At 43.8% G+C, this 142703-nt stretch overlaps 2 protein-coding genes across 7 annotated transcripts; one reads left to right on the top strand and one right to left on the bottom strand.

Moving 5' to 3' along the window:
- The first annotated feature begins 29166 nt into the window (after positions 1-29166).
- Positions 29167-64645, top strand: YWHAZ (tyrosine 3-monooxygenase/tryptophan 5-monooxygenase activation protein zeta). Of its 6 annotated transcripts, none has more exons than XM_025395304.1 (6): positions 29167-29609; positions 33970-34274; positions 58093-58216; positions 58971-59134; positions 59219-59314; positions 62480-64645. In XM_025395304.1, the coding sequence occupies exons 2-6, from the start codon at positions 33981-33983 to the stop codon at positions 62537-62539; spliced, it is 738 nt and encodes a 245-aa protein (XP_025251089.1). In that variant the 5' UTR covers positions 29167-29609; positions 33970-33980; the 3' UTR covers positions 62540-64645. The 6 variants fall into 6 exon arrangements, with proteins under 6 accessions (XP_025251089.1, XP_025251087.1, XP_025251090.1 ...); XM_025395302.1 differs by lacking the exon at positions 29167-29609 and adding an exon at positions 29880-30039; XM_025395305.1 differs by lacking the exon at positions 29167-29609 and adding an exon at positions 31353-31411.
- A 29089-nt stretch (positions 64646-93734) lies between these two features.
- Positions 93735-94624, bottom strand: LOC112630264 (peptidyl-tRNA hydrolase ICT1, mitochondrial). Its single transcript, XM_025394446.1, has one exon. The coding sequence runs from the start codon at positions 94607-94609 to the stop codon at positions 93989-93991; it is 621 nt and encodes a 206-aa protein (XP_025250231.1). The 5' UTR covers positions 94610-94624; the 3' UTR covers positions 93735-93988.
- Positions 94625-142703: the final 48079 nt, after the last annotated feature.

Below are 142703 nucleotides of genomic sequence, written 5' to 3'. Positions count from 1 at the left end.
AAAAAAAAAAAAAAAAAAAAAAAAAAAAAAAAAAAAAAAGAAATGGGTTCCAGGCCGGGCGAGGTGGTTCACACCTGTAATCCCACCACTTTGGGAGGCTGAGGCAGGCAGATCATGAGGTCAAGAGATCGAGACCATCCTGGCCAACATGGTGAAACCCCGTCTCTACTAAAAATACAAAAATTAGCTGGGCGTGATGGTGTGCACCTGTAGTCCCAGCTACTCAGGAGGCTGAGGCAGAGAATTGTTTGAATCTGGGAGGCGGAAGTTGCAGTAAGCCGAGATCATGCCACTGCACTGCAGACTGGCGACAGAGCGAGACTCCGTCTCAAAAAAAAAAAGTAAAATAAAAGAAAGGAAATGGGTTCCAGGCCAGCACAGTGGCTCATGCCTGTAATCCCAGCACTTTGGAAGGCCAAGATGGGAGGATCGTTTGAGCTCAGGAGTTGAAGACCAGCCTGTGCAACATGGCGAAACCCTGTCTCTACAAAAAATTAGCCGGGCATGGTGGCAGGTGCCCGTGGTCCCAGCTACTTGAGCGGCTGAGTCAGGAGGATCACTTGAGCCTGGAGGTTGAGGCTGCAGTGAGCTGTGAGAGCATCACTGCACTCCAGCCTCCTGGGCGACAAAGTGAAACCCTGTCTCAAAAAAAGCAAGAGAGAGAGAGAGAGAAGAAGAAGAGAGGGAAGGGAGAAAGAAAATAAAGAGGTTCCAAGGCCAGATGTAGTCTCTGGGCCCTTGCTTGGCCAACTTGAGCATTAGATGAAATTTTGGACCCTTAGGGCAAACCTGGGACTCCACCCAGGTACTCTGTGTTTGTTTCACTTGAGTCCTTGACATCCTCCTATATAAACCTTGACCTGGTTGTTTCTGATTTTAATAAGAATTACATATGTGCCTTGCCACTTGGGTTTAGGAATTTTTACATATGGGATACAGCCATAATCAACCCAGATCAAGATACAGAACAATTTTAATTCCCCAGAAAGTCTCCTTCTAGCCCTCCCAAGTCAAAACCCTCTTCCCCGCACCAGGAAACTATTGTTCTGACATTTGTCACTATCAGTTAGATTTGCCTATCCTTGAACGTTGTTTAAATAGAATTACACAGTAGGTGCTCACTTGTGCCTGGCTGTTGCGCTCAATATTATGTCTATGAGATTCATGAAAGTTGCTGTGTAGAGTAGTAGTATGGCTTGTAAAAATTCCTGTGTAATATTCCATTATGGGAATGCATCACAATTTATTCTCAGTTGTTGACATTTGGGTTGTTTTCAGTTTTTGACTATGATGAGTAAAGCTGCTTTGAACATGTATCCAAATGCCTTTAGGTGAACTTATGCATTCATTTCTCTTGGGATAAGAGGAATTCCTCAGTCATAAAAGAGACATTCCTTCAGCTTGTAGTGGAAACTACTGGACACTTTTTCAAAGTGTTTGTACCATTTTATGCTCATATCACTACTTCATACTACTTTCTGCCTTCAATGGGTAAGACATAACTTACAGGTGTGAAACAAAACACATTCTTTTGGTCAGCCCACATTCTCAGCCCTCATGTACATATCAAGGTTCTACTAGTTACTTTTTTTTTTTTTTGAGACAGGGTCTTGCTCTGTTACTCAGGCTGGAGTGCGATGGTACAATCACAGCTCACTCCAGCCTCAACCTCCCAGGCTCAAGTGATCCTCCCACCTCAGCCTCCCAAGGCTGGGACTACAAGCATGTGCCACCATGCCCAGCTAATTTTTAAATTTTTCTGTAAAGGTGAGGTCTCACTATGTTGCCCAGCCTGGTCTCAATTTCTTGAGCTCAAGCAATCCTCCCAACTCAGCCTTCCAAAATGCTGGAATTACAGGTGTGAGCCACTGTACCTGGCCTCCACCAGCGACCATTCATAATATTTTGTAGGTGTTGGTCCCTCTCCCTGGAACACTCTGTCACTGGGTATTCCCAGGGCCAGTTCTTTGTCATTCAGGTCTCAGTGAGGCCTTCCCTGACTACCCCATCTACATTTGCACTCCTGCCTCCCTAGCCCATTGCTCTCTATTGCATCTTTCTGCTTTATTTATTTCCTTTCCAGCACTTACCCCGTTCATTCATTAGTTTATCAACTACTTATCTCTCCTCACCAGGAATGAAGCCTGGTCCATGGCCCTGGACCAGAGCCTGGACCATAGTCCTGCAATGTCCAGGCACTGTGGTAGCCAGCTTGAAATATACTGTCCAGTGATTGTCACTTTCTGGTATTCATACCCTTGTGCAGTCCCCTTCCAAATGGACTAGAGCTGTTCTGTAAAACCAGTAAAATGTTGCAGATATGACAGTGTGTAACAGTCAAGATTAGGTAATAAAATATGTGGCTTCAGCACTGCTCTCCGTCTGATCACCTGCTGTGAGGGAAGCCATGTGGTAAGGACATTCAAGCAGGCTTGGAAAACTCCGTGTGGCAAGGAACAGAGGCCTTTGGCCAGCAGCCTGCATCCATTCTCCAGCCCTGTGGGTAGGCGCCCAGGAAGCAGGCTCCATCCCCAGCCCAGTCTTCAGATGACTGCATCTGGCTGGCATTTGGACTGCAACTTCATGGGAGACCCTGAAAGAAAACACCCAGCCAAATCTCTTCCAAATTCCTGACCCAAAGAAACTGTGAAAAAGCTCCTGGCTTTTGTGGTTTTAAATTGCTAAGTTCTGAAGTAATTTGTCCACAGTAATTTTTTTTTAAATACTCAGCACTCAGTAAATATTTATTGAACAAATTAATGAATAAATGATTGAGTGAATTAGACTAAAAGCAATAGAAGACATGGCCTCACACCCTCTATTTTTTATTATTTATTTTTTTGTTTTTAGAGACAGGGTCTTGCTCCGTTGACCAGGCTGGAGTGGTGCAGTGGCATGATCATAGCTCACTGCAGCCTCAAACTCCTGGACTCAAGCAATCCTGCAGTGTCAGCCTCCTGAGTAGCTGGGACTACAGGTGCTCACCACTGTGCCCAGCTAATTTTTTATTTTTTGTAGAGAAGGAGTCTTGCTATGTTGCCCAGGCGGGTCTTGAGCTCCTGGACTCAAGTGATCCTCCCGCCTCAGCCTTCCAACATGCTGGGATTACAGGCATGAGTCACCATGCCTGGCTGACACCCTCGATTTTAACCTGATAGGATGCGTGTGCCACAGTCCTCTCCTCTGTTCTGTAAGTTTTAGATCCTAGAGCAATATTTCTCCACCTCAGCACTATTTTTCTTTGAGGTCACGTAATGTTTTTGCGGGGAGGGTGGGTGGCCCTGTTCATTGTAGGAGGATGTTTAGCAGCATCCCTGGTCTCTCTCTACCCACGAGCTGCCAGTAGCAATCCCTTCTTCCAACAAAGTTGTCACAACCAAAAATGTCACCAAACTTGCCAAATGTCCCTAGGGTACAATATTGCCCCACTTAAGAGCCACTGCTCCAAGGTTGTCATTGAGGAGAGAGTAGAAGTACTCACAATACCATGTGGGTCCAGAGATGGTAAAAAATGATACAACGTTTTCAAAATATTTGGCTTACAAAAACCCAATCAACATGTATATTTTTTTTTTCAAAAAAGTACTTAGTTAAGCAAAATATATTTCATTTATACATAAAATAATCCTTCCTTTCTTTTTTTTTTTTTTTGAGATGGCATCTCACTCTGTCACCCAGGCTGAAGTGCAGTGGCACGATATCGGCTCACCGCAAACTCTGCCTCCCGGGTTCAAGCAATTCTCCTGCCTCAGCCTCCTGAGTAGAGTAGCTGGGATTACAGGCGCCCTCCACCACACTCGGCTAATTTTTGTATTTTTAGTAGAGGCAGGGTTTCATTATTTTAGCTAAGTTGGTCTTGAACCCCTGACCTTGTGATCCACCCACCCCGGCCCCTTAAAGTGCTGGGATTACAGGCGTGAGCCACCGCGCCTGGCCAAAATCATCCTTTCTTAAAAGTAAATGGTCCAATTAATACAGATTGTTGCTAGGTATGAAAAAAGATGGCACCATGACCAATTCACATTTAACCTCTTATTAAATACAACATCGAGAAGGTGATTCCTCCTTTGAGTCTTTCTTTGGAAAAGGAACAGAAGTTATCCTGACAGTAGATCAGTCAAAGAAACAAGTCTTCCTAGAATATGCCTTTACACTTCCTGTTCCCTCTGGCCCAAAAGCTTTCTCAAGAGAGTCATATGGTTTCTACTTCGTTCAGGAAAACTCTTGGGCTCAAATAATCCTCCCACCCCGGCCTCCCAAGTAGCTAGGACTGCAGGCATGTGCCACCACATCCAGCTAAAAACTAAACATACTCCTATACAATCCAGCAATCACACTCCTTGGTATTTACCGAAAAGAGTTGAACATTTATGTTTACACAACAACCTGTACACAGATGTCTCCCTCTGTTGCCCAGGCTGGTATAGAACTCCTGGGCTTCAGCGATTCTCCCACCTCGTCCTCCCAAAGTACTTAGATTACAGGCATGAGCCAGCGTGCCCTACTTGACAAATATTAAGCACCTACCTAGCACTAGGCACCATTCCCAGGTGCAAGGATACAAGAGAGAATAAAACAAAATGTCTTCCCCAAAGAGAAAAACACATTTAAGTTTCTTCCATTTCTCCTCATGGCTGATAGCTCATTTATCTTTTATACTGTATAATATTCCATTGTCTCAATGGACCACAGTTTATCTATCAATCAATTTCACCCATCAAAGGACATCTTGGTCCCTTAGTTTTGTCAAGGTTCTGGACTTTGTCCATTCTAATAGGCATATAGTGAGATTGCATTGTTATTTTAATTGGCCTTTCCCTGGTGATGATGTGGAGTATCCTTTCATAATGCTTATTTGCCATCTGCATATCTTCTTTGGTGAAGTTTCTGTTAAGGCCTTTAGTCCATTTTATAATCAGGTTTTGTTTTGTTTTGTTTTATTTTGTTTTGTTTTTTGACAGAGTCTCACTCTTTTTGCCCAGGCTGGAGTGCAGTGGCATGATCTCAGCTCGCTGTAACCTCCACCTTCTGGGTTCAGGCGATTCTCCTGCCTCAGCCTCCCGAGTAGAGTAGCTGGGATTACAGGCGCCCTCCACCATGCTCAGCTAATTTTTGTGTTTTTAGTAGAGACAGGGTTTCGTCATGTTGGCCAGGCTGGTCTTGAACTCCTGACCTCAGGTGATCCACCCACTTCGGCCTCCCAAAGTGCTGGGATTACAGGCGTGAGCCACAGCACCCGGGCAGTTGTTTGTTTTTTTACGGTTGAGCTTTAAGAGCACATTTTGGATAACAGTTCTTTATCAGATAATGTCTTTTGCAATTTTTTTCCAAATCTGTGGCTTTTTATTCTCTTGACAGTGCTTTTCACAGGGCAGAGATTTTTAATAACATCCAGCTTATCAATTTTTTCTTCCTGGATCATGCCTTTTATGTCATATCTAAAAGGTAATTGCCAAACCCAAGGTCATCTAGATTTCCTCCTTTCTTATATTCTTATATTATATTATATTATTTTATACTATTTTAGTTTACATTTAGGTGTGTGATTCACTTTGAACTAATTTTTGTAAAAGGTATAAAGTCTGTGTCTAGATTCTTTTTTTTTTTTTTTTTGCACACGGATGCCCCGTTCCAATACTCTTATTGAAAATACTCTCTTTTCTCAGCTGTATTGTGTTTGCTCCTTTGTTAAAAATCAGTTGACTTGCTGGGTGCAGTGGCTCAAGCTTATAATCCCGGCACTTTGGGAGGCCACAGCAGGCAATCACTTGAGGTCAGGTTCAAGACAAGCCTGGTCAACATGGCAAAACCTGGTCTCTACTAAAAGTACAAAAATTAGCCTTGCATGGTAGTGCACACCCATAATCCCAGCTACTCAGGAGACTGAGGCAGGAAAATCGCTTGATCCCAGGAGGCAGAAGTTGCAGTGAGCCAAGATTGTACCACTGCACTCCAGCCTGGGCGACAGAATGAGACTTCGTCTCAAAAGAAAAAAAAAAAAAAATCGGGTGACTGCTTTTATGTGGATCTATTTCTTAAAGGGAGACTTTTAACTGCATATTGTATTGTACCTTTTGAATTTTGAATTATGTGAAAATAATAGCTACTTAAAACATTTAAAAATTGGCCAGGTAAACTGGGCGCAGTGGTTCACACCTGTAATCCCAGCACTTTGGGAGGCTGAGGTGGGCGGATCACCTCAGGTCGGGAGTTCAAGATCAGTCTGACCAACATGGAGAAACTCTGTCTCTACTAAAAATACAAAATTAGCTGGGCGTAGTGGCGCATGCCTGTAATCCTAGTCACTCGGGAGGCTGAGGCAGGAGAATTGCTTGAACCCCGGAGGCAGAGGTTGTGGTGAGCCGAGATCGCACCATTGCACTCCATCCTGGGCAACAAGAGGGAAACTCCGTTTCGAAAAATAAATAAATAAATAAATAAATAAATTGGTCAGGTGCAGGGGCTCATGCCAGCACTTTGGAAGGCTGAGGTGGGAGGAGGATTGCTTGGGTCTTGGAGTTTGAGACAAATCTGGACAATGTAGTGAGACCCATCTCTACAAAAAATAAAAAGTTAGCTGGGCATGGTGACTTCCACTTGTAGTCCCAGTTGCTCAGGAGACTGAGGTGAGAGGATCACTTGAGCCTGGGAGCTTGAGGCTGCAGTGAGCCATGATCTTGACACTACACTCAGCCAGGGGAACAGATTGAGACCCTGAGAAAGAATGAACGAACGAACGAAAGAAAGAAAGAAAGAAAGAAAGAAAGAAAGAAAGAAAGAAAGAAAGAAAGAAAGAGAAAGAAAGAGAAAGAAAAAGAAAGAAAGAAAGAAAGAAAGAAAGAAAGAAAGAAAGCAAGAAAGAAAGAAAGAAAGAAGGAAAGAAAGAAAGAAAGAAAGAAGGAAAGAAGGAAAGAAGGAAAGAAGGAAAGTAAGAAAGAAAGAAANGGAAGGAAGGAAGCAAAGAAAGAAAGAGAGAGAGAGAGAGAAAGAAAGAAAGAAAGAAAGAAAGAAAGAGAGAGAGAGAAAGAAAGAAAGAAAGAGAAAGAAAGAAAGAAAGAAGGAAAGGGAAGGAAAGGAAGAAAGAAAAGAAGAAAGACATGGCCAGTTCCCTCCTTCCCCCAAACGGAGACATATAATGTCTGCTCCACCATTACTTTACATAAGTATCATACTCAAAAGTCATGTTCACTACATCTTATTTACCCTTAGTGTAAAATTGAGTTCTGTTGTTATTTGTGCAAAGTAAAGTGACAGATTGTTTTCGATGATCATTCCTTATTTTGAGAGTCTTTTGGCTTCTAAGTTGTACTTCAGTGTTTCTTCATTTTTTTTTCATGTATTTTCAGTCATATTTATGCAAAAAAGTAAAGCTATCATGATGTGTAATCTATAATTATAAATAACAATTATTTCAGGACATATGTCTACTTAACTTGATAGCTAGCTTTTGAGAAAATGAAGTATAAATTTAAGTATTGTAAATCACAGAGTTTAAATGCATCATGGACACTTTCTGAGATGACCCTGTGGTGAATAGTTTTAATTTTTATTTTATTTATTTATTTATTTATGTATTTATTTATTTATTTATTTATTTTGAGACAGGGTCTCTCACTCCATCACCCAGGCTGGAGTGCAGTGGTACAATCATAGCTCACTGCAGCCTCAACCTCGCAGGCTCAGGTGATCTTCCCACCTCAGTGCCCCCAGTAGCTGGGACTATAGGCATGCACCACCACACCTGGATAATTTTTTGTATTTTTCATAGAGATGTTGTTTTATCATGTTGCCCAGGCTGGTCTTGAATTCCTGGGCTCAAGCGATCCACCCACCTTGGCCCCCTTAAAGTGCTGGGATTACAGGCATGAGCCATTGAAACTGGCCAATAGTTTTATTTTTTAAAAATTAAAGATTAAAAATATTCCTTTGCAAAGCAAGTAATTATCCCTTATTCTATCCTGTCTTATCCTTATCCTATCCAAGCCACGTCTAAGTGTCACATCTGGTTTCTTGAGTGACATGATTAAAAATACGAAGTTATAATTAACAGTAAAGGGCAGGCTGAATCACAAAGGTCCTAAAGTGCACCTACCTTCTCACTGCATTTGAACTGTGTTGGGCAGGATACATGCAACGGCGATGGGAGTGGAGAGGGGGAGGAAACTAGATGAACATATGAATGAATGAGTGAAAGAACAGATAGTAGGACTACTTTATGGCAAAGCAAAAGTAGAAATTCACTTCACGAACCATTCCATCTTTTTGGAACTGAGTTCAAAGGGAGCAAAATGATGCAGAAACACATATACACAATAATCACTTCAGGCTACTTTGGGTAGCCTGACAGTTTTTTGGAAGACCATGAAAGTGAAGCAGACAGATCAGCCTGGCATTCAAAAATGAGAGATGTGGTTGGGCGCAGTGGCTTACGCCCAGCAATTTGGGAGGCCGAGGCAGGCGAATCACCTGAGGTCAGGAGTTTGAGACCAGCTTGGCCAACATGGTAAAACTCCATCTCTACTAAAAATACAAAGATTACTCAGGTGTGGTGGCGGGTGGCTGTAATCCCAGCTACTCAGGAGGTTGAGGCACGAGAATCGCTTGAACCCGGGAGGCAGAGGTTACAGTGAGCCGAGATCAGGCCATTGCACTCCAGCCTGGGCAACATGAGTGAGTCTCCATCTCAAAAAAAAAAAAGAGAGAGAGAGAGAGAGAGATGTGACAGCTCCTGCTGTGGGAAAAATAATCACAGAGGCGCAGAGGCAAGCTGGACATGTTCAAGGTTTATACAAGTTGGCCAAAACTGAGAGTCAGGGACAGTTCTTAGAGGTTCAGGGTCAATTCTCATCTTTTACCCACTTTTGTTATATGAAGAAACAATAATCATCAGCATTATAAGTTTCAAATTCAGAGGATACTCTCCTTAAGGAAGCAATATGCCCGATCACCTATGATTACTGGGGTTTGCCGCAAGGATATATCAGGCAGCAAAGGATATGTTGCCTCTTCAAGCAACAACAGGGCTTCTAGGTCTCACTGCTGTCTAGACAGCTCAGTGCAGCAGGAGAGAATGAGAACAACAGCTCAGTGTTCTTGAGGACACAGCCTGGGCACATGCTTCAATCTCTCCTTGTTCACTTACCACTTGAGTCTTCCAAAAAGAGTACTGAGTTGGTTTGTCCCCATTCAAAATGGGACAGTTTCACATCAAGCCACCTCCAGCCTCTTTGCTGCCTTTGCCTGCAGATCAATCCCCTGGCCAGCACTATCAATTGCAGGTAAGGAGTGTGGTTGGTCATTCAACACAGATGGCACAAGCCATGGCAACCTATGTAATAAATAAGCAGGCTACTTTCAGTAAAAGGCAGCTGTAGGCATGGTGTGAAGAGGTTATAATCCAGCCAAACTACATTTGTTGAAGTTAATGCTATCCTAGTCATCAGGGTTATCTTTGACCTCTCCCTCTATACATCTGATCAATCACCAACACTTGTCAAGACTTCTCTAAAGTATCTCTCAGATTCTTCCCTTCCTGCCCTTTTAGGGAAGACACAGACATGCGTGTTGCTCACAGCCATCTTCAAGAAATAACTCGCAGCCAGGCACAGTAGCACACACCTGTAATCCCAGCATTTAGGAGGCCAAGGTCGGAGGATTGCTTGAGGCTAGGAATTTGAGACCAGCTTGGGCAACATAGTGAGATCTCATCTCTACCAAAAAAGAAATGACTCTCTGCCCAGCTACACAGAGTGTGGTTTCCCAACAGCCTCCAGCTGTCAACTCCTTTAGAATCTGCATCAGCTTTTAGGCCAAGAGCTTGCTCTTCTTGGGGGACCCCCAGCCAATGACTGAACAGGATGGTGCAAACGCCCAGCCATTTCTGCTTAGTGCCAGACTCCTGTAACAGGCAATCTCTGCACTGGGGCTCCTCATGGGAATGGCGGACTCTGTCAGGTCTGCAGCACTTTCTGATGGCTTCATTTGCCCAATTCTTCTCCTTCCCTTTCCCTTTAAAGGATTTACTCCCCAATAAACCTTTTGTTTTCCCAGCTCCTTCTCAGCACCTGCTTCTGGGAGAACCTAACCTGTAACTGGGGGTCCCTTGCCCTAACTCTGAGGGTATGTCAGCTTCGACTGTTCGAGAGAGCTGTGTAGTTTGAAAAATTCTCCCAAGACCCTGCACCCATCCCACTGATGCTGGCATGTTCCCCAGTGCTTGAGGAACAGTGGAAAGTACCCTGACTTTTCACCTGGAGAGGAGAGGTCTGAAGGGAAACCCAAATTAGGTATTCAGAACTTCCATAACCATTATGTGAATAAAATGAAAAACGTGTGCAAATTACCAGATTTGGGTTAAAATTTGTAATTTTTTCCTTTTCTTTCTTCTGTCCTTTCTTTCATTCATTTAAAAAAAAAAACAATTAGAAGTATTCAACAGTAGAAGTAGTTGCCGTCTGCATTGGGAACTCTTGTCACTGGGCTATTTGAAATGCCAAATGGGAGCACATGAATGGTAAAGTCCAGGTTCTATGATTCCATTGAGAATTCCAGGCCGGGCGCAGTGGCTCATGCCTATAATCCCAGCACTTTGGGAGGCCGAGGCGGGCGGATCACAAGGTCAGGAGTTGGAGAACAGCCTGGCCAATATGGTGAAACCTCATCTCTACTAAAAATACAAAAATTAGCCGGGTGAAGTGGCAGGCACCTGTAATCCCAGTTACTCGGGAGGCTGAGGCAGGAGAATTACTTGAACCCAGGAGGCGGAGGTTGCAGTGAGCCTAGATAGTGCCACTGCACTCCAGACTCCAGCCTGGGTGACAGATGGAGACTCCATCTCAAAAAAAAAAAAAAAAGAGAATTCCATTCTTTACTTGCCGTGGGTAACACAAATAAGAAAACTGTCTTTCATTTTAATAGTTCACAATCTAGTTAGCAAGAACTTGTCTCAAACAGATCTGATTTAAAGTTGTATTATATAAATAAAACTGTTTATAAAACTATCTCAATACTTTACCAATGTCAAATGTCTATGTACTTTCTCAATGTGTGAATTATTTAAAACAAACTTAAAAACTAGAATTGAGCTGGCCGGGCGCGATGGCTCATGCCTGTAGTCTGAGCACTTTGGCAGGCTGAGGCAGGCAGATCATGAGGTCAGGAGATCCAGACCATCCTGGCTAACATGGTGAAACCCCATCTCTACTAAAAATACAAAAAATTGGCCAGGCGTGGTGGGCGCCTGTAGTCCCAGCTACTTGGGAGGCTAAGGCAGGAGAATGGCGTGAACCCGGGAGGCGGAGCTTGCAGTGAGTGGGGATCGCACCACTGCACTCTAGCCTGGCTGACAGAGTGAGACTCTGTCTCAAAAAAAAAAAAAAAAAGATTTTTTTTTCTTTGACCATGGCTAATACACCATCCTTGGGAATTTTTTGATATTTTTTAATTAAAATAAATAGAATGGGCCAGGCGCAGTGGCTCATGCCTATAATCCAAGGACTTTGGGAGGCCGAAGCAGGAAGATCAACTGAGGTTGGGAGTTCAAGACCAGCCTGGCCAGCATGGTGAAACTACTAAAAATACAAAAATTTGCCAGGTGTGGTGGCAAGTGCCTGTAATCCCAGCTACTCGGGAAGTTGAGGCAGGAGAATCGCTTGAACCCAGGAGGCAGAGGTTGCAGTGAGCCGAGATTGTGCCACTGCACTCTAACCTAGGCAACAGAGTGAGACTCCGTCTCAAAAAAATAAATAAATAGAATGAAATGGAATGGAATTTGATGAAGCAACTTCTAAATCTTAGGTCCTGTAGGAGAGAAAACCTGGATGTGCTAAACAGATCACATACTGTTCAAGTTTATACACATAACAATTCCAGTAATGTAGATGGATAACATCTGCAAGGATACATGCAAACATAGACGAGGCTAGATTTAAAGTAACATGAGTTTTAGATTAGGTAAAGCTTGGAATGCAAATAAAAACAAAAGTGGGAAGCAGGAAACCATAGTGGCTAAAATGCCAGGGTCAGAATCTGGCTTCAGTTTGAATTCAAACTCTGCCTCTTCCTGAAAAATCCTGAGCAAGTTATTTCATCCTTGTGTGTCTCTGTTGTCTGTAAAATAAGAATAAGGGAACCTACCTGCCTTGTGAGATTTCAAATATAAAGCACTTGGCACAAGTAAATGTCCAATTATAGCCTGGCACATAGTAAATGTCCAATTACAGAAAATGATCTATAACAAAATATAACTTTAAAGTTAAAATCTTATCACAATTTCTAATTTTTTTTTTGAGATGGAGTCTCACTCTGTTACCCAGGCTGGAGTGCAGTGGCGCAGTCTCCACTCACTGCAACCTCCACCTCCTGGGTTCAAGCAATTCTCCTGCCTCAGCCTCCCGAATAGCTGGGATTACAGGTGCCCACCATCACGCCTGGCTAATTTTTGTATTTTTAGTAGAAATGGGGTTTCACCATGTTGGCCAGGCTGGTCTGGAACTCCTGACCTCAGGTGATCCATGTGGCCACCTCAGCCTCCCAAAGTGCTGGAATTACAGGCGTGAGCCACTGTGGCTGGCCTCACAATTTCTAATTTTTAAGTGGTTAAGTTGTAGACTAGGAAGACCAAAACATGAGAATAATAGTTACTATTTATTGAGCCAAACATAGCAGAAAGCACTTTGTTTACGTAGTCCTAATTTTCATATTACATCTAGTATCATAATCTCTATTTTATAGATGAAGAAACTGAGGATCAAGTCAGAGAGGTTGCAAGTGACTCTAAAACCCAATCCCTGTTCACTATGTTGTACTGCCTCTAAAGAGTTGTGATACAATCACATTAAGCTGTAAATAAAACTGATTTTCGCCCAGGCTGGAGTACAGTGGCACAATGTTGGCTCACTGCAAGCTACGCCTCCCAGGTTTATGCCATTCTTCTGCCTCAGCCTCCCCAGCAGCTGGGACTACAAGCACCCACCACAACGTCCGGCTAATATTTTGCATTTTTTTGTATTTTTAGTAGAGACGTGGTTTCACTCTGTTAGCCAGGATGGTCTCGATCTGCTGACCTCATGATCTGCCCACCTCGGCCTCCCAAAAGTGCTGGGATTACAGGCGTGAAGTGCTGGGATTACAGGCATGAGCCACTGCGCCCAGTCAAGAACTTACTGCCATTTCTAGAGAAGGCATACCACAAGATACAGAGAGGGTTTTCAAAGGTAGAGAAATGAATTATTACCATTGCAAGGGATCAGAAAAGTTATTAAGAAGAGTTATTCAATAAATGGTAATATGTGGCTTGAAAGAGTTGTCATTCACATCGGATTAGCAAAATGAATCACCAAAATATTGTGCTCACTTTAATTCACCAAATGATGAATAGTAAGCATTATGCTTTTTATTTTCATTTACTTATTTATTTTTGAGATGGGGTCTTGCCATGTTGCCAATACTGGTCTTAAACTCCTGCACTCAAGCAATCCATCCACCTCAGCTTCCCAAAGTGCTGGGATTACAGGTGTGAGCCACCATGTCCAGCCATGTTTTTTAGATACTTTGTCATATATCTTCTTTAAACAACTTAGTGCTATACATGGACATTCAAATAGACACACCAAATAAATTAGGAGATTTATTTTTCTCCCTCTTTTTTAAAAATGAGGAGCAAGTTTTATTTTCTTAAAGACCTAAGATTCCTTGAGGCTGGAAGAAAAACACTTCAGGGTTCCTTTGAGATAATCTTCCTCAAAATACTTACATGGTATTTTAAAAACACACAACTAATAAGAAAAAGAACCCAATGAAAAATAAGGAAAAGATGAGAAGATACACAAATGTCAAGTAAGAATATGAAGAAATGCCCAATATATCATTAGTCATTAGGAAAATGCATTTTAAAATCAATATGAGATATTAGATCACACCCACTAGAGTGGCTAGAATTAGAGTCTGACAATAAAAAGTGTTGACGAAGATGTAGAACAACTGGAACTCTTAGTTACTGCTGGTGAGAATGCAAAATGGTTTTTGCATTCTGTAGGGTTCAGCCCTATGGGGCTTTGCAGGTGTTCTCCCCGTGTGCAGAGATGAGAGATCATAAGAAATAAAGACACAAGACAAAGAGATAAAGATAAAACAGCTGGGCCTGGGGGACCACTACCACCAAGACACGGAGACTGGTAGTGGCCCGAAATGGCTGGGCGCACTGATATTTATTGTATACAAGACAAGGGGGCAGAGTAAGGAGGGTGAGTCATTCAAGTGATTGATAAGGCCAAGCAAGTCACGTGATCGTAGGACTGAAGCAGAGAGGGAAGGCAGCATATGTCAGTGTTTTCTTCTATGCACTTATCAGAAAAATCACAGACTTTAAGACTTTCACTATTTCTTCTACCATTATCTTCTAAGAATTTCAAAGAGGAACCAGGAGTACGGGAGGAACATGAAAGTGGACAAGGAGTGTGACCACTGAAGCACAACATCACAGGGAGGGGTTTAGGTCTCCGGATGACTGCGGGCAGGCCTGGATAATATCCAGCCTCCCACAAGAAGCTGGTGGAGCAGAGTGTTCCCTAACTCCTTCAAGGAAATGAGACTCCCTTTTGTGGTCTGCTAAGTAACGAGTGCCTTCCCAGGCACTGGTGTTACCACTTGACCAAGGAGCCCTCAAGCAGCCCTTACGCGGGTGTGCCAGAGGGCTCACCTCTTGCCTTCTAGGTCACTTTTCACAATGTCCCTTCAGCACCTACCCTATACCCGCCGGTTATTCCTTGGTTTTATTAATAATACAACATATATTAAAAACTAATGATTAATAATGTTTATACTAATGATTGATAATTGTTCATGATCATCTCTATATCTAACTTGTATTATAACTGTTCTTATTCTAACTATTTTCTTTATTATACTGAAACAGTTTGTGCCTTCAGCCTCTTGCCTCAGCACCTAGGTAATCCTTCGGCCACAGCGTTGTCACCAGCAAACCAGTTTGGCAATTTTTTATCAAGTTTCTTGTAAAGTTAAACATACAGTTACCATATAATCCCTCAATCTCACTCCTAGGTTTTACCCAAAAGAAATAAAAACATGTATTGGCCAGGTGCGGTGGCTTATGCCTGTAATCCCAGCACTTTGGGAGGCTGAGATGGACAGATCACGAGGTCAGGAGATCGAGACCATCCTGGCTAACATGGTGAAACCCCGTCTCTACTAAAAATACAAAAAATTAGCCGAGCATGAGGGTGGGTGCCTGTAGTCCCAGCTGCTCAGGAGGCTGAGGCAGGAGAATGGTGTGAGCCCAGGAGGTGGAGCTCGCAGTGAGCTGAGATTGTGCCACTGCACTCCAGCCTGGGTGGCAGAGCAAGACTCCATCTCAAAAAAAAGAAAAGAAAAGAAAAGAAAAGAGAAGAGAAGAGAAGAGAAGAGAAGAAAAGAAAAGAAAAGAAAAGAAAAGAAAAGAAAGAAGGAAGGAAGGAAGAAAGGAAGGAGGGAAGGGAAGGGAAGGGAGGGAAGGGAGGGAAGGGAGGGAAGGAAGGGAAGGAAGGGAAGGAAGGGAAGGAAAGACATGTGTCCACACAATAGCTGGCATGAATGTTCACAGTAGTTTTATTCACAATAACCCAAAGCTAGAAACAACCAGATGTCCAAGAATGGATGAAGGTATAAACACATTGTGGTATAGTCATACGATGGAATACTACTCAGTAATAAAAAGGAATGAATTAAATAGATTCACACAAATATGCCCCACTGATTTTTTTTTAATTCAACCAGAGCGTTTTCAGAATTTTTTTGTCTTAATTTTTTAGTTTGTTTTATTTTTAGCGATGGGATCTTGCTATATTGCACAGGCTAGAGTGCAGTGGCTATTTACGGGCAGAATAATAGCACACTACAACCTCAAACTCCTGGGCTTAAGCAATCCTTCCACCTCAGCCTCTTGAGTAGCTGGGACTTAGGTGAGTCCCACCTTGCTCACCATGCCCCACTTATTTCTGACACAGGTGCAAAGGCAATTCAATAAAGGAAGGATTGCTTTTTTAGCAAATGGTGCTGGAGCAACTGGACACCTATAAGCAAAAAAAAACAAAAAAGAAAGAAAACTGAACTTCGACCTAATTCTTATGCCTTACATTAACATTTACTCAAAATGAATTATGAACTTAAATGTAAAACTACAAAACTTAAAAGAAATATCAGGGAAAATCTTTAGGATGTAGGGGCAGACAAAGAGTTCTTAGACTTGATATCAAAAGGACAATTCACAAAAGGAAGGGCTGACAAGCTGGATATAATCAAAATTTAAAACTTTTGCTCCATTGAAGACCCTGTGAAGATGATAAAAAGACAAGCTAGAGACTGGAGGAAAATATTTGCAAAACATATCTGACAAAGGTTTAGTATCTATAATATATAAAGGATTCCCAAAACTCAACAGTAAAAAAAATAAATAAATTTTAAAAATTCCAGTTAGAAAAATGGACAAAAAGATGTAAACAGACATTTCACCAGACAGGATTAACAGATGGTGAATAAGCACTGAAAAGATATTTAACATCATTAACCAGCAGGAGATGCAAATTAAAACCACAATGAGCTATCACTTCACAGCTATCAGATTGGCTAAAATAAAAATAATAACAAAATCTAATGCTGGTGAGGATGCAGAGAAACTGGATCACTCATACATTGCTGAGGATGTAAAATGATACAGCCACTCTGGAAAACCGTTTGGCAAATTCTTACAAAACTAAATATTGTAGGCCAGGCACAGTGGCTCACGCCTGTAATCCCAGCACTCTGGGTGGCCGAGGCGGGCAGATCACTTGAGGCCAGGAGTTCCAGATCAGTCTGGCCAACATAGTGAAACCTTGTCACTACTAAAAATACAAAAATTAGCCGGGCGTGGAGGCGCATGTCTGTAGTCCCAGCTCCTAGGGAGGCTGAGGTGGTAGGATTGCTTGAGAGCCTGGGAGCTTGCAGTGAGCCGAGATTATGATCACTGCACTCCAGCCTGGGCAACAGAGCAAGACTCTATCTCAAAAAAAAAAAAAAAAAAACCTAAAAACTAAAACCTAAACATCCAATTACCATATGACCCATCAATTTCACTCCTGGACATTTATTCCAAAAAAATAAAACCTATATTCACACAAAAACCTATGTTCACACACCAAAAAAATGTTTATAGCAGCTTTATTTATTTATTTATTTATTTAGAGATGGAGTCTCACTCTGTTGCCAGGCTGGAGTCCAGTGCTGCAATCTCAGCTCACTGCAACTTTCAGCTTCCAAGTTCAAGTGACTCTCCTGCCTCAGCCTCCTGAGTAGCTGAAATTACAGGAGCACGCCACCACACCTGGCTAATTTTTGTATTTTTAATAGAGATGGGGTTTCACCATGTTGGCCAGGTTGGTCTCAAACTCCTATAGCACCTTTGTTTGTAATAGCCCTAAACTGGAAACAACCCCAGCGTCCTTCAACCGATGAATGGTTAAATAAACTTAGATATATTCATATCGTGAAATATTATTCAGAATACAAAGGAACCAACTACTGATACTTGCATAAACCTGGATTAATCTCCGGAGAATTATGCAGAGTGAAAAAGCCAACCCCCAAAAGGTTACATACTGTGATTCCATTCACATAACATTCTTAAAATGACAAAATCATAGGAATGGAGAACAGATTAGTGGTTACCATGGATTATAGAGAGGATGGGGTGGAAAGGAAGGGCTGTAGCTTTAAAAGGGCAATATGAGAAATTCCCATGGAAATATTCTGTATCTTAAGTGTTGTCAATGTCAATATACTAGCTGCAATTTTATACTATAGTTCTGTAAGACATTACCGTCAGGGGAAACTGGGAAGAGTGTACATGGGATCTCTCTGTATTATTGTGCTAAGTGAAAAAAGTCAGACGGTGAATACTACATACTCTATGATTTAATGTGGTGGTTTTCTTTTCTTTTTTTTTTTTGAGATGGAGTCTCACTCTGTCACTCAGGCTGGAGTGCAGTGGTGCAATCTCAGCTCACTGCAACCTCCACCTCCTGGGTTCAACCGATTCTCCTGCCTCAGCCTCCCAAGTAGCTGGAGGAAAATATCAGGAATAAATTTTTTAAAAACTAAAGTACAAAGCAACTCTCAGAAACCTAATTCTTATTTTAACGAATTCAGAAAACAAGACATGGGAATTACTCTACATAGTAGGTATACTCAATAAATATGATAAAATTTGATGACGTATCACTTCAGCAGTTATCCTAGCCAGGCAAAAAAGGTAGCATGCTGATATGGTATGGCTCTGTGTTCCCACCCAAATCTCATCTTGAATTGTAATCCCCACATGTAGAGGGAAGGAGGTGATTGGATCATCGGGGCAGTTTCCTTCATGCTGTTCTCGTGATAGTGAGGGAGTTCTCACGAGATCTGATGGTTTTATAAGTGTTTAGAAGTTCCTCCTTAGCACCACTTCTTTCTCTCCTGCTGCCTTGTGAAGAAGGTGCGTGCTTCCCCTTCCATCATAATTGTAAGTTTCCTGAGGCCTCCCCAGCCATGTGGAACTGTGAGTCAATTAAAACTCTTTCCTTTATAAATTACCCAGTCTTGGGTATTTCTTTATAGCAGTGTGAAAATGGACTAACACAGTGGCCTACTGAAAAAAGATACATTATACCAGATCACTTAGGAGATGCCCTAGAGTCATAGAATCCACAAAAAGTATACAAATTAAGTAACAATTTTAGAGCTACTTAGGTCACTACTAAGATTAGGTTTGACTGCCAAGGACAGAAATCCCAAATAAGCTAGAGCTTAATTACATAAGGTTCTATTCATTAAAAATAACTATGCAGAGGTCAACCATGTAGGGCTAATCTGGCATTTCCAAGTGGTGAGAGCCCCAGACTCCTTCAACTTTGCTGCTCCCCTCTCCTTCCTGTGCTGCTTTGGCCCCGGTTGGCTGTCCCGGCTCTTTACCGTGTTCACATTCTGGCCAGCAGGAAGGGAAAGGGACAAAGCAGGGTGCTTTGCTTCCCTTTGAGGACACTTCTTTGAAGTTTCACATGAAACGTCTCCTTACATCTCTTTGGCCATCACTTAATTGCATGGCACACCTAGCTGTGCAGGAGGCTGAGAAATGTGGTCTTCATTTTAGGTAGCTATGTGCCCAGCTGAGTATTAGACATTCTATTAATAATAATAAGTATATTGGAAAAAAAGAAAAACAACTTGTAGACTCTTCCACAGGCCATATTTATATTTTCTTCTTCAAATTTTCTCAAACCTCTATCTTCTTGTAACCTCTGAATGAGAAATATGACTTTTCTATAAAAGTCTAAAATACTCAATGCTCACTAATTGATTCATCATTCATGTAATAAACATAAACACTTTATTTTTGCAAGAAACTGTACTAGGTGTCAAATTATTAAGACAAGGATGCTGTGGAGGGGGGAAAAAACCCTTCATTATTAGTAGAAATAAAAAAATACTCCATGCTACAGATACTTCATAGTGGAAAAAAAGAAGAAAAATAAAAATAAAAACCCTTATTATTTATCTGTAATTTTAAACTTCTGTAAAAATGATCTGTGCAGCAAGAGATGAAATTTTGAGGTTAATACTAAGTTTTATTGTTTATACAAACTTTTGGTTATTTGGACATTTTTCAGAAAACCCTTGAGGCCGGGTGCGGTGGCTCATGCCTGTAATGCCAGCACTTTGGGAGGCTGAGGCTGGCGGAACACCTGAGGTCAGGAGTTTGAGACCAGCCTGACTAACATGGAGAAACCCCATCTCTACTAAAAATACAAAATTAGCCAGGCGTGGTGGTGCTTGCCTGTAATCCCAGCTACTCGGAAGGCTGAGGTAGGAGAATCGCTTGAACCTGGGAGGCAGAGGTTGCAGTGAGCCCAGATCATGCCACTGTACTCCAGCCTGGGCAACAAGAGTGAAACTCTGTCTCAAAAAAAAAAAAAAAAAGAAATACACTTGAAAGTAATATTTGCATTTTATTTTTTTTTTTTTGAGACAGGGTCTCACTCTGTCACCCAGGCTGGAGTACAGTAGTGAGATCATAGCTGACTGCAGCCTTGATCTCCTGAGCTCAAGCAATCCTCCCAATTCAGCCTACCAAGTAGCTAGGACTACAGGCCTGCGCCACCATGCCTGGCTCATTTTTTTTTTTTTTTTAATTTTTAGTAGAGATGAGGTCTCCCTATGTTGTCCAGGCTGGTCTTGAACTCCTGAGCTCAAGCAGCCTTCCTAACACACCCTCCAAATTGTTGGGTTTACAGGTGTGAACCACCGGGCCTGGTCAATATTTGAATTTTAATAGCCTTTAAAATGTATGTATTGAGTCCGTGCCCTGAATCATGTAAATACTTCAAAAGAAAATCATGTCTCATTTATTTTCAGTATAAAATAATTGGATTATGCAAGTCTCCTTTTACACCCTATCTTATTTCATTCCTAAGCAAATCTATCCAGGGTCTTTGGTAGAGAAATGAACATAAAGAAAATTTACTGGCACATGCATGCAGTCCCAGCTACCTGGTAGGCTGAGGTGGGAGGATCATCTGAGCTTAGGAGGTCTAGGTTACAGTGAACAGTGATTGCGCCACTGCACTCCAGCCTGGGCAACAAAGTGAGACACTGCCTCAAAAAAAGAAAAAAAAAAGGAAAAGAAAATGTACTGTTTTTCTTAATAAGAAACATTTTCTTGGCTGGTCTGAAGTTAGTGAGTTATCTCAATTGTTCACAGTCAGTTACAGGTCAAACTTCCTTGTTCTACTCTTTCTTGCTTCTCACTACTGCACCTGGTCTTAAAAAAAAATTTTTTAAGAGAAATAAATACTTCTTGGGCTTAAATACTTGGAAATTTCTGGTTTTAAATATTTAGAATGTGTTTATCAGTGAATTTCATTTATTCATGTTATTATCATATGTAGCATTATTAATAATCTCCAAAATGCTGTTTTCTTCTTAAAAAAATACATTTACTTATTCATTATTCTTCCATTTACCCAATCTTCACTACCTATAAAGAGGTGGCTAATACAATTGGCCCTCCATATCCACCAGTTCTGCATCCATGGATTCAACCAACCAAGAATCAAAAATATTCAAAAACAAAATTGCATCTGTACTGAATATGGACAGACTTCTTTCTTGTCATTATTCCCTAAACAATACAGTATAACTACTATTGACATAGTATTTACATTGTATTCATTACTATCAGTAATATCGAGATGATTTCAAGTATATGGGAACATATGCATAGATTATATACAAATACTACACCATTTTACATAGGGGACTTGAGCATCCATGGATTTTTTTTGCTTTCATCTTTTCAAACTCAATACCTGTAACTTCTGGCATTTAAACAGCTATTCAATGAACATCTATTCAATGACCATGTGAATGAAAGCATGCATGTGGTTTTTCCAGAACCCAAATCCAATGATGGTGTTGTTTTTTAAAAGACATAATATTCCAAGGTGTCATCAAACATTTTACTGACATTCTTGCATCCCCTGGTCCTGACATTATTTATTGGTTCTTCTAGAAAGGCCCATGAGATGTTCCAGCAAAGAACAGTAGAATGTCATAACCAAGACCTCATCAGGAAATGTGATCTCTATTCTGTCTCTTTCCAGTAGGTATTATTAGGTGCTTTCCCTGGATTTGGTATTCCCTTTATTCTCAGGTCAAGTCCAACAGCCACTTCTCCCTGACCTCTGACTCTCAAATAACTGCAATAAAACAATCAAACCTTCTTTGTCAGCAGCTTGGGGTTAACTGTTCTTTCTAAAGCTTGATCTTCATACTGTCTCCAATCCCTGCTCTCTCGTATCTACAGATGCTGCCTACCCGATATATGTTAACTTATTTATGCTGTTTGCATGCATAAGCTATTGCTAGGTGCTACTGCTGTGACAGAAAAGTCACAAAAGAAAGGTGACCTCATCTTGTAGATTGCTTAGAACTTTTGACAAATAGTGCTTTGTTTAGAGAAAATTCAGCACGTGTCCTGTTCTTTTCCTATTAGTTATCAATTAGGATGGTCCTACCGTTTTTACTCAATCAGTTTTTTAATTGTCCTAGCCTGAAGCCTACCAAATGTATTAGCCTGACTGAAAAATCCATGTTTAACAAATAAGTGAGGCATTAACTGTGTGAAAAGTAATCATGTCAAAAACATGGATTTGATTTACCCAGAATAACCATCTCATTTCTTACAGAGTGAGTTTGGATTATGTTTCATATCAATCACTGGAATATTGAAATATTTCAGGGATTCCTGACAATTTCATGGCTAAGAAAGTGTGGTGAGTCCTCCTAAAAAACAGTTTTAGGCCAGGCAATGTGGCTCATGCCTGTAATCCCAGCACTATGGGAGGCCGAGAGGGGAGGATAAGTTAAGCCCAGTAGTTCCAGACCAGTCTGGGTAACATAGCAAGACCCCATATGATTAAAAAAACAAACAAACAAAAAAACCAAAAACTAAAAATAGTTTTAAGTTAAAAGCAATTGTCCCAAATAAAGACCAAGAAAGCTAGAATACAGACAGGAAAAGTTGTGTATCAGGCCCCAAGAAAACTGCCAGAAATTCACATTGCCTTTATTCCTTTTCCAGATGCCTGTTTTGCTGGGGGTTGGAGGGTGGGGAACAATTTTTTTCTACCGATACATATGCATCTTTACTGCATTTTAAAACTTTAATGAATTCCAGGGTTCACTGTGCTTATTCTTGAGTATTCGGGACTCAAATACAGGCTAGAAAGGGACAAATTCTTCTGACCTTTTCATGAGGTGATGGCTTTTTGAATTGTAAACTGATCATTTTTGAATTGTAAATAAGCACACTTTTGAAACTGTGAGCTCCCCCTGCCTCTACCCACCTCAGGGAGGTGTCATGTGGTGGCAAGCCTCACTGGTTGAACAGACACGTAATACCCGTACCTTTTCTTATTTTTCTTAAAATGTATGAGTACCTCTACAGAAGTGATTTCTGAATTGAAACAGAATTTCTGCTAAGTATATACACGAGCACTGCCGGCACGGTGGCTCACGCCTGTAATCCTAGCACTTTGGGAGGCTGACGTGGGCGGATCACCTGAGGTCAGGAGTTCGGCCAGCCTGGCCAACATGGTGAAACCCCATCTCTACTAAAAATACAAAAATTAGCTGTGTGTCATGGCACACACCTGTCATCCCAGCTACTTGGGAGGTGGAGGTAGGATAATTCGTTGAATCCAGGAGGCGGAGGTTGCAGTGAGCCCAGACTGCACCACTGCACTCCAGCCTGGGCGACAGAGCAAGACTGTGTCTCAAAAAAACCAAAAAAACCCAGAACCTTTATTTCTGTACCACTAATCTCAACAGTAACTTCCAAAAGCTATTCCTAATGCTTAACATCAAATTATTGATCTGTGCTTACAACATGTAAAAATATAATACAGTACAAAATACAATTGACTGAAGACTGAAGGGTTAAGATGTTAAAACGGTGTCAAGCTAAGGTTCTTGCTATAACCTTTCCCATCTTTCCATTAAAATATCATGAGTTTTTGAAAAATAAGAGTCAACCATTTGCAAGAGTCTGGGTGGAATTTCCATTGACTACAGCATAGAGGAGGCCAAACTCAGAAACTCTACTATGGATACTTTATCCTCTGAAAAAGAAAAGCAAAGTTGATAGGAAAGAATTTAAGCCTTCAAATTATTATTCAATCAGAATTTACAAATCCCAGAGAACGCACAACAGAAATACAAAGGCCTGGCAGGTGGCTGGTTAAAAACTGTGGTGGGCTGGGCACAGTGGCTCACACCTGTAATCCCAGCACTTTGAGAGGCTGAGGCGGGAGGATCACTTGAGCCCAGGAGTTTGAGACCAGCCTGGGCAACACAGCAAGACCTGCATCTCTACAAAACAATTTAAAAATTAGCCAGGCATTGTAGTGTGCGCCTGTAGTCCCAGCTACTCAGGAGACTAAGACAGGAGTATCACTTGAGCCCAGGAGATCAAGACCACAGTGAGCTATAATAGTGCCGCTGTACTCCAGCTTGGACGATACAGTGAGACTCTGAAACACACTGACAGCTGACAGTGTTCAAATGTGTAGTTTTTCCATTTATAATCACAGCTGATTAAAGAACCATAGATAGCCTCTGATTCTTGACAACATAAATTCCCCTCACTGCAGACAACTGGACAATTGGGTCAGGGGAAGATCTTGTCATGGCGTCCGCTAAACACGCGATGAATGTAAATGTCAGCTGGATTCCAGAATTTGGGCAAGAAAGTACGTACTTGTACCCTCCTACAACTTTAGAACAGTTTTCAAGAGAACAGTAAAGAGAAGCAATGGAAATTTTATCTGTTGGTTGGCCAACTTGGAGACTGGAAATTTCCCTCATTGACATATAACAGAAAAATAATCACCACCACAACGTAACAGCTACCAAAAATTCTGGAGTACAAGGAAATAGGACACCATCTGAAGAGTCTAAGGAAAAGCGGGTATCTGAAAATGATTATAGGAAAATAGGAAAACTTTAGAAAATGTCTGTTTGTGATCTTAATAGGTGTAAGAACATATGGTATCTATCAAAGAGTGACCTATATGGTAAGGATGTAAGGAAACTAAAAATTTAACTGCAAAATTTAACATGCAATGAAGAAAGCAAAATTGCCTCTGGTGATAACCACATCAGTAACCTGTAAGATGAGTGAGTTTTTGTAGGGAACCTTAAACTCTCCATGGATAGTTGGTGCTCATAGCTCAGTTTCTTTTTTTTTTTTTTGAGGCGGAGTCTTGCTCTGTTGCCCAGGCTGCAGTGCAGTGGCCGAATCTCGGCTCACTGCAAGCTCCGCCTCCTGGGCTCACGCCATTCTCCTGCCTCAGCCTCCTGAGTAGCTGCGACTACAGGCGCCCGCCACCATGCCCGCCTAATTTTTTTGTATTTTTGGTAGAGACGGGGTTTCACCGTGTTAGCCTGAATGGTCTGGATCTCCTGACCTCGTGATCCGCCCGCCTTGGCCTCCCAAAGTGCTGGGATTACAGGCGTGAGCCACCGTGCCCTGCCAGCTCAGATTTCTTAAAGCATAATTTGCTTACCTCCATTAGCCCTTACCTCACCGTGCTGCACTGTAACTGTATTTAGTGTGTCCCTGCCCCTAGACTGTGAGCTCCTTTAGGGAAGATCCATGACTTATTCAACTTTATCACCAGCGACTAGCATGATCTCTGACCAGTGAGTCCACATTAAGTGCTTCATGACATGTATGAAGTGAGACCTCACAGTCAGCATGGCTTGCTTTCTTTTCTTTTTTTTCTAAAGAGACAAGGTCTCGGCCAGGCGCGGTGGCTCACGCCTGTAATTCCAGCACTTTGGGAGGCCGAGGCGGGCGGATCACGAGGTCAGGAGATTGAGATCATCCTGGCTAACACGGTAAAACCCAGTCTCTACTAAAAATACAAAAAATTAGCCAGGTGTGGTGGGACACACCTGTAATCCTAGCTACTCCGGAGGCTGAGGCAGGAGAATCGCCCGAACTCGGGAGGCGCAGGTAGCAGTGAGCTGAGAACGCGCCACTGCACTCCAGCCTGGGTGACAAAGCGAGACTCCATTCTGGAAAGAAAAAAAAAAAAAAAGAGAGACAGGGTCTCACTGTGTTGCCCAGGCTGGAGTGCAGTGTGGCTATACATAGGCACGATCCCACTAAGAATTAGCACAGGAGTTTGGAACTGTCCCATTTCTGACCTGCAGAAGTTTACTCCTCCTTAGGCAACCTGGGGTTCTTCCACTCCCAGGGGGTCATTATGTTGATGCTAAATGTTGGCATAGCACACTACAGCCCAGAACTCCTGGGCCCAAGTGATCCTCCAACAGCATGGCCTTCTTGTTTTTTAAAAGCAGGATGCAAAAAAAACCCAGTCTGTCACCAAAGTACCATAGAACACAAGGCTAGAGTCTGCAGTGTAGGAATCGAGTTAATAGGTATGGGTTTAAAATACTTTTTTTTTTTTTTTTTTTTTTTTTTTTGAGACGGAGTCTGGCTCTGTCGCCCGGGTTGGAGTGCAGTGGCGGGATCTCAGCTCACTGCAAGCTCCGCCCCCCGGGTTTACGCCATTCTCCTGCCTCAGCCTCCCGAGTAGCTGGGACTACAGGCGCCCGCCGCCTCGCCCGGCTAGTTTTTTGTATTTTTTAGTAGAGACGGGGTTTCACCGTGTTCGCCAGGATGGTCTCGATCTCCTGACCTCGTGATCCGCCCGTCTCGGCCTCCCAAAGTGCTGGGATTACAGGCTTGAGCCACCGCGCCCGGCCTTTTTTTTTTTTTTTTTAACAAAAACAAGGCTAATATAGTAGAAGATGGTATCAAATAAAGTAAAAAGTAAGTAGGGAGGAAATATTACTTCTCTAGGGTCATCCTAGAAGTCAACAGAATAGTTGAGAATACTTACATTTTTCTTTTTTTTTTTTCTTGTTGAGACAGGGTGTCAGTCTGTCACCCAGGCTCAAGTGATCGATCCTCCCGCCTCAGCCCCCCAAGTAGCTGGATTTACAGGTACACACACCCGGCTAATTTTGCGTATTTTTTGTATTGACATGGTTTCACCACGTTGCCCAGGCTGGTCTCCTACTCCTGGGCTCGAGCGATCCATCCGCCTCAGCCTCCCAAAGACCTGGGATTACAAGCGTGAGCCACTGCACTTGCCCTGTATTTCTATCAACTGCCTTTTATCGAAAGATCAGTTTCCCTTTTCTTACTCTCATTTTTCCTCCCCTTTTCTTTCATTAAAAAAAAAAAAAACCTTCCCATATTTTAGATTTGCCAATTACTTTCACAGACATTACAGTGCTATTTTAACAGATAAACTCTCAATTGCGGTGGCCTAAAAATAGAAGTTATCCCTCAGTAAACTCCAAAATGATTGGGGAAGGCTTTCATAGGCTTCCAGGGACCCAGGCTGTCTTCATTTTATGACCTCACCCGCCTCTAAGGCCTGGGAATCCTCTCCATTCAGCCAGAAAAACAGGGATGGAATGAACATTCAAACAGGGAAACTTTTATGGGCCAAGCCTGCAATGGAGCACATGCCTGCGGTCATACCCCATTAGCTAGCACTCAGTAACATGGCCACATGTAATTGCAAAGGGGAATGGGCAATGGAGTCTAACTGTGGCTGCAGGAGGAGAAAAATGGGTTTGGTGAATAGCTAGCTTGTCTCTGCCACTAACTGCAGATTATTTCAACAACAGATATGCATGATCTGGTGTACTACATGTAGGTAGCCCTTTCCTTACTTTCTCATGAAATCACTGCAACAACCTAATGGGATTGGAAATTAGTATGTCCAATTCAGAAACCTAAGGTCACACAGTTCCGAATGACAAACCAAGATTTAGTCCCTGTTCTGCTGCAAAACCTTCTGCATTATGCTGCATTTCTCCAAATAAAACACGGTGAAGTGAAATTATAGTCTGATAGCATTGTGATTACACTTAAAATATCATATAACTGCTACATCATCAATAGTGTCCATCCGTGGAGATGTTTTCCCAATTGGAGTGATGGACTTGTGCTAATTTACTTGAACTCTTGTCCCATTTTAGTATTTTATTTTTGAGATAGGGTCTCACTTTGTTGCCCAGGCTGTAGTGCAGTGGCACAATCACAGCTAACTGCAGCCTCTACCTTCCAGGCTCAAATGATCCTCCCACCTCAGCCTCCCCAGTAGCTGGGACCGCAGGCCCATGCCACCATGCCCAGCTACTTTTTGTAGAGAAGGGGTTTTGCCATGTTGCCCAGACTGGTCTTGAATCCCTGGACTCAAGCCATCTGCCTCCCTCAGCCTCCCAAAGTGCTGAGATAACAAGAGTGAACCACTGTGCCTGGCCTTTTTCTCATTTTAATGTATAGCATTATATATTGATGTATAGCTCTGACGAGATCATTGCAGTCCCCTATAGAGGAATGAATCAATATTTACTCTCATCACTCATGTCTCATTAGCACTGAGAAACACAAATAGGCATTTCTACTTCTAAAAGATACTTTAAAAATGTGGTTTCTTTCTGTTACTGAAGTTTCCTAAAAATCAAAAAGAAGAAAATAGTTTCATTTTATCTTTACAATCCTTTGAACACTAGAGATATCAATCACATACATCCATTTACAAATGAATAATAGCTAGGTTACTCTGTGTAAGAAATATACGTATGTGTATATTCGTTTAATCCTCAGCATCACCTAATGAGTTAAGTGTTTTTGTTGCCAGTATTTTATTGCCCTGGCTATCAAAGCACATAGAGGTTAACCAACTTGAGTGAGGTAAGAGTTGCGCATTGAAGAAAATAAAACAGGTCAGGGTATTAGTGAAAGTCTCCAGCAACGTTCCCAGGGTTCATAGGTTCTATTTATTCTGCTCTGTATGCCATAGGTTATTCCTTATTTCTTGAAAGATCTTTTCCTCAGGACTTTCATAACATCCCCTGTTCCTTTCTTGCAGCTTCATTGTATCTTTATTGTGCAGACACGTTGACTTGAGTATGTAAAACCTAACAGTGCCTATTGTTGCGCTAAAAAATGCCTTTCTATTAAAGCATGAGGCAAAAACCTAACTTAGCTCTTTCTTTCCTAAACTCACAATTTATAGAGAAACCCCTTAACCTCCTCTGAAACAAAAGGCATACACGCTGCATAGACATATATTTGAGACATTAAAGAAACATGAATTTCCATTTTAAAAAACGTTTAACTTAGTATCCTCTGTCAAATTTCTGGTGCCTACTACAAAACTGGAAAAAACTGTTAAAAAAAAATAGCTTTTGAAATATTAGTCATTTTAAGTGAGTCACGCCCTAAAAAGAATTTACTTGGGAGTCAAAGCTAGTTGACCCTAACATCTCAGAAATAAAACTCCAATTTGTTCATCTATTTAACCTACCATGAGTTTGTGATTTGGCAGCTTGTGAAAAACAACAACAAAAAACCCACTGAAATGGAACTGGTCACTGGAAACTCTCTTTCTGGTCTGTACTATCTAAATGCCAGCTGTCATGTCAGGCAAAAAGTAATTTGTAGAGCAGCTTTGTGGTCCACTGTATTATGCAGGAAAGACAATGTACTGGAAGAGCGAGGACTCAGTCATTTCGTGTCTACTACTGAGAAACTAAATTCTGTAGAGAACATGGGGCTAAATGAACCTCAATAAAGATACGTTGGAAGAATCAACGAGGAGTTTACACAAGGGTAAAATAGAGTTCCAAGCGCTCTCATTGCTAACCGTACAGTCTCTATGACTGTTGCAAGTGGTTTTGCAGGTCATCCAGGCACTAACCTTTTCTTAGCCCGAACACATTTAAAGAGTGAAGGGGCAGCGACACTGTGAATGTTTCTCTCTGAACTTCCTTAAGTCAACTGGGCGGAGGCCCTACCCGTTCAGGCACCTGCAATTTCCGCCCTTCTCCTTCCCCTTCTTCCGGGCTACTGTCCCCGCTCATCACCCGGCCTGTGGTCCACTCCCACCGCCAGCTGGAACCCTGGGGACTACTAGGTCCCTCAAACCTTGCTTCTAGGAGACGAAAAGGTAATGATCGTCATGTGTTAAGTCACTGCAGTATGAGGTCTTCACGTGAAAGCTTTATTTGGGTAGGAAAACCTAGCCTACGAGAAACGGGTCCGTGCGGTCACGCCTGACTGCCTGTCTCCGGGTCAAGGCTGCCAGGACCAGCTCCAGCCCTCCGCCAGAGAAGGCTGTCCTTTCCCCTCGGAACTCTGGTTTCCCTAAAGCGGACGCGCCTCCTTCCAGGCTTCACCTCCCGCCGGCTCCGCCCGGCCCGGCCCATCTCGTCCCCACCTCGGCGCCCACCCATTGTCCCCTCGGGCAGTCACCGAGCGCAGATCCCGAGCTCTCGATTGGAACGCCTCCCCATCACTCAGCCACACTCAGGGGCTGGACGCCTCACTCCCGTTTCCGAGCCATAAAAGGTCTAGGGCCGCTTCCCCCAAGCCAGCAGGTAAAGCCGCGGCGGCGGGAGGGAGGCCGGGAGGGGCCGCGCGCCCCGGTCGGCCCCACCGGGCAAGGGGAGCGGCGTGGGGGCGGGGGGAGCGCACCACACACAATCCTCCCTTGCCGTGCGACCGCGCCCGGCCCCCGCCCCGCAAGTCCTGATCACAATGCCGGAGCCGCCGAGCCACCCTCGTCATCCTGCCCGGGGACGGCCCTGGGGCAGTTACTACCGCGAAGCACGGAGGGCGAGGCGGGGCGGGGCGGGCCTCGGGGAGAGGTGGGGGGATGTGAAAGGTCCCGGATGTTACTGAACGGGAGCCCCTTCCAGAGGGAGTGACTGGGGCAAGCGCAGACGGCCTGAGCGAAAGCTAAGGTGGGGGTAGGGAGAGAGCGCCTTCCCACAGGCTGAGAGGAAGAGTGGACCGGCGGAGGCTGCAGGGGAGAGGGAGAGAGGGCGTCGGGGACCCAAGGGGAAGGCGAGGAGTGGGGGGGTTTGCGGGAAAAGAAAAAAAAAGCTTCCTGCCTAGGTGCACTCGGGACAAGCGTAGAGGAGCTGGGAGCCGAGTGGGGTGGGAGAAGTGGCGGCTGCGGGCGAGGACGCACGCGCCTCCGCTCGCCCTCCAGCGCGGGCGGGCAAGACGCGCGCCGGGGAGCGGCGGTTGCGCGGGGCCCAGATCGCTGTGGGCACCAATCAACGGTTGCCATAGCAGCGTTTGACGTCATCGTGCGTGTGGTGCCCCTGCTGCCGGGGCTGGTGATTGGAGGAAACCCCGTGTCTGCGGAGCGGCTGTAGCCTGTGAGCAGCGAGATCCAGGGACAGAGTCTCAGCCTCGCTGCTGCTGCCGCCGCCGCCCAGAGACTGCTGAGCCCCTGTCCGTCCGCCGCCACCACCCACTCCGGACACAGGTGAGGAACCTGGCCGCCGCCGCGCCCCGCTCCTTCCTGTCCCAGGCCAGCCTTCCGAACGCGTGGGAGCCGTCCTCGCTCCGTCCCCTCATCCCCACTAGCCCCGCGGTGGCGGCGCCGGGCTGAGGCGGAGTCTCCTCAGCGGACACGGGCGGCGGCTCCTCTTCCGCTGAGCTCGGGCGGGCGGCTAGCGGCCGCCTCCGACTCCTTGCTTCCGCATCGACGCCCCGGCGCCGATCGGTGCTCGCTCCCCCGTCCTGCTCCCGGGGGTGGGGAGGGCGCCCACACGCGAGATCCCCGGGGATCCCCCTGTCGCCGGCTCCCAAAGGTGGACGAGGCATGGCCGGGGCGCCGCCGGCCGCGATCCGTCCCCACCCTTGTCTCTGCGGGCTCCCACCCCCTCCCTCGTCGCCCTTCTCGCTTCCGCCCGAGATAATGACTCGGCGGCGGCGGCGGGCATCGCAGTGGCGCAGGTGAGGCCGCCCCCTCTTTTCTCCCTCGGCCGCCCCCTCCTTCCCCTCCCCCGCCCCCTCCCCCTCGCGCAGCCTCTGCGCTAGGCGCTGCGGCGGCAGGACCCGGCCCTCCCCCACCCCGGGAGGCGGCGGCGCGGCGGGGAGGGGCCGGGGGCCTCGGGGATCCAGGAGCGAGGGAAAGGCCTGGCCGAGAGCGGGCCGGAGCCCAGGCCTGGCACGGCGGCGCCCGCCAGGTAGACCGGGGCGCGGCTGCGCGCCGGCGCGAGGGGGAGCACACTGCGGGGTGAGGTTTTGGGGTGGGGCTCTCCTGGGACCTAGAGCTGAATTTCGTGGGCTCCGCGGTGGGAGGAAGGACTTGAAATTTCCTGGTGGGGGTGGGGGATGGGTCTGACTTTTTTTGCTCCTTTCGAACGGGCGGAGGAGGTGCGGACGGGGGCTGCGAGTCCAGGTGGGGGTAGAGAGCGGGGTGGGGAGCCCGCCGTCGGCTTCCGTGCGTGATGGACTAGAACTGGAGGTTCCTTGCGCTCGGTTTGGGGGCGCATATCCTGCTTTGGGGGCGGGTGACCCTGAGCATAGCCGCTGGTGGCTCGCTCTGCTGGGTGTGGCTCTCGTCCCCTCCCCCACCTGCAGCTGTCGGTCCCTTAGAGACGCTGTACACGGGCATCGGCGCTGATCGGTGGCGGGGAAGGCGCTGGGTGGGAGAGCGGGGTGTGTCCGTGGCGGGGCTGGTAGTTGTTCCGCTTCTGCGGGCGGCTGTGGCGTCTCTGCCCCGGGGTCGGGCGGCTTCGCTCCCCCCCCGCGCCACGGCTTGGGCGGGGGCGCGGGCTGCTCCTCCCTCTGGCTCCGGTCGGAGGAGGGGGGAATTAACACTCTGCAGTAGGTTGGGCTCCCTGACACAGATCCGCCATGACAAAGGAGAGTCGGGGACTTGAGCGGAGGCTCCGACTTGGGCGGAGCCTGGAGGGGGGTGGTTGCGGATAAGTGGACCGGAGGATTTTCACTTTAAAGTCCGGGTCTGCCGGTTTTCGTTTCGCCGTAGTCGACGTCTCAAGTCAGGTAAGGGTTAAATGGGTGCGGTGAGTCCTGCCCGCAGTGTAGAGGCGAGGCCTTGGAGCACTCATTACTGTGTGAGAAACCTTATCCACTTCCTCTTGTACCGAAGTGATTGGGTAGAGAATCCTTTGTACTGGTTTAAATCATTTTTCATTAGAAGCAGAATTAACCAGAGACTGTTTCTGAGATCCTAAGGGAAAAATTAGTAATTTAGACACCTGAGGAAAATAATGCCGTCATAAAGGTTAAATAGTTTACGTATTGAGCCAGTACCTTGTATCCAAAGTGGCTAAATAATTTGTTTAAAATGTGGGGACTTGTTCTAATTTAGTTAAAAAAATAGTGTGAGATTTCCCTGGGAATGCAAAAGATGATTAATATTCGGGAGTCAGCTTCCAAGGTGAACTCTTCCGTTCACCTAATTTAAAAGTGCACTTCATTCAGGGTGTGTATTTTTCTCTAAAGTCGTTTTTTTTTTTTTTGGTGTGGTATCGCTGTGTGGATTAGTATCTTTGTGCTGTTTGCCAACTTGCCAAAGGATATCTTTCCAGAAAAATGTGGCTGAGGTAAATAGAAAAGGTCTAGGAAACTAAAACGTGAGGGAAAGAGAATTAGGTGGATAGTCATGGTGAAGAACAGCTTGAGTGATAACATCCAATTACAATATGACAGCTAGACCAAAATGCAGCACTTCTACATTTCAACTGGAGCAATGACATTGGAAACACTTGTAAATCAAGTACTTCCAACGTGATATATTCTAGTACTCACAGGAAGAGTTGAAGTGCCATGACTTGTGGATATTTTTAAAGCATGTGGACATATAACAAGGAGTTGAGGCATTAGGGTCAGATATTGATCCTTTGTGGTGGATTTATACTCAAAATATCTGAAAACAAACAGTTTGGTCATTCCTCCCCCCAAATTGTTACGCTATTATTGGCTGGCAAATGTTGCAGAGATCTAGTAGGTTTGGGGTGGGGGTAACACTAAAACTAAAATTTAATCACTCCTGACGAAAGTATTATGAAAGTAAAAAGACGAGTTAAACTGACAAGAATTATGATTCTGGAAATATGATAGAAATCCAGATGTTCTCTGTAAACAATGCTTTTACTATGGAAGAAAAGCTGCTTAATTTCAGATCACTTAGTGGTATTGGAAATGAGTTGAGATTTTGGTCAAGTAAGATTAGGGGTAAGTTTTTGAGGCAGCTTTTGAAAGTAATTTTGACCTTATGTGAAATCTGTATCTTCTGAACAAATTTTAGTTTTGCTACACTGATGTGTTAATGGCTGAAAGTTTACCTCTGATGCTGAGTATGCTGAATTTTTTTTCCTTTTCTGACTATCCTTTTGTGAAGCTGCATTTTAATTCCTCATGTGAACAGTCTTCCATAGGCAGTTAGATTTCAGGTTTAAAAAACTCATTTGCCACAGGTATAATTTTGAGTCTGTTTATTTTGATGGGAAAAATTTTAAATACTCCTTTTTTCCCCCCTGCAGAACATCCAGTCATGGATAAAAATGAGCTGGTTCAGAAGGCCAAACTGGCCGAGCAGGCTGAGCGATATGATGACATGGCAGCCTGCATGAAGTCTGTAACTGAGCAAGGAGCTGAATTATCCAATGAGGAGAGGAATCTTCTCTCAGTTGCTTATAAAAATGTTGTAGGAGCCCGTAGGTCATCTTGGAGGGTCGTCTCAAGTATTGAACAAAAGACGGAAGGTGCTGAGAAAAAACAGCAGATGGCTCGAGAATACAGAGAGAAAATTGAGACGGAGCTAAGAGATATCTGCAATGATGTACTGGTGAGAATCAATTGAGTCTGGCTTCATTATACTGTAAGGTTCCTATGAGTATCAGTTACATTACTCTCAACGTTTTCTTCGGTTTATCTTTTCCTTCTAAACATTGTGTGTTCAAATTTAAAAGTCTTCATGGTGTCATAACTAAAAAGATGTTAAGACAATTATAGATACGTGTATGTAAAGTAATTGTAATAATGATGATGAAACAGTTCAGTTTTAAAAATAACAGACTTTAGTATTGTATTGTGTGTTAATTGAAAAGATAAACTAATAGTATTACTGCTTTACTTATGGTTAGAACATTTGTGGTAGCTCTATAGCTGGTTATCTTAAATGTACATCTATGGATAAAGGAATTTTACATATTTTATGTAAGAGAGATGTAATAGGATACTGATTGTAGAAATAGTACTCTTCTCAGGATTAGCCGCTATAATGTTAATGTAATGAGTCAGCCATGCAGAAAACTCTGGCGTCACGACTATGAAACCTCTTTCCTGCATTGAATTCTTGAAAATAAATTTTGAACACTCACAACCATGATGAAAGGTTATGAATAACTCAAGCTTGATTTTTCCAGTTTGAATCGAGTATTCTAAGTATTCAGTACCTACTGTGTTGAAGCACTGCGCTTAAAATGATTAAACTACATTTTGGTTAATTTTAATCTGTCATACAAAGTAGGGCTTTTTGATCAAGAATAGTTTAAATTTGAGGATAAACTAGTAGAAAATCCAAGCTGGCAGTTTTTGGAATAATATTTAAAGTGATTTTGCTAAATGGTTACACTTAACCAGTATGGCAGGACTCTGATATACAAAGAGGGGCAGCAACGTCGCGATTTTTCTGGACAGGTTACTGAATGTGGGACTCAGTATGGAAATCCAGGTGTGTTACTTATTATATGAACCTTATTTATATGGAAGAAGTACTGTAATGAGCAATAGGATAATGTCTGATGTGGTTGTGGGTTTGGGGTTTTTGTTACGGTTGTGATGATGCTATCATTTCTTTACACTTGTATTTACTAATGGAATAGCATCAGTTCCTAAACTGTATTTTTCTCAAATGATACTTGACACTGTCTTTTAAAATAATAGTGATTTTTAAAAACATGCTTATTTGGGTTCACAATCACAAACTCAATGAGACATCTGTCTTGGGGCTTTTTTGTTGTTGTTCTTATTGAAACCTTTACAATGATAGCTGTTATTTGTATCTAAGTTGAAAAAAGGAATATCTTGCTTTTATTGAGGCCAAGTGACAAATACCTATCTTGTGATTTTGCTAAGGTAGTAAGAATATTTAAATTTTGAAAATGTGATTTTTTTTTTCTATAATAAAAAATGTATTGGGTTTTTTTTTTTTTTTCCTTGCTCTCCTTACTAATATCTGTGTAAGTGTAACTCAGTTTTGTTCAGTCTGGTGTTACACTTGATCAAAAAGTTTTTATTTGGGCTTCAAAGGATGTGTTACAAGTTAACATTTCCCTTAAGACAAAAGTCAATTTTAGGAATAAAAAGGAATGTGACATTTATCTTTTAATAACACGCTTATTTGCAATACCAGGTAGGTATGTGCATGTTTTCCATATACAAAGTATAAAAGTTCTTGTCATTGTGAGTCTTCTCCTGGGAAAAGACTTGTAGCAGGTTTGTTTTTTTGTGTTTCTTTTGAGACTGAGTTTTGCTCTTGTTGCCCAGGCTTGAGTGCAATGGCATGATCTTAGCTCACTGCAACCTCAGCCTCCCGTGTTCAAGCAATTCTTCTGCCTTGACCTCCCTAGTAGTTGGAATTACAGGGCGTGCGCCACCACGCCCAGCTAATTTTTGTATTTTTAGTAGAGATAGGGTTTCACCTTGTCGGCCAGGCTGGTAACCAGGTCAGGTCTAACTCCCAACGTCAGGTGATCCACTCGCCTCAGCCTCCCAAAGTGCTGGGATTACAGGGGTGAGCCACCATGTCTGGCCCAACTTGTAGCAGTTTTGACTATGCTTCCCTTTGGTTTCCTTATCAAGAAAAATTTTTTGCGTAGAACCAGTAGATGAGGATGACAAGATAATCTCTTAATATTCATAGCTTCTTGTTGTTACGATTATTAAGGAGTTTGATTCTGGTCCCTACCCACATTGTTACCCTCTAGAATAGCATTGGCTTCTTAAAAAGTCTAAATGGTATTTACACTTTGAAAGTTTGGATGAATGAGTTTTCTTTACTATACAAGTGGGTTCGAAGAGAATACTAAACAAGCTTTGGCTTCCAGCCTTAGTCTTTTTAAGAGTAAGACTTAGTGATCTTTGCATACTCAGAACGTGTAGTAGATGCTCAAATATTTGTTAAACAAGCAGAAAGGCTTCTTTTGAGAAAGGATAGAATTAGGTCAGCAGCACTGCAAAATTTCGCTGGCTTTTTCTTTTTCTGCTTGGGAAAATTTGATATTTACAGATAATAGGCTTCTTTTTCCTACCATCTATTTCAAATAGGTCACATCGACTCTGGAAACATTGCATAAAATTCCTTTTCCCCTTTTTAGTGAAATGGAAGAATAAAGTGTAGCAGAACTGGTATTTCTACTAGAGAAAGTTTTTGAATCATTGTTACTTAATGATTATTAAAAATATTTTAAATTATATATTTGAGATTTTACATGATAAAAAAATCAATTATAATTTTTTATTACTCCAGCCTTTTCTGGGCTTTGAGATATATATATATGTATATACACATATACATATATATATACACTTTAATTTGAGAAAAATAAGCAGGTAATCCCTTTGCAGAATTAATGGTATTGGCTGGTGGCATTAGTGATAACCAGATTTTTTATATTGAGCACCTATTTTATAATAGCTATGAAAATATACTCTTCCTACAAAAAGCAGCTAATCTCCAACGTTCTGAGTTTTTCTGAAGAACTTGTTAGTAACCCATTCTGGTTACATGTGTTTATCAATTGTTTAACCATTTAATAAGCAAAGAGCTTGGACCATGTTGCTTATTACAAGAGTTAATAGAGCATTACCGTGGGAAGTGGTCACTGGCATGTTCTTCACAATGTGGACTTTTCATTATGTAAAAGAACTTCGAGTTCTTCTCTTCCATGTGTTAATTTGAAACTGCAACATGTGAACTAATGCAATCTGCTTTTCCTGCCAGATGCTTAGACAGAAACTCTCTTGGTAGTTGGGGAGGGACTCAACACTAGTACCTCTTTAAACCTGAAAGATGGCAGCCAAAAATTGGGTAGTTTTTATCTTGCACTTGATGAAATGAATTCCAAGGAAATACAGTCTAGGAAGACTATTTCAAACTCAAAGAAGTATGTCGAGGTGAATAATGGAGCTCAAGATACTGAATCAAACTAGTTTTACCATTTAATAGATGCATGGCCTGAGGAAATCACTCAGTCCCTCTGAGAAAACTAAGCTCAATTAAATAGGAATAATTCTCATCCCCCAGGGTTGTGGGGAATGAGAGGTAAAGCACCTTGACTACCTTTTGTGTCCTGTTTATTTTAGCTTTTCAGTTCTATTTAAAAGTGTGAGCCTGCCTGTAATAGTGCAGGGGTCTCTTAACTCATAGTCCATGAATGGAATTTAGAAGATGGACGAAGCCTTTAAGATTGTGCATTTTTCTGGGGCAGAAGGTCCATGCCAACCATCAGATTTTCAAAGATTTCATTTTAAAATTTAAAATCCACTGCTATAGGCAAAGAATGACTTTATAGGAAGTCTACGACAGGAAGCAGTGTAAAATTGTGTGTCTAACATTCATAACAGTTGGCAACTGCAGTTCAGTAATCTTAATAGTGATTCAGTTAATTCGACTGAGTTCTATTTTATTGCTGCTCTACATTTTTATTTGCTCAGAGCAATTTTAAGTTGTGGTTATGGGGCACCGATTTTTATCTCCAGCCCACAGAACTACCATTAAACAGAAATAAGATAAGAAAGCAAGTAGTTTTTGAGTCCCTTGTAGTCTGAATATATTATTATATGCCTTGGGCTTTAAAAACTGCTATGTAGTTTTTAAGATGAAAATCACTAGGCAGCTCATTGGAAAATAAGGCCTTCTCCAAAGAACTCCGTAGTGTTATTTCTATTGTTACTATTTTATTTTATTAAGATATACTGTATATTTACATGTCTTCGTGGTTTTGGTATGTTTCGAAGTATAAAGAATTCAAGTTCTGTGGTCCCAGGAAGGAAGAAATAGGACAGTGTTTTTTTTTTTTTTTTGAGACAGAGCAACGCTCTGTCGCCCAGTCTGGAGTGTAGTGGCGTGATCTCGGCTCACGGCAAGCTCCGCCTCCTGGGCTCACACCATTCTCCTGCCTCAGCCTCCCGAGTAGCTGGGACTACAGGTGCCTGCCACCACACCTGCTAAGTGTATTGTATTTTTAGTAGAGGTGGGGTTTCACCATGTTAGCCAAGATGGTCTCGATCTCGTGACCCTGTGATCCGCCCACCTCGGGCTCCCAAAGTGCTGGGATTACAGTCGTGAGCGACTGCACCTGGCCTGTACAGTGTCTTTGGTAATAAAGTTCATTTTTTTTAAAATGCGAAGTGCCACACCCAGTGACATATTTATACAAATACAAAAAGTCTGAGGTATATGAAGTGGAAATGATGAAAATAAAGGGAATGGAAAGGTAGAGAGGCCTTTGTTGTTTGATGGGAAGGGAAACTAGCTCTGCCTTTATAATACTGAATTAAATGTCATTGGACTTATGGATTAATTTCACAAATTTTTGATTCCAAAATAAGTTACTCTTGGCATATTTATATTGAAGTGTGTGTGAGAGAGAATTTTTAAGTCAAAATGATGGGTGTTCTGGTATCAAGTAAGTTTTAAAACTTAGCATACAGTTTATTGAAATTCTAGTAAGTTTCTTAGAATTTTTTTGTAGAATTCTGGTTCCCTATTGTGATTTCATCCTAGTTCCCATAGCTTTTGCTTTACTCTGACAGTTTTACACAGAGAATAAACACTGCTCAAGGTTTTAGGGGTCTTAGAACTGCTGTCAGTTTCTATATACTCAAAGCCAGTGTTCCTCTTCCTTTTGAAACTGCCTGTCCTTTATAACTACCCAATTTTAGCATGTTTTCTAGACTTAATCACATGACATGCTGGACTCAACTTTGACTTAATTTTCAGATTACAAGCTGTTGATGTTTCCCATATCATTGGTTCCCTATCTTTTATATTCATGCTGAATTGTATAGTTCCCAGAGTTATACTGGGAAAAGTGTACATTGCCAAATAGGAAAATGATACTGTAAGGATAAACTTGATGTGCTTTTAATGGACAAAAGCTAAATTATAAACAACTTTTTACTGCTGCTTATGGTCATTCACTTGGACTTGTTACTTTTCCTTTTCAGTTCTCTATTGCATATATTTCTTATTCTCATCTTTCTGAAACGCTGATTTCATTCCATCTATTTGCTTGATCCTTGCCAGAATTCCCTGCAAGAGGCTTTTAGCTTTAGTTTGGTCTTCTCACTGTCCCTGTTACAAACCGTTGCTAATTACCATCTTTATGGCCTGAGGGTTTCTGCCATAAAAGAATATCTTTCAGCATCAGAAGATTGGCTCTATTCTCCTTGAAAACATCTGTGTATTTGTAAAGTACATATCGAAGTATATATGCTTTGATATATTTAGATGGCACAAATTTAAATTTTGGTGTGGGAAGAATGGTGTGCCTGGCCACCGTATTAGCAGTTCTCTCTTTTTTATTATGTGTATTTCTATATAACCGATCATTCACTTGTTCTCTAGTCAGTAATTCACTGTAATTATGAAAAGCTTGTATCTGTGAAATTTACTGTGCAATAGCAGTTGTTATTGGTTTAGTTTTGTTTTCTGGTAAGGTATAATGTGATAGAAGTAGTAGCGTAGTGCAGGATAGAGTTTTACATATTGGCATATTTCACTAGTTGTTTTTCTATTGCCATTCTTTTCTAATAACGTGGATCTTCAGGCACCAAAGCCATGTGGATGAATATAGCTGACTTGGTATCAGTAAGATCATTTTGTGTGACACCTGCCCTTTTGTTTACATTGGATAGGTTATTAAAACGTTTCAGCATGTAAACTCTTATGGATTTCTTTTGACAGGATTTGTTGTGAAAGTTCCTTTCTTCCCCAAATAAAAATGTGCTTACAGTGGTAACAACAGGTAAAAGAATGTAAAGATAGTTTCAGCCAAGTATTAATCTATAAAGTTAAGCAGATCAACATAAGATTTGCTTAATGGATTGGCCTGTATGCATGTGTTGAATTTTAAAATCTAAGAAAGATTATTGCATTAAATTTGCAGGGACTGCCCAATTTTTGTTGTATTAGTATTTTATTTGAATTGTTTAATGAGTTGGGAAGTTTTTTTTGTTTTTTGTCATTGTTGTTTTCTGAGACAAGAGTCTCACCCTGTCGCCCAGGCTGGAGTGCAGTGGCATGATCTCGCCTCACTGCAGCCTCCACCTTCCGGGTTCAAGCGATTCTCCCTCAGCCTCCCAGGTACTTGGGACTACAGGCATCCACCATGATGCCCGGCTAATTTTTGTATTTTTAGTAGAGATGGGGTTTCACCATGTTGGCCAGGCTGCTCTTGAACTCCTGACCTCAGGTGATCCACCCACCTCAACCTCCCGAAGTGCTGGGATTACAGGCGTGAGCCACCGTACCCAGCCTAGAAATGTTTTTTAGTGGCAGTTAATTTCTAACTTGCAAACAATTTTAGGGATCTAGAGTTTTTTAGAAATTAGCGTTATATCAAGGAACCCAGTGGTATGCAGAATGTTTCTCATCTAAGTGATTAATTACAAATGCTTTTCTGAGAAAGACCTATTTGTTGATCCAAGGCTTAACGAACACTCAGCTTATAATTTTTTTGCTCCTTAAAACGTAATAAACATTGTCCAGAGTTTAGAATGACATATTTGGACCACATTCAACCAAGAGAAACTTAATAAAAATATTATGCAAAATACCTACTTAAAATGTGATTCTGTGGAATTGGCAGTTGAGGGTAGTGTTATATAGGCAAGCTGTAGTTCTTGCCTGGAACAGGCAAGTTCTCAATTCATCAATTTGATGAGTCCTTTAGCATTGTGTTTGGAAGATGTTTGGAAATAAGACAACTCAAGCAACCCGCTTTTTGTAAGAGTAACGACTTTTCCTTCACAGTTGCCCTTTGATTGTTGCCATCTAATGGAGGACTATCATCGGGCTCTTTTTCTTTAATTGGAGCAGAGATAAAACTTTAAACATATCCCTGTGTAACATTTCAAAAAATAAAGGATACTAAAGCGTATATTGCCTTACTTAAAGAGAGGTGATAAAAGTTAGCATGGGCCATGCAGACTTTTTGAATTTTTGATTCGTATGATTTGGGGTAAGTTTTACTGCATTTCTCTTACTGTTTCTACGTCTTCAAAATGGGAATAATACTATCTATCTCTAGGATGTTTTGGGGAAATTGTTGAATTAACACACCCCTGTGGTGGTGTTAAATAGCAAATACACTGCTTTACCTTTTGTACCTCTGATATCACTTTATTGTGGTTTGATTTATAAATTTTGGATTAAATTTAAGAGAACTTTAGAAAGCTGAAATTTTTTATTTAGTATTTGACAACTTGCTATTTTATAAGCCCTGTGCTATTACAAAAATCGATGTAAAAGCCCTGCTATTCAGTCTGGAGAGGGAAATAGACGTGCACAAATAATACAAGTCAAAGAGGGAAAAGTACTGCAAATTCATTGAACATGGAAAAGCTGGTCTTTAGCCGTTTTTAAAAAGGGGCTGATAAAATATAGTCCCCCTATGTAGTTTATCCATAATACATAGTGTGCACATACAAGCTAAAAAGCCCTATGAAAAATGAGGCGTTTTAACTACCACAACCACCACCAACAAAAAGCATTGTGAGGGAAATAATGGTAAATTGGGCCTTGGTTTGTGAGAAACTTCAGCCCAGGCCTAGATCCTGGGGGAGGGGGGAAGAGGAAAGCCTTCAGTGAGAGTGTCAATAATTTTTAAGTTTATACCTAAGTTCTTTTTGACACTTGTTAGTGTTTCACCTTTTTTTTTTTTTTTTTTTGAGACGGAGTCTCACTCTGTTGCTGAGGCTGGAGTGCAGTGGCGTGATCTTGGCTCACTGCAAGCTCCACCTCATCTTGGCTCACTGCAAGCTCCGCCTCCCAGGTTCACGCCATTCTCCTGCCTCAGCTTCCCAAGTAGCTGGAACTACAGGCGCCCGCCACCACACCTGGCTGATTTTTTTGTATTTTTACTAGAGACAGGATTTCACTGTGTTAGCCAGGATGATCTTGATCTCCCCACCTCGTGATCCGCCTACCTTGGCCTCCCAAAGTGCTGGGATTGCAGGCATGAGCCACTGCACCCAGCCTAGTATTTCACTTTGAATCTTTAGGAGCAACATTTCAAAATTTGTTTTCAGATGTTCAGATGTTCTTTTTTTTTTCTTTTTGAGATGGAGTTTTCACTCTTGTTGCCCAGGCTAGAGTACAATGGCGTGATCTTGGCTCACCACAGCCTCCGCCTCCTGGGTCAAGCGATTCTCCTGCCTCAGCCTCCCAAGTAGCTGGGATTATAGGCATGCACCACCACACCCAGCTAATTTTTGTATTTTTAGTAGAGACAGGGTTTCTGCATGTTGGTAAGGCAGGTCTTGAACTCCTGACCTCAGATGATCCACCCACCTCAGCCTTCCAAAGCGGGATTACAGGTGTGAGCCACCACACCCAACCTCAGATGTTCTTAAAACGCTGATTCCTTCTAGGATTATTTTGCTAGCATTCATGATTTGGAGGGAGACAGTTCTCTGAACCTGATTTAATTTAGCAGTTTTTGTTTGTTTGTTTGTTTGTTTGAGACGGAGTCTCGCTCAGTCGCCCAGACTGGAGTGCAGTGGCGCAATCTCGGCTCACTGCAAGCTCCACCTCCCGGGTTCATGCTATTCTCCTGCCTCAGCCTCCCAAGAAGCTGGGACTACAGGTGCCCGCCACCATGCCTGGCTAATTTTTTGTATTTTTAGTAGAGACGGGTTTCACCGTGTTAGCCAGGATGGTCTCAATCTCCTGACTTCATGATCCGCCCGCCTCGGCCTCCCAAAGTGCTGGGATTACAGGCGTGAGCCACTGCGCCTGGCCAGTTAAGCAGTTTTTATTCCTGCTTCTTGCTAGCCCTTTCACCCAGTTGATTAAAAAAAAAAAAAAAGTTTTAGAACAGTCCGGGCTTTCTATCAGCATTGTTTAGTGCAGGTATCTTTTGTTTTGGGGTAAATATCAGGGAGCAGCTACTCTCTTACAGGAATTACATTGAATAATGAAGTTTTAGGCTGGCTTTAACAGTTTTTAAACATCAGGGATAATATACTTTTGGTTTGCCAGATTTCTTGTTGATTAAAAATGCAGATTTGCCATCTATTAATGGAAAATGCGTTAAGTGATTGGGCACAAGCCTGCTTATAGATGACCTTATTCATAGAACATAAGTTCACAGTCTAAAATCTTATTCTGTTAGGCCACATTGCATAGAAAGGTAAGAATTTCAAGTCAAAATGTCTACAAAGACTTATTTTATTAACACCACCTAATCATTAGCATTTTTGGTGGAGCACTTTTCTAATTGGTTGGTTGAAAGCAAGTGAGGAAATTGCAAATCAAAGAATGGAAGCCACTCTGGCCACAAGGGGGAGTAAGAGATTAATTTCCAAATCTCTGGGCCCGTAATGTGTGACAGATTACTGGCTTCTTGCATGATTTCTTTTTAAAATTTTAAGAGATCTAGCAATTATACAAGGCCCAGTGGCTCTACAGAATAAAAATTATAGGAAAATTATCTCTGCACAAGAGAATTGTACAAGACTAGAAATTTGAACTACACTATGCTGAAGAGTTGGAATTAAATTTCCTATTAATGAGGATGTTATTAAAATGACATTTGTGGGGTATTTTTGTGAGTTTTTAAATTGAATAATACAAACTGGGAGTTTTATATTTATAGATTTGTAGAATGTGTTTAAATATGCAAAAAATTCATAGACTTATTGAATTTAGGGTTTGAAGGGACATCTGATCTAGCCTTTTCATTTTAACAGATCAAGACACTGCAGCTCAGGGGTTCATGAGGTCATACAGTAAGCATTAATATTTGTAGTCCCTTAATATAGTATCACCTTATTGTAGATTGAAACATAACATTTAATCTGCCATCAAGATACTTGGTTTGTAGGGGAGGATGAGGAATTGTCAGAATAACAAAATTAATGACTTTAATTTCATTAAAAACAGTGGAGTGTTCTTGTTGTTTGAGATAGAGTTTGACTCTTGTTGCGCAGGCTGGAGTGCAATGGCACAATCTTGGCTCACTGCAACCTCTGCCTCCCGGGTTTAAACGATTCTCCTGCCTCAGCTTCCTGGGATTATAGGCATGCGCCACCACACCCAGCTAATTTTGTATTTTTAGTAGAGTTGGGGTTTCTCCATGTTGGTTGGGCTGGTCTCGAACTCTGGACATCAGATCATCTGACCTCAGATCATCCGCCCGCCTTGGCCTCCCAAAGTGCTGGAATTACCCGTGTGAGTCACTGCACCCGGCCGATTTTTGTTTTAGACTTTATTTAGGGTGCTGTACTTACTGAGAATCACTTTTGAGGGCTCTTGTGTCTCAGTTACGTGCTACCTCAACCTTTTAACTTTTGATGTGTGTATGCTTTGTATGAAAGCAGGCATGTCTGTGTCCTAATGTCTCTCTTCGTTTGTTGTTTTGGAAGACAGCCATGACAGTACAATCTGAAACAGAGGAATGGGTTATGGAGGCTTGATGGATCTTTCTCCCACTCACATATTTGGTGAGATCATGTCAAAGTTAGCCCAGCTGTGTTCGCAAATTTCAGTTCATAAATGTCTCATTAGAGGTTGATTGTTTTGCTTTGATATTCTGGGGGTATTTGCTATTTGCTAATGACACTTAATGTCTAATTACCTTTGTGCAAATTAAATTTAATATTAGGACCAGTAGGTCAAATACTCTTTTAAGACTAGATGAGAACTTTCTCTCCACCCCACATATTTTTCTTTACAAATGTATCATTGTTTTTGTACTACTACTCTCCTAAATACAAAAGTAGTATCAGCCACATAAGGAAATTTGAAAAAAAAAACGAGCGTAAAAAGGGTATGAAAAAGGGTATCTTTCAGAAATAAAGACAATTAAAAGGGACTTCTTTAAAATGTATTAATTTTTCATTTTGAAATAATTTCAGATTTAGAAAGAGGTTGGAAAAATATGAAGAGTTTTTCATATATTTTTCCAGATTGTCCAGATGTTACTAATTACACTATAATTATTAAAATCAGGAAATTGATAAAAATAAATGATAAACTATTATGTAACCTATAGATTTTAATTAAATTTAGCAAATTGTTTTACTGTAATTTGCTATTTTTGCTCCAGAATTCCATCCAGAATCACACTTTGCATTTTGATTACATGTCTCCTTAATCTCCTTTAACGTGGATCAGTCTTTTTTTAGTCTTTGCCGCTAATGATTTTGGCACTTGATTTTCAAGAGTACTGGCTGGTTATTTTGTAGAATGTCTCTCAGTTTCAGTTTGGTGATTATTTTTTTTGTTTTTTTGTTTGTTTGCTTTTTGAGATGGAGTCTCACTCTGTCCCCCAGGCTGGACTGTAGTGGCGTGCTATCCCAGCTCACTTTGCAACCTCTGCCTCCCAGATTCAAGCGATTCACCTGCCTCAGCCTCCCCAGTAGGTGGAATTACAGGCACCTGCCACCATGCCCAGCTAATTTTTGTATTTTTAGTAGAGACAGGGTTTCACCATGTTGGCCAGGCCAGACTGATCTCAAACTCCTGACCTCAAGTGATCTGGCCGCCTTAACCTCCCAAGGAGTGAGCCACTGTGCCCAGCCTGTCTGGTGATTTTTCATGATTAAATTTAGGTTGCGAGTTTTTGGTGAGAATCCCTTGAAGTGATAGGGTGTCCTCCTCAGTGCATTATATTAGGAGGCGCATGGTGGTGTCCTATTAATTAACCAATTATATTTAGATAGTGCATTATGCTGTTAGGACTTCTGAAAACACACCCCATGGTGCAAAATACCCATTGAATTTTTTTTTAAGATATATGCCTTACGATTATTATTACTTTGATTATTATTACTTTGTCAAAGGTTACAAACTATTTTGCCCAAGTGCTTTTTAAATAAGCTGTGTCTATTTATACTGAATAGGTTGCTTCTTCAAAGGGGAAAATATGATCCCAGCTCCATAACTTGTAATTTTCTTTGGAATTTATTTTCATTAGTTGGCTTCTTGTGTTCTAGTTGGCAAGCCCAAATCGCAGCACATAGCACGGTGGTTTGAGTGTATAGTGGCAGGGTGGCTATTCTTCAGGGCTGAGGTAAATGTACAAATACTTCATGATTGAGTTCTTGTTCATAATTTTGGTGGTTGGTCTAAGGACCCTTAGTGTATAAATTCTCTGATTCCCTTTTAAGAAAAATAAGTGATCTTGAATTTAAAGAAATGTAAGGGATAGTGGTGGGGTGGGAAATTCATTATATTAGAGGAGATTTCCTGGCTTTGGAGGGGAGATTTTGAGATTAATGCTGTAGTGAAATAAGAAGATTAAGGTGAGGAGGAGGCTGGTCACAGTTTTGTATTTGAAATGCTTGTCATGCCTTTTAGTTAGCAGAATTAGTACCATAATCTAGGACCCTTGACCTTTTAACAAGTTTACTCTGCCTTGCAGCCTCACACTGTCTTCCAGCTCTCTCTGCAGGATTTTTCTTAGGTTCCTCTTTGTTCATTACATAGACACCTGGAGCTTATCCATTAGGAGGTGCTTAGCCTGACCCTATGCTGCTGTTTCTGAAAATATGTGTATAGTTCAGCACCCACTTGTTATTTTTAAATGAGCCATTTCTTAGGTTTTCAGAAAAGTAGAACATTATTTTATGTCTTACAGCAGAATATTCATTATCGAATGTAGTGTCAACCTCAATAATTTCTATCAGGTTTCGTCTTAACTATTTAGGAATTTGGTAAGGTAATACACTCTTGATGATGATGAAGACTTTCTGAAAAATAGTTTTTAGGATGCTGAGCTATTAAAATATCCTCCAAGATAGTTTTAAAATTTGTTTTATTTAAATGATGAAGCTATTAAAGTTATGCATATATTATTCAGTCAGGGAATTTAATATTTTTGAGTGCTTAAAATGTGTAGAACATGCCTTTAATAGAGCCTCTAAGTAGGTTAAGAGTATGTGTGTGTGTGAAAAGTTAAAGGTGCAAAACCATAATTGTTTTATTTGAGATGGAGTCTCACTCATTGGAGTGCAGTGGTGTGATCTCGGCTCACTGCAGCCTCCACCTCCTGGGTTTGTTCAAGCAATTCTCTTGCCTCAGTCTCTGGAGTAGCTGGGATTACAGTCGTGTGCCACTACACCCAACTTACTTTTGTATTTTTTTTTTTTTTCAGTAGAGACGGGGTGTCACCCAGGCTGGTAATCTTTATTTTAAATTGTACTTGCTCCACATAAGAATTTAGGTGTTAAGAGCATAGCATGTAGAGGGAAAAAATAAAACTGCTGTAATCATCCTGCCTTCTTGGAGTTAATCTCTGTTAGTCCTTTGTGTATCCTGGGAATTTATGCACAAAGCAAACAATTCTGTCCTTGAAGAATAAGGATCATAGATCATATACTTAGTTTTGTAAATTGTACCCCCCACACACTTTGATGTATATCTTATGATTCATATTGACAGGTACCTCCTTACTCTTTATTTATTTTTTTGGAGACAGAGTCTTGCCCTATTGCCCATGCTGGAGTGCAAATGGCACAACCTCCTCCTCCTGGGTTCAAGAGATTCTCCTATCTCAGCCTCCCGAGTAGCTGGGATTACAGGTGCCTGCCACCACACCCAGCTTAATTTTTTGTATTTTTAGTAGAGATGGGGTTTCGCCATGTTAGCCAGGCTGGTCTCGAACTCCTGACCTCAGGTGATCCACCCACCTCGGCCTCCCAAAGTATTGGGATTACAGGCGTGAGCCACCGTAGCCAGCCCGTACCTCCTCACTCTTAATGTCTGTGTAGTATTCTGTTATTTGGGTATGTAGCAACTTACTTAGCCAGACCCCCTTTTTTTTAAAAGAAAAAAAAAAAGGGTCTCCCTCTGTCACTCAGGCTGGAGTACAGTGGTTCACTCACTGCAGTCGTGACATCCTGTGCTCAAGTGATCCTCCCACCTCACTCAGCCTTTGGAGTAGCTGGGAGTGCAAGTGCACACTACACTAGGCTAAATTTTTTTTTTTGAGACAGAGTCTTGCTTTGTTGGCCAGACTGGAGTGCTTTGGCATAATCTCGGCTCATTGCAACCTCCGCCTCCCGGGTTCAAGTAATTCTCCTGCCTCAAGCCTCCCAAGTAGCTGGGATTGCAGGCATGCACCACCATGCCCAGCTAACTTTTTGTGTTTTTAGTAGAGACGGTGTTTCACCATGATGGCCAAGCTGGTTTTGAACTCCTGACCTCAAGTGCTCATCCACCTCGGCCTCTCAAAGTGCTGGGATTACAGGCGTTACCTGTAGGCGTCTGGCCACACTAGGCTAAGTTTTAAAATTATTTTTAGTAGAGACGGGGTCTTGCTATATTGCTAGGCTGGTCACTAACTCCTGGCCTCCAGCAATCCTCCCAGCTCAGCCTTCCAAAGTGATTGTGGTTAAAGATACAAGCCACCACACCTGGCCGTTAGTCCTTTCTTGACAGAAATTAGGATATTTCCCTTTTTGCTCTTTAGTTAAAAAGCTCTACACTGCACACCGTCTGTATAGACAATGTAGATGAAGCTGAATAGCTTTGAAGAATCAGCTTTAGGGAGAACATAGCATTAGAGCTAGGTATGGAATGGTATTTAGCACAGATTCTTCTCTTTATTTTTCCAGCTTTATTGAGGTACGATTGGCAAAAAAAAAAATGTTTAAGTAAAGTGTACAACATAGCAGAGGTTACTTTAAATCAACAGTTGTTAAAGTGATATGCCAACCACTGGGAGTCCTCTGGGGAGGTGTCAAGTCACAACTATTTTCTTTCTTCTTTTTTTTTTTTTTTGAGACAGAGTCTCGCTCTGTTACCCAGGCTGGAGTGCAGTGGCACAGTCTCGGCTCACTGCAACATCCGCCTCCCAGGTTCAAGCGATTCTTCTGCCTCAGCCTCCTGAGTAGCTGGGATTATAGGCGCACACCACTATGCCCAGCTAATTTTTGTGTTTTTAGTAGAGACGGGCTTTCACCATCTCGGCCAGGCTGGTCTTGAGCTCCTGACCTCATGATCCACCCTCCTTGGCCTCCCAAAGTGCTGGGGTTACAGGCGTGAGCCACCGCGCCCAGCCAGGTCACAACTATTTTCATAGCAAGTACTGTTATTACTGATTCTTATCACTTTGTTTGTACCATTTAGCACTGGTGCAAACATAAGGGTAGCTCAAACTTACTGGTTCCTTATCACTAATGAAGGCAGTGGTACTATACTGTACTAGTGATTATTGTATTTCTTTACCATTATGCACTCACTGTTTCTTTTAAAAACAAAAAGAACTGGTTTTTCTTAATGTCCTTGAATCTGAAACATTATTTTATTAATAGCTCTTAAATAGACATCTTTCAGTGAGGCAAAATGGGAAGTCCAATGGTTGTCTCTAAGAAAAACACTTATTTGAATTGTGAGATAAACTAGCTCCTTTTCTTTTTTTTCATGGAACACTTTTTTCTTGAAAGAACTGCAGGCAGATAAGCTGTGGGTGTTCAGACTTAGGTATTCGACAAACATCTTAAATGAATTGAGCCTCTCACTTTAAGGGAAAATGATATTTTTGACAAAGATAAAATTGAAGCTTTGGAGCAAAAACGAAAACTTTGGAAAATAATTACCACCACCATGATCTTAGTTTTCTACTTTTCTATGACTATAAAGGGGTCTTGAGACAAACTTTTAAGCCATAAATTTGAATTATTGTTACCGTTTAGGGTTTTTTCCTAGAAAATGTACCTATTTATAGAGATTTGTACCATATATGTACCATGGTTGGGAGAAATAAGGTAATATTAAATATTAGGAAATTATTTCACATAAGAGGGAGTCCCAGCTAAGGTGGCTTCTGGGTGGGTGAGTGGGTAGGTTAAGATGAGTTACTGCAGTACAAACAGTACTTGAAGTCTAATTTGGTTCATACTAGACTCTTAACTTCCAAAAAGATGGCAGTATTTCTTTGTTGCTTACTATTTGCCAGACTCTGCTAAATGCTTATTACATGCTAATTCATTTAATCCTTACAACAACCTTGTGCATTGTGTCTACTACTAATATTCACCTTTACAAATGAGAATCTGAGACCCAGGAAGATTTCAGAGTTTTGTCAAGGTGATGAAGTTTGAATTTAGGCAGTAAGCAGACTGTCTCCATAGATTGTGTTCCTAACAAGTCTGTTGTTTAAAAGGAGAAACCAAGTACTAAAGGAAATGTTTTCTTTTTCTCTTTTGTTCTTTGATATGTCTTAATCCTGTGTTTTTAAATGAAAACTTTTTTGCATCTTACTTCACCATTTTTCCTAGTTATACAAATTTTAGATTACCAAAGCTAAAATGATGTACTTAAGAGTACAAGAGCACTAAAGCAGATTTTTGAATGTCAGAATCTCCATACTTTATTTTCACATAACTGAGCAACCAGTGAGTAGAGTGCCTACTCTTGGTTGGGAGGTGTGAATGTTGCCTTCCTGTCTGTACGTTCATTTAGACCTCATAATAGCCTTTTGATGTGGATTTTCATATCGGTGAGAAAATAAAGATTAGCTGTTGTGTAAATTCTCAAAATTAATGGGTTAGGGTGGAATTTCAAGTCTGCCTGGTTTTAGAGTTTATACGATTTGCATTACATCAAGCTGTTCTTCTAACAATTGTTGAATGCCAAAAAGGTTAAAGTCTTGCCACCAGCTCAGGCAGCAGTTTTGGTGGTTTAGGGGTAATCATACTGAAAGATCAGTGAGAAAGGCATATCACTAGAGATGGATTCTCAGTTCATTAACTTTTCACTAGGAATATTTGACCACAGGCAGGAGTGAGTGTTTTTAAAATTCGTATTAGTAGGGGCAGGTTGAGTCTATCCTAAGAAGGAATCAGAACTAGACCACCTGTCAATTTATGTGGTCTAGTTCAATTTATGTGGTCAATTTATGTGGTTCCTTTATTTTAATAGATTTAAAGACAAAACATCAGTGTGAATGTAGACTTTGGTTGGATTATAAGGCATCTGTTGGAAACTGGGTTGGGAGGAAAAATGTTATTTGAACCCCATTTCTTGGAAGTGTTTTCACAATCTAAGAGGTTAATTGTACTATGTTACAATAGAGAGAAAAATCTCTTTCATTTCTAAAATCTCAAATTTACATGTTGGTTAGGTTAAGGATTAGTGTCCTCTCTTCAGAGCCCATGTCACATATTTAACTCTGGATTAGGAGCCATTTACCAGAGTATTATATACCAGCTTCTTGTGGCATTTTGCTGCTGAGTAAATGATTTCTTATCCCACTTAATATTATTAGGGTGACTGCTGTATAAATGCATTAACTCTAATTCAGCAAATTAATGTTAGGTATTTTTTTAAATGTTGGCCGTGATATCTTTAAAAGACAGTGGCTGTCATGAAAAAACATTTAAAAGTTAATGGGAGCCGGGCAAGCTATGTTGGGGCCACTGCATTCCAGCCTGTGTGACAGAGCAAGACCTCATCTCTAAATAAAAATTTTTTAAAAGTTAATGGGAGGGAAAAAGGTAAAACTATACACATTTTGAAGTAAACTGAGGAAATACTGTGGATTTCTAAATGAGATTATATTTCAGGAAGATTCAACAGATTAACATTTAGCCTTGATTTAGTGCTTGAGTGTAGAATGTTTGACCTGAAGACTCTTTAGATTTGGTTTAAAAACTTAATGTACTGTGATAATTGAAAAATTTTATAAGTTGAATACCTTCAGTCAACTTAGCCCTTGTTTTACAAAAGTTGACTGGGCATGGTGGCTCACACCTGTAATCCCAGCACTTTGGGAGGCTGAGGCAGGTGGATCATGAGGTCAGGAGTTCAAGACTAGCCTGGCTAACGCGGGTGAAACCCTGTCTCTACTAAAAATACAAAAATTAGCTAGGTGTGGTGGCGTGTGCCTGTAGTCCCAGCTGCTCGGGAGACTGAGACAGAAGAATCACTTGAACCTGGAAAATGGAGGTTGCAGTGAGCCAAGATCACACCACTGAACTCCAGCCAGGGTGACAGAGTGAGACTTCGTTCTAAATACAGTTGAAATTGTGACACTTAGTATACTTCCTTATATTATGGTGTGCCCACTCACTCCCCTTTTTACTTCAGACCTTATTTCAGTCATGATTGCTTTCATTGTACTATTGTAGGTGAACGAAATTTAGGAGGTTTATTTCTGTGTTGAGCAGGATATTCTCTGAAGTTACTACATATTTTGAAAGTAGCTATCAGCCCTTTCCTCCCATCTATTCTCTAGCCATGTTTTTTTCTGCTTTGTTGTAACTGCTGCTTTCTGATATGTGCTGCTTCCTTTTTCTTTCATTCTTTTATCCTACATTTGGTTTTATCTTCCGGCTTCCAGATCTGGAAAACTTGGATTTGTTATTCTTTGGTCAGTTTGACAAAGCAACATACTTAATTGCCTCTTTTATATTACCATTAACCTAATTCTGTGAACTCTGTCTTCCCTTAGAATTGAAAAAGACTACGTGTACAAAAATCCAGTTAGTAGAAATAAGTTCTAGTATTTGATAGTACAACAGGGAAATTATAGTTAACATTTATTTCTTCTACCAAAGTAGTTAGAAAAATTGCAGTGCTCCTAACACAAATAAAAGATCAATGTTTGAGGCCGGGTGCAGTGGCTTTACACCTGTATTCCCAGCACTTTGGGAGGCTGAGGCGGGTGGATCACCTGACGTCAGAAGTTGGAGACCAGCCTGGCCAACATGGCAAAACCCCATCGGTACTAAAAATACAAAAGTTAGCCGGGTGTGGTGGCACACGCCTGTAATCCCAGCTACTCAGGAGGCCGAGGCAGGAGAAACGCTTGAACTTGGGAGGTGGAGGTTGCAGGGAGTTGACATTATGCCACTGCACCTCAGCCTGGGCACCAGAGCGAGACTCTGTCTCAAAAAAAAAAAAAAAAAAATCAGTGTTTGAGGTGATGGATATCCCAGTTACTCTGATTTTATCATTATATATTGTATGCATGTATCAATATCACATGTGCCCCCAAAATATGTACAACTATTATGTCAATTAAAATTTTTTTAAAAGAAACAGATGACATTTATGAATCCCCTCTACAAAATACCCAAGTTATCCTCTTTAGTTTCTTGTTATACCTTTATGTGAAAAGAGGGCATTCACTGAGCAGGTGACCTGTTCCAGTACTGGATCACTCATAAGTTTTCTCATACTGAACAGAAATCTTCCCTCTTGCTAAATTTAATTGGTCTTGTCTCTTGGAGCCATTCATGTCCTTTCTTTCCATTATCCTGACAGTTTCTCGTATACTCGCCATAACTTTGATTCCTGATTGTGGAATCACATCCTTTCTGGTAGGCATATCATCCCATTGAGGCTGAGAATATGTTCTTTTTTTTTCCTTTGGAGTTTCACTCTTGTTGCCCAGACTGGAGTGCAATGGTGCGATCTCGGCTCACTACAGCCTCCACCTCCTGGGTTCAAGTGATTGTCCTGCCTCAGCCTCCTGAGTACTTGGGATTACAGGCATGTACCAGCACGCCTGGCTAATTTTTTGTATTTTTGGTAGAGATGGGGTTTTACTGTGTTGGCCAGGCTAGTCTTGAACTTCTGACCTCAGGTGATCCACCCGTCTCAGCCTGCCAAAGTGCTGGGATTATAGGCGTGAGCCACCGCGCCTGGCAGAAAATGTTCTTTTATAGTTAGCTTTTTTTGAGCTACAGTATTAGCCCCTTTAAATTTAATCTTTAATCCAGTCTTGCTTGGTTTTTGGTTTTTAAATCTTAATTAGCTTATATCATTGGACGATTTATTAGAAGTACGCCATTTATGCGTTTCTCAACTCCTTTTTTTTGAGATGGAGTCTCACTCTGTCGCCCAGACTGGAGTGCAGTGGCACGATCTCAGCTCACTGCAGGCTCCTCTTCCCGGGTTCACGCTATTCTCCTGCCTCAGCCTGCCAAGAAGCTGGGACTACAGGTGCCTGCCACCATGCCCGGCTAATTTTTTATATTTACGGGGTTTCACCGTGTTAGCCAGGATGGCCTGGATCTCCTGACCTCGTGATCCACCCACCTTGGCCTCCCAAAGTGTTGGGATTATAGGTGTGAGCCACCATGCCCAGCCACCTTTCTCAGCTCTTATGGTCAGCATCTCACCAGAAACACTTGCCACTTGTTTGGTTCTTTTGGTCTATCATTGGGCCAATAAGCAGCCTGACTGCTGTTTACCCAACTCTTCTGTTACTTGTGGGTTCTAACAAATAGCTTTAAAGTTGTTTTATGGTTAATTCGGTGTTCAACTTTGGGGAAAGAAGTGCTTAACTGCCATTTTAATTCCCAGGGAACTACTTAAAGTAGTTCAGCATATTACCCCAGTGTAAAATAAAACATGTAGGGATTCCAAAGTTACTACCTACAAAAGACAGATTACTCATTTTAGTAGCATTTATCAACACCTTTCCTTAAAAATTTAAGTTTTTAGTATAGCTTTAAAATTTTACATCTTCAGTGATTGGTTCACTCTTAAGTAACTGCACGTGTTTATGGCCTTCATCTCTACATACATAGAGGGAGTTCAAGTTACTGAAAAGTGAAAGACGTGATTAGGCAGTATTGCTTTTTTTGAGACAGTCTCACTGTCACCCTGTCCTAGAGTACAGTGGTACAATTCAGTTATAAATCACTGCAGCCTCAAACTCCTGGACTCAGACGATCCTCCCGTCTCAGCTCCCCAGTAGCTGGGACTATAGGAGTGTGCCACCACACCTGGTTAACTTTTAAATTTTTTTGTAGAGGCAGGATCTTATGTTCACTGGGGTGGTCTCAAACTCCTGGTCTCAAGAAGTGATCCTCCCACCTCAGCCTCCCAAAGTGTTGGGATTACAGGAGTGAGCCACCGTGCCCTGCAATAATTGTTTTAAAGTGTTTTGTACTGGAAGGAATGATAGCCTTGCTTCTACAGCTAGATTATGAAGTACCAGAATATTGTGCTTCCAGCTTCCAGCTTCTAGCATAGTGTCTGGTGTTACTGTGATAATAGATAATGAGTGCTTACTCCTAAGTGCTTACCTGTATTTTTTCTCAACAATCTTAGAGGTCTCTGCCTTACAGTTGAGATAACTGAATCATTGAGATTAAGTAGTTCACAGTGTTGAGTGCTGTAATTCAAATCCAGACTCACCCGAGAGCCACTATGTTTATACCATCTCCCATAGTTGAATGAATAATACAATTTGTATAACAATGAAACTTCTGAAAACCCTGGTCATTTGTTTCTTAAAATACTGTTTTTAAGTGGAAAGACTCACCTGACTATTTTAAATGCAAGTCTTTTCCAGTGTTTGAGGCAGATCTCCAGAGAGCAACCATAGGTGGTAAAAAGCATTGTATACAAAGGACAAAACACTTGCAGCTAAGAGAACTTTGAATATGAAAGTATGAATGTGGTGTAATACAGAGGTTGCTGTCCTAACCAAAATGTTCTTCTGATTTCAGGCCAGTAGTTTTATTTTTATTTTTTATTTATTTTGAGATGGAATCTTGCTCTGTCATCCAGGCTGCAGTGCAGTGGTGCAACCTCAGCTCACTGCAACCTCTACCTCTCAGGCTCAAGCAGTTCTCCTGGCTCAGCCTCCCAAGTAGCTGGGATTACAGGTGCCCTGGCTAATTTTTGTATTTTTAGTAGAGACAGGGTTTCACCATACTGATGAGGCTCACCTCAAGTGATCCTGCCACCCTAGCCTCCCAAAGTGCTGAGATTACTGGCATGAGCCACTGCGCCCAGCCTCAGGCCAGTATTTTTAAGTATCAGTTAATAATTGTAGGAAACATCATTTCAGGTTGACTTTTCTCACCTTTAACCTTTCTTACAGCACAGTGCAATCTGGCCCTACTGCCACTTCATCTGGGTTATCTAGCTTGAGTTGTTAAAAAAAAAAAAAAAAAAAAGGGGCGGGGGGGAGAAGTTGGGTTAAAACTGTTCACCTATCCACCATTGGAACATAATGGGTAAACACAAAGTTAGAGTTACTATTTAAAAGCATTTTTCAAATTTATATTTTGCATATAAATAGGTGCTATGTATACTCATACTTTGTTTTGTAAGTATGGATTTATTTGGAATTTAGCTCAACTAAAATTGACTTCACCTTGATTCCCAGAGTGTACTTGAACTTTAAAGGAAGCAGGGTAGTGAGAATGGGTGGTTGGGGTTTTTTTGTTTGTTTTAATGTTTACCTAATTCTACTACTAGAATTATTTTTCTCCCCCTTAACTGAAAATTTAAAAATTACACATTTATTGAGTCTTCCCATCCCCAACACAATGATCTAATTTTTTTTGCTTTAAAATCAATTACAGAGTGTAATGTTTAAAATCCTGATCAAATGACTCAGACTGTAGTAATAGTTTTAGACAGAATTTTATAGGAGGATGATTTAATTTTATCTGTTGTCTGGGATGATCTGTAATCATGTATCTTACTAGCCGAAAATGATGTCAATGAGATTATTAAAGGTCTGCTCTTTTAAGATCTGTAAGTCTCCTACCACTGTCTTTTTAAATTTTTTTAAATTTTTATTTATTTATTTTTTGAGACGGAGTCTCACTCTGTCGCCTAGGCTGGAGTGCAGTGGCGTGATCTCGGCTCATTGCAAGCTCCGCCTCCCAGGTTCATGCCATTCTCCTGCCTCAGTCTCCCGAGTAGCTGGGACTACAGGCTCCTGCCACCGCGCCTGGCCAATTTTTTGTATTTTTTAGTAGAGACGGGGTTTCACCGCGTTAGCCAGGATGGTCTCGATCTCCTGACCATGTGATCTGCCTGCCTCGGGCTCCCAAAGTGCTGGGATTACAGGCATGAGCCACCGTGCCTGGCCCGTACCACTGTCTTAATTTAGGAAAAATGAAACTTTCGTTTTGAACAGTTTTTTTAATCTGTTGTGAGGTTTGCTTGAATTGTGTTCTTATAAATGAAGTTTATTTTGTTCCTCTCTCTCTGGCATGGACTCCTTAAGTGTCTTACATTATTGGTTTCTGCTTTAGTCATTTCTTCAGAGTCCCAAAAGGTTCATCCCGTATGTTCTATTTTCATGTCATGAACACATGAAACTTCAGATGGAAAGCTTGCCAGCTCATTAGAAAATGTTCCTAAATATGAACGGTCATGCTTCACATTCATTGAAATCAGTATGTAAATAGATGACATTGTCAGGGACTGATACTCAATTGTATTGTCCTCAAATAATAAACTGAACACTAACTTCAAACTTAAAGTATTTCTGCCCAAAGCATTCTGCTTTAAACCACAAATTCATGTGCCAGCTGCATTCACAATTGTATTGACAGTGACTGGGTGTTAAAGTTGTATAACTTAAGGCTATAGTTTGTCCTTTAAAAAATGCAAGTTCTTTCAGTTTTGTAAATGTTTTATTCTCACTATGTCTGTTTCTTTTCTTCTTAAGTCTCTTTTGGAAAAGTTCTTGATCCCCAATGCTTCACAAGCAGAGAGCAAAGTCTTCTATTTGAAAATGAAAGGAGATTACTATCGTTACTTGGCTGAGGTTGCCGCTGGTGATGACAAGAAAGGTATGCTGTTTTTAAACCTGTTGGTTGAACTTGTATAAGATAACATAGTGAGGAAGAGTCTCTGAAGCGTAAATAATTCCTTGCTTTTAATTGCTTAGAGTGCCGAATAAGGAGTAGCAGTGCCGAATAAGGAGTAGCAGTGCTTTTGTGTTCTGAGAATATATATCTACTGCCTAATACTGGTATTCTAATATATATGCTTTCTGAAAAGCCAATTTTGTGCACAGGGATGTTTTTTCAAGATTTTAAGAAAAGTGACCAGCCTGAGCAACATCTCTCTCTACAAAAAATGTTTTGAAAATTAGCTGGGCATGGTGGTGCAAGTGCAAGCCTTTGGTCCCAGCTAATCTAGAGGCCGAAGTGGGAGGATCACTTGGGTCTGGGAGATCAAGGCTGCAGTGAGCCCTGATTGTGCCACTGCACTCCACCCTGGGTGACAGACCCAGACCCTGTCTCAAGAAAAAAGAAATAGTGGTTACAGTGTAACTGAGGAGCAGTGCAAACTAGTTAATTTTTAAAAAATATAACAGTAATGAGATTATAAAGTTGTTTTATCTTGACATTGACCGATGACTAGTGTGTACCAGGAGAAAACTCCCTTTGAAAAAAAATTAAAGGGCCTTGTTCAATTAACCAGTATTAAGCTGTTACAGGTTAGTATTTCAAAGGATATCTGAGATATTAAAGGTTTGGTTTGAGGGGTGAAGATACAATGCACACTTTATCTCAGTACGTTTTGGTGTGTCTTATCCAGGGATTGTGGATCAGTCACAACAAGCATACCAAGAAGCTTTTGAAATCAGCAAAAAGGAAATGCAACCAACACATCCTATCAGACTGGGTCTGGCCCTTAACTTCTCTGTGTTCTATTATGAGATTCTGAACTCCCCAGAGAAAGCCTGCTCTCTTGCAAAGACAGTATGTATTTTACCTGTTACATAGAAATTTAGCAGTCTTTATTACTTGAGCACTGAAATCTAATGTACTATTTTTAAATCATAGGCTTTTGATGAAGCCATTGCTGAACTTGATACATTAAGTGAAGAGTCATACAAAGACAGCACGCTAATAATGCAATTACTGAGAGACAACTTGACAGTAAGTATATAACAGCATCATTAGTGATGAATGTGGTTGAAGAGGTTATGTTTTACTCTGAAGAATATTTTTTTTTATTAAATACATCTTTTAAAAATTTTTTCTCAACACAATTCATAGGCTCTCATAAGTAGCTACTGTTAAAATCACATGAAGGAAAACTACAGAAACTGAAATATTAGACTAAGAACTAAAAAATATACACATTGATGTTACCTGTGTTACTAAAATTTGAATGTTAGTATCAAAAGTGTACTGAGGCTCTACATGTTTTAGTTCCTTTAAGAATGATTTTCTTGCCCATCAAGTTGCCTCCGTATTTGTAAAGATAATGGTAGGGAATTAATAACTTGAGTTATAAAATCTCAGGTGTCTGCAGAATCCAAGTGGAAGTCTATTTTGCCTAGCTGCTTCTTTTAAATGACTTAATATGAAAGGTCGTGATTGTCCTTGGGATACTGCAGATGTATAAAAAGAAACAGTGTCACTATCACACTAATTCCCTAATAATGTTTGAATATCTAAATAATACTTGAATTCCAATTGTCTCTCTTTTTTTAAGTTATTTGAATTGGGATTCAAATTCAGTCCACAGTGCAGTTGATTTGTATGTCTTGTTTCTTAGGTCTTCTCATTCAGATCAATATTAGATTTGAAATTTTGAGGCTTAGGTGAAAAAATTATCAAGCATTTGCTGTGTTGTGTCAGGTAAAGAGGTAGGAATTGCAGATGATAATCTAGTATTACTGTTTTTTTGTTAGACTTTTAGGGCCATTTCTCTTGGGGATTATATAACCTCATTTTATACATTTCTCTTCCAACTTTATTCTAGTCCACTGCCATTTTCTATGAACTAGTTATATATTCTAGTGCTGAAAATCTTGAGTTTTTTGAATAGCATTGTATACTTGTTTATTAAACCTAAAATTACTTTATTAGCGCAATTTGGAGCTACCTATAAACTTTTCTGATACTTGAGTCAAGATAATAAGCTATAGTAAAGAATGAAAGAATCTTTATATCAAACGTTAAGAAGCACTTTGTTAACTAACTTTGGTATTAAGGATTTTTCTTTTCTAGTTTGAAGTGATGACATTTTTCAAGTGATGACCTGAGACCTAGATACTGTGTTTTGTTCTCATCACTTTTTGAAAGGCCCTGATCTACTGTCTGCTTCCAACTGAATTTTGCTATCAGTATAGCATGAAGAACATATATTGCAATAAGAAAACCAGGGTTGGCCGGGTGTGGTGGCTTACGCCTGTAATCCCAGCACTTTGGGAGGCCGAGACAGGCGGATCACGAGGTCAGGGGTTCAAGAACAGCCTGGCCAAGATGATGAAACCCCATCTCTACTAAAAATACAAAAATTAGCTAGGCATGGTGGCGGGTGCCTGTAATCCTAGCTACTCGGGAGGCTGAGGAAGAGGATTGCTTGAACCCGGGAGGCGGAGGTGCAGTGAGCTGAGATCATGCCACTACACTCCAGCCTGGGCAAAAGAGCGAGACTCCCTCAAAAAGAAAACCAGGGTTTTGATTCTAATTCTGTCATTACTTATATGTCTTCTCTGAGCCTTATTAGTGTTAGCTGTCACCATTATAGGTTGATAAGAACATTTATCTGTCAAGAAAAGAAATTATCCCAAAACTTAGCATTTCAGTCTGAATTTGGTTGACCAAGACTGTCAACACATTACTCTAGAAAAAGATAAATATTTTGTATCAAATTTGCATGTTTATACAGAAAATTCAAAAATCCTTGAAAGTTGGAACAGGAAGAGAGACATTAGAAACAATTTCATCTTGCATTTACAAAACCCCTTGATTAACAGGAGGAACACACAGTTTCCAAGAGGTCATTTGGCTATCTGTGTGACCTTGGAAGTAGTAGTCTCTTTTCCAGGCCAGAGATATATTTGCTTAGTAGATAAATGAAGCTAATGGATGATTTGGGGAATATAAAAATAATAATTAGGTGGATTTTTCCCCTTCCCCTCAGTATTCATGTGTAAGTCGTATAAAATTTAAGATTGTCTTGAATCCTTTTGTAATTACCTCTGAAAATCCCTAGAGAGTGGTTAAGACTTAAACGTTTTTAACATTGGAGCAGTTGGCATAAATAGAGTTCATAACCCTACCACCTATGGGACAACTTTCATTTTTACCTCTTAAAAGATTTGGTTCTGGTTTTTGTCCAGCATTTGTTTTGAATCATACGATAGGTTAGTGCAAAAGTAATTGAGGGTTTTGCCATTTAACGTAATGGCAAGAGCCACAATTACTTTTGCACCAACCTAATAAATATACAAAGGTTTTATTTTCTAAGCTTGAAGTGTTAGAAAAGCTAGATTTGTAGTTTAGCTCAGAGTTGAGGCTGGTCCTTGAATTTCATGGACTATAGGATTCTGTTTGGAGTGTGAGTCATTCTAAGATCTACCAGGGGAGAGTAGTCAACCCTAGCTCCTTCAGCATGGGCCAAATTAGATGCTTCTGGTATAGTTGGACTTACCTTGGATGTCCATCTTTCATATTGGGGCTCTTTAGGTTCTGACACCTACTGATGCTTAGTTTTTAAACAATAAATTTAGGGGCCGGGCGCGGTGGCTCACGCATGTAATCCCACCACTTTGGGAGGCCGAGGTGGGTGGATCACGAGGTCAGATCAAGGCCATCCTGGCCAACATGGTGAAACCCTCTCTCCCCTAAAAATACAAAAATTAGCTGGGCATGGTGGCACACGCCTGTAGTCCCAGCTACTCAGGAGGCTGAGGCAGGAGAATCACTTGAACCTGGGAGGTGGAGGGTTCATTTCCAGCCTGGTGACAGAGCAAGACTCCATCTCCAAAAAAAAAAAAAAAAATTTCTTCTACTTTCTCTTCACCTTCTATGGATACCCAAAACTCTTCCTGTATCTGAAGATTATTTGAAGGCAACTTTGTGGTATACTTACCCTGGTTATACAGTGGTTACAGAGAAAGTAAATTTGTGTATTGAGATGTTTTTGTATCTTGAAGCTAAGTGATGCTGCTATTTTTTAAAGAATGCTTTCCAACTAAAACGTTTGGGTATCTTGGCAACATATATACATATATGAAAACTTTGCCCCCCCCCCACCCCCCCCAATCCCACTGAAACTTGCTGAAAAATCTTTCCTTCTTTTACCAGTTGTGGACATCGGATACCCAAGGAGACGAAGCTGAAGCAGGAGAAGGAGGGGAAAATTAACCGGCCTTCCAACTTTTGTCTGCCTCATTCTAAAATTTACACAGTAGACCATTTGTCATCCATGCTGTCCCACAAATAGTTTTTTGTTTACGATTTATGACAGGTTTATGTTACTTCTATTTGAATTTCTATATTTCCCATGTGGTTTTTATGTTTAATATTAGGGGAGTAGAGCCAGTTAACATTTAGGGAGTTATCTGTTTTCATCTTGAGGTGGCCAATATGGGGATGTGGAATTTTTATACAAGTTATAAATGTTTGGCATAGTACTTTTGGTACATTGTGGCTTCACAAGGGCCAGTGTAAAACCGCTTCCATGTCTAAGCAAAGAAAACTGCCTACATATTGGTTTGTCCTGGTGGGGAATAAAAGGGATCATTGGTTCCAGTCACAGGTGTAGTAATTGTGGGTACTTTAAGGTCTGGAGCACTTAGAAGGCTGTAGTAGGAACATACCCCATGGACACCACAGGTTAAACCATGTGTATCTGTGGAACACTCAGTCTCAATGTGCACACCTTTGACTACAGCTGCAGAAGTGTTCCTTTAGACAAAGTTGTGACCCATTTTACTCTGGATAAGGGCAGAAACGGTTCACATTCCATTATTTGTAAAGTTACCTGCTGTTAGCTTTCATTATTTTTGCTACACTCATTTTATTTGTATTTAAATGTTTTAGGCAACCTAAGAACAAATGTAAAAGTAAAGATGCAGTAAAAATGAATTGCTTGGTATTCATTACTTCATGTATATCAAGCACAGCAGTAAAACAAAAACCCATGTATTTAACTTTTTTTTTAGGTTTTTTGCTTTCGTGATTTTTTTTTTTTTTTGATACTTGCCTAACATGCATGTGCTGTAAAAATAGTTAACAGGGAAATAACTTGAGATGATGGCTAGCTTTGTTTAATGTCTTATGAAATTTTCATGAACAATCCAAGCATAATTGTTAAGAACACGTGTATTAAATTCATGTAAGTGGAATAAAAGTTTTATGAATGGACTTTTCAACTACTTTCTCTACAGCTTTTCATGTAAATTAGTCTTTTGGTTCTGAAACTTCTCTAAAGGAAATTGTACATTTTTTGAAATTTATTCCTTATTCCCTCTTGGCAGCTAATGGGCTTTTACCAAGTTTAAACACGAAATTTATCATAACAAAAATACTAATATAACTGCTGTTTCCATGTCCCATGATCCCCTCTCTTCCTCTCCACCCTGAAAAAAATGAGTTCCTATTTTTTCTGAGAGAAGGGGAGATTGATTGGAATTCCATTTAAAATTTTGGTATATGGCATTTTCTAACTTAGGAAGCCACAATGTTCTTGGCCCATCATGACACTGGGTAGCATTAACTATAAGTTTTGTGCTTCCAAATCACTTTTTGGTTTTTAAGAATTTCTTGATACTCTTACAGCCTGCCTTCAATTTTGATCCTTTATTCTATTTGTCAGGTGCACAAGATTACCTTCCTTTTTTAGCCATCTGTCTTGTCACCAACCATTCCTACTTGGTGGCCATGTACTTGGGAAAAGGCCGCATGATCTTTCTGGCTCCACTCAATGTCTAAGGCACCCTGCTTCCTTTGCTTGCACCCCACAGACTATTTCCCTCATCCTATTTACTGCAGCAAATCTCTCCTTAGTTGATGAGATTGTGTTTATCTCCCTTTAAAACCCTACCTATCCTGAATGGTCTGTCATTGTCTGCCTTTAAAATCCTTCCTCTTTTCTTCCTCTCTTCTCTAAATAATGATGGGGCTAAGTTATACCCAAAGCTCACTTTAACAAAACATTTCCTCAGTACTTTGCAGAAAACACCAAACAAAAATGCCATTTTAAAAGAGGTGTATTTTTTCTTTTAGAATGTAAGCTCCTCAAGAGCAGGGACAATGTTTTCTGTATGTTCTATTGTGCCTAGTACACTGTAAATGCTCAATAAATATTGATGATGGGAGGCAGTGAGTCTTGATGATAAGGGTGAGAAACTGAAATCCTAAACACTGTTTTGTTGCTTGTTTTATTATGACCTCAGATTAAATTGGGAAATATTGGCCCTTTTGAATAATTGTCCCAAAAATTACATTCAAATAAAAGTGCAATGGAGACCTTGGGGTCTTTATTTCCAGGAGAAAAGATACCTTCTGCATCTAGGGCAACAATCCTTTTCCCTCACAGCTCTTTATTTTACCTCACTCACTGATTTCTCCTGACCCCCAAGCCAAAGAGGTAAAATAATCATACATATATTTTAAGTCATATTTTATAGCTAAGGGATGTCAAGCTAGACTGAAGAGTTTTTTGTTTTTGTTTTTGTTTTTGTTTTTTTGAGACAGTCTAGCTCCGTCATCCAGGCTTGAGTGAAGTGGTGCAATCTTGGCTCAGTGCAACCTCCGCCTCCTGGGTTCAAGTGATTCTCCTGCCTCAGCCTCCTGAGTAGCTGGGCATACAGGTGCCCACCACCGTACCCGGCTAATTTTTGTGTTTTTAATAGAGATGGGGTTTCACCATGTTGTCCCAGCTGGTCTTGATTTCCCAACTTCAGGCAATCCGCCCGCCTCAACCTCCCAAAGTGCTGGGATTATAGGAATAAGATACTGTGTCCAGCAGAGATGCGCTATTATTCAAGTAAATAAAACCTGAAACTTGGCACATTTGCCTATTTAATGTGCATCAGTCATCTGAACTAGGTTGATTTTGGAATAATGAAAACACTTCATTAGTATTAACTAATGTTTTCTACATAGTAGCTCCCAATAGATTTAAGGAAAATTTCCAACCCAAGATTTTTTGTCTTGGAATTTGAATAATGTGTTTGTAACTATCGCCTTGATTGTCCCAAATCCAGGCTTTATGTCTGCTTTTGTCAATTTAACATCCTAGTGCCAGGAAACTGGAAAATCCAAGGATTTTTTTGTGTGTAAAGTATTGAAATTTGTTTAAAACAGAGTCTCAACTCTTGCTTAGGCTGGGGTGCAGTGGCGCAATCTTGGCTCACTGCAACCTTCGCCTTCCAGGCTCAAGTGATTCTCCTGCCTCAGCCTCACAGGTAGCTGGGACTACAGGCGTGTGCCACCACGCCTGGCTAATTATTTGTATTTCTAGTAGAGACAGGGTTTCACCGTGTTGACCGTGATGGTCTTGATCTCCCGACCTTATGATCCGCCCACCTCGACCTCCCAAAGTGGTGGGATTACAGGCATGAGCCACAGCGCCCAGCCTGGTATGTTTTTTTTAAATTGGCCACGTGAGAGTTGTCCTTCAGAAAGTGGAGCAGCAGTGTGATTATTAAAAACGATGGGCTTTCCTGCAGCTCTGGCTTACGGTCTTTGTTTTTCCAGTTGACAGCTGTTACTTCATGCTGTTAAAGTCATAGAGGATGGGGGGAGTAAGAGAATATGTCCAGTGGCTTAATTTTAGGGCTCAATTTGTTCTGTTTTTCCTGCAAAATAGTCACCAGTCTTGTCGTGCTTCAATGCATATTTTAAAATAAGCCAAAGCCAATTTGGAAGCTGCTATCTTAGATTATTTGTAGTCAGACTTCAAATGGAGAGTGAAACTTTGAGTGACTTTGAAAACTATCTGGTGCTCTATGCTCAGTGATGGTCTTACACATTCCTCTAGAGGAAAGGTCAAGAGATAAATTTGGCTTTATTGTATTCTGTCATGTACCATATAGGGAATACTATGGTAGAACTGAAATATGTACAGTATTAATGTGGTGGCTGAGACTGGCACTTGGAAAATAGACTTGGATTCTTTGCTAAGTGTGAAACTAATTACTTTTATGGGACTTGTAGCAGTCACAATCTCCTCGATTGATTATAGCTCCTTTTCAAAGTGGAGAGACCTGAATATAGATCTTAACAGGATGTCCAACCTTGCCAGACAAGCAAGCATACATGTCTCTGGGATGCAGAAGCAGTTACAAGTTAATATATTTAAGCATACTATTAACCAATCCTAGGTGATAACAGAGATGTGAATATTTGATCATATTTGAATTCATTCCTTGAAAGCCCAAGCCTAACTGGTCTTAATTGATTAATTCTTAGTATTCTGAATTTTAGAATTTAAAACCCTGTGAATCTTCAGTTGGTGCTTACATTTTCTAACATTGGATGTTTGCTTTGGCCAGTTCCTGTTCTGTGTGTTTTCTTACAAAGGCTTAGAGATTCATGTTTGAGTCAAGACTTGCAGAATGGGACCCAAATGGATATATAGCATGATCAAGATGCGGGGAATTAAGAACTTAACATGTTGCTCGTATGTTTGGGGGCTATGTGGGAGTATAAAAAGAAATAGGCTATGTCTAAACTCCCGAGGGGAACTTGTTTTATTGCCTATTCTCAGCACTCAGTTTCAAAAATTCTGAATCTTTAGGTTGGTTGGAGCCCAGGAATATGCATTTTCTTAGCCAAGACTCCCATGGTTATTAATGATGTACAGTTGTCCATACAGCTGATGTCTGTAGGGGGAGGAGGAATACAGATGGAAAAAATGCAAGACTACATTTTAAGCCAAAAAAAGGCTTTTTGTTTGTTTGTTTTCTAAGAGGGATCTCACTACGTTACCCAGTCTAGTCTCAAACCCTTGGCCTCATGCGTCCTGCCTTAATCTCCCAAGTAGCTGGGATTACAGGTGTGCACCACACCTGGCCAAAACAAAAAGGCTACTTGTAAAACAAAAAGTTTGAATCTGCTTAGCAGATCATGTTTCCCAAAATAAGAGATTAAAGATAGAGGTTATTTATCAGAACAAATTTTTTTCACATTAATTACCCTGACTTAGGAACAGATGCCATTTATAACTTTTACTGTGTTGAGGGAAAGGTTGCCCACACACCTATAAAATGTGATTTTGTCAATTTTTTTAGTGAATGCTACTTGTATTTTTCTTACCTTAGGCCATATATTGAAGTCAACTTGAGGTGAATGAGCAAACTTTAGAGTGAGTAACTCGCTGACCATTAAATGTAAGGAAAGCTCTCTGAAAATGGACGCAGCACTAACTAGAAAGAAAAACACATATAAACTCTGAGTCTTAAAGCTACAAATCTGACTGTGAAAACTGACACAGGTTGAAAAGACAGCTGAGACAAGACAAACATAACAAGATTGTTACCATGAGTAGAGTGAGCAAAACTTCGTCTGTATTTACAGCCACTCCCCATTGTTTGCATTACTGCCTGAGCACCTCCTGTCAGATCAGTGGCAACGTTAGATTCTCATAGGAGCACAAATGCTATTGTGAACTGTGCATGCAAAGGATTTAGGTTGCACATTCCTTAACAGAATCTAATGCCTGATATGTCCCTGTCTCCCACCACCTCCAGATGGGACTATCTAGTTTGCAGGAAAACAAGCTCAGGGCTCCCATTTAAGTGGGATAATTATTAAGTTGTATAGTTATTTCATTATATATTACAATGTAATAATAATAGAAATAAAGTACACAATAAATGTGCTTGAATCATCCTGAAACCAACCCCCATCCTGTCCATGGAAAAATATGTCTTCCACCAAACTGGTCTCTGGTGTCAAAAATGTTGGTGACTGCTTTAGAGGAAATGAGTCACATTTAAGTCCATATTGATTCAGTCCATATTGGTGAGGCCCTCCAATTACACCCAATATATGGCCAACTCTTACGCTTTGTAGTATTTTTTCTCATCTTCCTTTGGGATTCTTCAAGGGCTCTGTATTTAACTGAATTGGTTTTTTGTAGGAAAAGTCTACTGACAACAGAATTGGAAGTACAGAATTTACTTACGGTCTATAAACAGTATATATCAAATATAAATATGGTTGTTGGCTTTTTTTTTCTTTCTTTCTCAGGATTTGCAAGAGAGGAGTCCAGAAAGTCCTTTTTGGAGACCTTAGTCCCTTGTTAGAGGGTCTTTATATAAAGGGTCAAAGTTGAAGAGCCCAGATAATTGGAAATGAGAGATTTTCTTTGGAGAAAGCTTTCACGGGCCAGGCATTTCTCCCCATCATGTGCCCCCCTAGTGGAGGAGGGGAGAGAGGGTGCTCTACTGGGAGCACTTCACAAACTTCTGGAATGTAACCCAGGTGGCACAGAGGGTGATACCAGGCTCTGGGGAAGTGTCAAGTCAGGAGATACTAGCTAGCTGGCTGTGCTGATGGCAGAATAGGGAGAAGTGACTGCTGTCAGAAATGGCCTATTCCCTCAAGGTTTGTGGAGGCCAAGAATGTGGATGTGTTCCCGGCAGGTGAGGATCAAGACGGTCTATAGCTATCTTAAAAGGAACTGAGCTTTTGAAGCAGTCTATGTGGGATGGACTGACTGAAACCAGAGTCAACCAGGAGCTGGTGGAGACGGCTCTCAAGAGAGAATCAGCGACAGGTCTCCAAATAATCCATAAGGGACTAATTTGAAAGGTGGCTTAAATGTCTGTCAGGGTCTAAGGAGACCAATGCCCAGTTTTTCTCAGTTCCAGACAAGTGAGACCTTTTCTGCCCCCACCTCACTGCAACCCCAGTGGAGTCAGCGCAGCCAGGGGGTAAAGGAGGAGTGGGCTAGGTAAAGATGTAGAGATGAATCTGACCACAGATCCTTTATACCCTGGACCACAAAAGGGAGAACTTGAATGGGAAATGCAGTTAGGGGTTTGGACTACTGTTTTGTGACTAATACATAGGACTAGATACTTTCATCCCCACATGTAAGACAGTCAGCTCACAGAGAAAAATGACAAGGGGGGTCTGCAAACGGAATGGAAGCATTGGCGCACCAAAACTTGATCTACAGAGCCATCTGAAACTATAAACAAATATGCTGATGAATATTAAGATTAAGAAGATGAAAGAATGGAAACCAAAGTTTAAAAAATCAGACAGTATGGCAGTTAATCTAATTTAAAACTAAAACCCAGCTCAGACTAAGAACACATATTCTCACCCTCTGCTTGATTTGTTTTCTTTCAAGGGCCTTTAAAGCAAAACACTAACCATGAAGAGTTTTACTTTTCCCAGGAAATAAAATACTTTCTAACACAAAACAGCAGCTTTATTTTTTCCTGAGAATAAAGTCTTATTTACTCTTATTTTTTAAAAATCCAGTATCTCGATTGTATCATTTACACATTCAAATATGTTCAGTGTTGTATAATTTTTGGTGATTTGGGGTTAAAGATCTTTTTGTTGCTTTTTTTTTTTTTTTTTTTTTTTTTTTTTTGAGACGGAATTTCGCTCTTGTTGCCCAGGCTGGGGTGCAATGGCATGATCTCGGCTCATTGCAACCTCTGCCTCAGCCTCCCTAGTAGCTGGGATTACAGGCGCCTGCCACCACACCTGGCTAATTTTTGTATTTTTAGTAGAGATGGTGCTTCACCACGTTGGCCAGGCTGGTCTCAAACTGCTGACCTCAGGTCATCCACCTGCCTTGGCCTCCCAAAGTGCTGGGATTACAGGCGTGAGCCACCATGCCTGGCCACATATTCTTAACTATAGGAGTGAACATTAGATATTCTGCTATTTTTTTTATTTTTTTTTTATTTTTTTTTTATTTTTTATTTTTTATTTTTTATTTTTTTGAGACGGAGTCTCGCTCTGTCGCCCAGGCTGGAGTGCAGTGGCCGGATCTCGGCTCACTGCAAGCTCCGCCTCCCGGGTTCATGCCATTCTCCTGCCTCAGCCTCCGGAGTAGCTGGGACTACAGGCGCCCGCCACCACGCCCGGCTAGTTTTTTGTATCTTTTAGTAGAGACGGGGTTTCATCGTGTTAGCCAGGATGGTCTCGATCTCCTGACCTCGTGATCCGCCCGTCTCGGCCTCCCAAAGTGCTGGGATTACAGGCTTGAGCCACCGCGCCCGGCCTTTTTTTTTATTTTTAAAAAGTTTTAAATTTACAGAAAAGTGACAGAAAGAGTACACAAAGTTTTATTTTACACAGACTTTTATTTTACCCTTTTATTTTACATAGACTTCCCAAATGTCAACATTTTTCCTTTATTCTTTCTCTAAAAAAATTAATTGAAAATTGCAGATATGGCCGGGCGCGGTGGCTCATGCCTGTAATCCCAGCCAAGGTGGGCGGATCACCTGAGGTCAGGAGTTCAAGACCAGCCTGACCAACATGGAGAAACCCTATCTCTACTTAAAATACAAAATTAGCAGGGCATGGTGGTACATGCCTGTAATCCTGGCTACTTGGGAAGCTGAAACAAGAGAATCGCTTGAACCCGGTAGGCAGAGATTGCGGTGAGCCAAGATCATGCCATTGCACTCCAGCCTGGGCAGCAAGAGTGAAACTCTATCTGAAAAAAAAAAAAAAAAAAAAAAAGGAAGTTGCAGATATGATGCTGCTTTACTTCCATAGACTCGGTTTTCTTTTTTTCTTAAGGACATACAAAATAATTAGTCTCATATAATATTATATAATCAAAATAAGAAAATTTAGTTTCATATAAAATTATGTAATTATCAAAATCAGAAATTTACATTGCTATGTTACTGTAATCTACAGAACTTATTCAAATCTATCAATTGTACCATTAATGTCCTTTGTGGCAAAAGAAACAATTTTTTGTCTAGGTCCTGGATCCAATCCAGACTCTCCAATCACATTTAGTTGTTAGGTCTCTAGTCTTTAGTCTCCTTTAATCAGGAACAATTTCTTGGTTTTGTATTCATGGCCTTGACAATTTTGGAGAGTAGAAGCCAGTAAGTTTTTATAGTGTCCCTCTTTTTATTTCCTCTAATGTTTTCTTGTTAGTTTCATTAAAGATCATTTGAGATCAGTTGAGTCCTTAGGCATCCTAACGAAAGGCACATGATAACTCTTTATCCCTTTACTGATGCCATTAAAGAAAAATAACTTTTCAGATTAAGAAGTTAGAGGACCCATTATTTAATCAACATTTTCATTGTTGATAATTGCTAGCAGGAGATCATTTCTACCAGCAGCAATTACCTGACTGACCTCCAGCGGGATCTCTTACTGACGAAAAACTGTCCTCAGCTAGAACCTGCATATGCAAGAGGATATCAGCAAGAAGTATACCCCCCTCTACCCAGGGCAAGCATTCTGGAGAGACACTCCAGCCAAGTGCTATACCCAACAGAGACACAATTTAAGCTTCAGAAGGGCAGAAACTGTCCTCTTTATCACTCTGTTCTCAGCACTCAGCATAGAACCTGGCACAAGGCAGATACTTAGCAAACATTTGTGAATAAACCTTGAATCCCCTTCTGGCACCTGTGTTTCCTAACAAAAAGTCTACCTTTCTTCCTTTGTAAAAACCAAAGATAATGGATGACAGAATAGGTACTCAAAAAACTGTTGGGTTGGAGAGAATGGATCTGACTTGGGAAATTTGCTTTTAAGACCTTATTTCCAGAATAAAGTTTTGTTTTGTATTTAACAGCTGATTGTTCTTTAAAGAAGCAATGTCTGACACAGGGTATCAATAATAGTACCAATTGAGCTGGGCACAGTGGCTCATGCTTGTAATACCAGCACTTTGGGAGGCTGAGGCAGGAGGATTGCTTGAGACTAGGAGTTGGAGACCAGTTTGGGCAACATAGAGAGACCCTGTCTCTACAAAAAAAATAAAAATTAGCCAGGCATGGTGGCACTCGCTTATAGTCACAGTTACTCAGAGGGCCGAGGTGGGAGGATAGCTTGAGCCCAGGAGGTTGAGGCTGCAGTGAGCCATGATTGCTCCACTACACACCAGCCTAGGTGACAGAGCGAGACCTTGTCTCAAAAAATAAAAGTAAAAACAAAAGCATCACTTGGAGTTATTGGTTAATTTGAAAGGGACTTTAGGAAGAAATGTACCTGGCTTCTAGAGTCCTAGTGCACAGCCAGCTTTCTTCTGGATGCCTGTCCTGAGGACTGCTGGGCTGGCGCTTGTTCATAGGCATCACATGGATCTGGCCTTTTCTGACCTCCACAGGGGCTTGTTTTACTCTTTCCAGCCCATGATCAGAGTTTTACATCCATCTTCACAGGCATATTCATGGTCCCAGGATTTTGTTGTAACTTAAGTCTTTGAGAATGAAGAGAGCTCATCCTTGGGATATTTTAGTATGATCTGGTTGGCCTGAGACCACAGCTACATTGACCTGGTAACATAGAGTGACACGGACTACGCTTCTAGGGCCTTGGTGGGGTTTGTGTGTCTACACATGTGTGTGTGAGAGAGGGAGGTGGAGCAAGAGTTGGAGACAGAGTTTAGACCCAGTGCAAGCCTGCCAGTTCTGATTTGGAAAGAGCAGCTCCTGAAAAAAACACCATCCACCTGTTCCCAGACTGATAATGAGGCTCAAGAAATAAAGATGCTAGAACAGTAATTCCTAAACTAGAATCACCTGGAGAGCTTTAAGAACTCCTGATTCCCCAGCAGCACTCAGACCTCTGATGTGTCAATAGTTGAGGTGGGACCACCAAGGTAGCATTCCTTTAAGCTCCTCTGATGATTCCAATGCCGTCGAGTTTGAGAACCAGAGTACAAAACAGGTCGCAGATAAGGAGCTGTAGGACTACACTGTCCAATACAGCAGCTGCTCGCCGCCACACGGGGCTATGGAGCTCTTGAAATGTGGCCAGACTGAATTAAGATGTGCCATAAATAAAAGGCGTACAAGGCACACTGAACTATGAAGACCTAGTTTAAAAAAAAAAAGAATGTAAAAATATCACTGATGATTTTTAGCATCACGTTGAAATAATGCTTTCAATATATTGGGTTAAATACAATATATTAAAATAATTTTATCTCTTTTTGCCATTTTAAAATGTAGCTATTAGAAAATGTTAAATTACATATGTGGACTACATTGCATTTCTACAGTGTTGTTTCAGAAAATCAAATTATTATAAGCAAATACATTACTCCTATTTAAAGAGATCCTCTGCTTCCGTTAGGAATACAGTTTCATGTAAGAAAAACCCAGCTGCAGTGGCTTAACCAAATAGGAATGAATTTTTCTCCAAAGAGTCAGGGTTTTCAAATTGCGTAAATGGTGGCTCCTCAGGTCTCCAGGGACCCAGTCTCCTGTCTGCATCCTCCAGTTGCTTCATTGCGGGAGAGTGTTGGTTCTATCTCTAGGTATCTGGAATTTCTGGACCCATTACCAAGGATTCTCACAGGATAGGTCCAGATGGAACCCAGGAAACTACATTTCAGATGGGTAATCTAGGTGCTTCTGATGTGTGTTGTTTGAGAAAAAGTGCCCTAAGTGTAGATCCTATTAACATAAGGCAGCAAAACACAGTGGTTAAGAGCCTTGACTCCAGAGCAGCCCATCTGACTCTGCCACTGGCTGTGTAAACTTGGACAAGTTTCTTAACCACTCTGGGCTTTGCTTCCTCATTTTTTAAAGTGGGGGTGATAATAGCACTGACTTTATAGAGTTATACCAAGTACTAAATGAATACCTTGTAAAGTGCTTGGTCCATAGGAAATATGATAGAAATATTTGTTAACAAATGAAAAAACATAAAGTGACTTCAGAGTATAAAGCTCACACATAAAACACAAAGCAAAACCCAGACCAAGGTCTGTCTGATTCAACAAGGAAAAATACGAGTCACTTTTAAAGTCAGACAGTTGATCGCTTACATAGCACAAAGAGGAGTAAGCTGAGAGCCAGCTCCACAGTTTCCTGGTCCCACACACAGAAGGGAGAACGCAAAAGTAACAGGGGCGGATGCCATGAAAGTTGTGGGTGCCCCGTTACTGAGGAGCCACTTACAGACTGCAGCAAGGTGGTTTCTTGTTCTGAGGGGTACTGGGCAGAAAATCCCACGCTTCATCAGAACCTGGAGGCCATGAAAAACTGACGGCCGTGGCGGCCCACCTGAAGCGGCTACTGTGAATACACCAGCTGCAGCCAGGGAGGCGCGGCTGGGGCTCCAATTCTCCACTGAGCTGGCTGGAGCCGGGAAGAGGCCGGAGCCCCGCCCCGTTTTGAGTCGGCGGGGCGGAAGCCCCACCCTCCTGCGCAGCTGCAGCTGCCCAGTCACCGCTCCCAACCCCGGTATCCCTGTGTTCTTGGGGCCCCGGGAAGTCCCCCTTCCTCCGCAGGCTCAGAAGCGCCTGCTCCAGATGCCTGGCTTCTCCCGTCTCCCAGTGTCTGCTCTGGGACAGCGCAAAGTTTTGGCCAAGTCCGGGGCGCTTTGCAACCAGGCCGGGTGTGCGTAGACTTGGGGCAGCGCTGCCATGCCAGCCCCATGACAGCCCCCTGCCGCCTCTGCCCCCTCCAAACTTTGGGTGCCAACGAGCACGGGGAGGAAGACTGAAAGGTGCCTGCAGGCCCCCTTTGGCACGGATAGCCAGGGCGCTGCGTAGATAAACCTGTCGATGGCAGCAGGAGACAGACAGGTTCCTGGGTGGAAAGGGGTGGTCCCGGTGAAGCTCCACTTTCTTTTTTCTTTTTTTTTTTTTTTTTTTTTTTTTTTGAGGAGTCTAGCTCTGTTGACCAGGCTGGAGTGCAGTGGCGCATCTCAGCTCACTGCAAGCTCCGCCTCCCGGGTTCCCGCCATTCTCCTGCCTCAGCCTCTCGAGTAGCTGGGACTACAGGCGCCTGCCACCAGCCCGGCTAAATTTTTTTTTTTTTTTTTTTTTTGGTATTTTTAGTAGAGACGGGGTTTCACCATGTTACCCAGGATGGTCTCGATCTCCTGACCTCGTGATCCGCCCGCCTCGGCCTCCCAAAGTGGGGATTACAGGCGTGAGCCACCGCGCCCGTCCAAAGCCACACTTTGAAGACAGGGACGGCCTGAGGCCTGGGGCCCGTCTGTTCCCAGTGGAGTCCACAGCGGGAGTGAGAACCTACTGTATTTTTTCCAGCCCCGCCCATGGCCACCCATGGACCAATCAACACGCACTTCCTCCCTTCAACACCCATAAAAGTCCCAGACTCCGCTAGACTCACAGACAGATGTCAGGATGACCTGCCTGTGGATAAGAGGTTGTCACTCCAGGTTTCCTCTTCCCTGAGAGCTGGACACTCCTCAGGACCACCTGCCTGCAGCAAGAAGCTACCCACTTCAGGTCTCCTGAGAGCTATTCTGTCACTCAATGAAGCTCCTCTCTGCCTTGCTCACCCTCCAGTTGTCCATGTACCTCATTCTTCCTGGACTTAGGACAAGAACTGGGACCCGCTGAATGGCGGGACTGAAAGAGCTGTGTAACACAAACAGGGCTGAAACGTGCCCCCCACTCCACTCACCATGTTGCAGGTGACTAGGAGAGAAGAACTGCTACCCTTTGGGGAGCCCAGATCTAGGAGCTCCCCAAGCCAGGGCTGTGACACCCTCTTTGGGGCTCTGCAGTTCCTATTGTCTCCAAGCTTCTGGGTGCCACCACGTTGCCCAGAGCCTGCAGTAGAAGCACTTGTGATACACCTGATCCAGCTACAGCCTCACATGGAGCAGGTACCTGGGCCAGCACCTGGAGCTGTCCTCTCTGGCACAGCCCATACACCTGGCAGCCCCTACACCTGGCTGTGCGCATTGGCCAGACCCTGTGCTTTCTCACACCTCCCTTGCTGCTCAGCACCTGGCTTGCCCTTGGCAGGTGTGGGATCCGGGCTGGTAGCGTAAGCCAAGCACAGCCTGCTGGGCTGAGTGGGCAGAACAATCCCAGGGGGCCCAAACAAAACTCGGGCAAAGACGCCACTGGCCACAGAGGTTTCCAGCTGAAAAAGTGACACCCCAAGAATCCTGTGACGAAACTGTCTCCTGACAGCCTTCCAGAGGACATAGGGAGGTGAGTGGGGGATGGCCTCATAGCAGCTTCATAGAGGTCTCCCTGTCTCTGCGTTCTGGGAGGATCCTGAGGTCTTCTGCCAAGACACGGAGAAGCTGTGACACAAGCCTTTGTCCATATGGGTAACATGCAGTGGTGCTAAGGCACCATGGCAGAGCCATTCCCTACACAGAGCCATGTAGCCTTGGCCAGGAAGGGATTTGGTTAAATAAGGAATAAATCATACCCTGAAAACATAATGGCCATTTGGATAGAATCATGATGTACCTCGTAGGGAGGATGTGTTTTTGTTTTTCCTGGAAGTTTATATTGCATTAGTCACTAGAAGAGTGACATCTGGTTCTAAACAAACTGGAAGGTCATACTGGATACAAAATGAGAAATGAGTCTTGTCAGGCCTAGCGTGCAGGTCTGAGAGTAGAGACCTTAGCAAGGATCACAGAGCCTGAAAAGCCACTGCGGTGGTGAGGAGAAAGCATTTGGGCATTGTTGTGGGGTGTCGCTTGGTACAGCTAACTCAGAGGACAATTTGGCAATATCCCTTCAATTTCAAAGGCACACACCCCTGTACCTAAGCAATCTACTTCTAGGAAAGTATCCTGCAGAAATACTCATATACCAAAGTTATTCAATGCAGCTTTGTTTAAATAGCACATGACTGGAAACCACCTATATCTCCATCAGTCTACTGAATACCACACAGCCATAAAAAGAAAGAGGAAGCTTTGTTCTCACATGAAAAAATCTACATGATGAAAACCTTCATGTTCTCACATGAAAAAAGTAAAAGAAGCCAGGTGAGGGACAGTGAGTATATCAATTGTGAAAAAAAGCTCCAAAAAGCAAAACAAATAGATTTGCTTATATATACATAAAATATCTCTGAAAAAATATACAAGAAACTGATATATTTTGTTACCTCTCAGAAGAACTGGGTACTTGGGGGGAAAAGGTAGGAGGAACAGTCTTTTGAAAATGTAGTTTTGGCCAGGTGCGGTGGCTCACGCCTGTAATCCCAGCACTTTGGGAGGCCGAGGCGGGTGGATCACTAGGTCAGGAGATTGAGACCATCCTGGCTAACACAGTGAAACCCCATCTCTTCTAAAAATACAAAAACAAAATTAGCCAGGCGTGGTAGCAGGGACCTGTAGTCCCAGCTACTTGGGAGGCTGAGGTGGGAGAATGATGTGAACTCAGGAGGTGGAGTTTGCAGTAAGCCGAGATTGTGCCACTGCACTCCTGCCTGGGTGACAAAGCAAGATTCCATCTCCAAAAAAAAAAAAAAAAAAGAAAAGAAAATTTTGTATTTTTGACCCATGTTTATAAATTATAAAAACAAGTGGCTAAAACAGTCTTTGAAAATAATGTATTACGTGATGGCATGCACTCGTTATGGGCCATTGGAGAGGGTCAGGCCTTGGTCTCACCTCCCACTGATCCCTTGTGTGTTTGCACAAGTGATAACTTTCTTGCCTCTGAGTTGGTTTCCTCATCTGTTGAAAGGATTCTTTTTTTTTTTTTTTTTTTGAGACAGACTCTTTTACTCTGTCTCCTAGGGTAGAATATAATGGCGTGATCACAGCAGCCTTGAACTCCTGGCCTCAAGCAATCCTGTCACCTGTCAGCTTCCCAAGTAGGTGGGACTACAGACATGCAACACTACACCAGGCTAATTTATTATTATGATTATGATTATGATTATGATTATTAGCAGTAGTAGTAGTAGTAGTAGTAGTAGTAGTAGTAGTAGCAGTAGAAGAAGAGACTGGGTCTAGCTGTGTTGCCAAGCTTATCTCAAACTCCTGGGCTCAAGCGATCCTCCCACCTTGGCCTCCCAAAGTGTTGGGATTACAGGTGTGAACCACCATGCCTGGCCTGTTAAAAGGATTCTAATAATGGGCTTTAGAGTCAGACATCCTCCTAAAACAGGAAGGAGATTTGTAAGGAGCTGGGATTCCAAAGACAGAGCTTCAGAAGCCAGGCTGGTAATGGCTTTTGCTATTGCTCTGAGTCCCTGTTGCTCATCAGGTGTCCAAGTTGAAGATGTGAATAAAAAGAGAATGAAAGCTGGGCTCAGTGGTGTGCACCTGTGGTCCCAGCTACTTGGAGGCTAAAGTGAGACGATTGCTTGAGATCAGAAGTTGTGTCAAAAAAAAAAAAAAAAAAAAAGAGAGCGAGAAAGAGAAAACCCTTACTTATTCATGTCATCTCTATTTCCTTGGAATCCAGTGTCTGTCACTACGAAGACTCTTAGCCTAGAAGAAAGAAAAAAATCCACTGTGGATTTATCCACCAATGTCCAGAGGACCATTAGACTTTCACTATAAAAATAAATCAGAGAGGGGCCAGGCGCGGTGGCTCACACCTGTAATCCCAGCTCTTTGGGAGGCTGAGGTGGGCGGATCACGAGTTCAGGAGCTGGAGACCACCCTGGCTAATACGGTGAAACCCGTCTCTACTAAAAATACAAAAAATTAGCCAGGCGAGGTGGTGGGCGCCTGTAGTCCCAGCTACTCGGGAGGCTGAGGCAGGAGAATGGCATGAATCTGGGAGGCAGAGCTTGCAGTGAGCCAAGATTGCACCACTGCACTCCAGCCTGGGGGACAGAGCGAGACTCCGTCTCACAAAAATAAATAAATAAATAAATAAATAAATAATACAGAGAAAAAGTATAATATCAAAGAATATCTTCCCGTCTCTCATTTAAAACACATGCAGCATGAGAAAGTGATATCACACCTGTAGCCCATACTTTTACAAAGAGTTTGCAAGCCCATGAGTCAAATTTTCTCTAAAACATAAGGACAGACATTAAAATCCCCAGTTTACGTGAGTGCCTGTGTTTGCTGGTCCTTTAGGATCAGCATTATAATAACCCTGTATTTGTGTAGCATTTTGAAATTTTCAAACATTTTCATTGGCTGGGCATGGCAGCTCCCGCATGTAATCCCAGTACTTCGGGAGGCAGAGGTGAGAGGACTGCTTAAGGCCAGGAGCTTAAAATCATCCAGGGCAACATATTGAGACCACATTTCTAAAAAAATAAATAGATAAAATAAAATAAAAAAATTTTATAATCAGGATTACTCCTTACTTCTTACTACCACCCTGTGAGATCGATAAGGTTGATATAAATCTTTCTGTTTTGATACTGAAGAAACTAGACAAGTTAACCGTCTGGCCCCTAATCAGACATCCAAGGCTGGCCAAGCAGTGCTGGAGCCTGGATTGGAAGGAAGGCAGGCCAGGTAAAGCTGGGGTGGACAGAGCTCAGGGAGTGGAATGAGGAAGGCATGTCTGGATGAAGCCAAGGTTTGTGTGGAGGAGCAGAGGGTGATAGGTATGGAGGAGCAGGCCGGAGCAGAGCCCAGAACACATGCAAGGCACTGGCTGTTCCTACAGGTGAGTGACTGATATCCCCAAGCTCTAGGGAGGGAGGAGCCAGGTCCTGCAGTGCCTGGGAAGGAAGGCAGCAGAGTGGGTCTCCAACACCCCTTGCTGGGTTCCTTCCTAGCTAAGGGCAAAGCCAATAAGCACTAAGAAGGCTTAAGAAGCCTCTTTTCCCAGATTTACATGTACTATGCTAGAGAACTCCTAAAATTCCCATCCTTCAAGACGCAAAGGAATTATCAGTGCACCCCAAAATGGTGGGATTTCAGGCAGCAGAGGAGGCGATATTTTGTGCTCTCCCTAGCAGCTCATGAATCATACCACTGAGGGGCTCTCTAGAGCCCTTGTATATAAGGCCAGTCTTGTGGCTTAATGTGACAAGTAGGAACCGTCCTGAATGGAAAAGCTCCAAGGTGACAGAAGGCATCTCTGCCCCTGCTTCTCCCCCAGCCCCTTTCTCTTAGAAGTCACCACCAGGAGGAGAGGGACCCCTGCTGCATGAACTCCAGGCTGTTCTGCTGGGAGGAAAGGTCAGGAGAAAAGACCTGCCAGACCTCAGCATCGGAGAAGGGAGTCATGGCTCCTCTCTGTTCACACTTCACTGAACCTCAGGGTTGAAGAAAATGACCTAGTCCAACTACCCATCTGATGTAAGAATCACATGTTCATTCATTCATTGATTTATCCATCAGTTTTTTTTTTTTTTTTGAGACAGAGTCTCACTCTGTCGCCCAGGCTGGAATGCAGTGGCGCCATCTCAGCTCACTGCAAGCTCTGCCTCCTGGGTTCACACCATTCTCCTGCCTCAGCCTCCTGAGTAGCTGGGACTACAGGCATCCGCCACCACGCACGGCTAATTTCTTTTTTTCTTTGTATTTTTTAGTAGAGACGGGGTTTCACCGTGTTAGCCAGGATGGTCTTGATCTCCTGACCTCGTGATCCGCCCGCCTTGGCCTCCCAAAGTGCTGGGATTATAGGCGTGAGCCACCGCACCTGGCCTCCATCAGTTTTTTGTTTGATTGATTGGCTCATTCATTCTTTCAACATCTAATGAGTACTTACTCTGGCCTAGGCAGTGTAGAAAAGTTGAATAAAAGGTACAGAACCTTATCACTTGATCAGGACAAACACAACTATTATTTAACAGTAGATTGCAGGGTCAGTGTCAGATTTTAAAAAGAGATAGAAAAACAATATCTTAAGGTAATTTCAACAGCAAGGCACAGATGGAGGGTTCTAAGCCACCACATGTACCATTTTTCCCAGGTGGTCATTTGGACTCTGCCTGGACCTCCAGGACCTGCATCTCCTGTCCGTTGATTTGCAGGGCTTTCTAACCCTCAGAGTTTCCCTCCACTTACAGACAGAAAGTGGTTCCTGTAGCTTCTGTCCCATAGATGTGCTTCAGGGGCACCATACAGTCAGGCCTCTTTTTGTTATTTGGTGTGGGTCCCCAGGGGACAGACATTTTCTTGGGTTGGGGAAGGCATATCCACTTTGGTTTCCCCTCGTTTATTTATTTAAAAGAAATATTCACAGTCAAACCCCTTGTTTAATCAAAGGCTCCAGTGACTTTTAGCTACAGAAATTAAGGCTTCGTTATAGCTTATAGATCCTTCAGTGAGCAATCAGTGTGTAGCTTCCCTTTTTCCTTTGTTACACTCAGACTCCGACTTTCCTTCACAGTCTCTTGGGGATCCTCAGAAGATAATTCTACTGCTAAACTTTCTTTATCTTCTGTTGCTAATGATTAACTACAGCAGCTCCAGGAAGCAAGAGATGCCCCTTAAAAATACACGCATAGGCCAAAAGGAAAGGTACGCCTAGAATTCTACACATCCAAAGTCTTATCTCCCCACCTCTCCAAAGGGAGCAGCCACTCTTACGTTGGGAAGGCAGCTTAATGTTCGTTTCCCAGTCTCCAAGCCCCACTTATTCTAGAGATGGCTGAGAGCAGGTGGCGGCTCTGGGACGTGCCCGAGAGCTCCCAAGAGTGGGTGGCTGCTCCCCAGAGGATGCTGCCCGAGTGGTGGTTCAGAGAATGATGACACATCAAAGACAGAAGGGGCCTCATCTTCAAGTTCAACCCTCTCATTTTGCAAATGAGGAACCTGAGAACCCAAGAGAGGAGGTGATTGGCTCAAGGTCATGTAGCTCATGAACAGAGAGGAGGGAAATGTCTGAAGGAAAGACATGGATTTCCAGCGCATTGACATATACTTTAAGGTACAGCTCCACACCTACCATCCCCAGCCCTGTGGTTGCCTTGGATAGAAAAAGATCCCTTTGAGGAGACAACTGCCTTCCAGCTCACACTGGAACGCTAGAGGACTTGAACTGCCTTTATTTGTTGGTCATCATCCGTCTAAGCATAGGATCGAAACCTGCACTGCTCAATATGGTAGCTACTCACTGTATGTGACTATTAAGATGTTGAAATGTGGCTGGTCCAAATTGAGATGTACTAGATTTTGAAGACTTACTATAAAAAAAGAATGTAAAATATCTCCACCACCACACCTGGCTATTTGTTTTGTTTTTGTTTGTAGAGACAGGGTCTCTCTGTGTTGCCCAGGCTGGTCTCAAACTCCTAGGCTCAAGCAGTCCTCCTGCCTTGGCCTCCCAAAGTGCTAGGATTACAGGCATGAGCCACCTCACCTGACCTGAAACTAATTTAAATGATATGTTTTCTTTAACCCAATATATCAAAAATATTATTTCAACATGAACTCAACATTAAAAATGTTAACAAGGTACATTAAAATTTTTGTCATACTAAGTCTTTGAAACCCAATGTAGATCATACATGTACAGCACATCTCAACTCAGACTGGCGTATGTCAGGAGCTCTGTAACCACACTTGGCTAGTGGCTATTGTATTAGACTGTGAGATTCACAAAGGTGGCCTTTTACCAGCTACGATATTGAAAGGATGTGCCGGCCCCCTTCTCGGCCTTATCTCCAGGTGTTGAATGTTTTTTCTGACAGTATCCAGAGCTTCATGTGAAATAGGTGGGCCTTGGGGATGTCAGGAAGGGAAGTGTTCACGTAGTGGATCCCAAGGTGTGCAGTGGGGTCAGAGTGTCTGGGATGGACTCATCACAGGGTATTTGGGATCATTAAATAAGATGATACACATTGTGTCTAGCATAGCGTCTAGTGACAGGGAATGCTCTGTGTTCATTCCTTTCTTCCCCATCCCCCCAACCCACATTCGCTGCAGCTTGACTGGCTCCTTCTGTCGAGGGAGTTACCCAGATGAGTCATCTGCACGGCATGGCAGTGACTCGCCCCAGCAAGGCGTGAAAGCACTGCCGGCTGAGAAACCTTTTTCAGAAACTTCCCACGTTTTTGGTGCTTACTCATCCAGAACTCTCTGCAGCCCGAAATGGGATTCGAACTGCTTCCTCCTTCCCCTTATGCCCAGAAAGGCTGAGAAAAGGAAAAGCAAATCAGATTTCCTAAGACCCCTCGGGCAGATGAGTTTCCCTAAGACCCAAGCAGCAGCTGGAAGGCACAACTGCACTGCCCACTCCGCAGGGGCCTGGCCCCCCAACCCTGGCCAAATCCTCCAAAGCCAATCCTTCTCCTGGGCTCCTCGAAGTGCTCATTTGGAAAAGGAGGAAGTGAGGTCACAGAGGCTGATAAGAGATGGCCACACGCGTCAGGAAAAATGCACACACACGAGGAAACATCATGACACATCAGGTCAGGTCAGATGGTCAGGCCTTCCTGCTATCCCGCTGTCCCTGCTGCTGCCTGTTCTGAGTGGCTGTGCCCACGCCACACAGTTGCTATTTGAATAATGCCTCTGGGTGAAGACGCCCTCACTGAGCCTCTCAGGTGCCTCCAATGCGCTGTTACCGTTCAGGCTTCCGGGCCTCACACCTGCGACTTGCTTGCCAGACAGGCCCCTGTTTTCCTTCCCATTTCTCCTCTTGTCTCTTCTCCACCAGATTAGAAAACAAAAACTAAGCAAAACAACATTCCCCTATAACTTGCCTGGCCTGCACCCTGGGAAGAGGGACCCCATTAGACTCTCTTACTCTGCTGGCCTGACAGGGAACAGTCGCCTGAGCCAAGACGGCATTGCTCACTGGCTGACTAGTGAGTAGGTGGCCTGGATTGAAGAACTGAGCTGGATCAATCCGAGTGCTGTTTCTCTCTAGAATTTGAATTAACTCTACAAATGGCCAGGGAGTGATCAAACAAAGAGACAAAAACAAAATGAAGGACATTAGAAGTTTATCTGAATTGTAGGCCTGGGGGCTATGGCCACCGTTTTGGGATCACTTACAAACTGATGAGTGCGTGGAAGGGGCTGATGTACAGAGACTGGAACAGCAGAGACTCACAGAGGGAATCGGGGTGGGGGGCTGCGGGAGGGGAGGGGGAAGGCCCGACTGCGGAGGTAGAAGATTCTAGACTTCTCAGTGTCCCATGGCGGTTCAGTGACCCTGGGCTCCACAACTCATTTCCTGATCTTGGGCGCTATAAGATCCCTCAGTCCTGTCAGTAAAAGCTTCTTTTTCACCTTTGCTAGTTTGAAGAGATGTTTATTACTTGAAGCCAAAAAAAGCCATGTCTAGATTATCATCCTCCAAGACTCAGATTGAATGCCCCTGCAGGAGGAGACACCAGGTCTACCCGGGGCTCCTCTGCGCCTGCACAAGCCCTTGCCACTGCCCCACTGTCCCCGCAATCATCGCTTCACTTAACTGTCTCTCTCTCTCTGGGTTCTCAGCTCCTTCAAGGCAAGGGTACAGGTATGTCTTGCCTTGTATTCCCAGCACCCAGGACAGCACTCGCTAAAGTATTAGTTGCCCCACAGATGAGTGTTGATTGAGAAAATGAAGTGCACTGGTGTCGTAAATCTCCACTCAAAAGTCCTTACCTTTGTGTGGCCTTTATGGCCCAGGCTTTAAATGTATAGGTTACCTGAGCAACCTTGATATATACATTTTCATTTTGTTAGAATGATACAAATTTGAACCAGCTGCTGGGAAGTGTTTCTGGGGCTGTCCATCACCCGACAGGTAAGTGCAGTGGGGAATAGAAAAGACGAGTGACTTGCCTATCATCAACCAGCTGGTGACATCATCTCTTGCCCTTGAATTTGGTATTTCATTAAGATTATGAAGAAATGCCCATAATCTACATCCATGTTTTTACCTCCACCTTAATGAATGAGCTGCAGTGGTTCCTCCAAAATGGTAAGACAATCCTTGAAGGTTTTTAGTCCCACCTTTGAGAGCCCTCACATTGCACCAGGGACCAAACAGTGAATCCAGGACAAGGTCTTGAAGGACATGGTCTCTCTAGGAACTAGGGCAGCACTGCCAGGTCTTAACTTCACATCAGCAGGTGTCTCCCTGGCTGTTCTTCCGGCCCTGTACCTCTCACAGAACCATAGAGTCAGGCCTCTGAGCTCAACTCAGACTCAGCCATCCTATTCTCTTCTTCCCCAAAGCATTTCCCATCATGTCTCATCACCACCAAGAATGCTACATGCAACGAGCAAGGTCTAGAAGCAAACATCATTCCTTCTCTGATTATACTAGCCACATTTTCCTCTAAAGCACTAATGTGTGGGATGTCTTTTCCTCAAAATGTTACCCTTTAATCAGTATGCTTCTAATAAGAGAACAATTCTTTACAGAATTTTAAGTAGAATCCCCAAATTCTAAGCGTTCACATTTGGATTTTTTCTATGTATGAGATATAGGCTGGGCACAGTGGCTCATGCCTGTAATCTCACCACTTTGGGAGGCTGAGGCAGGAGAATCGCTTGAGCCCAGGAGTTCAAGACTAGCCTGGGCAACATAATGAGACCCTGTCTCTAGAAAAATTTAAAAATGAGCTGGGCATGGTGATGTGCACCTGTAGTCCCAGCTACTCGAGAGGCTGAGGTGGTGGGAAGATCACTTGAGCCCGGGAGGTTGAGGCTGCAGTGAGCTGTGATCACGCCACTGCACTCTAGCCTGGGCAACAAAGAGAGACCTCTTCTCAAAAAAAGGGGGAGATCTAGAAAACTAGAAACATATATTAAACAAATATTCTGGGTACAATCCAATAATTAACATGTTGAAAATCATCTCAGCATTTTGGAAAACCCAGAAAGCTACCAGGTTTGTCAAAATGAATGGCTCATCCTGTCATTCTGCACTCAGACCTCCATGACAGCTCCAACAGGCAGCATTTTTGACAAATGCAAACTGTTCCTTGAAGCTCCCATATAAGGGAGAAGAAATCTTCAAATTATAATCAAATTACAATAAGTACTTTTTTATGTGCCACAAAAGTCACTATCTTTATTTTTTAATGGAGGTGAAATTCATACAATATGAAAATTAAACATTTTAAAGTGAACAATTCAGTGACATTTAATACATTCACAATTTATGCAACTACCACCTCTATCTTGTTCCAAAATAATTTCATTACCCCAAAAGGAAACCCCAAACCCATGAAGCAGCCATTTCCTATTATCCCCTGGGACCATTGCTTGTCCCCCCAGCCCCAGGCAGAAACCCATCTGCATTCTGTCTCTATGGATTTACCTATTCTGAATTATTTTTTTTAAACATTTAAAAAATTGTAATAAAAATCATATATCACAAAATTTACTATCTTAACCATTTTCAGTATACAGTTCAGTACTGTGTTCACATTGTGAAACAGATCTCCAGAACTTCTTGCAGAACTGAAACTCTGTACCCATTAAACAACTCCCCTTCCTCCGCCTCTCAGCCCCCAGTGACCACCATTCTACATACTTTCTATGTCTATGAATGTGACTACTTTAGATACCTCACATTAGTGAAATCCTACAGGCTTTGTCCTTTCCTATTCTGGATATTTGACATAAATGGAATCACACAGTATATGATCTTTGTGACTGGCTTCTTTCACCTAGCATAATGTTGTCAAGGTTCATCCATGTTGTGGCATGTATCAGTGCTTCATTCCTTTTCATTGCCAAATAATATTCCATTTTATGGATATACCAGTTTATCCATTCATCCATGGATGGACATTTGGGTTGTTTCCACTCTTTGGCTGTTATAAATAATGCTGCTATGAACATTTGTGCCTAAGGTTTTGTGTGGATAGATGTTTTCATTTCTCTTGGGTATATACTTAGGAGTGAACTTACTGGGTCATATGGTAACTCCATGTTTAACCTCATGAGTTACTGCTAGACTGTTTTCCAAATCAGCTGCATCCTTTTACATTCCCACTAGCAATGGGTGAGGGTTTCAATTTCTCCACATCCTCACCAACACTTGTAATTACTTGTATTTTTCATTATAGCCATCCTAAGTGTGAAGTGATATTTCATTGGGGTTTTGACTTGCATTTTCTTCATGGCTATTGGTACTACATATGTTCTGGTTAATGAAAGAAGAATGAATTAATAAATTCCATGAAAACAACAGGAAACCAGAGGGGACTCTTGGCCCAGTCTTTGCCATCTTTTCTTTTCTTTTCTTTTTGAGACAGAGTCTCGCTCTGTCGCCCAGGCTGGCGTGCAGTGGCCGGATCTCGGCTCACTGCAAGTTCCGCCTCCTGGGTTTACGCCGTTCTCTTGCCTCATCCTCCCGAGTAGCTGGGACTACAGGCACCTGCCACCTCGCCCGGCTAGTTTTCTGTATTTTTTTTTTTTTAGTAGAGACGGGGTTTCACCATGTTAGCCAGGATGGTCTCAATCTCCTGACCTCGAGATCCACCCGTCTTGGCCTCCCAAAGTGCTGGGATTACAGGCTTGAGCCACCACGCCCGGCCGCCATCTTTTCTTTAGTGTCTGACTGAATGACTTTCCTCAGCTCCTGGCCCACCAAGGTCTCTGGTGGCTCATTCAGCTATTAGAAACCAAGCACATCACAATGCCCATCCAACCAATGCATCAAGAGGTCAGTCCCAGAGACTCAGGCCTGCAGAAATGTAGGAACAAAGGAGGGGCATTTTTTTCTTTACAGCTTTCAGCTAGAGGTGGAACTGTCCCTGTTAGGGGGCATTTTGGTTATCACAATGACAGGCGTAAGAAGAAAGTCAGCACTGGCATTAAAGGGGAGGGGTCAGGGATGCTAAATGTCCCATGATGCATTGCAAGGACAGTCTTCCCTAAAGAAATACCTCCACAAAATGCAACTACTGAGGCCAGCCACTTCTCAGGAAATGCTCCAGTTGTTGGAAAAAAATCAGAAAATCAGGATTACATCAGAGCAAATCAAGGGAGGGGCCATTAAACCAATAGAGAGACTGCATTGAGGGCTCACTGTTCAACAGACTATGTGAGCAAAGAACTGTGATGTGTGTTTTTTCATTTTATCCTCATCACAGTATGTATTAGACAGCTCAGGCTGCTGTAACAAAAAACTGCAGACTGGGTGGCTTAAATGACAGACATTTATTTCTCACAGTTCTGGAGGCTGGAAAGGTCAAGGTGCTGGCAGACTCAGGGACTGTTGAGGGCCCTCTTTCTGATTTACAGATGTCCATCTTCTCACTGTTCTCACACGGTAGAGAGAGAGAGAGTAAACTCTAGTCTCTCTTCCTCTTCGTACAGGGACACTTATCCCACCATGGAGGCCCCACCCTCATGACTTTACCTAGCCCTAATCACCTCCCAAAGGTCCTGCCTCCAAATACAATCACATTGCATGTTACAACTTCAACATATAAGTTTTAGAGGGGGACACGCTCAGTCCATGACACACATTAACAATGTATATTCCCAGTAAATAGGGAAACTGAAACCATGAAGAGGTGAAGTAACTGCCCAAGGTCACACAACTAATAACTAGCCAAGTTGGAATTTGAAATTGGGTCTGCCTGATTCCAGAACCTGGATGTTAGCCTTCCTACTGTGCTCAGTCTGATCAGATCATCCATTTAAACCCTTGCTTTGGGAGAATTGCAAAGGTTCACCTCCTGGGAGGCAGAGAGAGGGAAAATAATTCCCTAGTCCCCAAAGCAGAGAAGCAGGAAGTTTGAGCTAAAAATGGTCTTTACAATCATCTGAGTCCAAACCTGCACACTAGGGTCAAGAAAACTGAGTTCCAGAGTGGGTGGTGAGTGGCCCCTAGCTGGGCAGTGCTAGAATTAAAAAGCCCCACTTCCCTGACCTCCGTCAGGGACATTTGTTCCACTCCAGGCCAGCCTGGCTCTAGGCCGTAATGACTGAGTCTTGACTCTGTGCTCCATTTGACAACGTAATCAATACTCCACTCCCACTGTCAGCAGTCTATGACATTGTCCATGACCTCGTTCATGCCCCATTCTTTTCGCTCTAAGATTCCAAAATGACAAGTTGCACTGTTTTCTAGGTTTGTTTTTAAACTTCATTTTAACATAAGGAATGAATCTGTTCAGAAGTGAAGACAGGCAAATTGAGACCAAGCAGCAGAGCCTACAGCATCCTTGACTATTTCAGGACTGCCCTCGGCAACTCCATAAACCAAGGGACACTCTTTTGGAGTCCCCTGTTTTGTGACACCTCTCCCCTATATGGAGTCAGAAGACTTGGGTTGGGATCCAGTGCCAAATGATTACTTGACAGATTATTTTTTTCCTTTCTGAGACTCAGTTTCTCCATTATCATTTTTGGAAATAACGATATTTACTTCAAAATAGACTTGTAGTGAAGACAAAACAATTAGACAAAATAAAGCAAAGCTTGTGAGAAGACAGCTTATCCTGTGTGCTCCGGACCTGGCTCACATCCAATGGTTCACTAATGGCCTCTGGGGGACCACTGGTCACCATCTTACCTTAAACCAGGTCCCTTCCAAGGGCATCTGCTTTGTCCTTGTCACTTAAAGTGCTTCAACACAAGAATTATGGTGTATTGATACTACTCTGACAGGCACTGAGGTTGATAAGTGGGGCAAGAGAGTCTACCTGTTGCCCCAGGGAGACTGTTACCAACTTTGTCAGCCTGTGTAGGAGGCCTGCCATCCACCTTCCATGTGGCCCAGGCCATGGAATAGGGACTGAGCATTGCACGCATAGGGAGAAGCACATTCTACCAACCCTGAGTTTGCCTAGCTCTGCCTGGCGGTCTCTGTTCTCCCTTCCTATCCCCTTTTACACCCTGGGTAAAAGTCGGGAAGGAACAGACATGCTGTGGTATGGCAAGAAGACCAAGGACTTCTCAGCATGGAGATTTGAACTCAGGGCTGGAGCCTGGCTCCACTGCTTTCCAGCTGTGTGACTTAGGAAAATGACTTCAACTGTCTTTACCTTAGTTTCCTCATCTGTAAAATGGACATAATAATAATTCCTATCTCACCAGATTGTTGTGAGAATAGAAGAATATGTATATTTCCAGTTATCTACTCTTGCTGCTGTGTAACAAATTAGCCCTAAATTTATTAGTTTAAAACACATCCATTGATTATATCTCAGATTCAGTGGGGCAGGAGTTCAGGCAGGGCTCAGATGGATGGCTCTTCTGCCCCTTATGGCATTGACTGAGGTCACTCCATGGTATTCAGCTGGTAATGAGCTGGTCTAGAGGCTCCATGATGGCTTCACTCATATGCCTTGTGCATTGGCTGGGACAGCTGCAAGGCCAGGTGCAGGTGGGACTGCCTGCTAGAGCTCCTATCTGTGGTTTCTCAAACATGGGGCCTCAGGGTAGTAGGACCTCTGCTATGGTGGCCCTAGGCTTTCAGAGGGTGTTCCAAGAGACAGAAAGTGGGAGCTGATTGTTTCTTAATGCCTAGCCCTGGACACCGGAGAGATCCGTTTTTACTGTATTCTATTGGTCGAAGTAGTCACAAAGCCTTCTAAAGTCAAGGGAAAGTGACACAAACCCCACCTATCTATGGGAGGAGTGTCAAAGAATTTGCAGCCATCTTTAATGCACCACAATAAGTAAAATGAAACCCTTGTCTTCTTTTGAATGCTAAAAATATTTTATATTTTTATTTCAATAGTTTTTGGGGTGCACGTGGTTTTGGTGACATGGATGAGTTCTTTAATGTTGTATTCTGAGATTTTAGTGCACCTGTCACCTGAGCAGTGTACACTGTACCCAAAATGTAGTCTTTTATCACTCACCCCCTTCCTAGCTTCCCCTTCATCAGTCCCCAAAGTCCATTGTGTCACTCTGTATGTCTTTGAGTCTTCATAGCTTAGCTCTTACTTATAAGTGAAAACATAACAGTATTTGGTTTCTTCATTTCTGAGTTACCTCCTTAGAATAATGGCCTCCAGGCCAGGTGCAGTGGCTCATGCCTGTAATCTTAGCACTTTGGAAGGCCGAGGCAGGAGGATCACGAGGTCAGGAGTTCAAGACCAGCCTTACCAACTTGGCGAAACCCCATCTCTACTAAAAATACCAAAATTAGCTGGGCGTGGTGGCAGGTGCCTGTAATCCCAGCTACTCGGGAGGCTGAGGCAGGAGAATCGTTTGTACCCGGGAGGTGGAGTTTGCAGTGAGCCGAGATTGTGCCATTGTACTCCAGCCTGGATGACAAGAGCAAGACTCTGTCTCAAAAAAAAAAAAAAAAGAAAAGAAAAGAAAAGAAAAAGAATAATGGCCTCTAGCTCCATCTGAGTTGCTGCAAAAGACATAATTTTGTTCCTTTTTATGGCTAAGTAATATTTCATGGTGTATATATATCACATTTTCTTTATCCACTTGTTGGCAGATGGGCACTTAGGTTGGTTCCATGTCTTTGCAATTTCTTGCACTTTGTTTTGATGAGGTGGTTACTAAGTATGGCTGGTTCAATTTGCATAATCTCACTGTGACTAAGTCGCATGACTTCTGTGTATTGAGGGCCTCCTCTAAGCCAGGAACCACTTACCACAATCTCATCTGCATGATTTCTCATAATCACAACACGTTGAAGTGCAGATTCTATTATGCCCACATCCCAGCAGAGACCAGGAGAGGTTAAAGAACTTGTCCAGTGCCAGGTCTTCCCTCCTGCCCAGTCCCCTGACCTCCACTTGCCATGCTGCTTCTAGGCCTGCATTCCTGGTGCCCCCTCTCCCTGGCTGCAGAACCTTGGGTGGTGCACCATCTGGATCCCAGATCTCACTGAATCCCTTTCCTGTACACTCCTGTAGCACCTCAAGTAACAGTCCAAGCCTCTCAGCCCGACTCACCTCATTTTCTGCTCCTCCCACCTTGAGCTTGGGATCCAGCAACATTTAACTGCTTCTGGGTGACAGGATCCCCAAGCCCCGCCACACCTCTCTGCCTTTGTGCATGCTCCTCCCTTTGCTTGGAACACCCTCACCTTGTTTTTCTACTTAGCAGGCACCTTATATCCTTTGAGTCTTAGCTCTTCTGTGAAGGCTTCCTGATGCCTCCATGTAGACTTGAGAACTTGTTCCTATGGGCCCCCATAGTGCCTGTGGGGCTTCTGTTACAGCTTTTTTCTGACAGGTAGTGACCCTGCCTTATCTTTGCAGCTCCGCTATGTAGCACCATACCTGGCCCTCAGCCTTCCGGAATCTGTTCCCTAAATGAAGCTGCACCCCCTTTACCCATTCCCCTGAGCCAGCCCTGGAGTTGTCTAGGTAAGCAGGGAGGTCTGGGCTTATGGCCAGATAAAGCAATTCTGAAAGGCAAACAGAGTGCCTTGGGCAGTTCTGCAAAGGCTTAGCAGAGTAGGAGATAGACTAGAGATTTCCAGTTCTCTTTTGATGAAATGCAGGTTGCACATACTTTTCTCCATTTTCTGGTGAGGGAAAAAAAAAAAATCTCCAGAAACTTGATAATCATTCTCTGGGCCATTCCTTTCCCTGAGGTTGGGCCCCAGAAACAGAATGCAGAGCCTTCTCTACGGTGGGGGCCAGGAGTCAGTGCAGACAAAAGAAAGCCTGGTTTAGTAACAAGGTTGAATTGTGTTCCCCCAAAAGATGTTGAAGTCCTAACCCCTAGTACCTGTGAATGTGACCTTATTTGGAAATAGGGTCTTTGCAATATAATCAAGTTAAGATGAGGTTGTTAGAATGGGTCCTAATTCAATATGACTGTGTCCTTATAAAAAGGGAACATTTCACCCAGAGACACAAACACACACACAGGGAGATGCCATGCAGAACATAAAGATGCAGAGATCACGGAGATGCATCTACAAGCCAAAGAACACCAAAGAAACCACCAGCAGCTGGGAGAGAGGCGTAGAACAGGTCTTCCCTCACAGCCCTCAGGAGGAACCAACCCTGCCAGCTACTTGGTCTCGGACTTCCAGCCTCCAGAGCTGTGAGATCATAGATATCTGTTTGTTAAGCCACCCAGATTGCCATACTTTGTTACGGCAGCCCTAGCAGGCTACTAGAGGCTCCAACCTGAAGTCAGCAAGACCGGGCAGATGAGAGTGGAGAATGGATGTTGCTTGGGAAGTGCCCAGGGCTGGCTCGTTTGCATGGAGACCTGGAGGAACCATTCACAGCTCCCGGGGATTCACACATAAATAAAGAACATCAGCAGGTAAGCCCACCCTTCTGTCCAAGGTCTCCTGCCTCTAGACCTGGCGAGGGAAAGCCACAGACCTTTCGAAAACCCTGACCTCTTCAGCATCGTCACCTGCTGGGGCCTCAAGCGCCTCTGAAAATCAGAGAGTGGCCGCTACTTTACTGGCGGCAGAATAAATTTAAAGTGCTGTCAGCTTGTCTTCCAACTGTCAGCTCAGGCCATAACATTATATATTTTCCATCAATTATGTAACTGTCTCAGGAATAGAGGCTCCAGCGTGGTCCCCAAGGAGTGGACTAGCTGCATTCATTATTAACTGGGTACTTACAGCCTTGCCCTGAGTGCTAGGGGTTTCTGCTCTAGGCAGTGCCTTCCCCCACTACTTCTCCCTTCCTTTCTCTGCCCTTCATTCTACCTTTCTTTCTTTCTTCCTTCCTTTCTTTCTCTTCTCTCTCTCTTTCCTTCCTTCTTTCCTTCCTTCCTCTTTCTTTCTTTCTCTCTTTCTTTCTCTTTTTCTCTCTTTCTTTCCTTCTCTCTCTCACTCTTTCCTTCTCTCTCTCTTTCTTTCTCTCTCTGTCTCTCTTTCTTTCTCTCTCTCTTTTTCTCTTTTTTTTTTTTTTTTTTTAGTTTTGAATTTTATTGTGGCTAACACATTAGATGCATTATTAAGGTTTGACAATATGGTGACTGCCTATAAAGACTTTTGCAACCAGTGCCTGTAACCTTCATTCCAAATGAACGTTCTTGTGATGGCTCCAATGTTATAGACAAGCATTAACAGCCAAAAAGAAAAAAGGAAATCTCCTTATGGTGTGAAAGGCCTCTCAGCTGCAGCTGCCCTGACACCCAGACAAGCCCTCCCAGCTGCAGAGGGTGATTTCAGTCCATGTCAACTCTCCTGCTTGTCTTTACAGCAGAATGAATTCTCTTTTGTCTCAGCCTTTCCCGATTCATGTTTTCTATCCTGATTCTCTGAAGTTTAACATCTTCTTTTGTTGGCTCCTTGGGTGTCTCGCTGGCCTCAGCGATCATGTCTCGAATTTTCTGCAGGCAGTCTGCCAGATTCCGGAACTGATAGCGGCTGCTCTCAGAGGTGAGGATCAACTCTCCTAACCTGTTGATCTTGTTTTTATGCATGATGGCTATCTTCTGCCGCACAGGCTCTGCGATCCAGTCGGCAGTTGCCAAATGGAACCTGACTTCCGCCTTGGAATTCACTTTGTTCACATTCTGCCCCCCAGGACCACTACTCCGACAATAAGATATTGTCAAGCGATTTAGAGGGATGTCACTGTCGGCTTGCTTTGCACCATCCGGGACCCTCCAGGCGGTGTCCGAGCCCTGAGATTCGGGGTAGAGCTTGTCCAGGCTGTAGATGCTCTTGAACTCAGTGCCATCTTTCTGCTTGTGCAGCGCCCGGCGTGGACACCGTGCGGGCGGTGGGAGCAGCCAGACTCCGGCTCGGTTCAGGCTCCAGCGCAGGCACCCGGTGGCCGCCATGCTTGGGTCTTGCGACTCCTCTCTTTTTCTCTTGCTCTGTTTCTCTCGTTCTCTCTCTCTCTGTCTCTCTGTCTCTCTCTCTCTCTCTCTCTCTCTTCTTTCTTTCTCTTTCCTTCCTTCCCCTCCTTCCTTCCTTCCTTCCCTCCCTCCCTCCCTCTCTCCTTTCTTTCTTTCTTCCTTCCTTCCTTCTTTCCTTCCTTCTTTCCTTCCTTCCTTCCTTCCTTTCCTTCTCCTCTCTCTCTCTTTACTTCCTTCTTTCCTTCCTTCCTCCCTCTCTCTTTCTTTCTTTCTCTCTCTTTCTCTCTCTTTCTTTCCTTCTCTCTTTCTTTCTCTCTTTCTCTCTCTTTCTGTCTTTCTTTCTCTCTCTCTTTCTCTCTTTTTCTCTTTTTCTCTCTCTTTCTGTCTTTCTTTCTCTTTCTCTCTCTCTTTCTTTCTCTCTCTCTGTCTCTCTCTCTTTCTCTTTCTCTTTTTCTCTCTCTCTCTTTCTGTCTCTCTGTCTCCCTCTCTCTGTCTCTCTCTTTCTCTCTTCTTTCTTTCTTTCTCTCTCTCTCTTTCTTTCTTTCTCTCTCTCTCTCTCTCTCTTTCTTTCTTTCTTTCTTTCTTTCCTTCCCCTCCTTCCTTCCTTCCTTCCCTCCCTCCCTCCCTGCTTGCTTGCTTCCTTCCTTCCTTCCCTCCCTCCCTCCCTGCTTGCTTGCTTCCTTCCTTCCTTCCCTCCCTCCCTCCCTGCTTGCTTGCTTCCTTCCTTCCTTCCTTCCTTCTTTCCTTCCTTCCTTCGTTTCTCTCTTTCTCTCTTTCTTTCTTCCTGACAGAATCTTGCTCTGTCACCGGGCTGGAGTGCAGTGCCATGATCTCAGCTCACTGCAACCTCCGCCTCCCCGGTTCAAGCGATTCTCCTACCTCAGCCTCCTGGGCAGGTGGGACTACAGGGACCCACCACCACTCCCAGCTACTTTTTTTGTTTTGTAGTGGAGACGGGGTTTCACCATGTTGGCCAGGATGGTCTCGATCTCCTGACCTCATGATCCACCTGCCTCGGCCTCCTGAAGTGCTGGGATTACAGGCAGGAGCCACCACGCCCAGCCCCCATCTTCTCTTTCTACTCTTTCTCTAAGGCTGGTCTATGTCATCCTGTGTGGATACCTTCCAAATTTTGTAGAATTCCCCACATCTATATCTTGCTGTAAAATGTATTTAAAAACTCTTAGTTCTCTGCTGTGCCCAAAAAGGTTTCTATTTGTGTGTAGGAATATGTGTAGGTTTTTATTTGTTTGTTGCTTATTTTTTCCCCCAAATCCTTGCAAATTCTTAAAACACGGTAGCTGATGACAGGGACTAGCAGCATGCCTTCTGATGCCTCCTTTGTACCTGGTAATTGTCTGGGAGCTGCAGTGTTGTGTGGGATCAAGGAGGTAGTGCTGCAGAGTGGCCACCAGCAAGAAGCAGGGTTGGGAGGTTGGGATCAGGGATGACGGGCTCAACGGTGGGCTGACTGTCCCCCACCTGACACCTTGAACTGTACAGAAGCCATTGCTCGGAATTAGAGGGCCAGAGCTGAAGGTACTGGTTTGACAAGAGACTTTGCGAGACCCCGGACTCATCTCACACTCCCCGGACAGGCCTGTGATTGGTGGCAGAGAGAGCATCCAGGGACAGCATGTGACAAGACCAGTTAGCAGTGGTGACAGTGAGACAGGTTTAGGTGGCATCTCAGGAAGTGGATATGAATGAGTGGGATTTGGAGCAGAAGAGGAGTAATGTGGGGGCACTCCATGGCAGCTGCAACTGGCAGATTGGTTTAGGGGACATATGGGCTCCTAGAAGTATTGAATGGTGATGATGGTGGCAGGGTCTATGATGTTCCCATCAGTGGGGCAGGGGCTCAGAGCCACTGAATTTTGGCGTTAATTTTCATATGATCTCTCTGGACCTCATAGGCTATGGAAGCCTGCAACATATGATGTATGTCCTAAATACAAAGGGATTAAAAATTAATCGTCAGTTACTTTCAAGTATTTATTATTCAGTGTTCTGGTTATCTAGTTTTGAAACAAAATGGTCCAACATTTAATGGCTTAAAACAATCATTTATTTTACTTGTGATTTTGTAGGTCGGGAATTTTGGGAGGCTCAGTTGAATGGTTTATCTCTGTTCTACATCTGGGGCCACTGAAAGACCCACTTCCAAGATGGCTTTTCACTCACACATCTGGCCCCTTTGGTGCTCCTTGGTGTCTCTCTCTCTTCCCCCATGTGATGCTTCATTCTCAGGGTAGCTGCTTCCAGGAGCCAGGCCAATTAAGGGTTATGACATGAAGTGGCATTGGATCATTTCCACCATAGAATATTGATGAAAGTAGGCATGGAGTCCTCCAAGGCCGAAGGAGTGGAGAAATAGACTCCCCACTTGATGGCAGAATGGCAAATCTGCATTGCAGAAGAACATATGAAATGGGAGATACATATCTATATCCACACTCAAGTCTGCCACACTGAATAACTACGTTATGTATGAATATATAACATAGTTAAAACTAATTTGCAGGCCAGTTGTCGTGGCTCACACCTGTAATCCTAGCATTTTGGGAGGCTGAGGTGGGCAGATTGCCTGAGCTCAGGAGTTCAAGACCAGCCTGGGCAACGTGGTGAAACCCTGTCTCTATTAAAATACAAAAAAATTTGCTGGGCGGGGTGGCATGCACCTGTAGTCCCAGCTACTCAGGAGGCTGAGGCAGGAGAATTGAGTGAACCCAGGAGGCGGAGGTTGCAATGAGCTAAGATTGCACCTCTGCACTCCAGCCTGGGTGACAGAGCGAGACTCCGTCTCCAAAAAACAAAACAAAACAAAAAACAAACAAACAAAAAAAAAACAAAGCAAAACAAAAAACTGTGCAAGAAAACAATCGTTTCTATATCTTACAAATGCTCCATATGCACACCTTATGTCATGTGGCACACGTTAATCCAATGGTCCTATTCATCCCAGACTCCCTGGAGGATGCCATTGTCAATGGTTGAAATGACAGCCATGATGCATCCTTCATTTTCTTAAGGCTTTGAGGAAGCGTGGCATAAACATGAAGTTCATGTTGTGCCACCTACAGAGAGGTTACTAAGCAATAAACTTTGGAAAGTTTACAATTCTTATTGAATTTCTTTGTATGTAACTTGTGTTGAGTCAATGAAAAGGCCACGTAATACCTAATATATTTTAAAGTTCCTAAACTAATGACTTAACTTCAGAGGCAATACAGGGAATAATTAAGACTTTAGGCTTTGGAGTCCAATGAGCAATAAAAGTGGGTTTTTTTGTTTGTTTGTTTTGTTTTGTTTTGAAACAGAGTCTCACTCTGTTGCCAGGCTCGAGTACAGTGGCACGATCTTGGCTCACTGCACTTCTGCCTTCTGGCTTCAAGCAATTCTTGCACCTCCTGCCTGCTGGCCACCAGAGTAGCCAGGATTACAGGTGTGCACAATCACACAAAACTGGGTTCTTATCCTGACTCTGTCTCAGGTTCTTATCCTGAGTTATTAACTATGTGACGTTAGAGGAAGATCCTTAACCTCTCCCAGCCTCAGTAGTCCTTATATTATAAAGTTGGTATCAGGTAGTCTCATTGATTATTGCTGTGCAGCGACTACCTCGAAACAGTGTCTTAGAAGAGCAATTTTATTATGATTCTGTAGGTCAGGAATTCAGGAAAGGCTCAGGTGGGTGGTTCTTCTGCTTCACCTGGCATTGGCTGGGGCTGTTCTCATGGCTGCATTTAGCTGGCCATTCACCTTGGCTGGAAGGTCCAACAAGGCTTCACTCACATGTCAGGTTTCTCAGTGCTCCTCCCAGTGGCCTGTCTCTCCACCTGGTCTTTATATTATTAATTCATCTAGCCTGAGCTTCTTTATGGCTGGTTCCTGGCTTCCTCAAAGTGAAAGTGAAAGTTATCAGGTCTCTTAAGAGGTAGGTCCAGAACTGGCACAGCACCACTTCCACCTTAGTCTATTAGTCAAAGCAAGTCACAAGGCCAGCCCAGGTCCAAGGGTAGGAAAATGGACTCCACCTCTTGGTGGGAGGAGTGGCAGCATGTGCACACAGGGAAGGGAGGACTTACTGGCAGCCACGGTTGGAAACTACCTGCCACACCAGGATCCAATCAGATAATTTATGTAAATGCATAGCACAGTGTCTGGCATTCAATGTATTCTTGCTAAACTTTTTTTTTCTTTTTTGAGACAGAGTCTTGCTCTGTCGCCCAGGCTGGAGTGCAGTGGCATGATCTCGGCTCACTGCAACCTCCACCTCCCGGGTTCAAGCGATTCTCCTGCCTCAGCCTCCCGAGTAGCTGGGACTACAAGCACACGCCACCATGCCCAGCTAATTGTCGTATTTTTAGTAGAGATGGGGTTTCATCATGTTGCCCAGGATGGTCTCACTCTCTTGACCTCGTGATCTACCCGCCTTGGCCTCCCAAAGTGGTGGGATTACAGATGTGAGCCACCGCACCTGGCTGCTAATCATAATTTTTAAATGTATAATAATTTTTTACAAATTTTATTTTACTTTAAGTTCTGGAATACATGTGCAGAATGTGCAGGTTTGTTACATAGGTATACATGTGCCATGGTGGTTTTCTCTAATAAATAATTTTATTTTTCTCAAAATGCTTGACTTTCCAAAAGAAAAATCATTATAGAATGGGCTGTTTTGTATCTTTAAAAATAATGCGAGCATGACATTGTTGGAAATGACTCAAATAAACGAATCTTTTTAAAGCATCTGCTATGTGTACAACACTTAGTGGTATAGTCTCTGCCCTCAACAACCTTAGTAACATGGGGAACAATGGAAGGAGGAGTTGGCATTTGGCCAGAGTTTGGGATGCTGAGAAGTTGTAAAAGAGATAAAAGAAAAAGAATGAAAAAAAAGAGATAGATGTCATCATAAGTTATGGGAGGGAGACACCAAAGTTCTTAAAGATCTTTGAATTTTTAGTTTTTAACCATCATATATCAATTCTGCAGTTTCCTTATCTTTAAAATCAGGTAATAGTATTTGCTTGCATCAGACAGCATAGGCTATTTTATGCTTTAGTAACAAAGACCTCCCAAATCTCAGTTGTTTAATAACACTAACATTTGGCTGGGCACAGTGGCTCACGCCTATAATCCCAGCATCTTGGGAGGCCGAGGCAGGTGGATAACCTGAGGTCAGGAGTTCAAGATCAGCCTGGCCAACATGGTGGAACCCCCATTTCTACAAAAATACCAAAATTAGCCAGGCATGATGGCGGGTGCCTGTAATCTCAGCTACTCGGGAGGCTGAGGCAGGAGAATTGCTTGAATCCAGAAGGTGGAGGTTGCAGTGAGCCGAGATCATGCCGTTGCACTCCAGCCTAGGTAACAGAGCGAGACTCTGTCTCAAAAATTGAAAATTAAAATTAAAATTAAAAAAAACCCGCTAACATTTGTCTCTCACTCATGCAAAATGCCCACCGTGGGTCCAGTTAATTCTCCAGGGCAGCTGTTCTCCATGGATTGTTTCAGCTTTCCAGGGGCCTTTGGTCTTAAGGCACCTTGATATCAACATGTGCTTCCAAGATCGCTGCAACAGGAGAAGATGATGTTTAAATGCTTCCATGCAGACATAAAATGTGTCCCTTCCATTTACATTTCACTGGTCAAAGCAAGTTAGATGGAGAAACCTAATTTCAAAGGGGCAAGGAAGCACTATCCTCCCTGCTGGAAACACAGGAGAACCTGACGTGTTGGTAAGCAGCAGTGTGTCACTCTGCTATCCCAGAGGGTGGACGTGATGAGTAAATGGGATTGAGTAATTCTTGAGAACCACACAGCCATACTGAGCGGGGACTGCTAGGAGGTCAGTTAGCCCCACTTACACTAAGTGACTAACTCCTGCCCACCAGCCGCGGGGACACAACTACAACTGGTGAGTCATTAGTTACTGCAGGTTTTGGTACTTCCATGTCATCCTTCAGGAGTTGAGATTCAAGTTTTACATTTGAGAATACAAAAATTCTCTGTATGTGAAATGAATACACATAATGACTTCAGACAACTTATAAAGTCTATGAAAATTTGTGTTTCCGTTCCTTTGTATTTTCACTCCTTCTGTCTTAGTCTGTTCAGGTTGCTATAGCAAAACTATCATAGACTGGGTGGTGTAAATGACATGTATTCCTCACAATTCTGGAGGCTAGAAGTCTGAGATCAGGGTGCCAGCATGATCTGGCTATTAGTGAGGGCTGCCTTCCTGGCTGGCAGGTGGCTGGCAGGTGACTGGCAGGTGCCAACCATCTCACTGTGTCCTCACATCGGGGAGAGGGAGATTCCCTCTCTCATGTCTCCTTTTATAAGGGTATTAATCTCATTCATGAGGGCTCCACCCTAATTTGAAGATGCCACCTCCAAATACCATCACACTGGGGATTAGACTTCAACATATGAGTTTTTTTGGGGGGACATTCAGTCCATGCTACCTTCCAGCTGCAACCCCTAGAGCAAAACAGTACCCCAAACAGCACTGTGCTTTAACGTGTAACACAACAGACACTGGTGAAAATCCCTTTCCTCATGTTTAGAGCCTTTGCACTAGCTTTCAAGCTAGCTTCAGTTGTCCCTAGAAGGATGTTAGGATGAAGAGACATTCCAACCATATTCAGCTCTCAGGGCACGAGAGAGGTTGTTTTGGTTTAAATTGCACATTTTCCATTCATACCCTTCTTGGAGAGATTTAAAACCACTCATTGTTTTCCAGGCCTACCTGATCTAATGGGGGGATAACTCTGTAATCTATTATTTTTTAAATTTTATTTTAGAGATAGGATCTTTCTCTATCTTCCTCAGTGGCATGATCATAGCTCACTGCAACCTCCAACTCCTTGTGCTCATGGTATCCATCCTCCTGCTTCAGCCTTCTGGTAGCTAGGACTATAGGGGTGAACCACTATGCTCAGCCAATTTTTTTTGACAATTTTTTTTTAGAGAGACAAGGACAAGGTCTCGCTATGTTGCCCAGGCTGGTCTTGAACTGCTGGCCTCAAGTGATCCTCCCACCTCAACCTCCCAAAGTGCTGAGATTACAGTCACGGGCTATTGCACCCTGCTGTGTGCAATTTTAAAATGTCCTCAGTGTTCTTGGGAAAGGCTACTTAATAATTAGCCAACTGATAATTTTCCCTTTGCTCTCTGTAATTACATTTCCTCAGCAGAGGTAGGAAGAGGGCTGGTAGACAAACAAACCCAACAGGTAAAAGCAATATTAGGAAGAGAAGGGAAAATTCGCCAATCAGAGAAAGACTGATAGGAAAGGCAGACACAGGGAGCTAAGTATGAGCTCAGCCCACAGGCACGGGCAGGAGGAACTTGAAGGAGTGAGAGGGAGTTGGGGAGTAGGAATACTCAGAGAATCGGCGTTTCTGTTTAAGTAAAAATTAGGAAGGAATTGAACCCTTGTATTAGTCTGTTCTCATGTTGCTAATAAAGATGTACCCAAGACTGGGTAATTTATAAAGTAAGAAGTTTAATTGACTCACAGTACTGCATGACTGGGGAGGCCTCACAGTCATGGTGGAAAGCGAAGGCAAAGCAAGACACGTCTTACATGGCAGCAGTCAAGAGGGCATGTGCAGGGGGACTCCCACTTATAAAACCATCAGATCTGTTGACACTTATTCACTACCACAAGAACAGTATGAGAGAAACCACCCCCATGATTCAATTATCTCCACCTGGCCCTGTCCTTGACACATGGGGATTATTACAATTCAAGGTGAGATTTGGGTGGGGACACAGCCAAACCACATCAACCCTTTTAGCAAAAAGTTCTCCAGAATATACACTTTCCACTTTCCTGCTGCAATGGGCAGAAAATAATAGAACCGAGGTTGGTTGACTCATCCTCCTTAGAACATATACACCAGCCAGCAAGTGCACTCTCATTTGTGAGATCACTGGAGTGACTTCTTTTTCCACTGACCAGTAGGCTCCAGGAGAAAAGGGGCCAGGTCAGGTTTGATCACTGTGGTGACCCCTGAGCTTAGCATATCTGGCACATGATAAGTTTTGAGTTCATCTTGACTGACTGAATGAATACACAAGTTTATTACAAACAAAAGTATCTGACAATGCCCAAGGCTCTTATTGGGAACATATGTTCTTATGGACCAATCCTTGGATGCCATGCTGTGGAAGGCAGGGTATGACAGGCAATTTAGCTTGCTGGTGTGGAGCAGCCTTGAGCACTGCACTCCTGGGGTTCAAACCCTGTCTTTGATACTTAACAACATGTGACCTTAGGCAGGCTTCTAACCTCTCAGTGCCTCAGTGTCCTCATGTATAAAGTGGAGATAATAATGCCTATTTATAGGGTTGTAACAAAGGTTAAATGAATTAACACTCTTAGAACAGTGCCTGGTAAGTACCCGTGAGTATAAGAATGCTGGCTATCATCATCATTGTTGCTCGTTCAAACTAGAAAATGGTTTTGGATAAATTCCTGATTTGAATTTGAGACTTTTGTTCTTTTTAAGGAATTTAACTTAAGCTTTAAATTTCAACCATTTTTTTCATGTTCATCGAGGTTTTATTGGAAACCATTGGTACAAAGGAGATTCAGTTCAACACAGTCCGTGGGAAAGCGATGCTCTCGCTTAAGATTTCATTACATTTATGAGGCTTAGCAAATGCTCTCAATTATGACCTTTTGTATTGGGGTTCTTTTCTGGTTACAAAAAAAATGTGCTCACAGATTCCAGCCAAGTTGCAAGCACTCAGTTATGGTCCTTTCTCTTTTCCTCTCATGATGGTTTTATACTATGTTACATTGGCTAAGCTAGAACGAGGTTTGTCACGATCCCCTTCTCTCTGTGGTTCCAGCTTAGACTCAGCCAAAGAGAAACAGTGTGTGAGATTTGGAGGGTAGAAGGAAAACAGCAACCAATGTTTTCAGAAAGTCATTGTGATTTCAGTGCAGGAAAGACCAATGCAGAGGTGCTGTCAGATTCCAGTTTGTCCTCACTCTCTCTCCTCACCTCTTCCTCCTGATCATTGGCCTTGCTGACCAACAGCAACTCCAAGCCACACCGCCACACACAGAGGCCACAGTGCCCGCTTGATCCCTACCAGCCTTCCTGTCGTCCCACTCCAGCAGCCGGATGTACCTGGTTCCCCAGGTTTCCTGCAAGCTCTGACTTGCCCATCCATGTCACTGCTTTGGCTGAGCTTCTAGCCCCTCCTTATCAACCCCTCTTTCTCCGTTCCTCCCACAATTCTGTGAGGTCCGGGACATTTAACAAACCTCTTATTCTGCACTACACATAGTGGTTATGCTTCCCAGATGGAACCTCGATTGTTGTCATTGTAACTGGTCTCCAAACAATGGCCATTCGTGAGCCATACCTCCTGATCATCACATCTTGGTAAGTTGCTCTCACATTGAATCTGGCTGACCCTGTAGGTCTTTTGAATGAACAGAATACAGGGGAAGTAACACATGCCTCTCCTGGCTCTAAGATTCAAGAAGGCCTGGTGACTTCTGCTTCAGTACTTTCAGGAACCCTAAGCCACCATGTAACAAATCCTGCCACCCTGCTGGAGATACCATGTGGAGAAGCCTGGAGGGGAAGAAGCCCCAAGACTCTATGGAGAGAGGGGCCTGCTGTCCTAGTATCGGGGCTGAGCCCAGCCTCCCAGCCACCTTCACCAAAGAACAGGAGAGGACATGCACATGGAGCCTTCTGGAATGTTTCTGCCCCAGCATTTGATGGCACATGCAAGAGATCATGAGTAAGGACAGAAGAAAAGCTGACCAGCTGAGCCCCAGATGACCCACAGTACCTTTGGTTAACAGTAGGCAAGGCAGACATCTGAGCCTGCATGACTTAGCAAGTTTAGGGTGCATACTCCACTTGTTGTATAACCTGTTCGTGTAAGCTCATACTTGCCTTGGAGCCACTATTACCTGTAAAAGGTATAACTGCCCTGCTGACACTGTCAATGGGGGACATGGTTTGGCTTGGCTCTTGGGCATGGCTTGACATGGCTCTTGTACTCATGCCCAGAGATAGAAGGAGATAAGCTGCTGACCCTGAAGGAAGAGCTGGCGGCACAGCGGGGCAGCTGCAGCAAGCAGCTGAGACAGAACAGACAGTGTAGGAGACCTGCTGATGAGCAAGCTGCTGAATAAAGCCTTATTTCCCCTACTGACGGCCCCGAGTGTTCTTTCAGCTGTCTGCCATTCATCCACCCACTTCCTTCGGACCTCAGCATGTGCTGGAACCTGGACTTAAACCTGACACAGGAGAAGCAAGAAAATAGTTGTTTGGCTGGGTGCAGTGGCTCACGCCTGTAATCCCAGAACTTTGGAAAGCCAAGGCGGGTGGATCACTTGAGCACAGGAGTTCAAGACCAGCCTGGGCAACACAGAGAAACTGTCTCTACTAAAAATACAAAAATTAGCTAAGCATGGTGGTGCGCACTTGTAATACCAGCTATTTGTGAGGCTGAGGCATGAGGATTGCTTGAATCCAGCAGGTGGAGGTTGCAGTGAGCCAAGATGGCACCACTGCACTCTAGCCTGAGTGACAGAGGGAGACTCTGTCTTTAAAAAAAAAAAATAGTTGTTTGTAAGCCCTTTCTATTTTGATATAATTATAAACTTACAGAGAAGATATAAAAATAGCACCAAAAAAAAAAAATCCCACGTCTTTCACCCAAATTGCCCAAATGTTAAACAATTGCAGGAGGACAGGGCAAATGTTAAAAGTTAAAAGTAAGTTGCATACCCCTATATAAGGCAGTGTGTATCTCCTAAAAGCAAGAAAATTCTCTACATAAACACAATATAATTATAAAAGCCAGAAAATTACATTTTATAATGCTATTATCTAATCTACAGACCTTGTTCAAATTTTGCCAATTGTCCCCAAAATGACCTTTTTAGCAAAAGAAAATCCTGGATCACGCATTGCATTCACTTGTCATGTTTCTATGACCTCCTTTAACCTGGGCCAGTTCCCAGGTTTTCTTTGCTTTGCATGACATTAACACTTTTGAAGAGTGCTGGTTAGTTAGTTTATAGAATGTCCCTCAACGTGTATTTATCTGGTATTTTCTCACAATTAGATTCAGGTTACACATTTTTTGGCAGAAATACAACAAAGGAGATTTTGTATTTTCTCAGTGCATAATATCAGGAGGTAAGCAATGTTGATTCATCCCATCACAGGTGATATTGAACTTAAATGTTAGGTTATGATGGCATCTGACAGTTTTATAAATTTACTCAGTGTAAGGTTATGAGTTTTTTGCTTGTAATTAATAAGTATTTTACAGGGTGATGCTTTGAGACCATGTAATGATCCTGTTGTTCATGACTTTTTGAGCCACTAGCTTTAGTATCCATTGATGATTCAATTGATTAATCAGTTTCTACCATGATGATTGCAAATGGTGATTTTCTAATTTCATCACTTCTTCTATACTTATTAATTAGCATTCTACTGCAAGAAAGAGTTTTCCCTTTCCCCCCACTTACTTAGTTGTAACAGTTTTAACTAAGTGATTTCCATTTGAGTCAGTGGGTTATAATCTGTTAATATCATGATTTATTCTGATGCTTCAATTCCCAGATTTAGCCTTTGAGAGCCTCTTCCAACTAGTCGCAAGTCCTTTTCATATGTGCCCATGATTCTCTGAGCACTTACATACTTTTCTGGCACAAGATGTTCCAGGCTCATCTTGTATTGTCCCTGCTCCAGCCTTTGAATCAATCATTTTCCTAAGGAGTTTTGGGTCTTTTTAGTGAGGAAAGGTATTTAGAAACCAAGATCTTGGTGGTAGGCATGCTCATTGCTACTGAGCACCATTGCTTTTAGGCTCTCTTAGTGGCCAGACCCAGGAAATATATATATGTGTCCATGTGCACACATACATACATACCCACACTCTGTCTATTTTTATATCTATCTGTCTATATTAAAAATGATTAGTTCAAACCATGAGTTCATACTGATACTTCCAATTCTAATCCAACCTTATGGAATAAATCCATAAGGTTTCATTCTAGCTCCCTCCCTTTTCATATTTGTTAACTTCCTTTTCTAACAGTTAAAAACATGGCTCCTATTATCTATGACATATTGTCTTATTTTCTTAATCCTAAAATATACAGAGAATGCTTTCAAAATTGTTAACCCATACTTCTGCAGGAGAAACAGCAAACCAAAACTACTGACTTGCATTCCATGTTTACAGTTTTTGGCTCTAGCCTTAAGGCAAAGTCCGAATACTTTCTTTAAAAGTTGCTCAACCTGGACATGGTGGCTCATGCCTGTAATTCCAGCACACTGGGAGGCCGAAGCAGGAGGATCACTTGAGTCCAGCAGTTTGAGAGCAGCCTAGGCAACATGGCAAGGTCCTGTCTACAGAAAACCTAAAAATTAGCCAGGTATCATGGTGCATGCCTATGATCCCAGCTACTCCAGAGGCTGAGAGGTGGAAGGATCACTTGAGCCTGGGAGGTCAAGGCTGCAACGAGCCATGATCATGACATTGCACTCTAGCCTGGGCAATGGGAGTGAAACCCTGTCTCAGAAAAAAAAAAAAAATGTTGCTCAAGGTAATTATAGTTTTATTCCAAGCCATTAAGTTTTGGAGTGGTTTATTTTGCAAAGGAAAATAAAATGACTTTGCAAATTAGTATTTATCACAGGTCCATTGTGAAAAAGAAATCAGGCAGGACCTAAATGACATTAGGCTATGGGAAAATAAGTTTCATCTGACCCATACAGCAATAGGCATTTATTATGTAAGTTACCTCTTGAGTGAATCTGGGAAGGGTAGTACTGGCCTTGGGCCTAATTATGAATCAAGTGTGTTTGTCTTAGACATCTCATCTTTCTTATTTCTCCATCATTCTCATCTCTCACTGCTCAGATACTTAGTGCTTTGTGGCTACCCAGAACAGTCTACTATGGTTTCCCAGATCTACCTAGGTCTTTCTGCCAATACTCCATTAAGCTTTCCAGTCTCTCAGCTGTGAGTGACTTGTGAATGCATGGGAGGATAGCTGCCCAGTTAAATTCAAAATGAAGGGTGAGACTATGAGCCAACCAGTCAGGTACCTTTTCTAGGGTACTTGTGTACTGCACGTAATTAAACTCAGGCCCTGGGGAAGGGTGGAGGGAGATTTCTTTTTTTTTTTTTTTTTTTTTTTTTTTTTTGAGACGGAGTTTCGCTCTGTCGCCCAGGCTGGAGTGCAGTGGCCGGATCTCAACTCACTACAAGCTCCGCCTCTCGGGTTCACGCCATTCTCCTGCCTCAGCCTCCCAAGTAGCTGGGACTACAGGCGCCCGCCACCTTGCCCGGCTAGTTTTTTTGTACTTTTTAGTAGAGACGGGGTTTCACCATATTAACCAGGATGGTCTCGATCTCCTGACCTCTCTTTGCACAACACCTCCTGTCCTGACCCATGCCCCCTGCCTACTTAATCTGTGGGCTAGAATTGTCCTGCTGGGAAGAGCTAGAGGAAATCCACATAATGTACACTGGCTTGAAATCTATTACAGGTCTTTATCGCTTGAATGGTTTAATACATAAGTAAATACATTAAATCTATATGCAAACTGGTAAGTGCATGTGTAGTTACATTTCTATAGCTCTTGATTCAATGAATGTCCACCACTTGAGCAATACATGAAGCCATGTGTTAGCTGGAAGAACTGGTCAATGGAAACTATAACAATACCCCCACGCGCCACCGTCGTCACCACAGGGCGAAATAATAGCTCTGACTCTTCAGACGAAGGCGTTGGAAGAGAATGCCTCATTGAGCTGCTGACCAGCTCTGGTACATGGGGCATTGCATGCCTTGACCCGGATGGAAGGTGCCCAGAGGGCAGTGGAGTGGGCTTCAAAAGCAGCTGGAGGGATTCCTCACTGACAATGGAGCAATTCCTCTGGGTTTTCAAAACATATTTAGGGGAGCAGAACCTTATAATAAGAACAGTGCTTCCTTTACAATCAAGAAGAGGGTTTAGAGTCATTTGATTTGAATTTTCAAAGAGGCACAACTTTATTTTGTACCCCAGACTGGGGAAGGCAGGGCATAATTCCTGATATAATGCCATATCCAGTGAGAAATGGTGCCTGCCCGTCCGAATTGTGCTCTGCAGCTAATTTCACAAGGGTTTCAAGGGCAGAGCATGATAAGTGAGCAAAATGAATTTCAGTTTTATGGAGATATTCCCAGGGAGTTACATTAAAAATTAATAAGCCAAGACTGAATTCGGAGGGATGGTTAGAGTATCTGGCTAGCCTATCTCCCATGGCAGACCTTCTTGAGGTTCAGGGATGGGTTTCAGAAGATCCATGCCTCTCTCCAAAATTACATGGGGTTTTATTTATTTATCTTTTTCTGAGGCAGGGATTTTATTTAGAGCCATGCTTACACATTTATTATTACTATTTTTAGAGAGACAGGGTCTCATTATGTCTCCCAAGCTAGTCTCGAACTCTTGGGCTCAAGCAATTTTCTTGCCTTGGCCTCTCAAAGTGCTGGAATTATAGATATGAGCCACCACACCTGGCCTTTTTTTTTTTTCTTTTCTTTTGAGACAGGTTCTCACTCTGATGCTTAGGCTGGAGTGCAGTGGTGTGATCACGGCTCATTGTAGCCTTGAACCCCTGGGCTCAAGCAATCCTTCTGTCTCAGTTTTCTGAGTAGCTGGGACCACAGGTATGTGCCACCATGCTCAGTTAATTAAAAAAAAATTTTTTTCATAGCAGTGGGGTCTCCCTATGTTGCCCAGGCTGGTCTTGAATGCTCAAGCAATCTTCCCACTTTGGCCTCCCAAAATGTTAGGATTACAGGTGTGAGCTGCCATGCCTGACCTTGTACATTTTTATGAGGAGAATGTCAGTAACTTTTTTCCCCCTCATCTACATGTGTTGTCAAGTAACTTTCTTTAGATTTTCAAGGGAGTCCTTTAAAGTTAAAATCTTGATCTGAATGAACATTTCTGAAACTGTCTCCTGAACCAACCATGGAAAGTGACCATCTTCTCATAGGCATGCTCAGATTTTGACACCACCATCTGCTCAAATTGTGACAGAGAGTAGAGCACCGTGACAACTTACAATTGCCATGACTATCGGCTAAGGGCTGAATGTGCGTGTCTCCCCAGAATTCATAGGCTGAACCTTAATCCCCTGTGCAGTGGTGTCGGGGAGGTGATCATGAAGATGAGTGAGATTCATGCTCTTGTAAAAGGCCTGAGGGAGCTTCTTGGCCCCTTTGACTATCCCACTGTATGAGGACCTTGGGAGGCACCATCTTTGAGGGGCAGGGCCTCACTACACTGAATCTGCCAGGACCTTGATAGTGGACTTCCCAGCCTCCAGAACTGTGAGCAATAAATCTCTGTTGTTTATAAACTACCCAGTTTAAGTATCTTGTTATAACAGGTCAAACAGACGAAGACACTATCTCTGCTCCCTTAGTAGGGGTTACTTTCCTTCTTCTTCTTCTTTTTTTTTTTTTAAACAGTGTCTTGCTCTGTTGCCCAGGCTGTAGTGCAGTGGCACAATCTTGGCTCACTGCAACCTCCATCTTCTGCGTTCAAGCAATCCTCCTGCCTCAGCCTCCCAAGTAGCTGGGACTACAGGCACAAGCCACCACTCCTGGCCAATGTTTTTGTATTCTTAGTAGAGATGGGGTTTCACCATGTTGTCCAGGTTGGTCTTGAACTCCTGACCTCAAATGATCCACTCGCCTCGGCCTCCCAAAGTGCTGGGATTACAGGCATGAGCCACCATGCCCGGCCTACTTTCCTTTTCCTTCTTAAAGAGAATATTTGAATGCAAGTGAGGATGGGTGAAAGAGCTAATTGCTCTCAATTTATTTTAAAGAGAAAATCAGTTCCAAATAAATTGTTTTCAAAATGCCTCATGTTGGGTTGAGACAGACTTGAGAATCAGTGTTCCGTGGAACAGTGAGACGTTCTCTGGAGGAACAGTGAAAAATAAGAGTGAATTATGTAGTATGTATGACTGGATGAGACTGGGCTCTGGGGCCGACTCCCTGGATGCAAATCTTGGCTCTATAGCATCCTAGCTGTACAATCTTGGTAGGTTACTTCACATCTCTGGGCCTCAGTTTCCTCATCTGTAAAATGGGATGAGAATAATGGCACTGACTTTGTAGGGTTATGTGTGAGAATTTTTGGAGTAAATACTTTGTCAAGCCCTCAGAACAGTGCCCAACATATAGTAAACAGCCAACAGAGGCTATTGTTATTATCTTCCCCAGTGATTTGATCCACTACATAGTCAAATTTGTCAGTTCGTTCAGAGTCAGTTGACTGCTGGTCCAGACCCAAATTTTGAATTAATTTAGGATACTATTGCTATGGTAGAGAAGTCAGTGAAGTAATAATTTGGTGGAGTAATCATTTTAGAAGGAGCCCAGGGAGTGGATACATTTGTCAGGGAAACCCAGCTTCAGAGCCAAGACTATGAATGCAGCATTTCTTGGGAAAAAAATAAAAAACACAATAATAATCCCAATGACCACTTACTGAGAGCTTCTTTATATTGTAAGGACACTACAAATATTACCACACTTAACCTCCGTCATGAGGTTAGCCTAGTATACCATTTCACCTTTGGGAAAATTGAGACTCAGAGAGGTTGAGTAATTTTCTCAAGGTCACACAGTTGACTGGCACACACACTGTCTGGCAGACTCCAATACCCCCACTCTCTCTTCTAGACTTGGCTTCTTCCTGATTTTCAATTCTCAGCCAATAAGATGAGAAGAATTTTGTAATGCCACCCAATTCCCCTTTATTGGCAATGCAGCTTATGTCAAGGCGTCTGAGGAAAGCAACAGCAGATGAGATCCATCGGTTTCTCCATCTGGTCACCTCTCCAGCTCAGCATGCTGCAAGCTAGCCTCGCTTTCCCAGGTACTATGTATGTTCTGTGCCCCCCTCCCCAATTCTCCCCCTTTCTGTAGCCGCTGTTGCACTTAGCAGCATCACTGTCCCCTGTCACATCGGCAGGAAACAAGGAGCCATTCAGTTCTTTCATCCTCAGCCCCCACTTTCAGTCATCACCAAGGCCTTATTTCCATCCTTGAAATGCCTCTCCACTCTCACTGCCTTTGTCCTATTTGAGTCTCATCATTCCGCGGCCTGGTTATTTCAGCACTTTCTCAAGTGGCCTCCTAACCTTCATGCTCTCTCCGTAATTCAACCTTCACATTGTCTACAACAGTTCTAAAGACAAATTCCATCTTGTCATGCCTTCCAGTCCCTCCAATTGGTTATTGGATAAAGTCTAAACTCCCTACCGTGGCTTATGAGGGTATGGTTGAGAATTTCTAGGGTACCCACTGAGTCTATGTGTTACAGATCCCTGCTTCCTTTGGGAACTGTTCCCTTTACCCTCCAGGGTATCATATTTGCAAAATGTGACCTTGCCTCTCAGCCATAGCTGACTGGACGAGGAGCAGTTATAGGACCTGAGCTGTACCACTCAGAGATCCCTCCCTAAGGATTGGAATTGGAATCACAGAACTATTTTCTCCACGTGTCTCAATCTGTATCATATAAACCCTAGAGCTATGAGCAGGTCATGTGTCTGTCATGTGAACTGGATTGTGCAAAATTCCCCTGTGGACAGAGAGAGGAGGGAATAGAGTCCTGCCTGCAGAGAGAAACAGGTAAAAAGATGGAGCACGAACACTGCCCGGGCTCACCCTGGCCTGATGCTTTCAATTTTTAATACTTCCTGACACCCCAGTGTGTCTCTGTCTTTGGGCTCTGAGAGATTTCCTATTTCTTTATAGCAAATTCTTCTTTTTGGTGTAAGCCAACTACAGTGAGTTTTTACCTGCCACCGAAGATGCAGCTAATAAGATCCTACTTTTCCTCCCCATATCTCATACTGGATCTTTTGCCTTCCCCCTGTCTTCTCTGTGCACCCATCTTTTGCTTCAGCCACAAAATCATTCATTATTTCTCCTTAACATTTGTTAAACTTTCTCTTCTTTGTTTATTTATTTATTTTTATAGAGACAGAGTCTCACTATGTTGCCCAGGCTGGTCTCAAACTCCTGGGCTCAAGCAATCCTCCCGCCTCAGCCTCCCAAAGTGCTGTGATTACAGGTGTAAGCCACTGCACCCGGCGAACACTTCTTAAACTTTCTTCACTCTATGCCTTAGCTTATGCTGTTCCTTCTGCCTGGAATACCCTTCCTACTACATAATTGGCCTGAGAAACTCTTACTTGCCCTTGAAAGCTCTGTTCATATATTACTTTTCTTCTGAAGTTTTTCACTATTCCTTCCTTGGTGGCTTCAAGAGTTTTTTTTTTTTTCTTCCAGAGTGCTAGAACTCAAGCGAGGTTTTGTTTGCACCCCTATCAAGTTCTTACTCTCTTGACTTTGTGTGTGTTTATCTATCTTCCCCACTAGACTGCAAGCTCCTTAAGGAGAGGACTCCATCTTTCTAATTTCCTTAATTCCACTGTCCAAAGCCCAGTCTGTACAGCTTCCTGAGTATGCTGGAGAAATGAAGGTTTGTGGCTCAAAATTCTTGGTTTGTCATCCCAATTATGCATTCCCTGTATAGACAGGATATGCGGGGCTGGAGATGCCTTCAGAAGTGGCCGAGATGGGACAGTTGCAGGAGAGGGAAGATAAGCGCCTTGAGGAATTGAACCTGCACTCCCTCATTCTGGATGCTCCCAAAGCACAGAAGAGGCCCTGGCTTGATGTTGGCCTCCTTTCTGGCTGGTAGATTGACCTGGCCCCAGGACAGGTGGGGCTCATGGCTGATCTGGCAATGAGTGGCTTCCCCTCTTTCCTTCTTTCAGGGTCCTCTTGCAGGCATCTGCTAAATCCACAGTGCCTCCTGGCTCTCTCTTCTCTTCTCTCCTTTCCCCTGCGGCCTCCCACCCCACCCCTGACGTTCCCTATTCCCTGCAAATTCCATGCCCTAAGAATTCTCCTTCCCAACCTATATCTGTGCATATTTGGAATTAATGAGCATTTACTCCACACTGCCAGACAATGAGCTAAATGGTCACTGAGATTTTGTGCCAACTAGAAGGGCAAGATTATGTGCCAGGCTCTAGTGCCAGACTGCCTGGGCTTGAATCCTGGCTAGGGACAGGAATACTAAGCAGCAGCAATAATGGTTCCTACCTCCTAGGATTGTTACGAAAGATAACGCATGTGAAGCACTTAGAATAGCACCAGGAGCTCAAGTATGTGCTCAGTGAGTCATTATTCATGGATGGACACAACACGTCTCAAATGGGAAGACACATGGGCATCCCAAGGAGGCTAATGATTGCTGACCTTTCAAACCAATATTACTAAATGTCTGCTCAAAGTTTGTTTAGAACAGTGGTCCTCCAACTGTGGCATGCATCGGAATCACCTATTTTTGCAATTAAAAGTACTTACAAAAACCGCAATGACCTTTGCAGAGAATCACTTGAACCCGCGAGGTGGAGGTTGTAGTGAGCTGAGATCTCGCCACTGCACCCCAGCCTGGGTAACAGAGCGAGACCGTGTCCCTAAATAAATAAATAAATAAATAAATAAATAAATAAATAAAAATAAAGTTCCCTAAATGCCCCCCATGGAGCCCAGGTTAGGAACCATGATTCTGAGGGCGAGCGCTCTGGAGAAGGAGGCTGGGGGTGGAGGTGGGGAGGGGAGGAAGGAGGCAGTGGTGGTGCTCCTCCCTGCTCTCCTTTCTGCAGGAATGAGTCCCCAGGGTGAAGTCACCCACCCACCTCACCTTGTGGGTTCGGGACTATCTCTGTCACTGAAAGCACCTCTAGAAGATGGGTTCCTGCCCCCAGCGCAGAAGCTCATCGAGGCTGTGACATGACAGCTGGTGGGTTTTGCCCCTCCAGGAGTTCATTCCCCATCTCATTAACCTCTCAATGCCATTCCAGCACTTCTCATGGATTGGCTTCCGTTGAAATTAGAATAAAAATCTAAACTCACTAGAGGACCAACAAAGCCCCTGCAATTCTCCAACCAGTCTCCTGACCCTTTTCCCAGGTGTGTCCACCCTCTGGCTTGAGTCCTAAGCTCAGCCCATTCCTGCCACAGGGCCTGTGGTCCTTCCCATCCACCATGCTCTGCTTCCAGGTCTTTTTTTTTTTTTTTTTTTTTTGAGAGGGTCTCTCTGTTGCCCAGGCTGGGGTGCAATGGCATGGATCTCAGCTCACTGCAGCCTCGACCTCCTGAGCTCCCATCTCAGCCTCCTGAGAAGCTGAGACTGCAGGCATGTGCCACCACACCTCGCTAGTTTTTGTATTTTTTTGAAGAGATGGGGTCTCGGCATGCTGCCCAGGCTGGTCTCAAGTCATCTTCCTGCCTCGGCTTCCCAAAGTGCTGGGATTAGCGGCACGAGCCGCCGCGCCTGGCCTTGCTCCCAGACCTTTCAGTGGCTTGCATGTTCTCCTCACTCACGACTCAGAGCAAATCCACACCCCAGTGAAGCCTCCCCTGACCACTCTTGGGGGCTTTTTTCTCCTCCTCTTCCTCTCCTGTCCTATTGGTCTATCTCGTTTTCTTCATTGCACTTATCACGATTTGAAATGATTATGTTTATACATTTATCACTTCTCTCCCCCAAAAGCCGTGTAAGCTTCCTGAGGGCAGGGATGTTGTCTGTCAACAGACACAGCTGCATCCTCAATGCTTGAAAGTTGAAGTACTACGTGCTCATGTTGAGGGAATCAACCCTTGGCTCTTAATCTAGCTCTCTCCCTCCATCATCTACTGAGTCTGTGACTCAGGGTCATTCACTTCAGCCTCTCTGAGCCTCAATTTTCCCATCTGTCAGTGGGAGAAATTTAGACCCTCCCAGGCTTTCTTCCAGAGCTGCTATCATAGTCCAATTGAATTTTGATGGATTTCATCTGAAGTGTGCTCTTTAATGTGGAGGCTACTATCCTCGTGTCTGCAAAAGGGCCTTAACTTGTGAAGTGGCTTACATGTACAATAGCAGGTCTAGTGAAGGTGGATATTCCAAAGAGATTGAGTGCTTCCAGGTCTTCAAATACTGTCCCCTAGGACACTGCCATCTCCAGCTACACAGAACCAGCCAGTGCGCCACCTTCCAGCAGAAGTTGTATCAGCCAAGACAAGGGTGCTGTGATTTCTTTGGGCCTCCTGGTGAAATCTACACCAGTTGAACTGAGAGCAGAGGTGTGGTGGGGAAGGAGGTGCTCCCCTCCAACCTTCTGCCAACCTCCAGCTGTGCGCCTTTGTCCTCACCATGCATGTTCACACTGAGATGATGCTCCCCCAGGGCTGCTCCCAGTCATGGCTCACACGACAGAGGCTGCGAGCTGGGTGTTTCTGCTCGAGGTGGGCAGCCTTTGCCTGGGGATTCCTGGTTGTCTGAGGAGGCTCCCTCAGAATGGCCCTGAATTCCGAGATTCTTCCTGTCTTATACTCTCCTTCCTAATCACCTTTCACAGATGTCAGATCTGTACTGCGGCCAGAAGCCTCTCCCTGCCTCCTCCCAATTCTTCCCCTGCCTCCTCCCAATTTCTCCCCTGCAACCTGGACAGGCATTTCCCTCCATATGTCTCTGCAACATCTAACCCCATTTTGGTACCTGCTTCTCAGAAGACTTAAACTGGCACGGAGGGGTTGAAAACAACTCTGATGGTCCCCTGTGGCCACAGCCTCCTGGTTCTGATTCAGGCCCTGTGAGAGTTTGCAACATATACAATTTTAATAAGGGCATCATCGATTAAGAAACACCCTGTCTCCTCCTCCTTTAATGCAGTCTGGAGCAAGCTTGACTATTGGAATAGATATTGCTCTCCCAGATCAGAGCTGAGGGAGGCGGCCCACAGCCCCTGGTAGAGAAGTGTCATGGAAATCACAGGAACAAATATTCTGGGAAGTTTCCCCTTTTTCTAGAATCCACAATGAACATATGCATCATTGTCTTCAAAGCCAGCTCATCCTTCAAGGAATGAGGAACTTGGCAGAGAGAATTGGAAATTAAGACAAACTTACCAAGTAGAACTAATCAATAATAGGATGCAAGAGGAAGTCAGGGAGGAGGAAGTAGCAATGCACTTAGGAGGAAAATGTGCCCAGTGGACAAGGTCCAGGACCCATTCCCGCTCATCATGTGAAAGTATTCATAAGCACCTAAGTGCAGAAAGTACTGCTCAGAGTGTTTGTCCAGAGCAAGTGAGAGACAGGACCACAGGACTTCACAGCAAGGGGCCTGGGAGCACATCTTCTAGTCCAGTGGATTTCAAATGAGTCCCCTCAAGTAACAGCAGGGATTTTCTGGAAGGAGAAGCAGAAGTCCCTAAGATGGGTCTCCTTGCCCTCCCACACTTCAACCAAAAAACACCTGCTCCGTGAAGGTTCTGTCTGTCAAATCCAAATTTGGAAACCACTGATCTAGTCTCATCCTTTCCTTTTATCCACAGAAAAACAGAAGCCTAGAGAGGTGGTGTGACTGGCTCAAGTGACACCAAAAGTTAACAGCAAAGGTGGAAGGATTAGAGCCCAGGGCCCTTGGCCCTAGTTCTGTTCTCTTTCAACTTCACAATCGTGCCACCCCCTCAAGGACTTGGCTTCCCTAAAGTCACACAGCAGGAAAATGGCAGACTTGGACTTTGAACCCAAACCTTTTGACTCTCCACATCCTTTGCTATTTCTGGTTTCTATTGTCTTGTTTTCTCTGTAGTGCCAAACACAGGACTGGGCAGATAGATGACAAATACTTTGGGAAATGCAATAAACTGACTGCAGTTCAAATAAATTGCAAGTACTGCAACATTGTTCTTCAACACTAAGTGTACATTGATCCAGTCAGGGAGCTTTTAAAAAGGAAATATTCATCCCCAGGCTCCAATGCACCACTTACACCAGAAGCTCAGGGCAGGGCCTGGGCGTCAGTATTTTTTAAAGCTCCCCAGGTGATTCTAGGGTGTAGCCAGGACTATGAATCATTGAACAGGAGTGTTTAACACACTTAGCCCATCCCCACGTTAGTGTTCTCCAGAAGAGAGCCTGAATGACACACCATCTGTGTAATCCACAGGCCCTTCTGTGCCTGCCTCAGCAGCAGGCGGGTCTCTCCCTCCCTCTCTCTTCCTCTGCCATATTGCCTCTTGATTTGGTCTTTATACTCATGATGGTGACTAATCAATCCTCCTAGAACAATCAAAGAAGACCTAATTGTGGGTGAGCCATCTGGAGCTCCTCCTGGGTTGACTTGGACTTTAGGGAGGACGAGGAGAAGAAAGTGAGAAATGACTCACACGCCAGATGAAACACAAAATTGTATTTGTTCACATAGGGCTGTGGTGCTTGGGCCTGCAACTTTTCCTCTTGCTTCTCAATGGTTCCAGATGGTGCGTTTTCTCTACACCCGCGTGTCCACACTCACCCCCGTAGACAGTGAGGCATGAATTCTCCAGGCTGCTCCTATTCCAGTTCACAAAGTGAACTTGGTATTTCTTCAACAGAGTGTGTCTATAAAATGCTTTGTGAGGGCTAGAGCACTCATTGACCCAGTACTCTTATGGTAGAATTAACTTATATAGACAGGGAATGAGAGGGTAGAAGGAATCAATTAATCACCAAATGTTTATTGAACACCTGCTTTGTATAAGACAGAGATGGTGCTAGAGCCCTGCCCAGATCCCCTTTCTGTAGCTGGGATGCCTATCCCACCACTGCTCTGCTATGGTGGCTGCAGATGGCTCTCAGCTCCCGTCCTCTGGGGAGGAGAGCCTCAGTGAATGGGCACTCCTTCCCCAAAAACGGGGCTCCTCAGGGTGACTCACAGCCCATGAGTTGCTGACAGGGAGAACAGAATGCCAGCCCCTTGCCTCACATGGGGTGTGGCTTATGCTCCTCAAAATCAAAGCTACTTTGGGCGGCTGAGGCAAGAGGATCACTCGAGGCCAGGCATTCAAGACCAGCCTGGGAAACAAAGTGAGAGCCCCGCCAACCGCCATCTCTACAAAGCAAAAAATAAACCGTTTCAATTCTAGCATTGATGGAACCACTTCCCTCTCATATTTCCCCCTTCCCTGTTCTCTGCCTCCCCTACTCCCTCACAAGGATTCTCACAGGGCACTGGCTCAGAAGGTCACAGGCTCTGAAGTCCTTTCTTAGAATCCCTTCTAAGAAAATGACCTGAGACAGGAAGTTTGCTAGGTGATGTGAGCAGCACAAAAACATTGAAGGCCAGATTCTTTGTCGGAAAATGCTTTCTGGCCCATTACAGAGGCAAAACCTTAATATGCGAAACATTAACAGGATAGGAGGTAATTAACGATGGCGATCACATGGGGCTGTCTCAAGGTAGCACACAATTCTCAGCTGACTTTTAGAGGCAGAAGGTTTGACGGAGGATGGGAGAGACTCATGAGAAGCATTTGGAGTGGAGGAAAAAGCACAGACAAAATATGAGGGCAAGGAAAACAGGATGCGAGATGTGAGGTTTCGGCGCAGGGCTCTCAGCCTTCAGCAGGTGTGGGAATCCCACATCAGGACAGCTGGCCCCACTCCGGGTCTTCCATCCCATAGATTTGGAGTAAGGCCCAAGAATCTGCATTTCTAACACGCTGTCTGGGGACCTGGTGCTGCTGGCCTGGGAATCACTCTTTAAGAACCGCTGCTGTAGTGGAATAAGACTTGAGAGAAGAAAAATTGTTATTTCCCAGAGAAACCATCCCTACAGGGTTGACGAAAATTGCATGCTGGGCTCTGTACAGAAATATAGCTGTAATTAAGCATTAATCTGGTTGCACTCTGGCCCACTTCCTTACTGCTAAAAGTCATATAGCACTAGATACTAACCATCTGCATCTCTGTTGTTCCTGTAGATAGGATTTCTGACTTGAATGAGGATAGCAGCAAAGTTGTGTTCCGTTATAGGAGAATGAAGTTCCATTTTTGCATTTCTAATGATGTGTTTAAGAATTGATTTGCATCCTCATTGTTCCTACAGACAGCATCTCTGATATTAGAACCAGAAGGCTTTTGTTTAAGGATCGCTTAAGATGTTTTTCAGACCCTGAATTCCAGCAACCAGTTTGGAGACCCCAACAGAGGAACAGGATCAGCCTGAGAATACAGCTTCTTCGTCTCCCTGTCCCTGACTTCACCCTGAACTCTTTGACCAGTCAATGATTTGCATACTTTGGTTCACTCCAAAACCCTTGAAAATTCTAAACCCAAATTCATTGAGGAGAGGATTTGAGGTCTCCTCCCATATCCTCGTTAGGTGACCGAATGATTAAACTCCTTTCTCTGCTGCAACCTGGTTTTTTGGCATGTTGACTTGCCATGTGCACTGGGCAACAGACCTATTAGGGCTACACCAGGGACCCTCCTACTACACTCAGCAGGTTTAGGGGCAAGAGTAGATACTTAAAGAACAAAGAGTCGGATTCTTGGCCCCTGTCTGTTAAGGAGACTTTCATAAATCTCTATCAGAGAGGCAATAACTAATAACTAATAAAAGCTGTGATTTATGCAGGGACCAAGGCTTGAGGTAGAAAAGGGTCTTGTGGGTTTTAAAAGCTAAAGTCTCCAAGAATGAGATCATAGTGCTAATACCATAAACCAGGAGTCAGCAAACTAGGGTCTGCTACCTGTTTTGTAAATAAAGATTTATTGAAACACAGTCACACCCATTCATTTACATATTGTATAGGCCGCTTTCCAGCCACAACGGCACAGTTCAGTAGTTGCCCCAAAGACAGAATGTTCTACAAAACAAAAAATATTTACTATCTGGCCCTTTATAGAAGAAGTCTGCCAGCCCTTGCCATAAACCATGGGGTAAGTAAAATCAGGGGCGACAGAGCGAGGGGTGGCGCTAGAAGAGCAGTCTTTCCCCATCTCTGAGAAAGGAGAGGAGTGAACATTCTACCAGCTGGTGAGAAAGAAGGAAATCATTAAAGTTATGATGAAACAACTCTTAGCACAGGAATGAGGTTAAGAGCAAAGTTCTGTTGGGTTATGGGAAGATGAACTCCCATTTTTGCCTGTCTAAGGATCTGTAAAACTCATCTGCTTGCAGTAATTTAGCAGGATCGGATCGGGAAGTGTAGAACGAAAAGAGAGGAAGGCCTATGGGGGTTGAGCTGTGGAGAGTTTTTACACTTGGATAGGCCTGGTCCCACCTGGGTGTTTGCAGAGCAGGCTCTCTAGCACATGGCAGGTGCTTAGAAGGTTTGCTTTTATTATCGAAGTTGAAGGTTTTTTATCGAGGATCTCTTCTGTGCCAAACACCGGTATAGGCTATATTCATGTATCTCTCTGTATATTTAATTTCAGACACAATAAGCAGGTAGTATGTCCCTTTTTCAGATGCACACCTGAGGCTCAGAACCGTGAAGGAACTAGCATGTGGCTAGTCAGTGGGTTTCAGGGAATAGACAAAGTATCTGGTTGAGTGAGTGGATGATTCATCATAGGGCTAAGCCTGTGGGACTCTCTCCTACAGGTAATGGTAAGCCGTGGGAGGCTCTGCAAAGAGGGATCTTAACGATGACAAGAGAGCGAAGCCTGAGTAGAGTGGATTGAAATTATTTTCTTAATATAGCTGTCTCTGCCAACTAGACTGTGCTCTTAACAAAGACCCATGCCTTACTCCTCTATAACCTGGGTCATGTCGTGGCCCATGTAAGCACTGGGCCACATTTTTTTTAAAAACATCAGTCTGATGCCATTTTTAAAAAATATATCTCTACTGAAGTTTTTTGAAAGGATGGAATTTCTAAAACAGCTGCCTCATGAAAGCCCTGCTTATCACTGCGGGACGGCTGTCCCTGTTCTCCACGGTTTTCCCCCCTCAACTCTCAAAGCACTTGCCATGACAGTCAGCACTTAATACTCTTTCCTCTCCTTCCTGGTTCTAACTTGTTCTGCTTTTTCCAGTCTAAAGCAACCTGGCCTCTCTAGGCTCTCCTGGCCCCTCTAGGCTCTCCTGGCTTCTCTAGGCTTGTTAGTTTTGTTTTGTTTTTGTTTTTGTTTTCCTGGCTCCTTCCAATTCATTTCTCTGGGCCTCACCCTGCTCAGCCTAACAAAAGTCCTAAAGGCTGAGAATGAAAACTCAAAAACCTTCTTAGAGGGTGTGTGTACAGATGTAGAAAGGGAATACTTGGATGATAGAATTGTGTGGGTGTGTCTGTCCTCTTTCTTTCTTTCTTTTTTTTTTTTTTTTTGAGGTGGAGTCTTACTCTGTTGTTAGGCTGGACTGCAGTGGCATGATCTTGGCTCACCACCATCTCTGACTCCCTGGTTCAAGCAATTCTCCTGCCTCAGCCTCCTGAGTAGCTGGGATTACAGGCACGTGCCACCACACCCAGCTAATTTTTGTATTTTTAGTGGAGACGGAGTCTCCCCATGTTGGCCAGGTGGTCTCGATCTCCTGACCTTATGATCTGCCTGCCTCGGCCTCCCAAAGTGCTGGGATTACAGGCGTGAGCCCACGTGCCCAGTTGTCCTATTTCTTTGCATGCCCAGTGCCTGATGGAGTGCCCAACACAGAGTAGGTGCTTAGTAAATGTATGCTGGACAGTGAATGGATGGCGGGCACGAGACTGGAGGCAGGACAGCCAGGTCAGATGCCCCTGCAGCCAACCAGGTGTGGGCCCGAGAGGTATGGATGGTACCTGGAGAAGTGGAAATCAAAGGAAGCGTCTGATGTGGGTGGGGTGCGGGGTAGTTAGGAGGAAAGTCTTGAATGGACTTGAACACTGATTGGCTATGGAGGATGAGGAAGAGGAAGGAGTCAAAGATTCCTGACCACACAGCTAGGACTCTAGGCCAGAGAAACGTTGGGGGAAATGGGACCTAACAATGGGCAGGTTGGAGCAGGGCTGCCCTATACAGCCATGCACCCTGTGCCCTGCACCCCGCCAGGGGCACTCCTCACATTGCCAAGGGTGTGTGATAAAAAGGGCACCTCCTAGAGTCGGGCTGTGCACAGCCGTATACAGTGGCTGGAGTCTGGAAGTGGTCCTGGAAAAGTCGATGTAGCACACAGCCCAGAACAAAGCCCCCCAGACCTCTTTTCCAGCTAGAAGTCCTGAGAGAGACCTTGAGGGCAGTCACCACTGCCTGCCTGGGCCTGCAAGCATCTCTGAGGTGAAACATGCTAAGGGGCTGCGTAAGTCAGGGTTCTCCAGAGACACAGAATCAATAGGATAGACATGGATCTACAGAAAGAGATTTGTGAGGATTGGCTCCCATGATTGTGGAGGCAGAGAAGTTCTGTGATCTGCCAGCCGCCAGCCAGAGAACCGGGAGTGGCAATGTTTAAGGCAGGAGGAAATGGATGTCCCAGCTCGGGCAGAGAGCAAATCTGTCCTTCCTCCACCTCTTCTGTGCCGTTTAGGTCCTCAAAGGATTGGATGATGCCCACCGATATCGGTGAGGGGGGCTCTTCTTCACTCAGTCTACCAATCCAAATGCCAATCTCTTCCAGAAATGCCCTCACAAACACACCAAGAAATCATGTTTTACCAGCTATGGGGGCATATCCCTTAGCCCAGTCAAGTTGACACGTGAAATTAACCATGATCACTTCCCAAAGCCATCAGAAGCTGGGCCTCCTTCTGAGGAGGAATTTCACAAATGCAGAGGCCATTGCAGAGTGACACATGTGAAGCTGATGTAGGACAGAATGGGTTGCCTTACTCACAGAGCCTCCGTGGAAGGGCCGCAGCTCCAGCCCCAGGCCTGAGGGACAGCATGGTGGATAGGTATGTCTAGCCCTGCCCATGGAAAGCCCTCAAGTGGATATGAATGGGAAACTCTGAGGCCTATGCAACACTGGCACCAATAAGGGGCAGCTGCCCTGGTGTTGACACTGCAAGAACTTCCAGTCCAGCCTGGAACCCCCACCTTCAGATGAGATTTGGTGACATGACTCACCAAGGAGCAGGATCATTGCTTTATAAGGCAGTTGAAGTTGTTTCTGGGTGGTGATGTAGCTCAGGGTATTAAAGGCAGCCAGCCCATGGTTCTGTGCTTCTCCAGTATAGCCAATGTCTCATTACACCTGTGCGGCTTCTAAGACCACCAAACTTTGGATGCGCCTTCATGAAACTGAAGTGAAGTAATGGGGAGCTCATCTACTCACCTGCACTAGAATTGCATTTGTATCTTTTGCATTTACTTAGGAAGTAAATCAAAGTAAAAGGAACTTCTATTGAGTCTATGCCACCATCTTCACCTGTCCTTGAACCTGAGCATATTCCCTGGTCCAGCCTAGAGGTGGGGAATGGGCTAGGAGGAGGGTGTGGGAGGTGGACATACGTGGGATATGTCCTGGTTCTGCCATTTTCTAGCAGCATGACCTTGAGCTAGTTATTAAACCTCTCAGTGCCTCATCTGAGAATGAGATTCATGCTATTCCTGTGTCGTCTGGTTGCTACAAACATTAAATGAGGCTGAGTGTGGTGGTTCACGCCTGTAATCTCAGCACTTTGGGAGGCTGAGGCAGGTGGATCACTTGAGGTCAGGAGTTTGAGACCAGCCTGGTCAACATGGTGAAACCCTTCTCTGCTAAAATATAAAAATTAGCTGGGCATGGTGGTGCACACTTGTAATCCCAGCTACTCGGGAGGCTGAGGCAGCAGAATAACTTGAACCTGGGAGGTGGAGGTTGCAGTGAGTCGAAATGGCACCACTGCACTCCAGCCTGGAAAATGGAATGGGACTCCATCTCAAAAAGTAATAAATATATATATAAAGATTAAATAAGACAATGGGTTTAAAGAGCTCGGTGCTGAGGTCAGTACATTTTGGCTGCTGATATGAAGAAGTAATACAGCTCAGGACAGTCTATGTGTCCCATTTGGTGGGGGATGGGAAGAGGCAGTGGGAGGCGCCTGCTGTGGTCAAGCCAGGGCCTAAGCCTAAGAGGGCAGAGGTGTCTGGAGTCGCTCTGGGTGTCAGGGCCCCAACCTGGCTGAGCCAGCCTCACACAGGTCACATCCGGAAAGCACACAGCAGGGTTTGTTATGGGAAGTGAGGACACAGACTCAAAATGTGGAAGATCATGGCAGACCCTCAGAGCTCTGCAGATCTCCCCTCAGGCTGGTTCTTTAACGTTCTGGGGGTTTTCATTCCGGTGGCAGCATGCTTGTTTCTTTGTTGGAGGACTGTTGCAGGCTGCCTGAGAATGTACACACTAAGCCCTGGGCCGTGGTGTCTAGTGTGGGGTATAAGAACGCCAGCTCCCTTGCCCCTGACTGAGCCAGCTCTGAGGCTGACTCAGTGTGTCACTAGGGCTCCCCTGTGGCATCGAGCTAAGCTGCCCTCTGTGGGCTGCTGCCCGACAACTCACAGTTGCTCCTTAGGGGAACCTCAGAGGGTCAAGGTGGCATCCAACCCCTTTGAGGTGGAGGTGTTCTTCAGCAGTCTGAGTTCTGGTCGGGAAATCCGGAGTGTGTCTGAAGACAGAGCCCTCCTTCTGGCTGATAGGAGCCCATGTTTCATCAGAGTTCTTGGGTTGCCAGCAACAGAAATAGACTTCAGAGAACTTAAGTGAAAAAAGAATTGACTGGCATGATATGAAGTCACAGAACTGACAAGGAGGCAGGGGAACTGGACTGAGAAAGGAGGATGTTATGAGCTGAATTGTGGCCCCCAAAAGTCCATATGCTGAAGTCTTAACCTTCAGTAGCTCAGAATGTGGCCTTCTTTGGAAATAAGGTTGTTGAAGAAATAATTAGTTAAGATGATGTCATTAGGGTGGGCCCTAATCCAGTATGATTGGTGTTCTTATAAAAAGCAAAAATGTAGAGACAGACTCATAAATACAGAGGGAAATGCTGTGTGAGCACGAAGACATCTACCAGCCAAGGAGACAGGCCTCAGGAGGAACCACCCTGCTGGCACCTTGATTTTAGACTTCCAGCCTCCAGAACTGTGAGATGATACCATTCCTGTTGTTTAAGCCAGGGGGCCCCAACCTTTGGGCTGCAGACCATTACCAGTCAGTGGCCTGTTAGAACCAGGCTGCACAGCGGGAGGTGAGCAGAGAGCAAGCACTACCGCCTGAGCTTGGCCTCCTGTGAGATCAGCCCAGAGTGTGAACCTGTCGTGAACTGTGCAGGCCAGGGATCTAGGTTGTGCTCTCCTTATGAGAATCTAATGCCTGATGATCTGAAGTGGAACAGTTTCATCCCCAAACCGACCTCCATCCATGGAAAAATTGCCTTCTATGAAGACAGGGCCAAAAGCGTTGGGGACTGATGGTTTAAGCCTCTTCAGTTTCTGGTACTATGTTAAGGCAGCCCCAGGAAGCAAATGCAGGAGGCAACCAAGGAACTCCAGGCTGGGGTTCTTTCAGGGCACTCTGAGGGGGTGCACGAGGGCCCACTGTTTCCAACTTTCTGTTCTTCTGCTCTAGAATCCAAACGGCAGAGAAAGAGAACATCAGCTTAACTGTCCCACCAGACTGTGCACAGTGTAGACAGGTAATTCCCCTGGAGTGAAAGCGGGCTGTGGGTTGTCTTTTTAGACATCAACGGGATAGTACAACAGATGTCACTTGAGTCCCAGCTCAGGCAATGGAGGGCGCGGCCACAGCCGGACTGCCCCGTCTGCAGCCCAGTCTCCCGGCTGTCTTCTGGGAACTGACAGCCTGACTCCAGGGGTCTCAGGCTCCACAGTAGAGGAGGTTCAGCCCCTGGGTCCTGCCTAGCCCTGCTATGGCGAGATGTGGAGCCGCCTCATTCCAAAGCCGCCCCTGCCCCGCGCCTGGTGCGCTTGGCCAGCTGCCCGCAGCAGCTTCACCTTCTTAGAGCCTCGAGGCGCACTGAAGGGCGCTTCTCGTCCCATGTTAGAATGGAGGCCCCTGAAGCTCTGCAAGTCTCAGCGACTCAGGAGCCAGGTTCCTCACTCCCTGTTCAAGGCTTTCCCACCACATGGCCCAAGAAGGGGAGAGACGGACACAGCCCAGGATGGGGATCCATCCGCCCAACCGCCTCGTGAAACGGGTGCGAGGGAGGCCGGAAAGCCAGGGAGGTCCTGGAGCATGGTTCTAGTTAGAATAAGGAGGATACATTTACTGCGTTCATTCATTCATTCATTCATTTGTTCATTCACGTATTCATTTTCCAGGTCCAGAGGACATATTCCTCCCTGACTTCTGAGGAGAAATGCATTTTGGTTCTTTTACTTTTTTTTTTTTTTTTTTCCCCAAATTATTAGGAACTTAAAAACTGGCGATGATCCCTGTCAGTCAGTGACACTTGTTTAGCAAAGCAGCATAGCAGGAAAAACAAAAGCCTGAGGCTCTCTAGTCACATAACTTTGGATTTGAACCCCAGTGTTATGATTTAACAGCAAGTCACCCGGGACAAGCCATTTAAGCTCTCAGTGCCTCAGTTTCACCCTCTGTTAGGATTAACAAGACCTGCCTTTGAGCCTTCAGTGGGTAGCATGAGTACGAGTAGAGGCAGGTGGGCTTCGCTGCAGCGTGGCCGGGTGCCACCTATAGGCTGCCTGTCCTGAGTTGTCTGCAACAGGGGCTCCTCCTCCCCTCAGCGAGAGGGGCTGTGCACGGCCTCGGCCTCCCAGAGTTTGCAGGAGCGCTCAGCACTGTGTGCACCTGTGAGAAGCTTTTCTCTGCTGGCAAGACCACTCTTGTGACTGCAGAAACACTCACTGTTTCATGCTCAGCTGTCCCCACCCAGAGGCTCTGTAGACAGGAAAAGTGGAAGGGGAGATCCTGTCGCTATGCATAGTAAAAGCACACGACCAAATCTTGACCTCTCGGCCTGCCCCCAGGCTGTCTTCCCCAAGAGAAAGAGGCTGACCAACACCAGGTGAAACCAAGCTCAGGGCGTTGGACACAGTCACAAAGCAGAGTCTGCTCAGAATCACGAAGTTAATTTTGGGATCAGATGGACGTTCCGCTCCCCGAGAAGTGAGTTAAATTAGGAAGGCTTTATTTTTACTTGGGTGATAGAGTGACAAGCGCAGGTGAGATCAAATGACTCCGGGTCGGTTCACAGAAGGATTTTCATTCAATGCTTATTCTTCCTACAAAGCGGAGGGTTTCTGCAGTCAGTGGGCACCGTGACCCCGCCGATCACATTCAGCAGGAGGACAGACAAGGCCAGCGGATGCGCAGGGCCTCCTGCTGTCACTCTGTTGAGCGCCCACAAGTCCTGGGGTGAGTTAAGGCAAACTATTGTATCTACTTTGGAATAAAATGACTACACAGTAAGATCCAAGCCTTGTTCTGAAAGGAACAATTTATTTAAAAATAAACTTTCGCCTGGGAAGAAAAGAAAAAGCAAGCAGCTCACATTTCCAGTGACGACTTCTCGATAAGAATCTGTGTTCCATGGGAGGGCAGAGAGACACACGATGGGTTGCTTGGGCAGGGAGTGGCACCTCCTCCCTGGCAGCCTTCAGTAGTGGGCTAAATTCTCACCAGCCCGGGGTGACTTAAGGATAGCTCCTCCTAAAGACAAGCAACTGAACAAAGTTAACAAAAGGGAGATCCTGTGGGCCAACTGATGGAATCTCCAACTGAGAAGTTTTATATGCATAGTCTGATGCATTTACTAAGCTCCAGCATCCTCCTGTTTGATTCTAGTAATACCTCCATGAGGTAGATACTATTTTAATCACCCCCCTTTTACAGGTGCAAAAACCGTGGCAGTGTCCTTTAGAAACTGAATAGGTAAACAAACTCTGGTATATCCATACAATAGAATATTATTCAGTGCTAAAAAGAAAGGAGCTATCGAATCAGAAAAAGACAGGGAGGGAGGCTGGTCCAGCACTTTGGGAGGCCAAGGTGGGTGAATCATTTGAGCCCAGGAGTTCAAGACCAGCCTGGGAAACATGGCAAAATCCCATCTCTACCAAAAAAATTACAAAAATTAGCCGGGCATGGTGACACATACCTGTAGTACCAGCTACTCAGGAGGAGGCTGAGGTGGAAGGATTGCTTGAAGCTAGGAGGTCAGGGCTGCAATGAGCCAAGATCAGGCCACTGCACTCCAGCCTGGACGACAGAGTGAGATGCTGTTTCAAAAAAAAATAAAATAAAATAAAAAAATAAAAGGCATGGAGGAAGACTAAATGGATATTGTTAGGTGAAAGTGAAAGAGGCCAATCTCAAAAAGCTACATACTATATGATTTCAACTACGGGACATTCTGGAAAAGGCAAAACTATGGAGACAGTAAGAATGATCAGTGGTTGCCAAGGGTTGGGAGGAGTGATGAACGAATAGGCCAAGCACATAGGATTTTTAGAACAGTGAAACTACTCTGTGTGATACTGCAGTGGCGAATACACGCCATCGCAGATTTGCCCAAATCTGCACCACCTACCAAGAGTGAGCCCTGATGTGAATGATGGCAGCACTTACCTCCCATCGTGTTCCCTCTGCCACACCCCCACCATCCTCCATGCCATACCCAGCATGTAGTGCTCAGGAAATCACTGTCAGATGAACAAATGAATGAGTGCCTGCTAACAGGAACCCACTTGTATTTGGTTAGCAGTTAGACATTTCTTTTATCTCCAGGAATGAATCATGATTGGTCCAAACCGGGTAGGGCAATTCCATTTCCCTCTGTAGTGATTGCCCTAGGAGTGGGTGTGTAGCCCTGTTCTGGCCAATGAGACATAAGAGCAGGACTGACATTGAGCTGGAACATACGAGAATAGTGGCTGTAGTTAAAATATTGAAATACTTCTATACCAGGTGATTAATACTGCTTCCCTGGTCTCTGGTCTCCCTGTCCCTTGCCCCGGACCCCCTGCATCTCCCCACAGTCCAGCATCTACAGGTTACATCTGGCATAGAAGGGCATCCCAAGACTTTGTTCCAGGGCTGTAACTAGCATTTGATCTGTTGTGATTATCCAATATCCATGCCACACTGGTTGTTAAATATCTTGAACTTTACCCCTGAGTAATGGGAAGTCTGCAGGGAGGTCTCTAAGAAAAATTTATCCCTGAATAAAAAAAAGCGGCTCATGACCTTTTGTTCATTCCCTTTCTCCCTGCCTTAACACCTGGCACTGTGGCAGCCATCTTGCAACCATGAGGTAAGAAGCCAACGAGAAGACAAACAGCCTGAGTCCCCTAATGGTACTAGTGAGCTGCACTGCACCAAACCTGGAGTTGGCCCCTCTCTAGATGTTTCATTACGAGACAATTAAATGTCTCTCGTGGATGCCCTGATTGATTAGTTTTTCTGTTACTTGCAGCTAAATAAATCCTAAATGATACAGTCTTGGGTTCAAGGGGTTAAGTAATAATAATGATGATGGCATTGAGTGCTATGTGTCAAGCACTGCACTGAACAATTTATGCTCATCATATTTGCTCTTCTCAAAACCTTAGAGGGAGGTACTCTTGTTATCCCCACTTCTCAGGTAAGTAAACCAAGACTTGGAAATTCTGAAGAACTTATTCAAGCTCATGAAACTAGCAAGTAGTAAAGCTAGGATTTTAACCCATCTCTGGCTTGGCGCAGTGGCTCATGCATATAATCCCAGTATTTTGGGAGGATGAGGCTGGCAGATTGCTTGAGCTCAGGAGTTCAAGACCAACCTGGGTAACATAGTGAGATATCGCCTCTACAAAAAATAAAAAAACAATCAGCAGGAATGATGGCACATGCATGTAGTGCCAGCTACTCAGGAGGCTGAGGTGGGAAGATCGCTCGAGCCCCAGAGATCGAGGCTGTAGTAAGCCACGATTGTACCACTGCACTCCAGCCTGGGTGATAGAATGAGACCCTGTCTCAAAAACAAAACAAAACAACAAAACACAAAAATAGACCCACCTCTGGCCTGAACTAGAATACAAATTGTTTCATTCTTAGCCTTGTTTTTGTATTCATCCTGGCTGCTTAGTCCATAGTCCCTGTCTAACAGGCAGGGCCACCCAAGGGCATTTGCTTTCCACTATTCCAACTACAAAAAGTCGAAATGCCCGGATTCCCTAAAAAGCCAGAATGGATCCTTCACCCAGCAACTGATCTAAACCTTTACCGAAGCTATTTCTATTTTAATCTTGTTTATGGAAATTAATTTCACAACCCACTGCTTTGCTTTAAATTTTTACTGAACCGCTATATAAAGGCAGTGTGGTATGACGGAAAAAAACTTTGAGTCTAGCAGGCCTGAATTAAAATCCCAGCTCCATCACTTCCTAACCGTGCAACCAGACTCTCAGCCTTGGTTTCTCTGTCTGTAAAATGAGAACACTAGCATTGATCTTATGGAACTGTAGTACACAGAGCATGTCTTCAGTAAATGACAATAATTATTTGTATCACTTAGTCTGAAAATGATGTCTATCACATTTCAGGAGATGCCCCTTAGTACTGTTATCCTGGGATATGATGGCAATATACATGTTTATCTTACTGGCCACTTGATGATTTTTGTACAGTTGATTAAATCATCCTTACCCAGACCACCCAGACATTACCTACAAAGATTCCTCTCCCCCTCAGATTTCTTTTTTCTCTGTCTTTCTTTCTTTCTTTTTTTTTTTTTTGGAGATTGGGTCTGATGCTGCCACTCAGGCTGGGGTGTAGTAGCACTATCACAGCTCACTGCAGCCTCCAACTCCTGGGCTCAAGTGATCCACCCACCTTAGCCTCCCAAGTAGCTGGGACTACAGGCATGCACGACCATGCCCAGTTTGTATTTTTTGTAGAGATAAAGTCTTGCTACATTGCCCAGGCTGGACTTGAACTCCTGGGCTCAAGCAGTCCTCCTGCCTTGGCTTCCCAAAGTGATGGGATTACAGGCATGAGCCACCATACCTAACCTCATGTCTTTTAAAGAAATTTAAAAAACAAAAAAACAAAAAAAAAACCTGTCAAGTTTAGTGTCTCCTTAATTTCATTTCCCTCCTTCCTTCTTCAGAGGAAACCACTATCCTGAAGCCAATGTACATCCTTCCCATGCATATTTGTACATATTTGTAGCATGGATATGATTCTACAAACAATAGATGTTTTGTGTAACATGTCCTTTCTGCATAAGAGTTCTTACATTTACTCTGTTCTCATTCAGAAATCCGACATCTCCACACCAATTTTTATTCCATTCCTTACCCCTTTGGCTTTGCTATCTAGGCATTCTTCACACTTAGTGTTGGTCAGGATTTATGCCGCGCAGGTGCTCTGTGGCTCACCTAGAGGGGAACTGGGGGTCAGCTTTGCGGCACGCATTTTTCCTGATAGCAGCCAGCATTTTCCCTCCCTCCCTCCTTCCCTCTCTCCCTCCCTCCCTTCCTTCCTTCCCTCCTTCCTTCCTTCCTTCCTTCCTTCCTCCTTCCTTCCTTCCTTCCTTCCTTCCTTCCTTCCTTCCTTCCTTCCTTCCTTCCTTCCTTCCTTCCTTCNCCTTCTTTCCTTCCTTCCTTCCTTCCTTCCTTCCTTCCTTCCTTCCTTCCTTCCTTCTTTTCTTCCTTCTTTTGTTTGACACAGAGTCTCGCTCTGTCCCCCAGGCTGGAGTGCAGTGGTGTGATCTCGGCTCACTCCAGCTTCCACCTCCTGGGTTCAAGTGATTCTCGTGCCTCAACCCCCCAAGTAGCTGGGACTACAGGCATGTGCCACCACGCCCAGCTAATTTTTGTATTTTTAGTGGAGACGGGGTTTCGCCATGTTGGCCAGGCTGGTCTCAAACTCCTGGGTTCAAGTGATCTGCCTGCCTCAGCCTTCCAAAGTGCTGGGATTACAGGCCTGAGCCACTGCACCTGGCCGCAGCCAGTATTTTCTTAACCTTGTTGGCTGTGGCAGCAGATTAAAAATTAAACTCAGCTAACACATATAAGGTACTGATATGTGCTGGGCACTGTGCTGGCCCTTTCATAAATATTCTTTCTCTGAATTGCTATTTAAAAGGTGAGTATCCTTGGGTGTGGCAGGATGCCTATAATCCCAGATATCCAGGAGGCTGAGGTGGGAAAATTGCTTGAGGCTAGGAGTCTGAGACCAGCCTGGGCAACACAGCAAGACACATTTCTAAAAAATAAAATAAAAGGTGAGTATTATTTGTTAGGGTCAAACTCTAATGTCTAGGGGCTCTCAAAGTTCCTCCTGCTCTCACACTACCCCCACAGAGTGGCTCTAAAAGGGTGCCAGCCCAAGGGCACTTTTAAAAGAATGGTGAGGCCGGGCGTGGTGGCTTATGTCTGTAATCCCAACACTTTGGGAGGCCGAGGCAGGCGGATCACCTGAGGTCAGGAGTTTGAGATCAGCCTGGCCAACATAGAGAAACTCTGTCTCTACTAAAAACACAAAAATTAGGTAGGTGTGGTGGCATGTGCCTGTAATCCCAACTACTCGGGAAGCAGGAACAGAATTGCTTGAACCCAGGAGGTGGAGGTTGCAATGAGCCAAGATTGTGCCACTGCACTCCAGCCTGGGTAACAGAGCAAAACTCCATCTCAAAAAAAAAAAAAAAAAAAAAAAAGAATGGTAAGAAAAGGATGAAGCAGCTGGTGTTGGGAGGTAAAATCCGTATTGAATCCAAAATGGGGATCTAGGCTCTTGCACCATTTTCAGGTGCTAATATCTGTGGTCACTGTCTTAGGTTTTCTGACAGCCTAGTTGTCTCAGATGCTTCCAGCACAGTTAGATCCCACCACTTCAGGTATTCATCCCTGATTCTCCTTTAAATCTCTGCTTTCTGGAGTCTTATGTAAAGAATAGCAGGAATACCTGTCTATATTCCTTAATCTCAAGAGGGTGAGTGTAGTGGATACTGTGGTGTGCTACCCAGATCCTCCTGCTTCAGGTTGAGAGTTGAAGACTCTCAGCTGAGTTCTTCAGGAACTACCCTCTGTGCAAGAAAACTTCTTCATCAGGTTATGGCTCCTCCCTGTGGGCAGCCTTCACCCGATGGCCAATGGAGGTGTGCAAAAGCCCAGTCTCCTTGCCTCAAAATGGAATAATGCTGAAAGTGCACCCCAGCCCTGAGCTCTCCATGGAGCTCTGTTTCTCTTCTGCCAAACCTGCTTGCCTCCCTCTCTCAGGCATTGATTGTTCCCGAGAGCACTCCCCAATGACCCTTCTACTCGCAGAGTCTGCTTCCCGGGAAACCCACCTATGACAGTTAGGCACCCCACCCCTAATTGCCTTTTGTCTTTTTAACAGAAAAGCGCTGTCTTCTCCTTCACACCTGTTCATTCTTCTCTTTCTCTCAATTGTTTCTGGGGCATTTCCAGAATCCCAGAACACCTACCACACGTTCAGATGTGTGGTGGGTGTACTGGGTGGGTGTACTGTGGTGGATGTGGTACTGCCTGGATCTGGCTCCTTCAACCACTAGTTGAGATCTAGAATGCCTGCAAAGCCATTTGGTACATTTTATAAATACCGTTATTGCACTGGGCACAGTGGCTTGCACCTGTAATCCCAACATTTTGGGAGGATTGCTTGAGTTCAATCCTCCCAAAAGGAGTTGGAGACCAGCCTGGGCAACATAGTGAGATCTCGTCTCTACCAAAAATTTAAAAAATTGACGGTGCACTGCTGTAGTCCCAGCTACTGAGGGGAGGTTGGGGTCTGAGGTGGGAGGATCCCTTCAGCTGGGGAGGCGGAGGCTGCAGCGAGCTGTGATCACACCACTGCATTCCAGCCTGGGGGACAGAGAGAAACCCGTTTCAAAAAGAAAAAGAAATCATTATTGGCAAGACATGGTGGCTTGTGCCTGTAATCCCAGCTCAGCAGGAGGATCACTTGAGACTAGCAGGATAGAGAGATCAGCCTTGGCAACAGAGCAAGACCTTGTTTCTTAAAAAAAATTTTAGAGAAAAAAATGTAATATAGTTTGTCCTTTTATTTTTAACATAAATCTATCTATTTATTCTATCTATCCAAAGGTGTCAAAAATTCATGTATGCTTATATAGAGACTCTTTCTTCTTATTCAGAAGGAAAAATCTAGTATAACTTGTTCACTATCCCCTTCTTGTTGTCCTCACCCATTAATGCACTTCCCATCCTGGGGCTTTTTATAAATTAAGGCTAATAAGTGGAGGGGGATCCTGAGTAGGGATGGGAAATTACACCAGCAAGAACTTGACATTGAGGGAGAAAAGACAATAGTATAACATTAAGAGGAGGAGAAGTAGAAAAGATACAGAAAAGTTAGCAGCCTGCAGAAGTGTGTCAGAAACTGGTGCCTGTCTTGTTTTACATCTATCTTTTTTTTTTTTTTTTTTTTTTTTTTAGCAGCAGAACTCCCAATTATTGGTTGGGCACATGGCTTCACAGAATGAAGACTACATATCCCAGTCTCCTTTGCATTGAGGGGTGGTCATGTGAGTAAATGCTGGCCAATGAAATATAAGAAAAGTGCTGTGGGCCAGTTTCCTGAAAACATCCTTAAAAGATGGAATGATCATCCTTCACCTCTTTTCTTCATTTCAGTTTCATCCTTTTCCCTGATGGGTGGAATGGGAATGAGATAATTAAAGTATTAAGAATTATCTCAGACCATGAGATGTTAATCTGAGAATACTCCTTCAATGAAAGATAGTCCTTCAATTCTCTTAACTCTCCTAAGACGTAACTCAGTTATGCAAGTCAATTAATTCTCCTTCCCTCCCGCATCTACCTTTGTCTCCTATGACTGTGAGATTCTATTCCTTTCTGACTAAAAACTTCACCAATAAATACCATGCTCAACTAAAAATAGTGGCCAGAGTAGACAGAAAATTCCTCACAGAGCCCCTAAAGATGAACTGGCTTAACTCATCAGTGACAAAACCAAAATAAGAACTAATTAAGTAAATTAGAGTTATATAGCAAATTCAGTTTACACAAATCCACACATATTGTATTTTTGAATTACCTTTTTTGTGGACTATGTTTTTTTTTTTTTTTTTTTGATAATGTAAAATCTGATTTTTTTCCCCCTTTTTAAAGTCTGAGTTTCCAGGCTGGATGTGGTGGGTCACTCCTATAATCCCAACACTTTGGGAGGCCGAGGCAGGTGGATCGCTTGAGGTCAGGAGTTTGAGACCAGCCTGGCCAACACGTCAAAACCTCATCTCTACTGAAAACACAAAAATTAACTGGGCGAGGTGGCGCGTACCTGTAGTTCCCGCTACTCTGGAGGCTGAGGCACAAGACTCTCTCGAACCCTGGAGCTAGGTTGCAGTGAGCTGAGGTCACACCACTGCACTCCAGCCTGGGGGACAGAGTGAGATTCTGTCTCAAAAAAAAAAAAAAAAAAAGTCTGAGTTTCCCTTAATCTTTTATACCTGCTGGGCTTTCTTTTAAATAAAAAATAATGAGGAAATGGCTGTGTATGCAGAGTTGACGAGTCCCTCACTTGGTGGCCCTGCCGCTCACGTTATAGCTCTGTTGGGGGACTTGCACGCTATGTTGTTTTATTTTCTCTCTCATCTGTCTCCTCTCCAGGCTGTGGTTTTAAGGGGAGTGGAGAAGCTGTGCTTTTTCATCAAAGTGTCCTTACACGGCATCCAGGACATTCAATATTTATTAAACAAGCGACCAAAACAACAGTTGTGTCTGGGGAATATTCTTTCTCATTCTTAACATTTCAGAGGCCACCACCAAGGAAGTTGTGTAATTTTACCAGAAAAGCTTGTGGTGAGACGGCTGGGGGGAGGGAGAAATCACCCTGGGAAGGCCATCTCCCCTGCACCACCAGATGGGTCCCCGCCAGCAGCAGCTCCTGGATATAACCCCACCGTTCCAAGTCTGGCCCCTGTTGTGTAGGCTGAGAAATTCAGTTGCTGCTTACTCCCAGGCTGAGTGAGCTTGAGGCACCTGTCTCACAAAACCCAGAAAGTTGATGAAAAGAGGAACTCTCAGGCCGTTTGGAATACACGTGCATTTGTTGGTTGATACTTGCTCCTCCTTGAGGCTTGGAGATGCACGTACATGGAAAACTAGGTTATAACCAGGAGGCTGCCTGTTCAGCCTGGGATCCAAGATGGATGGGTAGTGAGCTAGCGGATCCTAAGTGGATCCTAAGTGCAGATGTTGCCAAGCTCTGCAGTACCTGGCAAACAGACCGGGAACTTGTTTGGCAGGGCTGGGGACCCACCCTGCAGATGCTTACATCACTCGGCTTCCTTGTCTGAGCATTTTTCTCACCTGATTTACACATCCCTTTTTTGAACATGTGCGTGCCTTCAGGCAGCTCCCTGCCAGCTCTTCCCAGCTAAGACCAAACCATTCTCTTTAAGGGTGAAGTTGCCCACATCTGTGCACAGTCGTGATGATTTGTACTTCACAATCGAACTCTCTGGGAGCAATCTAGCTTCCAGATTCTTTTGATTCGAATGCTCTGCCTAGTTGGTTCTATATGGAGTTTCCGTCAAAGAAGCATCCTCTGACCACCGTAGTAACTGTGAAGAAATTCCACTCTTTACTCAAAGAACATTCAAGGGAATAATAACCCACAGCAACACGTCTGCAATGCTTTTTTTCTCTGCTCGCTGGTTCTCGAATTCCCAAAGTTCCTTCATTCTCTGGCATCCTAAGTTACAGACTCACTCCAGCCCAGTTCAGGTGGTTTTTCTGCCTTTCTTTCTCCTCAGTTACCAGCTCTTTGTTGTGAATGGACTCGGTCTCACTGGCTAAAGTCTTTCCTCTTTTCTTCCGTCTTATTCTCTCTCTACTCATTCTGCGTTATCAAAGGCACCGCTTTAGGGGATGGGAGAGGAAAAGAGAGGGCGAGGAAAGCAGGAAAAGGATGTTCCTAAGTTCGTTGCTATCTAAATTTCACCCAGCCAGCAACCTGAGGACAAAATGGCTCGCAGGTCAGGCTCCCCGCCCCGTGGAGCTTCCCTGTTCTTGAGAGAGAGAGAGAGACGAGTCGCTGCTGCCTACCCTGATGGACAGATGGGAGTGCAGATAGGACAGAGGTGGGGACAGCATTCACAGTGCACGTCGATGATGGTGTGGACACATTATATGGATGTTTGTCTGCTGTACTGCTGCCCCTCTCTCAGGAACCTCAGCTGGGAGCTAGAACCAGCAAAGATAAAGACCTCCGAAAGCAAGAGGGGCTACTTCTAGGGGTATAAGTAGAAGTCCAGGTGCTTCTGGTGGAAGGAGAGCAGCCTTGCCCTAGTCAGGGAGAGATCCAGGACTCAACATCCTTCTCTGTGATATACCAACAAGAAGTGGGGGAGTAGGGCACATGGGCAGGAAGGCCACCTCTGCTGGCCATGAGGACAGAGTGGCAGGAGTTACCACCAGCTCCTTGGTTCCATGGGATGGAGAAATGGAGAGACTTGTGAGCAGCCTGTAATTGGGGTGCAAGCTGCAGACCCTGGCCTTCGAGGGCAAAGGGCTACCTACTAAGCATAGCTCAGCCTATGCCAGCCTCCCTGCCACACGCTGAGCCACCGCACGATGCCCCATCATTTATTCTGCCTCCTTCGGCCTAACCCCTCCCCCAGGTGTCTGCCATTACAAATAATGTGGCTGTAAACATCCTTGTACATTCAGCCTGGTGCTTCGGCTTCTGTTGGGTAGACTCCCAGGAGTAGAACTGTCAAGTCAAAAATTAAAATTTTTATTGTAATAGATGTTGCCAGATTGCGTTCCCAAATGCCTGTAGCCATTTGCAATTCCAACAGTGCGTGAGAGTTCCCTTTTCTCTGCATCACTGCCAATAAAGGTGTCATAGCTATTTTCATTTTTTTTCCAGTCTAGTAGACATAAAGTTACTTTAATTTGCATTTCTCTGATGTCTGGTGAGTTTGGGTATCTTTTCAGATGTTTGTGGCTATCAAGAGCTGCCTGTCTCTCAACTGTCATTTTCTTGTCTTCTTTTCTTTCATTTTCTCTTTCTTTTTCGTCTTCTTCTTTTAAGTTGTAGGGACAGGGTCTCACTACATTGCCCAGGCTGGTCTCAAACTCCTGGCCTCAAGCAATCCGCCCACCTCAGCCTCCCAAAGTGCTGGGATTACAGGCGGGAGCCACTGTGTCTGCCCTCTTTCTTTCATTCTCTTTTGTGCCTTCTTGTCAATTATAAAGGGTTTTCTGTGTATTATAAATATAATTATTCATATTATAAATATTTCACTTTGAAGATTTGTGTGCTTCAGCTTAAGAAAATTATTTTGTTATTTCTTTGATGATTTTCTACCCGTATTTTTCATGTTTGCTGTCTGTGGAACTCTTATTAGTCAGCTTGCAGTCCAGAAGGCAGGAAGTTGGTGAGGGAAGATGGAGGTAACGTGAAAAGATCAAGGACCAGGTAGAGCCATGAGCACAGGCCAGAGACCTGCAGGGATGGACCGAGACCCCTGCCAGTTCCTCTGCCCTGGGTGGTGTAGTGTGGGTGGCTGCCTTTGGTCATGGGGGCCAAATACACACCTGTCCCAGTAGTCAGAGCAGATGAAGGAGGACCCAGGGGAAGATGGAGCAGTGGCAGTCCTGGTGGCCCTGCACACCAGATGAGCCATCAGATCATTAGAGCTGCAAATTGGCTACTGCTTCATTTCTATCCTCCAAATCTCCCAAGAATCTCTTTTGTGGCCTGCCCTAACTGAAATATACAAGGAATGAAATTCTGGGAAATGTAGTTCAGCCTGGCCAGGGTGACACATTACAAAGCCACCACAGCTTCCTTTGAGATCTTGCTTAACACTCATATAGCACATTTAACATTCATAACGCACCTATAACTGAGTGCCAGCTACTATCCTAAGCAGTTTATGTATATTAACTTATTTAATTTTTGTAACGCTCCTATGAGGTAGCTATTATTATTAATAACCCTATTTTACAGATGTGGAAACTGAGAACAGAGAGGTGAGGCAACTTACCTAAAGACACAGAGCCAGTAAATGGCAGAGCTGAGATTTAAACCCAGAGAGTCTGCCCCCGGGGCTTATATGCTCCACTACCACACCATGCAAAAGAAGTATTGTCCCTGGCCAAGTGGATGTTTAATAGTGAAAACTGGTGCACTGCACAGCTCTTATTTGAGAACTGTTTGTTTATTGAATTTTTTTTTTTTTTTTAAATTTTGGACTCTCCCAATGGATGTGGGTTGATGAATCTATATTGCACTCAGGAATCTATGTTCTAGTAAACAGAGGGTCAATATAAAGTGCACTGCTTGAAGATCTGCATTCTGCATTGCCTGGGCTCCCTGCTTTAACTTCACAGGTGCAGTTCCTGCCAGCAGAGCAGATGAGGAAGGCTCCCGGGAGCGGGGGTGGCCTCCTCATGTCTCTCCGCAGGCTCTGTGCTCCTGGGAGCTGAGGCCCCCAGGCTGGGACTAGCCCTGGAGAAGCTTCTGTGTCCTGTGCCTCTCTGTACTTCTCAGTATGAGGTAATCTGCTTTGCCCCAGTACTCTTCCCTTGGCTTATGGGAAAACACACAGTAGCCTTCCCCATGTAGCCACAGCGTGGAGGTCCTCCACAGTGAGCATTCATCCTGCCTCAGTCATAGGGAGTCACAGAGACGGCAGGCCACCTCTCCAGCTCTTTTACCATGGAGTGGGTCGGCCATTAGAAGGGACCTGGGCAGCCCACTCACCTCCCAGCGTTTTGTACACACTGGCCCTCCTGCTCAGAAGCCCCTCATCCATGTCTGCTGCAGCTCTGGCCGTTCCCAAGAAAGGATGTGAGTGTGGGGGCCCAGCCTCCTCAGCACCTTTCAGGAGCCAGGGACCCATGCCATTTGGCGCTCGTGGCACAGGGCTTTGCAGATTCCTGGGTCTGGCCACTGGGGCTGCTGTGGGCAGTGCAGGATTTCGCAGAGAAGACTTCCGGCTGTGGCAGAGCGGCAGCTTCCCTGCACGCATCCCCAAGACTGAATTCTGGCTGGCTCCAAGGGTGAAGGGAGTGTTGGAATTGCACAACCAGACCCTTGCCTGCCCCCCAGCCTGCCTGCCTTGTAGGGCTCATTGCACCAGGCCCCACCCCAGAGCTTCTGATTCCAAGGGTCTGGAGTGGAGCCTGAGAATGTGTACTTCTTTTTTTTAATTTTTTCTTAGAGACAGAGTCTCACTCTCTTGCCAAGGCTGGATTGCTGTGGCGTCATCATAGCTCACTGTAACCACAAATTCCTAGACTCAAGCAATCCTTCCACATCAGCCTCCCAAGTAGTTGGGACTACAAGGTGTGCACCACCATGCCTGTTTTTTATGTCTGATTGTTTGTTTTTTAGTAGAAATGAGGTCTTGGTATATTCTCCAGGCTGATCTCGAACTCCTGCACTCAAGCAATCATCCGGCCTCAGCTTCCCAAAGTATCAGCATCTGAGGAAAATGTGCATTTCTTACAAGCTCTCCCAGATGATGTGGCTACTGCTGCAAAAGGAGCTGCATTTTGACAGCCACTGCTTTCTGTAATACTGCCTTCTCCTCTCTGAGGCCTCTGAGGCATGACACTGTTCCAGTACTGACTGCTAAATTTTCACTGCCAGCCAGGCCAGGGGGGCCATCCATTCTGCCTCTCCTAGCGCTGAGTTGATCAGCATCAGCAAAAGCTGCCTGGAGGCCAGAAGACAGACACCCCGTGGCCGCAGCCCTCTCACTGCTGTCCTGATTCCCCACACAAAGTGTTCGCTGTGGCGCAAACTTGCTGACAAGCACCCCACTGTGTTGGGGATGAACCAAATCATTACAACCATTAGACCCATGGATTCCTGGCTCTGAAAACAGATGCAAAAGCTCCCCTGATCTCCTGACCAACCCACCCTAGGGACACCCTCTTTCAGACCTGCTGTGGAAGGCCCCGAGCTGGGACATGACCCGGCAGAGGTCTGAGAACGGCTTTCCCTGCCAACTGATATCGAGACCCCTAGGGCCTGGCAGTTGAGGCATGAATAAATATATTACACAGGAGTCCTTTCAGCCATAAAGAGTCTGTCCCCCAGCCTTGTATTCAAAACCAGAGTCGGGCCCAGTGGCTCACTTGTAATCCCAGGACTTTGGGAAGCCGAGGTGGGAGGATCACTTGAGTCCAGGGGTTTGAGACCAGCCTGGGCAACATAGCAAGACCCCTGTTTCTACAAAAAATAAAATTAGCTGGATGTGGTGGTGTATCTATAGTCCCAGCTTCTCAGCAGGCTGAGGTGGGAGGATCACTTAAGCACAAGAGGTAGAAGCTGAAGTAAACCATGATTGCATCACTGCACCCCAGCCTGGGTGAGAGTGAGACCTTGTCCCAAAAAGCAAACCAAAAACCTGAGACAAGTGCCCTGACTGGCAAAGAGAAGGCACTTTGGCTGGGGATTCTAGAACACCAGGCTTCCAGAAAATGCATTAAGGTGTCCCTTCTCAAAGCTTCCATGGACTCCTTGACTTTCAGGCAGTCTCTTTTTCTTTTGTCCTCTCTCCCTCCTTGGCCGCTTCTTCCTATTCTATGTACTTCAGGTGCAGAGTAAGGCATTTGCATGTTCAGAGCTGCTAATGGCCTCGTCGGTGTTTAAACATGGACTGTCTAGTCCACATGTCTTAACCTGGGACCTGAATCCAGATGGGGACTGAAGGGTGGGCAGGTCAGCAGGTGCTGAGGCATTCATCTGTGAAGTGCCTACAGACAGCATTAGAGTAAATCGGAAGAATGGTGTCAGCTAACTAAGGCTCCCACACAACGCTTCCAGAGTGGAAAAATCTAAATTGCTTTCACTCTCAGCCTCGAGTGAGAGAAAGAGAATACCCCTCACTGGGGCTCTTTCTGCTGAACACTTTGCATGGACAGCTACTTGATATTCACAATCAATAGAGTAATTCATGGGGTTGTGCTGACTACCAGAAATCAGTCAGCTATTTACCTAACTTTTAAATGGGTTCAAGAGTTTCAGAAAACTGCTTGTATGTGATCGATTGTAATCTCAGACACAAAGGGGTGCGTGATTTTTATTAGTATACAATTGGTTTCTCACTGACACTACTACAAATATTAAATTAAAAAAATCAATTTGAAAGGGGTGCCAAATTGTGGCCTGCCACAATTCTCAATCTGACACTGTATAAAGTCTATGAAAATGAATGAGGATGTTGTGTGCATGTACCATTTTCTGGGTGAATATTCATAGCTTTT

This window comes from Theropithecus gelada, chromosome 8, assembly GCF_003255815.1.
Source record: "Theropithecus gelada isolate Dixy chromosome 8, Tgel_1.0, whole genome shotgun sequence".
Taxonomy (NCBI): Eukaryota; Metazoa; Chordata; class Mammalia; order Primates; family Cercopithecidae; genus Theropithecus; species Theropithecus gelada.
The sequence above is the reverse complement of the archived record's forward strand: the minus strand, read 5'-3'. Positions and strand labels throughout refer to the sequence as shown.

What these genes read in the sequence shown, in the direction of transcription:
- YWHAZ (XM_025395304.1), top strand. Translation starts at nt 33,981, where the DNA reads ATGGATAAAAATGAGCTGGTTCAGAAGGCCAAACTGGCCGAGCAGGCT. An exon ending in ATATCTGCAATGATGTACTG is followed by an intron (nt 34,275 to 58,092) that starts GTGAGAATCAAT and finishes TTTCTTCTTAAG; the next exon opens with TCTCTTTTGGAAAAGTTCTT. An exon ending in TACTGAGAGACAACTTGACA is followed by an intron (nt 59,315 to 62,479) that starts GTAAGTATATAA and finishes TTCTTTTACCAG; the next exon opens with TTGTGGACATCGGATACCCA.
- LOC112630264 (XM_025394446.1), bottom strand. Translation starts at nt 94,609, where the DNA reads ATGGCGGCCACCGGGTGCCTGCGCTGGAGCCTGAACCGAGCCGGAGTC.